The 144,179-nt window shown below is 48.3% G+C and overlaps 3 protein-coding genes across 7 annotated transcripts in view; 2 read left to right on the forward strand and 1 right to left on the reverse strand.

The window, feature by feature from the left end:
• Slc35f3 (solute carrier family 35 member F3) overlaps positions 1-19,482 on the forward strand; it is a 221,141-nt gene extending 201,659 nt beyond the window's left edge. For both annotated transcript variants that reach the window (XM_087900607.1, XM_087900608.1), the window contains 5 exons: positions 5,949-6,168; positions 10,867-10,992; positions 12,418-12,610; positions 14,290-14,379; positions 17,978-19,482. In XM_087900607.1, coding sequence (XP_087756733.1) covers positions 5,949-6,168; positions 10,867-10,992; positions 12,418-12,610; positions 14,290-14,379; positions 17,978-18,213 — 865 coding nt within the window. In that variant the 3' untranslated portion in view covers positions 18,214-19,482. The remainder of the gene's footprint in view (positions 1-5,948; positions 6,169-10,866; positions 10,993-12,417; positions 12,611-14,289; positions 14,380-17,977) is intronic.
• A 19,456-nt stretch (positions 19,483-38,938) lies between these two features.
• Positions 38,939-41,957, forward strand: Coa6 (cytochrome c oxidase assembly factor 6). Its single transcript, XM_048450170.3, has 2 exons — positions 38,939-39,315; positions 41,602-41,957. The coding sequence occupies exons 1-2, from the start codon at positions 39,172-39,174 to the stop codon at positions 41,695-41,697; spliced, it is 240 nt and encodes a 79-aa protein (XP_048306127.1). The 5' UTR covers positions 38,939-39,171; the 3' UTR covers positions 41,698-41,957.
• Positions 41,958-44,625: 2,668 nt separating this feature from the next.
• Tarbp1 (tRNA guanosine 2 -O-methyltransferase TARBP1) lies at positions 44,626-93,499 on the reverse strand. Of its 4 annotated transcripts, none has more exons than XM_085681917.2 (30): positions 92,663-93,499; positions 88,030-88,127; positions 86,784-86,853; positions 83,821-83,969; positions 81,956-82,008; positions 80,039-80,136; positions 77,410-77,545; positions 76,383-76,479; positions 75,022-75,111; positions 74,536-74,671; positions 72,287-72,383; positions 71,668-71,840; positions 69,446-69,543; positions 68,200-68,361; positions 65,440-65,654; positions 64,574-64,835; positions 64,297-64,485; positions 61,742-61,932; positions 61,515-61,586; positions 58,937-59,057; positions 58,083-58,193; positions 56,149-56,298; positions 55,621-55,707; positions 52,495-52,691; positions 49,425-49,506; positions 47,395-47,566; positions 46,150-46,341; positions 45,864-45,988; positions 45,384-45,520; positions 44,626-45,129 (listed from the first exon to the last, which is right to left on the reverse strand). In XM_085681917.2, exons 1-30 carry the CDS (start codon positions 93,471-93,473, stop codon positions 44,961-44,963), a joined length of 4,740 nt encoding a protein of 1,579 aa, XP_085538043.2. In that variant the 5' UTR covers positions 93,474-93,499; the 3' UTR covers positions 44,626-44,960. The 4 variants fall into 4 exon arrangements, with proteins under 4 accessions (XP_085538043.2, XP_085538044.2, XP_085538042.2 ...); XM_085681918.2 differs by having other exon boundaries at positions 52,495-52,688; positions 72,287-72,386; XM_085681916.2 differs by having other exon boundaries at positions 72,287-72,386.
• Positions 93,500-144,179: the final 50,680 nt, after the last annotated feature.

A 144,179-nucleotide genomic window follows, 5' to 3' on the forward strand; every position in this document is an offset into this window, starting at 1 on the left:
AGTCATCAAAGGGAGCAGAAACAAGAATTTGCAACAGACTTTTCAGTGGAGAGACTGGAAACTAGAAGACGGTGCAAAGTCGCATTCCAAGGCAGGAAGTGTACGCAATCCTGGATTTCTACGTCCAGTGACATTGGCCTCAGAAGAGAGGACAGAATGGAGAGACGGCTCAACCATCAAGGGCACTTGCCTACTTCCGGGACCAGAGTTGAGTTCCCAGCACACGTCTGGTGGCTCAGAACCACCTGGGACTCCAGCTCAGGGGATCCAATACTCCTTTTTGGGTGCTGCCCTCCATGGGCTCCTCACTCACAAACACATAACTAAAAACAGCAGGATAAATGTCTAAAGTAGGAGAAGGCAAATAAGGGAGCTTTCGTGAAGGCCAGTCCACACTAGGAGGGACACTGAAAGAGACTCTTCCGGAAAAAAGGATGGCCCCAGATGGAGGACCAGCAGCTCAGGAAGGAGCGAATATGGCTAAATGTGGATGGGTACTGGCATCTTAAAACAGCAGGGGTGACATGTCTTGAGTTTAAGATGTGTAGAATAAAAGTTCATGCCATGAATAAACCATAAATTTAATAAGGAGACATTAGATGGAGTAGGAGCACTGTGAAGTGCTTTAATTGTCCAGCGGTGATAAAAAAAATCATTCAAAATCGCCTACATTCATAGAGTAGACCACTGTTCAGCCTTAAAGAGGAAGGGAATCCCAGCCTAGCCTATCACTTGGCTGAACCTTGAAGATATGTGTGAGATAAAAGAAGTTCCAAGCAGACAAATACATTCCATGTCCATCAGGCCCTACGATCTCAGAGGCAGGTTACCACAGAGGCTTTCTAGGCAAGGGGGGCTCATTCTTGCTCCATGAGCTCAGAGTTCAACAAATGAAACTGCACAGCAGTAAAAACCCACTTAGCAAACACTACTGAACCAGACCTTGCAGAAATGAGTATAAGGGTAAAGTTCGCACTGTGTGTGTTTTACCAAAATTCAAAAAAATAATTTTAAGAGGGAAGAGAGGTCGAGAGTCTCTGTGGATGCCAACTTGGCTACGCAGGAGAACTGCATAGGAAAATTAGATATCCCACATTGATATAGTGCTACACACTTAGTAGGAGAACTGCATAGGAAAATTAGATATCCCACATTGATATAGTGCTACACACTTAGTAGGAGAACTGCACAGGAAAATTAGATATCCCACATTGATATAGTGCTACACACTTAGTAGGAGAACTGCACAGGAAAATTAGATATCCCACATTGATATAGTGCTACACACTTAGTAGGAGAACTGCACAGGAAAATTAGATATCCCACATTGATATAGTGCTACACACTTAGTAGGAGAACTGCATAGGAAAATTAGATATCCCACATTGATATAGTGCTACACACTTAGTAGGAGAACTGCATAGGAAAATTAGATATCCCACATTGATATAGTGCTACACACTTAGTAGGAGAACTGCATAGGAAAATTAGATATCCCACATTGATATAGTGCTACACACTTAGTAGCTGTGACTCATGTTTCGCTTCTCACATGAAATTACCAATGATGTGATGCTTCTGGATCCCTAGAGGTCAGCAGAGTTGACTGATGGGTCCCGGGAGTGATGAGTCTCAGGTGGCACCATTAGCGTATGGTGGGGACAGAGGCGCAATGCTGCTGCTGCTGGTCAAGACCTGCTGAGAAGCTTGTCCCGGGAAACGTGTCCCTCAAGGGCCTGGTGAGATGCCTAGACTTTGGCAGAAAGTGGTAGAACCCTCGATCTGTTTATTTTGAAGTAATTTAGCTCCCCTGGATCGCAGCATGCTTGGTTGCAGATGGCAGACTAGATTAGGTTCCAGTGGTGGCCCAAGTGAGAGAGACAGGGGCCTGGGCCCAGACTGGCCATCGGGATAAAATATATAGGAGCAGTCATCTTCAGGGCTCAGTGATAAATTTGATGTGAGGAGAGCAAAAGAGAAGCTGACCAAAGTGGTTGGTCTGGACTGGAACATGAGGCATGGTACCATCCAGAGTCAGGATCGCCATGGAAGGTATTGGGTTCTCCAAAAAGCTGGATTTAAGGTGACCGACTGACCGGCTGGCTGGCTGACTGACTGGCTGGCTGACTGACTGACTGACTGACTGACTGACTGACTGACTGACTGACGAGACCAGCTGGGTGGGTTCTGGCCCCACAGAATAGGTCAGGTTGTTCGCTGTCTCTTCAGAGAATGACTGAGGCTCCAGAGAGGAGCCTAAAGTGATGTGTCCACGTGGAGGGACAGAGAAGGCTGTGCAGCTGGCGTACCAGCTCCAAAGGGCAGAAGGCACACATGAGGCTGGAATTGGAAACATAGCGGGCTATACTGGGCAGCGAGCTGGGCTGGAAGCCAAGAGGGCCTCCTGGGAGGAACCAGGTATCCAACTATGGTATCAGAGGCGTCCGAGGGTCACACAAGCACCAAACAGTACCTGTTGGAATCTGCTCTATGAAGATTAGGAATGGTGCCTCCCAGGCTCTGGTGGATCTCAGAAGGATATATATTGAGCAGCCAGCGAATGGCAAAAGTAAAAAGAAGAGGGGCTAAGCGGGATGCTTGCTTTTCTGTGGGTGTCTCAGCGTGGAGAGGCACCGAAATGATAATGCAGAGATCCAGGAGAGAGGATTATGGGAAATCACTGAAGAGGAGCACAGGCTGTGGGGCTGAGATTGTGTGGATATCTCTTTATATCTGAGCAGGTCCTCAGTCTCTCTGGGTCAGAACATCCAATCTGCCTGTCCTTCCCTCCCTCCTTCCCTCTGTCCCTCCCCACTCTCTGATTTCAACCACACTCCTCAGAGTGCCCCATGTCAGCTTCCACCACAGAGGCCTGACCTCTCTTGTATGTTTTTAATTGATTCTATTTTCAGTGAGTGCATGTACATTGTTTTGCAAACCAAATGAGTAGCGAAGGAAATGTGTACACACGGCCCCTCCTGCTCTGTGCCTGCCTGCTCCGAGTCCTCCCCTCCTGGCCTCCGAGGCTTTGTAGACAAAGGCTGGTACTTGGTCAAATTGGCTCGATGGAGTTCTTCGAGCCTTTCTCGAATATACTGGCTTCTGTTCTACCACGGCCCTGCGTCCCTCAATTCTATCCCCTCCAAAATAATGATACCCCAACGTGGGGTTAAAAGTGTTTTTGCTATCGAGACATATTAAGGTTGTCTACTGACTACTTCCGCTCACAAACAACCCCTCATTTCTCCTGCAGAAATGTTTGCCCTTTAAAAAAAAAATCTAATTTGTCTTGATTTTTCATTTACTGGTTGCTATTTTTCCAACAGCATCTCAGAAACCTACGATTATTTTCCCTGACTTTGATTGATTAGCAAGACTGCCCTGGAGACTCCCCTCCCAGCTGAGCCTGCCATAGACACATGCTAGACACTCCTCTGGCTGCTCCTGGCTGCTGCCTGTTGCTGCTACCCCTCCCTGATGACTTCTCCTGCTGCCCCTGCCTGCTGCTGCCGCCTCTACCTGCTGCTGCTGCCACTGCCCCTGCCTGCTGACTGCCACCCCTACCTGGTTCCTGCTTCCTGCTGCTGCTGCTGCTGCTGCCCGCTGCCTGCTGCTGCCCGCTGCCTGTCGCTGCCCCTGCCACTGCCGCTGCTGCTTCCTTAGTTTACCCTTCCCGTTGAAGCCATGCATTCTCTCTGGAGACCTGGGAGACAAAGTTATCGAGCACTGTGAGATGAAAAATGTCTTTATTCTGTCTTCACCTTGAGTCTGTGGCTGGCTACCTAACAATGACTAGAAAAATATTTTCTTAATGTTTCAGGCATCCTGGTCCTATTATGGCTCCTGGGGCCTATTTATTCCATCTGTTTATTTCTCTTGAGATGGGTTCCCACTTTGTAACCCATGTAACCTCACAGTCATGGTCCTCCTGTCTCTGCCCCTCAAGTGCTATCATTTAGGTGCGTCCCACCATTCCTAGCTTTCTCTTGGGAGATTTAAAATCATATTTTTATGCCTGAATTTCAGAAATGTGTGTTGTGTAGTTCTCCGTTATTGTTCAATGTAAACCAAGAGGGGGCTCTGTGGCAGAGTGAATCTCTGCCCCCTCCCCAGCTCTCCCTTGCAGTTAAAGGTATACACAGGGGAGCCAGCAAGCATAGATTAGTGCTCAGTCCTTGGCCTTAAACCAGCTAGAGACTCATTAGCCCAGCAGGGGTCAGCCACCTCCGTCTCATGAGAGCAAAGATCCACTGAGCTGAACCGTACCTTCCTGACCGTAAATTCTGAGTCCCTGCTGAACCTTCCAGGCCCACAGAACAAGAACCCTTGCATTTCTACTTCCCGTGCTAGAAACCAACAGGCTCCACTTTTCCAGCCGCCTGGGAAGTGAGTCTCGAACCGTGCTTCCATGTCTACGCGCCCCCCCCCTTCACTTTTGCAGCTACCATCAGGCTTTGGGAAGGTCTCACAGATTTGCAGAGAGGATGTAAGCTGTCCAGCCGGCATTGGATGGCCCATGCCACAGCGTGGATCATGGTTTTTAGCAGCAACACCAGTGGATTGGGGAGTCCTGCTAGCACCCTGTTTTAGGTCGTTTCATGTGTTGAACACCATCTCTGATAGAAACGGCGCAGTCCACTGTTGCAGAAGGCTTGGGTACATGTGGAGCAGGCATGGGAGAACCTGAGATTAAGCCCATTCCCATCTTGATGAATCAGGAAATAGAGATTGAGGCAAGAACCAGGGCCGGGGTCTGGCTTTCAAAGGCCACCATTGTAACCTGCTCACCCAGTCAGCCCCAGCTCCTCAGGGATTCTCAGCTCCACCCCCTAATATCAGCACTGGCCTGGGAACACCAAGGGTGGACCTGTGGGAACCTTTGAGATTCATACCGTAACACGTGTGATCCCTTATGAAGTAGAAGAAATAGTTGGTACTCACATCAGGCTAGAACCTGGGCCGCTGTTGGCATACTCGTGAAGCTGTGCAATAACCAACATGACAGACATGAAGGAAGCCATCATCCCTCCTGCGGGGCCACGGGGGCTTAGAAAACACCACAGAAAGTGGAGCTGGAGGCTGTCAGAAGGTCTCACAGCAAAGCCCAGTCTGGGAGGTAGAGGGGCACTGTGCCGCCACCCCAACAGTGCTGCCCTCGAACAGTTTATGACCAGCTTAGGGACTGGAGCCTTCCACTTGGTACTGGCTGGTTGAGAGGCCACCCAGGACTCCTGGGCTCAGCGCAGGTGGCCAAACTGTTGAGCCTGCAGCCCTCGGTTCGCAAGTCAGATGCCCCGGCAATGACTTTCTTTTTCTGCTCGAAAGCCGCAGAGTCCTTCAGTCAGCCACTGCGGAGCTGAGTCTCCAGTCAGGTAACCCCCAGCACATCTGCTATGGAAGCCATCAAGGGACAGTCTGGTCTGTGACATCAGGTCACTGGACGAACCACAGGGCACAATGTGGGGCAGATCACAATCATAGGTCACAGCTAAAGTTAAACTCCAGCTCCAGGGGCTGTAACGTCGTCTGGCCTCCACAGGCCGCTGCACACCCGGTTAGATACACACAGAGAGACACACAGACACGTAAATAAGTAGTAAAAATAACAAGTAAAAGACCTCGTCCTTTCTTTTGTTTCCTTTTTTGTTCTTGTTTTTCCTTTGAGGCAAGGTCTCATGTAGCCCAAGTTGGCTTCAAACTCACTGAGCAGTTGAGGAAGACCTTGAATTTTAGACTCTCCTGCCTCCTCCTCCCAAATGCTGGAATTCCAGGCTGGTGCAGGTTGGAACCCAGGACCTCTTGCATGTTGGGCAGACACTCACCGAATGACCCATATCCCCAAACTGCCTGTATTCTCTTCCACTTGTTAGCTGTGTAGATAACAGGTCATGATCTGAACAACCCCTGTGTAATGCTGCCTCTCTCTCCTCTCTCTTTCCTTGTCTTAGGGAATGCTGTCGGTTTTTTGGAGACAATGGCTTGACTTTGAAAGTGTTCTTTACCAAGGCAGCACCATTCGGTGTCCTTTGGACGCTCACGAACTACCTGTACTTACACGCAATAAAGAAAATAAACGCTACCGATGTCTCCGTGCTGTTCTGCTGCAACAAAGCCTTTGTTTTCTTGCTGTCGTGGATCGTTCTCAGGGACAGATTCATGGGAGTGAGGGTAAGTTCCCTATCGTCTGTCTTCCTCCCTCTCTCGGTCATGCCAACCAGAACCTGCCCTTCGGCTCACTGGGCTGCATGTCTTAGACAACAAGCCTCAGCTGTGACCGCTGCCCTTCCGGTTCTCAGCCACGTTCAGTTCTTGTGATTTGCAGACCTCCTTGCTGAGCAGCCATGCTAGATAAGCATTCATGAAAACACCTTACATCCCAAGCATTTCCACAGCGTTCCATAAAGTGTGTGCCAAGCGGGGAGTCAGCAAATGGCATGGGGGTGTCCTACAGCTAGGAGCTACTGACATCATTCTGCCTCTCAGGTTAGGATGCATCTGAACTCCTGTGGCTCCTTGGGTGTATGTGTGTGGAATGGGTCTAGAGCCTTCCCTGGACTGTGTAGCCGGAAATATCAGCTCTAAGTTCGAGTTAAGAGGTGGTGCAAGGGGTGGGGTTGGAGGGCGCCTTCCCCTTCAAACTTTGGATCAAGGGCAAATGCAATGACATCGCTTGAATGGCCTAGCATTGTCCAGGAGAGTCGTCGTAAATTTAAAGCAAGCCAAATTTCCGTGACAGTTGCATGGAGTACGGTAAGTGCACTGTCAAATATCGGCGGGAACTTGGAGAGGAAACAGGTGCCTTTTATCAAGGACTGAATCTCGGTGGCTTTCTGCCTACTCCCTCTGGTGGCCGGGGGCTGCCTCTGCTCTTCGTCACCTTGCCACAGAGCAGGACAGAACACTGGCCACTCAAAGCACAGCTCATCAGTTCCTCCTTCCTCCTGAATGCTCAGGGCCCAGTGCTCCTTAGCCCCGCTTGAGCTAACCATGTTGGCAACCGTCAAGAGGCAGATTCCAGGCCCCTGCTTCTGTCCTTGCTTCATTGTCCTGGGAACAATGACATCACCTTAAGGGTGGGCTTACGCCCACCTGAGTTACACAAACAGCAGTGGGGACATGAGTCAACTGCTGGATGGTATTTTTAGCTTACAGCGGGGGGGAGAGCTTGTTTTGAGACGCAGGGTTAATTTTGGAATAAAAACTCACGCCCCGGGCTGCCACCCAGAAAAGCCTTCAGCAAATAAATGATCTAATACATCTCTGGGAAGACTGCAAGTTCTTCACATAGACTCAAAGCTAAAGATTTGGACGTCCTAGGGACACTAATCCATGGTCATGCCTTTCCAGGCTTTATTTAGGGGATCAAAGAACCAAGAGACTTCATAGAACTTTGGGGCATGATGCAGACATCCCAAGCAAATTTTTGTTACTGGAAAGGGGCATTTCAAGGTCAATGGAACATGTGGCAGAGAAAACAGAATAGTCTGAGGTTGAGGGATGTGGGTGTGAATACTCTTGAGCTGCTCAGTCGACTCCCAGAACACAGGCTGTGCTTGTCTGTTGTCCGTGGAGAGGAAACTTTACAACACCCTCCGCTGGGATGCAGTCTGGAAATGTTAGCCTCTGATTCAAGTGTTCTCTGCTGGCCCCTACACACTACAGGTTTGTGCAAAGGCTTTCGGTACTCAGTGGGTGCTGTAGGAGAGGTCACCAGGCCAACATGGGTGACAGGATGCTCTAACACGCAGACACCATGCAGGCACGGTCTCCTTTAGGAGTGACCACTCACTGAGGAGCCTCCCATCGCAGGCTGCAGGGCCAATACAAAACTCAGACAGCTTACGGAATCCGTGAGGCCAAACAATAGACAGCTGAAGGCGAGCCCAAGGTCATGTCTGACTGTAAATCTCTCCCCATTCAGGTAGATGTCTGGGACAGGCAGCTACTCCCACTAGGGAATTTCCAAAGATGTAAGAGGTGATGTAGTTTCCAGCCTGGGGTCTGAGTGAACAATGTCAGCTTTACAGGCCTGAAGGATATGACCAAGGTTCCCCCTTGTGTGCAGGGGCAGTGGCAGAGGTGGGTTGGGGGAACAGGGGGGCGGCAAAGGACTTGTGTGATTAGAACAATTGCTTCATTTACCTGTTACAGTTTGTTGAAGCTGGGAAGGGGCACCCATAGTTATAGGTCAGGTGGACAGGCCCAAAACTAAGGAAATGTGTCTTATAATACATTCGAGACCCTGGTCAGCCCTGGTGTCAGAGGGCAGGGTGCTGCTAAGGTGTCTGTTTGAAGGGGACTCGAACTGCCCTCATCTCTACTTACAAGCACTTTCCATGCGTGCCCTAGGCCAGGGGTCCTTGCACGGTGGCCAGATGCTCAATCTGAGAGCGGATAATGCGGCTATTGGTCCTTGAGCAGAATACCAATGTCAGAACCTGAACCTACCCAGTCTTGAAAGCAGGCAGGGAAGCGGTCACCACTGGATGACCTGGATGAAGAAGCTGTACCCAGGATGTGTGAGTCCACAGGACAGGGTCTGAGGAGAGTTCACAGTGGCACAGAAAATAGGCTGGGAGCACTTTCACATTGAAACACACCAACACACAGCAAATGCCTGTGTCTCAGGGCATGGAGTATAGAGCAGGTGGGGCTTCCACACCACACCCAGAATCCCTGAGCTCCCAGGCTGGGAAGGGCTTAGACTCTGACTTCTGACTGAAGGATTTTGAAAGTGGGGTGGGAAGCTGTCCACATACTTGTCTGACACTGGCTGGGGCTTCATGTTCCAAAGGGGCTGCTGAAACCCAGAGAGCAGAAACCCCACTGTCAGAGGCACAAACCTCACTCATGAGCACTGCCAGCATCCCCGGAAGTTGGTCTCAGGTGCCCCCTGCCTGTGTGACCCCACAGGTCTCCAGTTGTTTGTCTCTGTACTGAGGGGAGCCAGGTGATCGTCACCTGCTCTTCCTGACCCCTTGAGCCTCACCCTGACTCCTTTGCACATCCCAGTTGAGGTGAAAGCTATTCCCTGTAGATTTTCAACCAACGGTGAAGTAGGAGAGGCTAGAACCTGCCTTGCAAGTCTTCAAGAAAAATAATCCATTCCGGGAAAATATCTTCACCAACCTCACATCAGACAGAGGTCTGATCTCCAAAATATACAAAGAACTCAAGAAATTGGTCATCAAAAAAACAAATAATCCAATAAAAAAATGGAGTACAGACCTAAATAGAGAATTCTCAACAGAGGAATCTAAGATGGCTGAAAGACACTTAAGGAAATTCTCAACATGCTTAGTCATCAGAGAAATGAAATCAAAACAACTCTGAGATTCCATCTTACACCTGTAAGAATGGCCAAGATTTAAAACACTGATGACAACTTATGCTGGAGAGGATGTGGAGTAATGGGAACACTTCTGCATTGCTGGTGGGAGTGCAAACTGGTACATTCCCTTTGGATATCAGTGTGGTGATTTCTCAGAAAATTAGGAAACAATCTTCTTCAAGATCCAGCAATACCACTTTTAGGTATATATCCAAAGGATGCTCAATTGTGCCACAAGGACATGTGCTCAACTATGTTCATAGCAGCATTGTTTGTCATAGCCAGAACCTGGAAGCAGCCTAAATGCCCCTCGACCAAGAATAGATAAGGATATTGTGGTACATTTACACAATGGAGTACTACACAGCAGAAAAAAAATAATGACATCTTGAAATTTGTGGGAAAATGGATGGAGCTATAAAACATCATACTGAGTGAGGTAACCCAGACCTAGAAAGACAAATATCATATGTACTCACTCATAAGTGGTTTTTAAGCATAAAGCGAAGAAAACCAGCCTACAAGCCATAATCCCAGAGAACCTAGACAGCAATGAGGACTCTAAGAGAGACATACATGGATCTAATCTACATGGGAAGTAGAAAAAGACAAAATATCCTGAGCAAATTGGGAGCATGGAGACCATGGGAGAGGGTCGAAGGGGAGAGGAAAGAAAGGGAGGGGAGCAGAGAAAAATGTAGAGCTCAATAAAATTAATTAAAAAAAAGAAAAGATTTTCTGCTGAAAAAAAAATAACCCATTCCTCAGCTACCTCAGGTGTCAGTCATCCATGCTTTTGGAATCATCAGAAATCTGGCTCCTCTGTCTATCTGTCTGTCTATCATCTATCAACTATCTGTCTATCAATCATCTAGCTCTCATTTATCTATCTATCATCTATCTATCTATTTCCCTCTCCCTCCCTCCTTCCCCCTCCAGAGTTTCAGAGATTACTGTGTGTCTTAGTTGCTTCTCTTGTTGCTGGGACAAAATATCCAACAAAGGTGGCTTAAGGAAGGAAGGGTTTGCACTGGCTCATGGCGGGAGAGTGCAGTTCAACATGGCGGTGGCGAGGAAGGCACAGAGGCAGAATGGTGTCAGGAAGCAGAGGTGTGAACAGACGCTGGTGCTCAGTTCGCTTTCTTCTTTGTATTCAGTCCAGGACCCCAGCCCACGGGATGGGACCACTCACATTCAGGGTGGGTCATCCCACCTTCACTAACCCATCTAGAAACTCCTTCATGGACAGGTCTGGTGTTTCCATGATAAGCCTAAACCCATCAAGTTGACAATCATGATTAACCACACACCCTGGGAGTCATAGTTAGCCATTTAAATGTGTTAAACCAGCTTTGCTATCAAATAAACCCAAAGAAGCTTCTGTTTAGCTCCTTCTCAGGGTTTTGGTTAGGCTAAGCTTGGATAGGTGTCCTCTACACGACACCCATGAGCCACCTCTGTAGAACATTCCTGTTCTAGGGCACTTGCAGCTCCGTCTGCAGGCTGACGCTGTCTCCCTCCCTTCCTCCCTGCAGATCGTGGCGGCCATCCTCGCCATCGCGGGCATCGTCATGATGACCTACGCGGACGGCTTCCACAGCCACTCCGTCATCGGCATAGCCCTGGTGGTGGGCTCCGCTTCCATGTCGGCCCTCTACAAGGTAGGCGCAGGGAACCCACTCCCTCTGCGGTCCCCAGGGCAGCAGCGCTCCGGCGCTCACAGCCCGCCACTTTGGACATCCTGGGTGGCGTCTGGGCTTCTGAGAAGAGCAAGGGTTTTCAGTATGTGCGTCCAGAGGCAGACGGCGCCAGGATAGGGTCCAGGTAGGCAGAGGAGAAAGACCGGACCCCTGAGTCTGACTCTGTGTTTCTGCCTGATGGGACATGAAGACTAGATTATGTGTTTGACTTTGTCATGTAAATCCTTGGCCATGTGGTTTCGGGGCACCAGCCAATATGAGTCCGTGAGTTGTTCAACAGGGCTTGTGAAATGAATGCACAAGAGTATCCTTTGGCAAGAGCTGGACCCATGTCTGTCATGCATTGCCAAAAGCTTGTGGAGAGCCTGGGCTATGCTACCAGACCTTTGCCTCAGAAAAGTCTTGACAAAAATGTTGGAAGCCGTTGAATGGTACTTCCTGACTGCCAGTCTAGAGACAAGAGAGGACTATTTTGTGGTGGGGCCCATAGTTGTGTCTGAGTCAAGCCTCTGGCCACTCAGTCACATCGGTCCCTCTTCTCCCAGCCCTTTGAACACCAAACATTGTGTGCAAATGGGAACATTGCAGGGGGAGAAAGTCCAGTGAGGTTCACTAAGGCCTATGGCATCTCTACAAAGGGAGGTAAGATGGAGCAGGGACTGGCAAAGTCCCTCAACTTTGGTTCAGAGAAAACATCTTTGCAGGTAAAGCCTTCTCTCTTGGGGCAATGGCTGCTTCACGTGCTGCACACAGAGTTTGGAATCCCAGTGCTCTGTAAATGCTAACTGAGCATGGCAGCCTGTGTGTAGCCTCAGCACAGGGCAAGCAGAGATGGGAGACCCTCCAGGGAAGCCGGTTAGGCAGACTAACCAGATAGGCAAGCTCTGGGTTCAAGCAGAAGCCCTGTCCCAAAATATAAGGTGGGAATCAATTCAGGGAAACACTTGAGGTCAGTATCTCACCCCCACATCTACAATCACACACACACACACACACACACACACACACACACACACACACACACACACACGCTGTCCTAGGTCGGACCCATTTGGAGGCTCTGGAGAGGATGAGCAATCAGGCCAGATTATTCTAAGGGATGCGCCATGGTGAGCAGAGCACATAGCAGCCTCATCCGGGATGCAGAGCTCCGACCCCGGGAGATCAGCAGTGTGAGGCCGGACGTGATCCAGCCTGAGCTGCTGGTCCCCAACATGTGATCCGCAGCACCCCGGAAAGCTTCATCAGCCTTCACTGGCAGGCAAGAGAACTATAGTGCCCACAGGAGGTCAGCCCCAGCTTGGTCGCCTACGCGCCTGCCTGCGCCGCCGCTCTGCTCCCACAAAGGGGGGTCCAGGGCGCTCCTCACCTCCTCCTCTCTGGCAGGTTCTGTTCAAGCTGCTGCTGGGCAGCGCCAAGTTCGGAGAAGCGGCCTTATTCCTGTCCATCTTGGGTGTGTTCAACATCCTCTTCATCACCTGCATCCCCGTCATCCTCTACTTCACCAGAGTGGAGTACTGGAACTCCTTCGACGACATTCCGTGGGGAAACCTCTGCGGGTTTTCCATTCTCTTATTGAGTAAGTGGCACCTGCCCTGGGCAGAAGCCCCAGCAGATTAGCAACAGACACAGAACTCTTTGGAAACCCCAGTTAGGAAAGAAAAAAAAAAAAATCCATGGTCCCATGCTGTCCTAAAGTTCTCACTCTTTTTCAAAGTCCTTGCATTTTTTTAAAGAACAATATTTAGAGGGTTTTTTTTAAAAAAAAAAATATTTTGGGAGGCCTTAGAAGGTAGGGCCTTAAAAAGATTTATTTATTTTATTGTACATGTGTGGGTACGTGAGTTTATTTATCTTCATGAGTTTTGCTTGCATGATTGTGCACCATGTGTATATTTGATGCCTGTGGAGGTCAGAAGAAGATATCAGATCCACTGAGACTGAAGTTACAGATGGCTGTGAGTCTGGAGTTACAGAAGGCTGTGAGTGGGTGCTGTGACCAAGCCCAGGTCCTCTGCGAGAGGAAGAAGCTCTCCTTACCCCTGAGCCATCTCTCCCCTCCCTCCTTGTTTTTACTTACGTGTGCATTTGTGTGACCGAGTGAGTAGACACAGGTGTCCACGGCGGTCAGAAGAGGCTGTCAGGTGTCCTGGCGCTGCGCCTCCCAGCAGCTGTGATCCGCCTGCTGCAGGTGCTGGAAATCAAGCCTCGGTTCTCTGTGAGGGCAGCTGATACTCTTAGCTGCAGGCCATCTCTCCAGTCCCCGTCCTTAGATTTTCTGAGGCCTTGGCAGAACGGTGGTCACTCTCATGGTAATTGTCGTTGCTGCTCTGAATAGCACGGTGGCAGTCCAGGGTCAGTGAGTAAATGTAACAGTCACCCGTGGGGCATTACTAAAATGTCGCCGCTCAATAAAAATGGTTAATTACTATTCTTACCAGAATCTCGCCATCCTCACCACCCCAGATGGAGGCTGCTGGGCAGAAGGGTGACAGAGAAGGCCTTGCACAAGTTCCCTCTAGCTTCATTCTGTTGCCGCGACAAACACAATGGCCAAAAGCCACCTAGAGGAGGGAAGGGTTCATGTGGCTCACTCTTCCAGGTCGCAGTCCAATACCCAGGAAAATCAGGGCAGGAACTCATGACAGGAGCTTGAAGCAGAAAGCACGGAGGAACGCTGCTTGCTGGCTTGTTCTTTAGTCCCACCACTGGGTTACACTTAAGTAACTTCTGTAGCCCAGGACCACCCGCGTGAGGACTGGTGCTGCCCACGGTGGACCAGGACCTCTTCATCAATTATCAATCCAGACAGTGCCCCAGAGACAGGTCCACAGGTCCATCTGACCTGGGTGATTCCCATTTCAGTGACAATCGGCTATAAGTTGACAATTAATGCTAGCCAGGACACCTCACAGCCCTACTCAGCCACCCCAGGAACAGAACTGTGTGAAGTGCTGCGGAGCCAGTCAGACCGCCTGGTCCTCTCTTCTGGCACCGGTTCTTTGGTCCACCATTTTCAGACCCTTTCCCTTCTCCAAAGCTCAGGTTCCGTGACCTGATAGAATTCTCCTTCTCACCCCAATCCTGGACCTTCAAGAAAAAGCTTACGTTTGTGGAACGACAGGACTTCTTGTCACACCTGCCTTCTGTCTCCCTGAGAAACTGGCTGGGGGGAGAGAGGGTATCAGATAGACCAGCACAGAGGTCAAGAACAGGGCAGTTATGAGTAATTACAATCTTCTAAAATCTTTATTTCAGCATTCAATATTGTATTAAATTTTGGAATCGCTGTCACGTATCCCACACTGATGTCTCTGGGAATTGTCCTCAGTGTCCCTGTGAATGCAGGTAAGCACGGTTTCATGAATTTCTGTCTCTGCTCACTACAAACACCATCTTTCAGGCTTACACAGTCGAGAGCACACGTTCCCGTAGCTGTTCATAGCGAGTCTTACTGTGGCTGCTCACAAGGCAAGTTTAACCTCTACATAGAAAGAAAATGCATTTAGTCCGATGTATGGGTGGTATTTCCCATGACATATTTGTATGGTCTGCTATTTCCTTCACCTATTTTACATACTTGGGGTGGAACCAAGGGTTTCGTGTACCCTAGGCAAGCTCCCTACCACTGACCTATGTTTCCTTAGTCCTTTTAGAACATTCTGTTTTGAGGTAGGTTCTTCTCACTAAGCTGCCCAGGCTAGCCTTGAACTCACGCCATTGCCCAGGCAGTCTCTGATTCGCAGTCCTCCTGCTCAGCCTCTGGGACTACAGGCATACGCCATCAGTCCCAACTTGGCAGAGAGATTTCCATGTGCCGTTGAGCACAGAGTGTCCAAGGCTGCCTCTGTTCTGATGAAGGATGGAGCTAGAAACACATAGAGCAGAAAACAACTGAATTTTTGCAAGTAGCTTTGTTGGGGCAAAGTTGCCACAATTGGGTAGTCATGTGGAAACAGGTTGGCACTCCAGTGAGGCAGGAATGGTATTTCCTTCTGCCTCCTGGGAGAGGGGGAAAGCCTTTTGTTTGGGTATAGGCACTCTTCCTGCCCTCGAGCCTCCTAGCTGACATTAGTTGGCAGTTCTTCCCAAAGCCTGCCTTCACCTGTCCCTCACCTGCTCGCCCTTCACGCCTGCTATTGGTTTAAGCTGTGGATTTCCTCTATCTCATGCTCTGGATCCCTACAAAGTTGCCTCCAGGCCATTAGAGAACTGGCCCCCTAGTGACCCAGCCCCATAGGCTGTCCACAGTGGAGTTTGCACAAGCAAAGCCTCTCTTGATTCCAGAGACTCTCCTGAAGTCCTGACTCCCCTCCCCGCGACCCTGTCCCATGGTTCTGCATACACCTCACTTTGGCCAGATTCTCCAGGTGCCTCATAGCCACGGTGCAACAAGGCCTCAGAACAATGGGCTGAGCCCGGCACTCCCAACCCCATTCTAGATGTCTGTGCTCCCCACTCAGCAGCCTTTTGTGCTGTGCATCCCCTCACAACTGAAGGTTGTGCATGCCCTTTTTGCTTCCTGTTGAGAAATAAAGGAAAGAACCCATAAGACATTTCCTCGGAGCTGGGGGTGGGGCTGGCCAGTATGCCAGCACACCCTTGTGATCAGAGCTCCCAGCAAGCATACAGGAGGCTCCCTGGGCTCATGGATCAGCCAGGCTGGCCTGCTTAGTGGGTTCTAAGAAAGAGAGAGACCCTGTTGCCCAAATGGTAGATCGTGCCCAAGGAACACCAACTGAAGTGGCCCCACATCTCCACCACAGCACAGCACTCATATGTACACACATATGCAGAGTGAGATCATGTGTGCACACATGCATGTACACACATATGCAGAGAGAGGTCCGGTGTACACACATGAATGTACGCACATACAGAGAGATCATGTGTGCATACATGCATGTACACACGTATGCAGAGAGATCATGTGTACACACATGCATGTATGCACGTATGCAGAGAGTGATCATGTATACACACATGCATGTACACATATGTGCAGAGGGAGATCATGTGTACACACATGCATGTATGCACATATGTAGAGAGAGTTCATCAAGGTACAGAAGGCCCCTGAGCTCCTGGACAGCTGCCAAAAGCAGTCTGACTATGCTAGGCTCATGGAAGGCACTTCGTACACAGCTTCCCCTAAAACCCTTGTGTTTTAATTTGGTGTCACATGAGGATATGGTAAGAGGAATATCCCACATGAGTTTGCCACCAAGAGTTACTTTGGGCCACATCCTGCAGCCAAAGCAGAGAGTTATTCCCGTGTCAGCTGCAGGAATCTAGTTCCTGTCCGGACTAGGGAGGCGAGGACCAGCACTCTAGAAACTGGCTGAGTGGAGCAGCGGCCAGCCTGCAGGACTCGCCCCGGCATCAGCAGGGCTCGCCCCGGCATCTGCTCAGAGGACCCTGGGTATACCACCTCCAGCTGATGGATTACCAGAACACTTGTCAGTGTTAAAAACGGAAGAGTTTCTGAAGGTCTACAGGACGGCTCTGGGAAGGACTGGTTTTAGGATGGACTATTACCCTCCATTCCTTCTCTGGGGAGCAAAGGAGGGGAGAGGCGGAGAAGGAGGCGGGAAGTTAGGGAATTAACAGAGCCAGCCATGACTGAGGGGAAAAGCAGCCCCCACCAGGGTGAGTGGTGGACAGTTACCCAGTCGGTCAGCACTAAGAGCTGTAAACTCCAATGTTTGCAGCCTCAAGTAGAGGGGAGATTATCTTTATTTTTTTTTTGAAGGCCAGACTGTCTCTTCTGAGGCAGGCAAGCTTCAAATGGGCTCAGCCTGGGTTAACCAAGGAAAGAAAAGATGCGTCCCCAGACATGAAAGAAGAGACTTCAATAGCTGGGCGCTCCCAACCCCATCAGCTGGTGTTTGGTGGTTAGGAGAGTGACTGGATTTTTACAGACTGACCTAAACCTACTTCCCATTCAGTCCTGTCACCTGACTGCTCATCAGGACAAGCCAGGGGTCTTAGGGAAGCCCTCTGAGAAAGGGACTTTTCCTGAGGCTTAGAGCCGCATAGTAACCAATGGGCAAGGAATAGCAAGAACTCTTCATTACAGCGAGGTGTGCTGGCACACACCTGTGCGTCCAGCACTTGAGAGGCGAAGGCTTCAGGATCAGGAGTTCAGAGTCATCCTCAGTTACAGAGTGAGTTCAAGGATAGCCTGGGCTACATGAGACTCTATTTCAAGAAACAAGGGGCAGGGTTTGAGATGGCGGGGTGAAGATACTTGCCACTATGCCCAGTGACCTATGTTAGATTCCCAGGACCTACAGGGTGGAAGGGGAGAAATGACTCCCAAAAGTTGTTCTTTGACTACACTGCACCATCACCCCCTGGCACTCGATGATCATCTGCATAAATGCAAAATTAATTAATTAACAACTACTAATTAAAGCTTTAAAAAAATTCACAAATAGTATCCTAAAAAGAACAGGGTCAGGTTTGCTTATCAAAACATATATACACATGTATACATAACCAGTAATATTAAATTATAAATGTCATGCGTGACATCATAATGTGAAAAAGTACCAAAAACGTAAACTAAAAAAATAATATTTTCTTCTTCCTGAAACCCCAAAAATTGGCCAGAATTAAGCCTTGGCGTGCTTAATTACACTTACACTCCCAGTTACCCTGGATTTATTTTTTCCCTCGCAAGTAACTCACCATTTACACCCAGGTGCTGGATCAGATTCAGACGGCTGCACACGCACACATGCCCAAGGCCTCAGAGGAAGTGGGTCTTAAGAAGTCCACTACGCTCACCTCGAGGCAGCCCCGGCCGGCATTAACAAAATCCTGCTGAGCAGAATTCTGGGGTCCCAAAGGACTTCACACCTCCTGCCCTGGTGGATGCTCAGCTCTGTCACTATGTCCACATCCCCCGCCACTGAGCACACCACTCTCTTGTCTCCCGTAGTGGTGGATCACTACACCAGCCAGATCGTCTTCAACGGAGTCCGGGTCATCGCCATCATCATCATCGGCCTGGGTTTCCTCCTCCTGCTCCTGCCAGAGGAGTGGGATGTCTGGTTGATCAAGCTGCTCACCCGCCTCAAAGTGAGGAAGAAGGAAGAGGCTGCGGAGAGCAGCGGGGACTTGGGCACAGGCCCCCACAGCAGGGGCAGAAGAGCCCGCCCGTCCTTCGCTCGCTGAGACCACTCCTCTGGGACTCTGGGATGCCCCCATGGTAATGTTTTTGAGGTCTATTCCTAAGGGAGGAACCTCAGTTGGGTGAGGTGTACATACATGTACAGTTTTGGTAATCTGCAGTAAGTTCTACGGTATTTATTGGCATGTCCAATTTGCTTGCACTTTTCCACATCAGACCTTCCACTTAAGGGTACCGATTCAAAACGGAAGAGAAAAGAACCTCTCAGTGCTTCTTCAGTGAATGTAAAATGGGGTAAAATGAGCCTTGCATCGACTGCTTCAGAGGACAGGCAAGCTGGACACACCGGGGCAACGCTCTGCCTCTTAGCAACTGAAAATGACATTGTACACTGTGATTATTTTTCAGCTATAGTAGGTCATATTTTGCTTTATACCAGAACTGTATACTTAATTTTAAGGAATTTCAATGAACCAAAAGATAATTGTCAGTTAATCTGGATGGATGGATGGATGGATGGATGGATGGATGGATGGATGAGCATATGGATGGATTACTGGGTGGCGGACAGATAGGTGGGTGGGAAGGGAAGAGGGGTGAAACAGGAAAGGAGAAAGGGCATGAAAGATAATTGGAGGACAGACCTGTGCCAGGTCACATGATAGAAAGCGGAAATCTAACCTAGCTGGCCTGCCCTCTTGTGTCTTTACAAGATCATGAGGAGAACTTAGTGCCTTCTACAGCATCTCCGTCCTTACCTATGTGAAGCGAGGTGACATCATATGTCACTGGCGCCGTCTTATAATTTAGATGTAGAATCTTAACAAACAAACAAACTATATGTGTATATGTGTGTACAAACGTGACAACGCCGGTGGCCAATGCGCTGGAAGGTGGTTGGCGGGTGTAGCATGCACAGCAGGTGCACTGTGGGAGGAACTGCTGGTGGCTTTCATTTCCAGACCAAGACTGAAACATTACTTACTGAGTCTGCAAACCTTTTTAAGAAACTTTTAAGCACCGGGCTGTTTACTTACACAATTTAGGTCTGCCAGAAACTTCTATCTGTGATAGATCTGTACAGAGGGACTGGGATTAGAGTTTACTATTTTTGAAGTTTACATTGTTACATATAAATGGGAACCTGATTTTGAAATGGTGTCAATATCCCAATGGTGCATTCTGGAACCATGGAGTCTTTTGTTTCCTGGGGGAAAGGGGCACTCATGACCTGAACTTTTTAGCCAATTATTATTCTCAGTTTCCATTACTTGTTTGGCCAAACAGATTAATAAAATATTTGAAACAAAGAAGCATTGCGTATGCTCTTGGTGCCACCTTGTTGCCTCTCTCTAAGGGTCCTGATGCAGCCTGCAGTGTCTCCAGTTCCTGGAAAGAAGGTGAGCCCGCCTAGTATCCGGGAGACAAAATAACTGTTGCTGTGATAAGCAACAACTGCATGGCAATCATAGACCTCATAGAGACTGTAATTCTCTGGGGCTAAAGAGACGGTGTAGTGGGAGACTGTACTTGCTGCACCAGCATGAGAACGGGAGTTCATATCCCCAACACTCATGTAAATAGCTGAGCACAGCCACATGCATAAACACACACATACACACACGCATACACATATGCACACACATTACACACACACATATACATGCACACATACACAAACATATGCACACATAAAGAGACACACATGCACACATACACACTTGCACACACATACATAAACACAAACATATGCACACATAAACAGACACATGTACGCACACACACATACACCCCTACCCACCTTTAACCCCAGCACTGTAGGCAACGGAGGCAGAAAGATAATGAAGCTGTGTCTAGGCAGCTGTGGCCAGGAGCTGTGAGGCCCAGTTGTCTCATGCAGAGCTGCAGAGGACAGGGTTCCTAGAGATAGCATCAGAGTCACATCACCCACACCTAGCACGTCTCCACTTTGGAGAAATCCCAACGGTGGCACAGGTGACACGGTCCTGGCCTGTCACCTCCACCACCAAATGTCTCATTTAACTCAGCCCAGTGACTGTTTCCTTTGAGAGAAAGTTGGAAATATCTGCCTTATAGTAAATTTATCTTCTTCCATCAGCTCATTAAGATTAAAAAATGGGGCTGGCGAGATGGCTCAGTTGTCAAGAGCACCGGCTCCTCTTCAGTATACCCAAGTTTGACTCCCAGCACTCATGGGCACCTCACAACCATCTGTAGCTCCAGTTTCAGGGGATCTGATCACTTCTTCTGGCTTCCACAGGCACCAGGCACACATGTGTGAACATACATGCTTGCAGGCAAGACACTCGTGAGAAAAATGGTTTTTAATTTAAAAATAAAAAGATTAGGAGTGCCTTCCTGCTGGCCTTCTCGGCCTCCCTTCCCAGCCCATCTTCACTCCTGTGTCCTCCACTGATCCCCAGAAATGCTTTCCACTGGGAACCCTCAGTAGCCGCGGCAGGCTGGCACTCCCATCAGTGGCTCACTCAGCCCTCACCAGGGATGGCAAATGGGAACCAACTCAGAGACCCAAACCTGGACAGTATGCAAGAGTGAGAGACTTTGGAGCATGGGGTCCCAAATGGGATGTCTTCACCAAACCCCTCCCCTCATGACTCAAGGATTTATGGGTAAGAGGAAAGGAAAAGATGGTAAGAGACAGAGGGGATGGATGTCTCCAAGGAAACAGTGTCTTCCGGGCACAGCGGGACTGGTAGATGTGACCTCACAGGACTGCGGCAGCCTGCACAGGGCCTGCACAGGTCAAAGTCAGATGGGGCCCTGGCACTGAAATGGGGAAGGGATGTGAGCTAACAGGAAGCTCTCTGCCACTGATACCCACAGCCAGGAGAAGATTGGTTTTCTCCAAGAGGGTCTCACTGGGTCTATTAACCAGGCCATGCTCAGGAATAAGTGGCCAACACAAAGAAAATGGCAGGTTTGTAAACTTTTTGCTTCATTTTGCTTTGTTAGGACATTTTCTGTCTTAATGGTCAGTCTTTTGCATGCATATATTGTTTTGTGTTTTCATGAGGCTTTTTGTGTGTTCCTTGGAGTTTCTTTTTGTATTTTTTTAAAGTGACAGAGAGGGAGTGAAGTTGGGTGGGTGAGGAGTTGGGGAGGATCTGGGAGCAGTTGTGGGAGGGGAAGCAAGATCAACATATATTGTAAGAGAATTAAATCAATTTAAAAAAGAGTTGGAAGCAAAGACTCCGTAAGATATCTGCACACCTGTATTCAAAGCACCGTTATTCATGACAGCCAAAGCGTGCAAGGGCATAGATGGCTGGCTGGCTGGACAGATTATGAATGGGTAGATTTACATACGTGCATAAACAAAATGTGATCTACTCATACAGTGGAGAACTAGTCATCCTTGGAGATCAACAGGACACTTTGGCACTTGCTGAAACATATGTGAACTGGGAGGACCTTGTGTAGGATAAAGCAAGCCTGACGTAAAAGACAGCTGCCATATGACTGGTGCCCGGGATGGCCAAATTCAAACAGAAAAGAGATGCGTGGCATACCTGCAATCCCGACACACAAGAGGCAGAAGCAGGAGGATTGCTGTAGATTTGAGGTCAGCCTGGTCTGTGTAGTGAGCTCCAGGTCAGCCAGAGTACCTCAGAGTCCCTGTCTCAAAAAATCTAACAGCCATAAAAAAAAAAAAATATTAACAACCCCCCACAAAACAAGAGAATGACAGGAAGCAGAAAGACGGGTGTCTGCAAAGGGCTGGGGGAGGGGCCAACTGTGCAGGGTTTCAGTTGGAAGAGAAATTCCTGGGGATGGATGGTGGCGACAGCTACATGGCTTAATGCTCATGACTTCATGTAGAAGAATGGTTATGTAGACATATATTCCAATTTTTTAAAAATGGCTACAAAATACAAGGTTGTAAAATAGAGAGGTCAAACCTTCCCCTTTAAAGATGATGGGAATTGAACCCAGGACTTCATGCATACTAGGCAAGCACTCTACCAACTGAGCCACATGTGTAGCCCCTACACATTTTGTGTTAAAGACTATTTTTAGTAGAGGGGAGAGTCTCAGGGGCATAATCTCAATCTTTAACCTCTCTTAATTCCCCAACCATGTATTGACTAGCCTAGCATTGGTAAGAAGCATATCACACTGATATGTACCAAGTTGCTCTTGGTTTCCTTCAAATTTCTCATCCCTGTAACTTTTCCATCTTAGAAAATGTAAATCTCTCCTCCCAGCCCAAAAGCTTTAACAGAAGCAAACACATTCAGAAAATTTCATTTCTTGAAAATCAAAGCAGCCAGCACAGCCAGCCATTTCTGAGCGCCCTGAGTGACACAGGCTGCCCTCAGGAGACTTCTTTGAAAACAGAGGAGGACAGAGAAGGGATGGTGCGCAGCAGAGAGTGCACACTTGCTGGGACCAGGTAGAGGCAAGGTGGAAAAAGAGACATAGCCACGAGGACATCCCTCCATGTGCCACAGCCTTTGGCACAGACGGGAGTGGATGGGCAGGAAAACATTGGGTCCAGATTGGTCTCCTCAAACTCTGGTTCAAGATACAGATACTGTGTGAACTCTTCCTAAAGCGATTCCTGTTCGTGGCACAGGACAAGAAGCATCTTTAGAGAGAGAGAATGAAACTAACAGACTGTGGAAACTTCAGGAAAGTAAGCTCGTATTTCAGGAATTTTTATTGACTAAGTTACTGTTGTGGGGGAGGGGGGGCCAGCCTCCCGCAACCTGGGGCTTTAAGAGGGATCCATAGAGTCAGTGTGAACTTAGGTTTGCTCTCTGAGAGGCTTAGGGGAGGAGACACTCTCACACTCTCTGGATGGCTTCCCTCTTTATTCCCTGCTCTCTCTGGTCCTCTGTTCTTTCTCTGTTTTTCCTGTATGTATTTTTACTGCAGCTTATATACTCCAACGAAGTTTTCCCAGCAATATAGGAGTTTCAATGTGGTTACATTCTGTTTTTCAAGTGAATGATTGCAATGGATACACAACAATCGGTAAAAACAGCATGTTTTCCATATCCCTTACATGGTTAAACATTTCATGTACTACAAGTGAAAAATAAATTATCCCAAGAGCCCACATACATTGATACCCAAGCAATTTGTTATAGATTAATTGTGTGGGTGAGCAAGGTGTTCTTGTCAGGTCTTTTCCTGGCAGGCTGTATTTTGCAGTTACAAAGAAAGGGCCAATCACTTTATTACTTACCTTGAAAGGTAATCTTATAAGGAATCTTAAAGAAACCACAAAGCTAAACTTTTATATATGAAAAGGAATCAGTCAGCTTTACTTTAAATCTTTAGGGTACATACCCACTCACCAATAGTTTTTTTATATCAGGAGATTGGGGGCAAAAATGCATATAAGGAATTAACCATCGCCTTTGGACGTCAACCAAACCTTGCTCTCCCATCAGCAGTCGGGCTGTGGTGTATTTTCGACCCCAGCCTAATGAGTCAGGCAGTTCAGATGTGAGTCTGTGTGAACTCTAGCTTGTTTTCTGGGGTTATTTTTCTTAAAACTATTAGCAAGGCATCTGGTCTGACCTGAAGTTATTTTGAAGCTTTGTTTTAGCTTGTGGTATGTGTCTGCTTCCTTTCAGCATTAAGAGAATTAGAGCCAGCCTGGCTCCTGGAATCAGGTGCTTTCCTGTTCATCATCAACCTAAGCAGCTCCTAAGATGGAACTCGTCGGCCCTTAGCTGTGAAACATATCCTTGTATTTATCTTTATTCATCAAAACTCATTATTGTTACCAGTATCACTATCATTATTATTATCAAATTAGACAGTACAGCTTAGGGAGGGGTCATCTTCTTGACAATCCACAAGTAAAACTGCCCAGTAGAACAGGATATTTCCAAGAGATAAACACTATAGTACAGGCAGTGGAGATCTCCCCACATCCACTCACACCATGCTAGACACAGAGAAAGAGAGCCGCAGCAAACATGGGAAGGCACAGAAGCAAAAGGCATTCCAGGGTCTGCAGTCCCGTGGCCTTGCCTAAAGGAGATTGGCCCATCAGAGAGTCGCCCTCTGGTGGACACACCTGGAACTTCACTCGCCACCCACTGCTGCGGGGCCAGTGGCTCTGAGCCAGGCCCTAACTGCCTGCATAGCTGTAAATAGGAGATGTGACTGTGTGTCCCAATTTCATTTTAGAAATGGTCACACGGTCTGGTCTTCAGTGTCCTTTTTGTTTCTAGGCCTGAGCAGAGGTGAGGACCCAATCTAGGACTTTTTCGAAAGGACTAAATTAGCAAAAAATGTCTAAAACCTGGGCAACATATTTGTTAGTATAGTATGATATTATAACAACACTACAGAAGACTCAGATGAGGGATGCTCGTGGACCGTCTGGACTCTGTGGGTACCCTGGAGGGTTTTCCAGTTTATAGAGCACTTTTCCCTTAGCTGACCTCATCATTCACACAGTAGCCTTGTAGGATGCCAACTTTATTCTGGCTCTAAAGACAGCTTCCAGAGAAATTAATCTACTACTCAAAGTCACCAAAATAGAGTCTGGCAGAACCAAGATGCAAAGCAGGGTACATTGACGCTCAGCATGTCCCACACACAGGGAAAACAGATGTCTGGCCAGGTCTCTTCCATTAAAGGAGAGCAGGGTTATCCTCCTTCACCTGGGGCAAGTCGGGAAGGTACCCACTGGTAAGCAGCTCTGTCTTCCCGCTCTTCCTGGAACTATGAGAATGAGAGGAGAGGAGTGAGGGCTCCCAGTGGGCAGGGAATCCTCCCCGCTTCCATCACCGAGAGCAGCGGGCCCCAAGGGTGGAGTGGAAACACAGCAGAGAAAGCTGGTCTGGTGGGCATGGCTACGGGGAGTCAAAGGCATTTGCAAAACCCAGGGTCCCAAGGTCACTGACCTCCCTCTGTGTCCTCAAAGCAGGAGATGGAATTGCCAAGAGAAATGGGCTTTCTGGGTAATTTTTTTAATTTGTATTTTGGAATGAGTTTACTAATTATTAAGTTTCCATAGATGTTCTCATACATCCTTAGCTTTGGTAACTTGCCAGCTACTTCCTCCCCCACCCCCTGCTTAAAATTTCACCCTCAGTACCCTGCTTCCTTCTTTTCACAGGTCTTGTATCTCCCCCACTTACTTTTAAGATTTACTTATTCCTTATGTGTATGAATGTTTTGCTGTGTGTATTTATGTGTAGCACCTGCATGCCCAGTACCCGTGGTGTTGCAGATGGTTATGAACCACTGTATGAGTGCTAGGAACTGAACCCAGGTCCTCTGTAAGAAGCATTCTTCATTGCCGAGCCATCTCTCCAGCCCATCCACTTAGTTAATACTATCATTATTATTACTGGTAGTGGTAGTAGTGTATTTTAACTGTGAGATAGTATGAACAGCTTCTCATATCCTTGTCCTTTGAATTAGCCCACACACACACACTTTACCCCCAATTCTTCCCATACCAGAATCATCTTGCATTGGTGGACAATGCAACTCTGAGAAGATATGGATTATTTAATGAAAATAAAACCATAGTACAAGATATGTGTTATTGGTCAGGAGGCCTGAGCTATTGCTATTGCCCTTGGTTGCCCACCAAAACTACATGCTAAGATCATACTTCTGAAGATGCCACACACTTTGGCTGTAGGACATTAGTAAAAACAACCCCAAGCCAACCAGAAAACACCCTCCCTGGGATCTAGCTTTGATGGTGCCAGAGGTGCTACTGTTATATGACAACCCTTTTCCTGGGAAGATGCAACATACATCTGCTCAGCCCAGATAGGGAGCCCACACAGACCAAAATACAGATACCACCGAAGTCCAACTTGGTGAAACAATGAGTTTTATTGGGGTTACTTACAGGAATATAGGTGAGGGGTTGCTTACAGGAGCAGAGATGACTCAAAGACAGCTGCATCACCAAAGCCCACCCCAGCATGGGTGACAGCTCACAAAATTGGGAATGTGGAGCACCCTGCACAGCCTGCAGGCCGCTCAACATGTGGGAGAGCATCCTTTCCAGGAGCCCCAGTTGGTCTTAACCTCTTCCAGCTTGGTTGTTCTCAGAGTCTTCTTTGCAGCTTGGCTCTACTCTTCTGAGAGGGACTCTCAAATTTTATTGTTTACTCTGTCAGGGAGGGGCTTAGTGAATCTGGTCAGTTTTAGGAACTTCCTGAAGCTATTTAGAGTTGTTTACCTTCCTGATAAGGAGCTTTCCTACCGCATGAAATGTTTCAGTCTTTGAGGAAACTGTTAGGCAATAGCTCTGCAGGCTGCTGAGGGAGAAAGCAAACGGTCTCACCAACACTGGACTTCTGAAGTTAATTCGGGGGAACTCTCTGGTGTAAATGAACCTACTGACCTACTCAGACCGCTCGATTCAGGTTTTCCAGATGCGAAAGGGACTTTATTGCCTAGTAGGTAGGAAGGTTATATTAACTGATTACCTGTGGGTGTCAAGTGAGTTAGGTAAGACCCTGGGAGAGGCTATAATATGGCCAGGGAAGATGATGGAATTCCATCCACAGTGTGATGCTGAGTCCTTCACCCCTCCCAGCACATACTTTGTGACCCTCCATCATGCACCTGCTGTCACTGCAGGCTGGGCTTTCCTGGAGACACAGGAGACACTACTGCTACCTCCTGTTTTCTCAACTCCTCTGTGACTCAACTTCTCACACCTACAAAATAGCATCCTCCATCCCTCTCCACAATCCATCCTGCATTATTCTTCTTTAATTAGTAACATGTGGTTTAAATTATGTTAACTTAGTTGTGGGGGAGGGGCTTATTACATTCCCCAACAGAATCTAAGCTTCAGCACCTCGGACAGCACCAGGTACATTCCCTTGTTCTTGGGTTGGGGATGAATTAAAATGGAAGTTCATCAAAGGAAGAGGACCTGGAATATTGACTTGTTGCCTCAGTCGAAGACAGGATGGTACCAAGTAGGAGTCCATAAACGTTTGTCTTTCTGCTTCATTCTGCTTTCTTCCACCGTCTTCTTCAGCTCTGGGTTCATGAGGCCTACATCAGGCGTACATCCCCTCCCTGCTCCTGTATCTCAGACAAGTCACTGGAAGATGCCAATTCAGAGAATCTATGGAATTAGGAGAAGATTTAGGTACCAGTATGTGGGACCCTCCCTGAAAAGGTGTTACCCTTTTGATCACACTGCACAATAAAATTTAAATGTAACTAGGAAATGTATGCCTTTCATTATCTACAGTAACGGTCACTCACAGACATGAGCTCAAGGATCAGGGGAAACTGAGCAGCTAGCAGTGAGTTTAGATACTCCTTAGATGAAGCTCATTCCTACCATTAAAAATCAAGGTATTTCTTTGATACAGACCCATGTGTTTCCATGGAAACCTGTTCTATTGCCTAGGCGACTAAGGACTCATGCTGGCACAGTTAGATGATTATTTTAAAATTTCAGAACATTCAGGTCTACTAGACAAAAAAAATCACACTTCTTATCCACATTGAAACTGCTTCATTATTTCCTTTTGCTGCATTCTAAACTTTGCATTTTTACTCCCCAATAAATTAAGGCAAAAAATAAATCTCTGACTTTATAAATTCTCCAAGTCTTTATCAACAGTAGTGACAGTAAAAAGTTGCAACTGCCCATGTCTATGCAAAAGCACAGCTTTTGCCTCAAACGGACTAAAAAATGCTTTATTCTGTGGCCAAATGTGAGTGATCCTGGTCCAGGCGCACAGATTCAGTTCACCCTAAATTCCATGTTCCTATGTGATAACATTTTCATGGAATTGTTATCATAACAGAACAAAGAAAGTCATAAATCAGGGCTGGAAAGATGGTTCAGTGGTTAAGAGCACTGGCTGCTCTTCCAGAGGTCCTGAGTTCAATTCCCAGCAACTGCATGGTGGCTCACAACCATGTATAGTGGGATCTGAGGCCTCTTCTGGCATAAAGTCATACAGATAGAGCACCATATACATAAAATAAATATTTAAAAAAAAAGAAGGAAGGAAGGGAGGGAGGGAGGGAGGGAGGGAGGGAGGGAGGGAGGGAGGGAGGAAGCCATAAATCATGTCACCTTTCAAAACTATTGGTGGGAACATGCAGTAAGCAGGTCACAGAACAGCGGGGAAATGGTGGCATCACAGAACAGGAGGAAATGTAGACCTCTGACACCAGCTGATGCCGTCTTTAGGTTGGTGGAAAATGGGGATCTGTTTGTAGTTTCCAAAGAATTTATCAAATAGTCATGAGGATGTTTGGTCGGACGCAGTGGTGGGCAGTAAGTGGCTTTTAAGTAGTTGAAGGGTGGCCCAAGATAGATTTTGATGAGGCTCTGGATCTGTAACATTCCAACCCCTCTGTTCTGGTAGTCTTGGGTCCTGTCTGTAGATTCAGCTTTTATGGAGACAGACACGGCTGCAGAGGGCAACTAACCAGCCCCTAACATCTGAGTTCTAACATTTCAGCTCGCAGACCTGTGAGAAACAAATTATATGTATAAGATGCCATGTTTATGCTCTTTTTATTATTGCAGTCCAAGAAGACTTAAAACACCACTGCTCCTCTGATTTTTAAAAAATTATTATAAAGCATTATTGTCATAACTTCATATGTCAACTTGATATAGACCCAAAACAGGAACTTCAACTGAAGAACTGCCCAGATCATCATGTCTGTGGGCAATTTTCCTGATTGCTAGGTGATATAGGAGGGCCCAGTTCACTCTGGGCAACGTTGTCTCTAGGCGGGTAAGCTGGGGATGCTTAAGAAAGGTAGCTGAGCAATTCAGAGAGTGCCAGCCAGCATCAGCTTTTCTCTGTTGTGGGAAGATAAGGCCTACAAGCCCTCCAACCTGGAGTCTTCCAGAGAGCCTAGCAACAGGCACTGTCAGAGATCCTGATCATGTCTAGCCAATGAGGGGAGACCACGCAATGTCAACGGATCAGAACATAGCCTGGGTGCTGGGACAAGGGTATTTAAGGCTCTCCTCACTGCTGAAGAAACGAGTCTGCTGTTCGCCTTTTACCGGACTCTGTCTGTACCATTGATGGCGTGCCTTCTCGCCCCCTCCCTCAGGGAACCATTAAGTATCTGCTTTGGTTCCTATTCCTCTTGAGCTCCTTCCTAACTCCTTGAACAATGGATTGTAACTTGTAAGCTGGGATAGACCCTTTCCTCCCCAAGCTGCTTTCATCACAGTAACTAAAGTCAAATTAGAACAGTTGCGTAAAACTTTTTAGTGCAAGTGTGAAATATACTTTGAGCCTGTTTTCAACCTGTCCCCTTCTACCTTCTCCTCTCTCACCCCAGCCCTCTCATCAGACCTCTTGCCCCCAGTTTCACATGCCATTCATCAGTACATACGATTTTATGTATCTATTAAGTCTAATGAGAGAACTATAGCATGGGCCTTTCTGAGACTAATGCAATTCGCTTACTGGTGCAGAAGAATTGTCTGTATTCTGTCAATCATGTTTTAAATAAACGCTGATTGGCCAGGCAGGAAGTATAGGCGGGTCAGCCAGACAGGAAGTAGAGGCAGGGAGATGAGAAAAGGAGAATGCTGGGAAGGAGAAAGCCCATTCTCGCAGTCCTGCCCAGATCACCAAAGAAGCAGGATGTGACCTGCCCTTGCTGAAAAAGGTACTGAGCCATGTGGCTAACATAGATAAAGATAATGGGTTAATATACGTTATAAGAGCTAATACGAAGCCTGAGCTAATGGGCCAATCAGTTTATCATTAATATAGACCTCTGTGTGATTTTCTTTGGGACTTGCTGGCTGTGGAAACTGGGCAGTACATAAACCCCAACAAGCCGCCCCTCCTGTTACAACTTACTAGGACTATTTCCAGTTTCATCTGTTCTCCTGCAAACATCGTAACCCTCTTCGCTATGGCTGAAATTCTGTTGTGTGTATGAATTATCCTTATCTACTCCTCTGATGTTGGATACCTGGGTCGATCCATACTTAGCTCTTGTGAATAGTGCACACTGGTGTGCAAGATCTACGGGGCATGTTGACTTGGAGCCTTGGTGTTAACACTGAGAAGTGGTGTATCTGGTCACATGGAAGCCATGTTTGGCCTCTGGAAGACCCATCACACCGAATCCTACAGTGGCTGCAGTAGTTTACGGTGCTCCAGCAATATACAGAGCTCCCTTCCATCCACATCCTCACCAGTCTGCTATGTCTCTGATTGCTGCCATGCTGACTGGGATGAGACAGGCTCCTTAACCTGAACTGCCTTGTCTCCCACCTGCTCTGGAAACCCTGTTCCTCTTCTAAGGCTCAACCCAAGTAAGTGCTATATATTTTTTCATAAAATAGTTATCTGTCTCTCAAGTCTATCTAACTGAACTGTCTTCACCGCCTGTGTTAGAGGTCTTGGCAACTTGACCGGTCCTTGATTGGCCTCTAAATGTAAGGTGGGAGCGGTTTCAATTATTCAGCTTCTTGAAGCATTTATAGAACAAAAAATAAATATTTAAAACTCTTCCTGTCCAAAATAAATTGGGAAAAATGAAACAGAATGAAAACCTAGGTCTTGGGTTTGTGGTTGACTATAAATAGAATAAACATAAACACAGTGCATGTCCAGAGCTGACCTGAACACGGGGTTCACCACCCAAAGAAGACAGGGCTCCAGCCATGATGCCACTGCCATTCCACATGATGACAAAATGCTAAAGGAATTGCTCTAATGTGGGCAGGAAGGAAGGAGCTTCACGTGTAGGGTTCTAATTGTCATTGACTGTTCCCGACCTGGAACCAAGGAATTGCCACACATGCTCACACCTGAAAGGACCAAAACATTCAAATTATCTGTATATTTTGTGGTGAGGAGACAGATGGACCAAAAAGGAGAGAACTTGTTTTCTTTACAGAAGGAAGGAGTACCATGCTGGATCATGGAGGGGGTGGCAAGCATGGAGCCACGGTGAGGAGGCCGTGAGGGAAGAGGGCAGAGTGGGCAGCCTGCACCAGCAGAGAGTCAGCTTCCCTTTCTGACACTGGTCCGCTTGCTCGCTGTGAGCAGCACTGGTGTCGGGCTGTGTTTCCTGTCAGCATCACTGGTGTTCTGGAAAGAGACTAGCTTGACATGACAGTGTAAGAACTTATTTTCTCTCCCACCTCAAGTCCAGAAAATGGAAAGGTCAGAAACGCTGAAGGGTTCCTGAAAGTAGAAAAGAAAGCGAAGAAATAAAGACTTCAGGGTGAAGTGTCCACTCAGTGAGGTGAGTGTGGGCAAGATTGGCACTATACCCTGCACGGCTCCAGACAGACTTGGTGCTCTAGAACGTGACGAGACTGGACTGGGAGTGTAGACTTACTTCCCCTAAAAGAGCTGTTCAGTTGTTCAGAGCTGGGGCCGTGAGAGGTCCTCAGCCAGGGCTTGTGCACCAGGTCTAAACCCTAGAGTGTTTGCTATGCCAATGGTTAGCCTGGGAGGAGCCATATCTGTGTAAGATGGCAGGTGAAGCAGAGCGGATGTGAGACACTGTTCCCAGTCACAACTCTGCAGGTATGTGATATTGTGATGTCCACAACGGGTGCCCTGGGACAAAGGCCACCGCAGCACTGAACACATCCTAACATTTTTCAAAGTGGTGTGAAGGCCTAGATCTGACACAAACGAGACTCATCAGCAATTCACACCAAGGCAGCCACACGTTTGACACATTAAACTTGTGTATAATATGTTTTAAATGAAAATAGCTAATATGGAATTAATTTTCATAAATGTATATCATAAAATTTTATCACATTTTATTTCATGAACTGATTATTTTCCTATTTTGCCTTTTTAGATTTTAGTGATGCTTGAGTCTTTTATCATTATACTATTTAAAAATATGGACAAGAAGGCAGTGGTGCACACCTTTAATCCCAGCACTGGGAGGCAGAAGCAGGAGGATCTCTGTGAGTTCAAGGTCAGCCTGGTCTACAGAGAGAGTGCCAAGACAGGCTCCAAAGCTACACAGAGAAACCCTGTCTCGAAAAACCAAAAAAGAAATACAAAACTTTATTTTTTTCAGTTTACATTTACTTCAATTTATATTTTTCTGAATGTATAAGTTTTGAGTACTTTAAACATATATTTTATTATTGCATGTATTATTATTTTAGATTTGTGTGAAACTTTCTGTTAGCTATATACCAATTTTTCTAAAATGAAGGAAACATATTTTAAGAGTAAGCATATATTTATAGATAAATTACCTTATTATTAAATATTGGGAACCAGTGGCAAGACTCTCAGATATGGCAATATTAATTTAACTCAGAGAACTTTGAGATTTAGCAGCTTTTAGCCATTAAACACCAATACTTTTACACACGCTTTTAAATGATACCCTATGAACAACAATTGTCAAACTAGAAGACAGGGTGTCACACCTGTCTCAGGGTCACTCATTCCAGACACTTCCAGTCAGCGAAATCATCACAAAACAGGTCATGATCACCACGGCAAATGGAGATGCTGTCTGAATGGGTAAGTGCCTGCCTGTGATTCCCACACTAGGAAAGGGAAGGCAAGGGGACCAGAAGGTCAAGTCTGCAACATAGCCAGTGTAGGCTGCACACAAGTCCCTGCCAAAGCAAAACGGAAGAGTTTTGAATGCACTGAACTCTGTATAAGAGCTAAAACTAAAACAGAATCACACACGCACACACACATACACACACACACACACACACACGTGCAAAAATAAAGGACTAAGAAAAAAGAAAGAATGTGGATGAGTGAATCCCAACAGCTGCTAAGTCAGTGAAATGCACATCCAGGAGTATGGCTGAGGAAGGAAGCTACACTACTGAAACGCAGCACTCTGGACACCCAGTGAGCCGGCTGTGAGCTGTTATAACGTCACCTGTCTATTTTTATGGCCACAACAAAATACTCAAGACTGTGTAATTTGTAAAGAAAGGGTTTATTTAGCTGGCAAGGTTGGAGGCTGAAGTCCAAATAGATGCCAGCTGTCTGCACGCACCATGGAGGACAGTGTGGAAAGAGAAGAGGGAAAGGGACACACCACATGGTGACAGACAAAGCCAGAGAAGGGAGGGGTCAATCCTGCTCTCTTAAAACAGTTCACTCAAGAGTATGGACCAGGGATGCATGAGAGCTACCTGAATCTCTCATGAGGACAATATATTAACTGCTCTGCTGGCATGCTTCTGTGTCCAAGGACAACGTACTAAATGACCAGATGGCATTCTGTTGTATCCATGGTTCCAGGGACTGACCCAACTGGGGCAGTGAGGGAAAGAAGAAACGACAGACAGGCACACACACAGACACACAGACACTCGGTGCTGGCCTGGGCTCTCAGTGTGTTTATCACAGTGGTTTACAGACAGGCAGGGTTATCACATGCATATCAGTCAGTAGGCAGGCAACGTTGGATCAAGGAGGAAAAGTCTTTGCAGAGTAGCAGTCTTAAAGCTGTAAATATCTGGGTTGGGGAAGAGCTGGGGTGGACATTTTCTGTATATACTGTTGACACCTGCACACAGATCAGGAGGGAACGCTCTGCCATGACTCTGTGGGTCCATCACTCAGGGTTTCCTCCCCTCTCTCCAGCTTCCACCAGAACCCACATCTTAAAGGTCATACCACTTCCCAACATTACCATACTAGAGACCGGCCACTCAACACATGAACCTTAGAGAATCACACTCAGACCATACCCAAACCCTTCACAATTGTTAGGCATAAATCTGGGAAGCAGGAAAACAGTCAGGTTGTTGCTGTAAGCAGCTACTCTCAGTAGTCAATCGATAATGTAAGAGCCACCACCAACATTTGTGGGGTATGAGTAAATATCACAATGTAAGCAATACAATGTAAGCAATGACTGACTGAATGGATGAAAATATACACACAATAGAATATACATGTGTGCATAGTTAATAGCTGGTTAGACATACAGACACAAATGCAGGAACAGAGGGACAACACATGCTGGGAACGCACAAATAATAAGGATGGCTGGGGACAGAGGGTCAGTGGATGATTTGATAGCAGGGGACAAGTGACAGATGTAAGGCAGGGGACGGATGGACAGACCCAGCTCTGACATTCCAAGAGCAAATCAGTGGAGATGTCCACTGGCAACCCGAAAAGGGACGTTTATTTTAAGGCTCAAACCTTGTCTTGCCTTGCCTTTCTAACAGAAGTAGTAACTGAAGCTGTGAGTGTAGATCAACACAGCAAGAAAAATAAAAGCAGGTGGGGGAAGAGAAAGAGGAGGAGGAAGGGAGAGGAGGGGTGGGGAGGGGGAGAATCTTGCAGTGCATCCCCAGCTAACCAGAGGGAAGCATCATATGGACGGACACGCACTCGGAGGGTGTGCATCAACACCGAAGTCAAAGGAATCTGCCCCACTTGAGTTCCTGAGTAGGTGTCTCTGATAATCGCCTTGAAAAACAGAGTATAAATAAAAGTCTGTGGGTGGTGACAGAACACCCTTGTTTTCAGTCTGTCCTGCCCTGCCTACCCGAGGTTTGGGGATCCACTCACCATTTCTGGTGGTTAGAACAGCCAGCAGAGCCTGCCTTCCACCCCTTTGTGGGGAGATGATCCCCTTTGTGGCCATACACACACTTGAGACCATCTTGTAGCACTCACATTTTGATAATGCGAATGTGGACTTTGCTACTATCCACTTGCATCTCTAGATCCCTCTCTGGTGGTTATTTTGCACTGTTGATTAACCAAGAGTCTCCTGGGGGAAAGGTAGGAGCCCAGCTGCAGTAAACTCACCTCTTTGGCAATATGTCTCCTCTCTGCCACAGCCCTAGTAGAGACGAGGAGGAACTGTGTGGCTGCATACGCAGTATCTAGCACTAATCAAGGCTGACTTTTGGCCAGTGTGTTAGCTAGGATTTTTATTATTGTGAAGAGACACCATGACCATGGCATCTCTTATAAAGAAAACTTTTAATTCGGGTGGCTCACTTAGTTTCAGAGGTCCAGTCTATTATCATCGTGATAGGAAGCATTGTGGCCTGCAGGCAGACTTGATCCTGGAGTAGCTGAGAGTCTAACATCTTGCAGGCAACAGGAAGTCGACTGAGACACTGTGTGATGTCCTGAGCATAGGAAACCTCAAAGCCTGCCCCCACATTGACACACTTCCTCCAATAAGGCCATATCTTCTCCAACAAAACCACACCTCCTAATAGTACCACTCCCTATGAGATTATGTGGCCCAATTACATTCAAACTACCACAGCCAGGAAGAACAGTGTCTGGGTTGGATGGTGGTCTTCAGCCAGTTCAAATACTATCAAGTGCAACGAACTCCAAAACAAACCAAACTGCAATGAGTATTTTCTTCATGTTTACTAGATGATACACCCTTCCTCGAAAGATCATTTTACTGGTTCATAACATCCAGATGACCTTCGTTAAAACTTGTTATTGTGGGGTCTGTGTGTGTGCGCGCACTTGGTGTGGGATTCCCCACTGTATGCTGTAAGTATGTTTTATTGCCATTGATTAATAATAATAAAAAAAAGTAGCGTTCAGCCAATGGCTTAACAGAGTAAAGCCAGGCAGGAACTCTGAACAAAACTAGAGAGAGAAAGTAGGTGTTGGATCCCAGGCCTTTCCCGGTTCCTCGTGGTGCTATGCAGGACTGTTTACCCAACCAGTCTAGCTTCCTGCCATCTCCTCTGCTCGCTCCACCGGTTAGGGGAATTAGCATAGAGAGCCTTATCCTCTATTGGCATGGTAATTCCACCTGCAAAGAAGGGTTCTCACAGTGGCACCTGCCACGTCTGTCACTGCAGCTAGCTCGGTACCCCCCTGCCTCTCGGCGCCAGGTGCCCAACACCTTGATCTCACTCCCGGATGGGAGGGGGTTCTCGTCCTTTGGCCCCTAAGTATTTAAACCTGGAATTTCGCTGAATAAAGTTGACATTTACCTTTTGGGCAAATGATCCAGGTCTCTCTGTGTGTGTCTGTTTTTAACTCCTGGGACATTGTTCCAAGCTCGCGGCTCTATACGGGAGGCGCGCACCCATATTGGGGAGTAGGGACTCACAGAATTGGGTGGGACAAGTAGGCAGAGTCAATGAGACGCCATGTAGCCACATGAGGAGAAAGACGCTGATGCTGGTACCTTTAAACCACGAGCCTTGTGGTAAAATATAAAATAATAAAAATGGGCTAATTTAAGATATAATAGCTAGATAGCAATACACCTAAGTGATTGGCCAAGCAGTGTTTTAAATAATACAGCTTCTGTGTGATTATTTCGGGTCTGGGCAGCCAGAAAATGAAGGAGCAGCCTCTGCCAACACAAAATGGTGTTTGTTTACATGCAGGCATGTGCACAAGGGGGCCAGAAGAAAGTCTCTCCTCAGACTATATACATATATGTATATGTGTGTATATATGTGTGTGTGTGTATATATATATGTGTGTGTGTGTATTGGTTTTTGTTTGTTGAAATAGCGTCTGTTACTAGCCTGTGACTTATAACTCAAGTTATGAAGGTTGGCCAGCAAGCCTTGGGTATCTGTGCCTCTACCTCTTCAGTGTTGGGATTAAAGGCATATTCCCACCACTCTCCCTCACTTTTTTATTTGAATTCTGGGTAATGAACTCAGGTCCATTACTGTCAGTCTTTGGTCGGGCAAGTATCTAATGGCACTGCGTTGTAACTGTTGGTTCCTGGCTATGGTTGTTAAGGAGCAGGTCGGTATCTGCAGACATTGGCCATTTGTAGTTTCTCATCGGTGATGCTTCTGTTTAAGTCTCCTGTCACTTTAAACATGCTTTCCATTTCCGACAGTTTGTAGGTGTATTGAACGGATCCTAGATAGTATGAATATGGAAACTTCTGCGCTGTGACTCCATTTTATGATGTGGTTTGGTTTTGGGTAGATAAATTTGTGATTGAAAAAATCCTTTTCAAGGCTGGAGCAATGTGTCTCAGCGCTTCCAGAGGACCAGGGTTCGATATCTAGCAAGTACACAGCAGCTCACAACTGTCTGTAATTCCAGTCCCAGGGGATCTGACACCCTCTTGTCTTCCAAAGATGCTACATACATGTGGTACATTAGACATACAAGCAGGAAAAAAACACCCATACATCCAAAACAATAAATTTAAAATGTTTTTCTTTTCAACCCCAAATTATATTTTCTCATACACCACAGGATTTGGAATAGGCTTTTTTTGAATATTGGAAAGGTACTGAGTAACATACAATATATAATGTATAACATACAATATATAATGTATAACACAATATATAATGTATAACACCCTCAACAAAGATTCAGCGCCCACCATCATATACATTAATCCTTCTAGAGCAAAAATTCCTAGTTACATAATATAGTCTCATGCCATTTTAGTGTGCACTCTCTCTCCCTCTCTCCCCCTCTTTTATCAATGAGTTCCAAAGAGTTTGATGTTTCAGATATTGAGAGATTTTGCAATGAGTAAGATTTACAATCACAAGATACAGGCATAATTAAATCAGTAAAAATCAAGAGGACCCTCTTGGTGGAACCATTTGGAATTGTCTGTAGAAAGATGTTTATGTACAGTTTTGAACGGGTTACTAGCACCGTTATGCATCTCTCTGGAGATCTGTGCACTTTTCTAAATTTTACTTGCACTCAACCGTTTCTAAGATCCTTTGACTTTCTTGTCGTCTAGAGCTAGCCTTTATTCTGCAGTTCCTACTTTAACATCTCTCTCCAGATGTTTGTTCATTGTATTCTTCTTCCCCAAAACGAACTTGACTTTCTTTTCCTAGTGTTCGATGCTTCTGTGCGTTAGTGGATTGGCTCCAGACTTGAAGAAAGCAAAATTCTGGCTTGCTGTTTTCCGTGGGGTGAGTGTTGCATCGTGGTCAGTTTCAAGCTACCGATGATGTTTCTGTCATGGAGTTGGGACCGGGTACACAGAAGGCTTTCTACACAAGGCTGGTTGTGGACACCACCGTTCCCATTTCATTCATGCCTGCTCTTGACGCACTTCTGTGGCACACATTCATACTCGCTGCCATACAGACAAAATAAGTAAACCTTTAAAATATATTTCCGTTTCCAACTTAACTCATCTAAGGCTCTTTCATCGTTTTGTAGCCATCATATTTACATAGCTATCTCTTTTCATAAAGTGACATTGATAAGGTAAATTCATCCCTTAGACCACGGGGGTACACGTCCCGTATTTTGACGGGGCTTAGAATCACACTGTCACCCTAAAGACCCGTGCCCGTTGAAGGTGGTTCGGGCCTCACAGCGGCACCCAGTGTAGAGCTGTCAGCTGACTCTCCCGGACTGGTGTGAGTTCGTGTTGCACACGTATGCACGCGGCTCTTCCCAGGAGCTGGAGCAGACAGAACCAGGGCCCAGCCGGCAGACTGGCCTTCATCCATGGCTCGACTCGTCTTCCTGAACATTCTACTTAAACACGGGCTCATAAATTAAACGCTCCTCTCAAAATATCCGAAGCAGGTCCTTTCATCCCTTAGGCAGGACGAGGGGTCTGCAAGCGTGGCCAATCTGAGCTTCGTCTTCTCCAGGAGTCCGTGCTCTCAGGCTGGCGGCATTCCCCTTCTCCCGATCCTCAGCTCTGTAACCTCCGCCCACCCTCGGTCCCTCCATTCCAGCCTCGGCCGCTGCGACTACGGGGCAGAGGGCGGTGATGACCGACTCCTCGTCTCCGCCCCAAAGCCGCGCCCACCCCGGCCGGAAAGCACAGTCGGAAGTCCCGCCCTTCCGTGTGGAGAACGGCGGCCCGGAAGGGTCAAGAAGCGGCCGGCGCCGCTTTCCCGGGAGCGTTTCCTCGCGTGGTTCGTGGACTCGCCGACTGGGCGACTCGGCTACCCAGGACCCGAGCTCCGCCCCGCGCTCGCCCACGTTGGCTGCTCCTCGGGAGGCCGCGCGGTACTGCAAGGCTCGGGCCCTCCGCGCCGCAGCCCGGAGTTGTAGGCTAGCCCTGGTAGCCCTGCAGGAATGGCAGCCCCGTCCATGAAGGAAAGGCAGGTGTGTTGGGGCGCGCGCGACCTGTACTGGCGCTGTCTCGACGACAACGCGGAGGACGCAGCTCGGTGCAAGCAGCTGAGGAGCTCGTTCGAGGCCAGCTGTCCCCAACAGTGGGTAAGTCCCGGGCGCTCGACCTCACCTCGGGGTAGGTCTGGAGGGACAAGGTCACGGAGGAGGGCGCGCGGTGGAAGCCACCAGTTAGTTGTTATGGCTGGAGAAAGTGACAGTGTGCGGCCAGATTCTGGAGAAGGGACAGTGTTGTGATGACTTCTTCAGGAGTCCATAGCCTCTCTGACAGCCCCGTCATCCAAGCAGCGTCGTCATTCAGCAGCATGGCTCCTTCAAGATCAGTTCTTTTTAACTTTGTCCCGGTAAAGTGCAGACTGAGAGGTGTGTCCAAAACCACGTGCGTGTGTGGGGGTGGAGCATCGTGGGAATGTGTTCTGAGGGAGACACTTGGTTTTATTTGCTAGGATTTTCATCAGTCCTAGGAGGCCTTGAATTCAGTTTTAGGCAGAGGGGGCCATTCATTAGAGAGGAGAAACATTTGTCCAAAACGAGCTAGCCACCGTTGTGGAGACAGGAGTAAACTTTCTCTTTACTCTGCTGCACAGCAGTCCCTGGAGAAAGATGAGGGTTGTGCTGTGCAGTACGAGGTCACGAGAACCAGGGCTGTGGGTGACTGGAGTGTTCAAAGAGCAGCTTCAGGAGGAGATACACTCCCGGGAAATACTGAGTTCTGGGCAGGTTGTTGTCAACAGCATAATGCTGCTTTCATGTCAAAGGATAGTGTATTTTCTAGCCAAATATGAGTGACTGGCTCAGGAACACAGATTGAAGTTCCCCTTAATACCATGTGGCAAAAGTTTCATTAAGTTTTATGGGAACAGAACACAATTTTCAAATACATGGGTGGAAATACAGGTAAATCCGTTACAGCAAAGCAGGAAAGCCTCTGCTGGGCCTCAGAGGCTGTCACATGACACACTTAGCCTTTTGGGAGGTGGGAGCCAGTGGTTTCACCTGTCACCAGGATGTTGGATGAGTCACAGAGGTGGGCAAGGAATTCAGAGGGCTAAAGATAGACCCTCAACATTCAAACCTTTCCAAAGTCACTCAAGTTCTCAGCAGAATTAGTCCTGTAGAAGGTTCAATGTAAGGTGTGGCTCCCCCCCCCCCCCCCCGTTCATAATGGACTGCGATACCTCAAGTACCTCTAAATGTAACTGTCTCCGGGCACAACAGATACCACAATTAATTTTCCGCAGAACAGGAGGGACATTGTATGCTTTTAAGTCTGATATCCTTTATATAGCACCCATTCTAGTGTAGTCAATTCAAGACCACCAGGGATAAATCTCCACGCTGACAGTGAGGTTTTTGAATACCTTGTCATAACACACCAGAGGGACAAAGGCCATCAAACCACGGGGGATTTTGAGCAAGGTTGGGGCTTTGGATGAAGCAGTGATGTCACGGCCTCAGAGCAGAGCTGTGCACCAGCAGGACCTCAGGGCTCAGGACTGAGGTAAACCCAGAGTCCTGTTTTCCGTGAAGTGAAAGATTGAGCATCATGTTCAGGAACTATATGTGAATTCGTACACATAGGCGGGCAACCAGGGCAGCCTCTCTCTGAAGGTGCCTTGGATACTCTGGGCAGGTGTGTTACATTTCCTCCTGATGGAACTTTAAGGAGCAAGTCTGTCTATGTGCGGCGATAGTTAGAGAACGGGGTTTCTCAGTGAAGGAGAAAGCCGTGTTCAGGCAGGCTCCATTAAGACATGCACTGAAGGTTTCTAACAAAATCAGCATTTTCTGGTCTACATTGCAAACGTGAGGCATCCTGCATCTGCCCTGTCTGCAGAGCTGCTGAGATCCAGGGGCTGGGGCAGCGTCACGGCTGGCACATGTGCGTTTTCCTTGGGTTTAATTTATACTTGTAGAATATCAGACTTTTCAAATGCCGCGTGAAAAGGGTGATATGAATGGAAACAAAGCCAAGTCTGTAATAACTTGTGATTATTTAGTTGTGTGTCCGTCTGACTTGTCTGTCTTGACTAAGATACCAGGCCTGATACATGATACGATACACTGACCCTATAACCAGCCATGGTCTAAAATTTAAGATTCCTGATCCAACCAAGAACTGCCAAGCAAGCTCTTATGTGCCTAAGACTGTTTAAGTTCACGGGCCATACGTGCTAACAGCCATGAGGGAATGGAGACTCATGGCTCTTTCAGGCAGCTTAGCAGCTCACGCACTAGATCCCAGACTCAGGAGGCTAGAACACAAATCCTGGTTCAGCCTTGATACCGTTAATGCCGAGTTACATTTAAATCTGCGCTTTTGCTTGCCAACTGCACAGCTTGCTCTAATGCCAGGCCTTTTTATCTCAATAGATAAAATATTTTGACAAAAGAAGAGACTATTTGAAATTCAAGGAAAAATTTGAAGCCGGAGAATTCCAGCCTTCACAGTCCACTGAAAATTCCTAGGCTTTTCCTGAACTTTCACGCAGGTGGAGATTATTCTTCGGGACTTTCAGAAATGCTTTGCTGGTTCCAGGACAAAAGCAGTTTGGCCACAATTACACATCAGCCAGCACCTGTCCCTTGTGAATGTCAATTACTAAAAGGGTCAAGTAGCAGAAGATCTTAATCATTCAAACTATGAAGGACTGACTGGTACTATGTGTGCTGCTTTAATTTTGTGAGGATCTATTTCAAGAAAAAAATTAAAGTTTATTATAAAAACACACTGTTTACCTTCCTTTCCCCCCCGTAGAATAAAAGCCAAATAGCAGGCAAATAGAGTTGCAACTGATATAAATAAAAACTAAGATAGGTTGTTATGTGTGTTGCTGGCTTTTAGGTTAGCATTTTAATACAGAAACGACACAGTGAAGTTAGAAGCCTTAAGTAACCAATGGGTTATAGTAAAAAGTTGTTCAAATGTCCTCAGTGATCAGACAGTGCCTGGGTTGCTACTAGCTGAGTAAGACAAAAAAAGAAATAAATATATAGATTGGGAAGGGAAAACTGGGTCTATTCCAAGGTGATTAAGAAAATGCCAAAGGATGAACTCCCAGAAGTGAACAGTAACTCACAAACCTGCAGACAATACTTCAAATCATGTATCTCTTACAGAGCTTGTATTCAGAATACAAAAACAAAAACTTCGGGCTGGAGAGATGGCTCAGTGGTTAAGAGCATTGCCTGCTCTTCCAAAGGTCCTGAGTTCAATTCCCAGCAACCACATGGTGGCTCACGACCATCTGTAATGGGGTCTGGTGCCCTCTTCTGGCCTGCAGGCATACACACAGACAGAATATTGTATCCATAATAAATAAAAAAAAACTTCATTATTCTTAATAAGAAAAATGAACCTGTTTAAAAAGTGAGCAATTATGTGAATAGATATTGTAAGGATTACAGCTCGGATGGAAAGGAATCCTGGCAGACAGGATTACCACAGACTCAACGGAAGCGGAGCAGTGTACAGCAGTGTACAGTGTACAACAAGGGAAGGTTTTCCCAATGGAATAACTCTGAGGTCCGCCGGAGTGGAGCAGCTCTGCCAGGGAAGGTTTTGCTCCACTCCACGGAAAGAAGATCTCACTTAAACCTCATTCAAGAGATTTATTGGGAAGGAGGAATCCTGAGGGTGGCTGCTTCTGCCATGGTAGGAAAAGGCAGCTGCCAACTGAACAGGTACAGACCTTATATAGGGCTTCTTAGGGGTGGAGTTTTTCCAGGGTGAAGATTTTTCAGGGTGGGTTGGATTTCAATCCTTGAGCTTGGACGAGCTCAGAGACTGGCTGGATTTCGAGTGCAGGGATTTCATGCCCAGGGATTGATTGGTTTTTCTGCCCAGCTCGTCAGGGGCAGAGTTTGTTTCTTTGGCTCTGGTTTCAGGGCCAAGGTGTGTTTCTTTTTTCTTTTAAAAAATATTTATTTATTTATTTATTTTTATTATTATTATTATGTATACAACATTCTGCTTCCATGGTTTCAGGGTCAAGGTGTGTTTCTTTTTTCTTTAAAAAAAGATGAATTTATTTATTTATTTATTATTTATTTATCATACATACAACATTCTGCTTCCATGTATGCATGCCAGAAGAGGGCGCCAGGTCTCATTACAGGTGGTCATGAGCTACCATGCGGTTGCTGGGAATTGAACTCAGGACCTCTGGAAGAGCAACCAGTGTTCTTAACCACTGAGCCATCTCTCCAGCCCCTGAGGTGTGTTTCTTTCACTGGCCCTTTTTAACCTTTAGGCTCAGGTCTCAAGGCCAGTGGTCTCAGGGTCAGGGTGTGTTTCTTTCATTGGCCCTCTTACCCCACAGATATTTCTTAAAATACAGTGGAAGACAAATATCTGAAAAGAGCCTCCATATCGTTAAATATTAGAATAATGAAAATAAATACTATACTGATAGGTTACTAGATACCTGCTAGAATGGCTTAAATTAAAAGGCTGACAATACCAAATGACAACAAGGATGCAGAACGAGTCCCTTGGTGATACTGTAAACTAGGAAGGCCCTCTGCAGACGTCTTCAGGTAAAACACGCTGACCTTATGACCCAGAAGCCCCACTCCTAGGTGCTTCACCAAATGAACTGAAAGCAAAACCTGCAGTGTTAACGCAGTCCCTAAAACCAAATGCCCATGTCAGAAGTAGATGAAATACTACATCCCTGTAATGGATGGATACCAGCAACATGAGCAAACACCCGGATGAGCCATGGCTGCATTCTGCTACCTGAAAGAGCCAGACTGTGATCGTGTCGGTTACCTCAGGTCACGGGAGTGGCGTCTGCTCTGATTGATGTTCTAGGCTTGAAACCCTGTTGCAAATCAAAGCCTCAAAACTACAGAAGAAAATGAATAGGCAAAGGACCCAGAACTCTGAGTATTACTCAAAGGGTTCCAGGGATAGCAAGTTCCTCGTTGGACAGTTAATAATGATCATCCTTAAGTAATGCAGCCACTGGGGCTGGAGAGATGGCTCAGAGGTTAAGAGCACTGGCTGCTCCTCTAGTTCTGAGTTCAGTTCCCAGCAACCACATGGTGGCTCACAACCATCTGGAATGAGATCTGATGTCCACTTCTGGCCTGCAGGCAGAATACTATATATACATAATACACAAATTTAAAAAAAATAATGCAGCCATCTAAACATAAAGCACTCACAGCTTCATTCCTGGTTTCTGTAAGGATTTGCAGGGGTGGCCCAACAGTCCTGGGCCATGATTATCATCCTCAGAGACAGATTTCTCACCACCACCGGAAGCACAGTAAGACAAATGCCATTTAAACCTAATGTGAACGATGGCTGAATTCACAGCTTTGGAAACAAAGCCTAGGGCCTGAGGACAAAGAACTTCACTGGAGAGCGGATTCACATTTTGCCACATATTAAAATGGAAGGGCATAGGTGCCCATAAGTAACAACTTTAATTCTTCCACACCGTTAGCATAGCCACCCTGACAATACTGGTTTCTAGGAAGAACATTTTAAAAAATTCATTTTTTAAAAAGTTCCATAGTTGCTTAAAATATTTAAAAAGGTCATTTGATTTAGGGGACAATATATAGTGACAGACTTTAAGGCACATAAACAGGTTTTGGCATTGAGGTGCAAGGTTAGAGAGATGCAGATAATCCCGTGACATCTCAGAATATTTCATTCGTCCAGAAGGTTATAAGGCACCATCATTAGCACCATGAGAGATCGTGGGCGAGGCTCAGTCTCAGGATGCGGGCCCCACACACCCGAGCAGCTGCTGCCTGGTGTACTCCCAGATCAGTAGAGCCCCGCTCACGTGCACGTTCAGCGAGCGGATGATGCCCTGCTGAGGAATCTCCACACACACATCCAGCTGCTGGATCAGGTCGGCTGGGATCCCTTCCCGCTCATTTCTGCAGAAGAAAAATGGAGCAGGACACGTTAGCTCCCCCTGTAACACAGGGAGTACCTTTTACTAATTTTTTTAGAAGTCCTGAATGTTACTGTAGGAGACAGATAAACAGATGACGCCGGCCTGGGTTCCAGGAAGAGGCCAATCCCGTGTTTACTAGTAAACATCTCAGGGGTCTCCATCAGTGCTCCAAGTTGACAGGAAGTTGTGTAACAGGAGCCCAGAGAACCGACCAGGACCAGGGAGCCGACTCACCCCAACAGGAGCAGCGACTTCTCAGGGAAGCGGAACTGGGCCAGGTCTGAGCTCTGTGCTGTCTGCTCCACACCAACGACAGTGTAGCCTTCCGCCTTTTTCTGCTGCAGATAATCCGTCAGCTGCGCCGGTCTCACCTTGGTGACAGTTTTAGAGGAGCGGAATATGAGATCATTCCGTTGTGAAATGAGAGGGCGGACAAAGCACTGAACTCAAACCCAGCTTGTCAAAGGGACTTTAAAGGGAAAACAGGACACCAAATGACATCCGAAAGAACTCCCTCCACACAGCAGACTGCTGAGCAGTGGCTGAATAGAGGGTAACATGTTCGACCAAGGTGACTGCTACCCTACACTACTGCAGGCCACAGCTAAAACCCCATGGGACTCAGCACTGAAGGATCAGACCGAGAAACCAGCATACACAGCGTGCCAAAATACACTCACAAGTACAGAATCTACTAAGCAGCGTTACACCTACCTCTAGCAGAGGGAGCCACTGCTCCGCAGAGACACTGAGGTGCTGGAACTGCCTGTCGCTGACACACTGGAGACTGCCAACCACGAGTGCGGCGGCTCCAAACACCTCACAGGTGCGGCACAGCCCTGCACAGAACGGCCTGTTACTCAGGTCTCCAGCAGGTCACAGAGTTCATGGCCTTCCAGCCTTTCCTCTGAAGCTTGCCAAGAGGGCCGTGTGTGGAGCAGACAGCCACAGAGGGGTGCTGAAAGGATTTAGGGTGACCCTCCCAGAGGATGACCTTTACCTCCTAAGTTGGTTGGCTTGTCGATGAGCGAGGCCACAACAATGAGTCTGCTGATGGACTTGCCGAGCTTGGCAGCCCGATCCGGAAACAGAAGCCCCAGGTCTGACTCCAGAGCCTTGTGTCCCCACGGGATGATCTTCTTCTGCACATCTGCCCACTCTGATTGGCTGTCTGCTTCACCCAAGGTAGACCCTGAGAAGAGATTATAGTTCCAGTATCAGACAGTGGCAGTTAGCCTGGGACAGTTCTCTATGTATTGGCATCTTTGAATGTTTTTTTAACTATTCTTTTTGATGTTGTTGTTGTTAATGTGTATATACGGCCTGAGTGTGTGTATGTGATGTGTGTGTATGGCCTGAGCGTGTGTATGTGTGCCACTTGCACAGAGGTGCCCACGAAGACCAGAAGAGGATGTCGAATACCCCAGAACTGGAGTTTCAGGTAGCTGTGAACTACTCATGTGGGTGCTGAGAATGGAATCAGCCGTCTGTGCTTAGCACCAAGTTCTCACAAAGGTCTCTCAACCCGTGGTGCTCTCTCTGCTAGCTGGGTTCCCTGGGTTTCTGCTGCCTGCCACAGTCTGCTGTGAGAGGGCAGGGACCCTGTCTATGTCCAGCACATTGGCTGCCAGCAATGGATCCTCACTGGATGAGTAGATTCGAGATAATCTGTCCAAAGACCAAACACTGAACCATCTCTACCTTTCAGAATGCTACCCAGGGCAGTGAATTGAAACCACAGGGCGAGGCTTGATTCTGCAGTTAAAAACAATTACATTCATCAGGAGGTGCCAGGGCACGCGGGTCAGGGTGTCATATGGACATCAAAAGGCAGACAACCCATGGGAATCAGTTGTCTCCTACCATGTGGATCACACTCGGGTATTCAGGCTTGGCAGGAAGTACCTGTATCCAACAAGCCATCAGAGAGGTGGGAAAAAAACCAGAGGGCCACAGGAGACCAGCAGAGGAAACTTACAGAAGGCACCGGTGTGGTGGTGGTGGTGGGGAGACTTTAGGGATGCTGGCTTTGGGGAAGCAGTCACAGTGGTAGGTGCAGTTAGGGAAAGTTGGGGGAGAGACCAGTAGAAGGAGGCTACCACCACAGTGCTGCTACGGTAAGATTACTGGACACACTGAGCCACAGGCTCCTCAGGGAAGCCAGGTCAATGAAACACTATCAGGACCCATTCTCAAGCTGCAGTCAGGAGCCCTCACCAATGAACCAGCACAAAATAACCCTTACCTCGGTCCTGCTGGGACCAGTCTCCTGGACTCAGCTCACTCAGTGTGGTCCCAGATCGGTACCAAGGGGACCCTTCATTGGAAGGGATGTCTGTGAAGCTGGCAAATTTATCCAGGGCGATCCACTCCTCTTCAGTGATACCCGAGAGTCGTGGGAGGGTGTAAAATATGGTCTGAAACAAGAATCGTCAAATCTAAACATTTTTCCTTAAAAAACAAAAGAAAAACCAACATGGCTTTTATTGTCGCTGGCTCTTCTCTCAAGCCGCCCTCTACTGCAGGTTCTCGGAGGTGGGTATGTCACTCTGCCCTAGGACGCTCAGGGGCTCATTTAGGGACCCCCAAACGCAGGCAGGGCCTCTCCTCCAGCCCTTCTAACTACACATGACCAATGTGCTCTTATCAAGAGCGCACCATGCTTCAAAGGGCACTGTCACTAACAAGAAATGTAGGCCTGAAGGCAGTTTCCTGGCCACCAGACACTTCCCGTGCCAGTTCCACGACTGAATCCAGAACCCAAATCCTGGCTCCACTGTAGCTCGCTGTGTGACCTGGGACGAGCCATGAAGGCGTCCTCAACTTCAGCTCCCGCGTGTGTAAGAAGGTGGGATGACTGGTACCTCTGAGGCCACAAGGCCACCTCTCTGCCCTTCCCTCTTGAAGAACACTCAGTGGTGGAAAGGCATGAGAGAGAAAACCCAAGGCACAGGCAATTTAGAAGTGAAATGGCCCTCACGGCACATGTCTTTGTGGGCAGTTTTAAGGCAAATATGGTTTGCTTCAGGCTAGCCATTTTGTGCACATCTGAACTGATGTCATGACAGAGTACCATCTATTAGGTGGCCCCTGAGCCCAGCTCAAACATAAAGGCTCGGTGACAGAGTTGGGTGGGGTGTCAGCTCTCTGCACCACAGCCCACACACGGAGCCCTCACTCACTGCTGCACACAGACCACTCTGCCTGCTGCTGCTGCTGCAGGTGAAAGAGGCAGGAGGGATGAGGGAAAGGAGGAAGGACTCAGTGCTTACTGGCTGCCTGGGAAAAGTGGGCAGGGTTCTAGAGATGCCAGGAAAGCATGGACAGAGGGCTCTGGGAGCCAAGGGACACAGACAGTGTGCTATGATATATGAAAAACCCTAGTATGTTTTATCCCGACAAGAATGACATGCATGTCATATGTAGCACATCTCACAATATGTGGTATGTCTTCAAAGACAGCTTTAAGCAAACCATAGAAGAACTGTTTGCACAGTAGCTGGGCTACTGATCTAGATTCCCCAGAGGAGAAGTCTCCCAGGCCGGATGTCTGCACAGCAAAGCTGAGTAGATAGCACAGGTTTGTTGCTGGAGTTGAAAAGGGTTTAAGATCGTCTTATATGTTATGCAAATTTTAAGAGTTTACACAATGGAGTCATTTATATATATTAACTGTAATAAGTCTATTTACAGTTCTTAAAAATTACACGTGCACTCTGCTACTATCAGCAAAGTGAAGAACCACTTGACAGACACATACTCTCATCACCCAGAATCTATAAAGATTAACTGCCAGTAACAAGAGATCTTTTTGTTCTTGCATCGGTCATGGGCTTCAGGACAAGAAAATCTCACCTGCACAAAGCTTCTCTCACTCACTTCCTTTTAGAACTCTGATCTCTGTTTAGAGTTAAATATTCCCTTCCAAGGTTTACAAGCCAGACGCTGCCAGAGAAATAGAAAGTGAGAATGACTAGCCAGTTGTCACCCCTGAGGTCTGAACCGCGAGCACATCAAAGAACGGGGACAGAAGATGAGACTATCCCAGTCCTCCAATAGCTGGGGCAGGAAAGGGCCAAGTCAGGGCTGCAGACAGCAGACAGCCTAATCACAGAACGCTACAGGTCACGGGACAGGAGATGAGCTTGTCCCAATCCTCCAACCACTGAGGCCGAAAAGGGCAAAGTCAGGGATGCGGACAGCAGACAGCCTAATCACAGAACGCTACAGGTCACGGGGACAGCAGACAGCCAACCCAGGGCGCTCTCAGCTTACCTCCAGACAGTAGTCCTTCAGGGGATGGAACGTGGAGAAGAAGAAATGGTCCTGGATGCGCTGCCAGTTCTTCCTGGCATTCCTGCGGGGAGGGACAGGAAGTGAGGCAGGACCCGGAAGTGAACAGTTCTGGTGAGGTAGGTCAGTAGAGTGTCTTTAAGAATCCCATCCCAAGTTCATACTTGGGCTCTTCAACATCAATGTGTATGTTCTAGCTCTGTCTGTCTGTCTGTCTATGATGTTGTGGTTTGAATGAGAAATGTCCCCCACAGGCTCATGTATTTGAACACTTGGTCCCCAGTTGGTGGCGCTGTTTGGAGAGGTTTAGGAGGTGCGGCTTTGCTGGAGGAAATATGTCACTGGGGGCTGACTTTGAGAGTTCACAACCTCGCCCTCCTGCCAGTCTGTTTGCTGCCAGGCCATGTCTGCCGCTTGTTGTCATGCCTCCTCAGCTTCTCCCTCTGTGCCCGTGAGCCAAGACAAACCCTTCCTTCTATAAGTTGCTTTCAGTCATGGTGTTTCTCAGAGTAACAGAAAAGTCGCTAACATAGGTGACTGGGGATTAAAACCCTGGAGCCTCGTGACACTAGGTGAAAACACCACCCGAGCTCTGTCCCGGCACTCAGTGTGCTTTTGTTGGTTGGTTGGTTTGTTTTCAAGACATGGTTTCTCTATGTAGCCCTGGCTGTACCGGAACTCACTATGTAGACCAGGCTGGCCTCAAACTCACAGAATCCTACCTGCCTCTGCCTCAATGAATGCTGCTGGGATTAAAGGCATGTGCAGCCACCACCCAGTGAGCTTTTTAAATGGCAACTTTAGAAAGGTTCTCATTTTCAGCATTCATAGGAGAGGAGGAAGAGGGGGTTGGGTGATAGAAGGAAGGTGGGGGGAGCAAGAAGATAGGATGGAGGGGAAACTGTGATCAGCAGGTAAAATATATGAAAAAAAAATAAACTTTTTAAGTCAGAAAAAAAAAAAGAAAGTCCTCATTTTTGCTTTGGTGTCTGAGACAGTCTCAGGTTCGTGAACCTGAACTTGAACTCATTATGTATCTGAGGACAATCCTGAACTCCTGATTCTACATCTGTACTGATGTTCTGGGATTACAGATACGTGCAGCCACACCTAGTGTTTCTCTTCTTCTTGTAAGCTAGGCATTGTGGTCCTCACCCGCCACGCCAACACTCAACAGACATGCAGGAGAACAAAGCCACCCTGCGCCACACAGACAAAGGTTTGCCCTGCTGTTTTGCAGAACCAGGGCTTGAGCCCAGGCTTCATGCGCTCCAGAATGTACTCGTTTCTCAGCTAGCCCACAGGACTTTGTACTTTGAAACAGAACTCAAAGATAAATGGACTAGGTAATGCTTTCAGAATCATGCAAAACCAACTAAAGGAATAAAACCCAGGTCTCTTAGTGTCAAACAGACACTGGCCAGTGGAACATGAAGAATGTAGAGAGAAGCCCAGGCTGGCTTCATACTCAGTCACAGAGTATAGACCAAAGTCACCCGTCACCTGCCAGCACTAGGACCCCTGTCTCTGGCTGGCAGTGGACCTTTTTCCCTAGAGGGCAAATCTTACATAAACCATGGTTTTCACCCTGAAGGCATACAACATAGCTAAATAGTATCTATCCATTCTCAAAAACCAAGAGCACCAACTATGAGCAAGGGTGAATTCTTAACTCAGCCACCAGGTTGGAAAGGCGAAAGTCACGTGACAGGACAAGCAGCTTAGAACTGTGCAGAACCTTCAGGCCACAAGACTTCCTATACTTTACTCTCTAAGGGATTCTCTGTAGAAGTTCCTGGCACTTCACCATCCGCACTGCCTGTGGTTTTGGAAAATGAGTGACATGAAGTACTTTAAACATCCCAAGTGTCTAAACACAGAGAATAATGGACCCCCAAATCCTACCGCATCAAGGGAACAAGGGTTTGCCACTTGCATGTCAAATGTATTGCAGTATAGGCTCCATCCGTGTCCAAGCCACCGGTGCAATCTCCCAACTCTACCAATCACTACACTGAGCCTGCTTCTCCTGCACTCTGGCCTCACACCTGTCCATTTATCCCCTCACCAGCCTCAGAGGTGAGCAAGCAGCTTCCCTCCCGCTACGCCAGCCACCTTGGACCTGCTTCTCACACAAAGGCAAAGCCCATAAGTATCGGTCACGTTCATCCTGACTCTTTCAGTTCTGAGTGTCTGGACACTTGTCCTCCAGGGTCCCGCCTGCCTCCAGTCTCCACTTCCCACAGCTGCTTCACGGGCCCAGAAGCCTCTTCCCTTCACTCACCACTTCCTGCTCTTCCTTTGGGAGTCACAGATCACATTCCCTGAGCTGCAGGCAGAGGTCTGCATTTGCCAGGGTGCCCTCGATATTCCCATCACCTACTGAAAAGTCCGTGCACTGCTGACTGCCTGGCAGTCCTCTATCCTGTCCTCGGTTCAACTGAGCCACAGAAGACAGGACCTTCGTCCACATGCTGAGGTGTGTGTCTGCCTCAAAGGACTCAGGGAAGGACAAGCCTTCAAGGACAGAGGGAGTGGAAAGCTCAGGATGCCCGATGCTCACTGGCTATGTCCCTGTTTGGAACCAGGAGTTAAAGAGATAGGTGACATCATAAAAGGATGTTTTCTTGCTTAATAATAACAATAACATATATGGGATCTGAGCCAACCGCTTCTAGGGACCAGGGATTTTAGGATCAATAGGCAGAGAAAACAGCTCAGTGCCAAACAGTCAGCCATGATCTCACTAAGAAAGCAGTGTTTGGCTGGAAGTAGTAGATGACAGAGGGGTGAAAGGCAGCTCTGGGGTCACAGCTTCCTGCTGTGCTGGGAACAGAACTGAGAGTTTACAAGGCTCAAATAAAGGATGAAGAGAAAGAATAAAACCCCAATCTGGACTCATCAATCTGTAGTTTAGCACTGTCTGCCGCACGGGGCTGACCAAGTCCTCTGTGCCCAGCACAGTGAGACACTGACTCAAAAGAGGGTCACGAGGCCGCCCCCCACTCCTCCAGGCTCTGGAGGGAAGAACAGAGCCAGGAGGCATCCTCACCCTGCTCCATGCATGCTTTCCGCCTGGCTGAGACTGCACTCAATGACTGTGGTCCAGGCGTCACACTCTTCGAACTGCAGGGCTTTACACAGGTGCCAGGCCTTCTTGAGGGCCACCAGAGCATAGAGTCGGACGCTGAAGTTGTGGCTCAGACACCACTGCAGGGCAACGGTGAGGGCCTGCTTCAGAACCAGCTTCTGGAAAGACAGGGAGACACTGCCTGTGGGGTGAACACAACAACATGAGCCAGACTGTAAGGCAGGGTGGACACGGAGGACCGGCAGGACAGCTGTGACCAGCTCTGGCAAGCCTTTCACTGTCCTTGCCACAGAGCTGCATCTTCCTCCTGGACAAACGAGCTCAGCAGCACTCACAGCTGTCTCGTGGAAAACGGTCTCTGGAGTCCTCATTTTGTAAGGGCTGTCATATGTGCCTCTCCTACAGCCTAAGTTGACAGGGATCTCACGCCAGGCTGACACAGCCACTGTGTTCTAGACACGTGACTGCACCTGATTACATGCCCTAGGCTGACGTAGCCTATAGGAGCCCCACTTTTGGAGAACCCGAGGTATCCATTTTCCTCCTTTGAGTGTTAATTCCTTGAACTCCCTAAAAACGAACTTGAACAACACAGAAGCAAAATTGAGACGTGGGGAGAAGAAAGCCAGGTGTGGGATACCTGAGGGGGACAGCATGGTGACCCGAGTTCAGGGTAAACCGGGCTATGCGAGCCCTGGGTTAAGAAACGAAACAAGTCAGGAGAAGACTGCGGGTCTCTTCCTCAGTCCTCAAGCCTTCTGATGCTCTACCACAGCCTCCTACACAAGGTCACCTGCAGGACAGGCTGCACTGGCTGTGAGCCCCACAATCAGCTTCCACCGGCTGGACAGCAGCCATGTCCACAGAATGGACTGCCAGATAAATCATAGTGGTTACTTACACAATGCAACTATCCCCAAGCAGACGTAAGCCAGTCTTTCTCTCATTCTCTCATCCAGTATACCGTGAACACTCATCCAGGGCCACTGCTTCTCAGGACAGTATTGCTGAGAGGAATCACACACACATCTCACTCGCTTGCATGTACACACACACTTCACTCATGTGTACATACACACACACAGGCACCAGAAGACTCAGAAAGCCTAACGACCTGAATTCACTCCTTGGAACCCAGGTGGGAAGAGACAACTGACTGACACAGTAATCCTCTGACCTCACACTTACTAGGGCATGTACACGCACATGCACACACACACACACACACACACACACACACACACACACACACATACGTGCATGTGCACACAAAGGTAGAATAAAATGGAAAGAAATTGAGGCTAGAGAGATGGCTCAGAGATCAAGAGCACTTGTTTCTCTTAAAGAGGACCCAGGTTCAATTTCCAGCATCTACATGGCTGCTCACAACTGTCTGTAACTCCAGTTCTAGGGAATCCAATGCCCTCTTCTGACTTTTGTGGGCACCAAGCACGGACATGGTACACACACATTTGTGTAGGCAAACACTCATAAAATAAGTGGAATAAATCTAATTTTAAAAAATTTAATGGCATACACTGTATCTATTTTCCTTTTGATGAAACAGTAATCAAACACTAGAGAATCAACTTGGACGTAGAAAGAAAAATTTATTATTTTTACACACTTGAAGAAAATTGACTTTAAAAAAGAAAATAAATCATATCAGAAAACTTAAAGTAGTGTTATTCTTAACACTTAACACTTAAAAGAAGTGAATGCATTTCTCTTCTTTTTATGAAAAATAACTGAATGAGCATGCATCTTTGTTTTCCATCCAAGTCTGTATTGTTGGATGTGAATCAAACGCAAATACACATCTGATTGGCAAGTTTAAAAAAAAAAAAAGTGCTTAGAAAAACCACAGACTACACATGTGTGCCCCCCACACACAGATGGCACAGATGGCACATATAGCCATCTCTCTGTGATAAACAACTATACAAACCGGTACCTGCATCTACAAGTAACGCCAGAGCCCATACAGGGAGGCCACGGGGGAAGAGAAACTCTAAAGTGAGGAAAGAGAGGAGGATTGGGTATGTGGCTCCATGTGACCACTCCCAGGTCATGTGACTGACCACTCCCACGTCTGTCTGCATATGGGCTCCATGTCTATCTGTATACTCTGTAAACAGGCTCCCTGAGACCACCCCTTGGTCATGTGACCACTCCTAGGGCTGTCTGCACCAGTCTGCACCAGCATTTATGAAGGAATCTCCACTCAGGAGGGGCTTAGGAGCTGCTTTCCCAGCTGAGGAGGTGACAAGGGTCATCTTTCCTTAAGGGTGTGGTCCCTGGTTCACGCCTACACTCTGGGGATGGCACCACACCCAGGAAAGCATGGGCAGCACAAACTGGATTTGATGAGTTGTATTAAAGAAACAGCCAGGCGGTGGTGGCGCACGCCTTTAATCCCAGCACTCGGGAGGCAGAGACAGGCGGATCTCTGTGAGTTTGAGGCCAGCCTGGTCTACAAGAGCTAGTTCCAGAATAGGCTCCAAAGCTACAGAGAAACCCTGTCTCGAAAAACCAAAAATAAATAAATAAATATAGAGGACATTAAGTTGGGAAGGGTGGACGATGGGGGTAGACTGGGGAGCAGTGGAGGATTCCCATAATCAAAACAGATTGTATGAAATTCTCAAAGACCTGATAAAAATATACGAACAACAACAAAACCTGAGTGGCCAGGAATGCAAAAAGGCAAACCCTATTTAAATACTTATAATAAAAATAAAAGCCATTCACATCCACAGGAATCGACCATGAACTTGGTGTGCACGGGGCATGTGTGTTTCCACAGCAGCAGCAGGGGAAGGGAAGGAGAACTGGAGACCCTCACAAGGAGGCCTGACAGTTGGGGGTGGGTAGGGAAGAGGGTGGATCAGGGAGAGGCTGGGGAAGGGGTGGATATCATCAAACTGCAGTGGATGAAATTCTTAAAGAACTAATAAGAAATAGGGAAGAAACACATTTTAAAGATAACTAATCATGAAGTGGAAAAAAAAGTCCTCCAAACTGGCGTAAATGTATTTCTTTTTAGAACACTGAGTTCATAAATTCTTGCAAGTAATTCAGACTCACCTTTTCTGGAATGTTCTGAATGATGATGTCCAAATGTGATAAAACAGATAAAAATGTACAAATGCTTGTTTTAAGTTTTTCTTCACCCTGACAGAAGATGAGGTAGATAAATTATCATTAGGGACTTAACTGTGAGTCAAGGCTGCTGGACTCCAGGCACACAGAAGTGGGAGGCAGACTCTGCCCTTTTTCCTGACGTAGCTTGGGCTTGCCTCGTATAGGGTACAGGGCTGAAAACCAAAGAGGAAGGACATCTCCTGCAGCCCAGTGCAATGCAGGCAGAAATGTGGGTACAGTTAAACAGCACTGGATGGCCCCAAATGCACCAAGCCTAAGGGACAGGAAATCCTGCCTGTGGCAGGAATGGGTTCTGGGGTCAGTACAGAGGGAACTGGAAAGAGCAAGATAAATAAAGAGGAGGTGAGGGTCTCACTGGCTCTCGGGACAGTACCCCGCTATTCCATCCAAGGCTACAGACACACCTCCACACGCCAACCATTTCCTAGTCAGAAGAAAATCTTTACTTACATAAGAAAAACAGTCCCAGAACTTTGGAAGAAACTGAGGGAATTTATGAAGAATCAATATAATAATCCACTCAATAAAATATTTTATAGATGCTTGATTGTTGGTGAAGCCAGCATGAAAAATTTTATCAATAATCCCATTCAAGAAGTTCTGAGGGAGAAAACATAAATTAAATTATTAACATGCTGTTCCTATTCAGTTTAAAAAAACTCTCCAGCTGAGGCTGGAAAGATGACTCAGTGGCTAAGACCACTGGCTGCTCTTGCTAAAGACCTGCTGGGTTCACGTCCCAGAACTCAGGGCAGTTCACAACCACCTCACTCCAGTTCTAGGGGATCCAACACCCTCTTCTGGCCTCAGTGGGCACTACACACACACACAGTACACATGCATGTAGACAAACACACACAGACTGCCTTCGTGCTGAGCATTTCTGAGCTCTGCACTCTTTATGTAGGCATCCATTGTATGACAAAGGTTTTGATCTGCTAGGCTTTTACAGGAAAAGGGAAAGATACAGAAATCTAACAATTTCCCCAGTTACATACTTACTGCATTTCGGTGGGTGGTGCATGTGTGTGTGTAAATATTTGTGTGTGCATGGAGTACGGAGTGCAAGTGTGTGCAGATGTGGGCACACACACGTGGAAGCAGGCCAGAGGGCTTCAATGTTAGGTGTTTTTCTCAATCACTCTCCACCTTGGTTTTTGAGGCAGGGTCTCTCACTGACCCCAGGCTTCTCCACTTTGGATAGACCGGCTGACCAGCAAGCCATAGGGCTCCTCCCATCTCCACCTCCTAAGCAATAGGGGGTGCCACCAAACCTCAATTTTTATGTGACCTCAAGCCCCACTGAGCCACCTGTCCCATGTCCATTCCATCATCCGTGGTTTTGGTTGTACCCCAACCCCCGACACATACTCAGTTATATAGTTATGTGTTTAAGTGGCAGCGTTCGTGTGCAGCCTTACTTCACACGTGAACCCGCAGCACAGAAACAACATCTGGGAGGAGGGCAAAGCTGCTTTTCCTACGGCGCGTCCATCCACCTACCCCTGGTCTCTCAGCTCCACGGCCACCCCCTCCCCAGCCCCCGCTGTTCTCTGGCCCAGACTTTGAGCTCCAAATTCATCCCTCCCTCCGTCCTCTCCACAAACACACTTCTGCCTGAGTGATGGGTGATACATGTGTGAGCATCAAGTGGAAGGCGATTTATGTAAGTATAGTTAAAAACTAGTGCCTGCTGTGTTTTTTAAGAGGAAAATCATTCTTTTTTTAAAAAATATTTATTTATTTGCTTATTGTGTATACAGTATTCTTTCTTCAGTCCAGAAGAGGGCACCAGGCCTCATTACAGATGGTTGTGAGCCACCATGTGGTTGCTGGGAATTGAACTCAGGACTTTTGGAAGAGCAGGCAATGCTCTTAACCTCTGAGCCATCTCTCCAGCCCCGAGGAAAATCATTCTTAAATATGACTTTTGATAGGAAAATGGCGAAGATGTTCATTTTTTAAAAACTACTTTTGGTTATTGTTTTTGTATATTTATGAGTGTGTGTATATATGTACACACAAAGAGAGGTCAGGAAAACTTTTGGGAGTCAGTTTTTTCCTTCCACTAGGTAGGTACTAAGGATTGGATGCAGATTGTCAATTGTCATGCTTGGCAGCAGGAAGCTTCTCTCTGTCTGATTGTCTGTCTGTCTGTCTCTGTCTCACTCTCTCATACAGATTTTTTTGTTGTTGTTTTGTTTTTCTCTATTTAACCATTCTGGCTGTCCTGGGATTTGCTTTGTAGACCAGGGTGGCCTTGAATTCACAGAGATCCGCCTGCCTCTGCCTCTGAGTACTGGGGTTAAAGGTGTGCGCCACTACATTCAGCCGGATTTTTTTAAAAATAAAAACAGTATTACAGAGCATGGGAACTATCCCACCTGATCAAATCTGGGGAACAGGACAAGCAGCGTCTGCCACACCCGGTTCTTCACCCGGTGCTGGAGGGAGTTCTCATGGTAGCGAGTTCTGGACCTGGATGCTGACTCATCCTGGAGAGACAGGGCAGAAGTCAGGAGTAAGCCACTGTGACCAAGAACAGTATCCGTGACAACTCTGCCCCTTTGTCCTATTAGAATTTGAATTTGCTATGCCAAAACAGTCAATGACACCTCTGGACACGAGATGGCAGCACCCAGCCCATCTGCACCAGAGCATTTCTTCCTGGCTTTCAGCCAAGCCAGCCAGGCAGTCCGCCTTCCTCCCTTACATTGCTTTTATCAGGTCTTTTTCCCAAGACAACAAGAAAGGTAACTAACACAGCAGTGTTTGAGGGAACCTCAGATCCTCTGGGTGTGCCCTTCCTGGTGTTTGCTGGTTTGCTTCATCCCACACACACACTGTGTGGATGCAGCATAGTAAACACGCACAACACAGACTGGCAACCAAAGTCACACAGGCGAAGACTACAGAGCCAAGGGAAGGAAACCACAGAACCTGAGGTAGACAGGTACTAACTAAGCCCTACTCAGAGTCAGGCTTTATGTGGTACAAGGTGTTTAGAACGACTTACTCCCTATCTGTCTCCACATCCCTGTCCATCTGTCTCCACATCCCTGTCCGTCTGTCTCCACGTCCCTGTCCGTCTGTCTGCACATCCCCGTCTGTCTCCACATCCCTGTCCGTCTGTCTCCACATCCCTGTCCGGTCTGTCTCCACACACTCAGGGCAAGTGCCAGGTCGCGGCCTGTGGAGAACAGAGTCGGTGCAAAGCAGGAAGAAGGTCCCTCCTTACCTTATTCAGGAGTCTGATGGCAAGATCTTCTATAAACATCTTGTGGGACATGTCGGAGCCATCTAGTAGACACACAAACTTGACAGCACAAATTCGCACATAATAATCTTCTCTCTTAGTGCTTAAAATATAAAATGATAAACTGTTAATACATTTTAGAAATAGAAAAATGTATCCACTGTTTGTACCAAATGCCATTATAAGTACCAAGTCCTCTCCTGAATGTTCATACTTAATGAACAGCCTTTGGACCGGGAGGTAACAGATCACACCAAACAAATATCTTACAGGAGAACAGCACAGAATGGGCACAAATCCACCAAGGCATCAAGGATATACCCCCCCCACACACACACACACATATACACACACCAAACAAAAAATAAACATGATGATGTCATAGCAGACACAGACCCTAGCAAGAGAAAGAGGATCAAGAACATGACTCTCAACTCTATAGCCTGTCTCTGCCTCCTGCTTCCTATACAGGAAGCGCTCTGAACTCCTGCCCATCTACAGCAAAGTGAAACCCTCAGTATTTCCAGCCCTAGTTAACTCTTACAATGTTAATAAGTATCACTCTACTGTAACAAAAAGCACTTGGAAACACCCACTGGAAAGTATTACTCTGACTGCTCTGTTAAGCCAGCACAGTAAACACATAAGAAAAATAAACAGAACACAATGAACTGGGCTGGAGAGATGACTTGGTGTTTAAGAGGATGTACTAACCATCCATAGGACCTGAGATCAGTTCCCAGCACCCATGTCAGGAAGTTCACAGCTGCCTAGAACTCCAGCTCCAGGGGGTGCAACGCCCTCTTCTGGCCTCTTTAGGAACCTGCACTCACATGCACATACCCATCCACAAATACACACAGATCCGCATAAATAAAAGTCTTTGAAAACAATTAATTGCAGCAATGCTCACACTTCAGGAAGCACGGTAGACAACTGAAGATACAGATAGCTCTGAAGTGAACACCTGTTATAAATATGGTGATTACTTGTCGGCCTTACCTCTAAAATCACAATAAATGATATAACAATCTTTCCATCTTTCAAACACATGTGCAGGTTTTTGAAAGACGATGAGAAAATAAGACTTTAAAGTATTTGATAAGCTCCAAAACTTTCAACTTAGGACTGATGAGAGATGGCTCACCAGGTTAAGGCATTTGACATTCAGATCCGGCCACCTGATTTCACACTCAAAACTCACAAAAAAGATGGAGGGAGAGAGCCAACTCCACAGAGTTGTGCCCTGACCTCCTCGTGTGTGCCATCGCACAAGCCCTGCCCCTTCTACCACAGAAGAAGAAATACATTTAAGTTCAATCAGATGAGAGCCATCTACCTAGAGTATACCCTCACGGCCTACCCATACTCATTAGCTACATATATCAATTACCTAGGAATTTTTGTATGTTAATTATTCTTCAATGAAAGGGTTTCAGAAACCCATTCACTCTGTTTTTGTGTATAACATATTTACTTGTTAAAATGGTAAGTATGAATTTGATGATAAATTTTACAACCAAATAAAGGGTTACGGAATAAAGGTGCATGACTGCGTCCATCCCTCCACCCAGAGCCCTTCCCCCAAAGAAGAGGAGGAGGGGGTCTATGTTATCTGATGGCATGCCTTTTTGGGTTTCTCAGTGAAACAGTCCTGGCTGTCCTGGAACTTGCTCTGTAGACCAGGCTGGTCTCAAACTCACAGAGATCCGCCTGCCTCTGCCTCCCAAGTGCTGGGATTAAAAGCGTGTGCCACCACTGCCCGGCCTGATGGCATGTCTTTACTTGGACTAGACTGTGCACTCAATTTTTGAAAGTTTATTAACTCAATAAATGGTGAAGATATAAATAAAATACACAAGCAAAGAATAATATTATTTTTAACACATTTTGAAGGCTTGTGTTATGGTTTGATTGGGAAACTGCCCCTCAGGTTCATGTGTTGATGGCCTGTTCCTAAGGGGTGCCCCATTATGGAGTCTGTGGGACCCTGGGGAGGTGGGGCCTAGTTGGAGGAGGCGGGTCACCGGGTCCTTAAGGTTTACAGCCCTGTCTCACTTGCCATTTCTCTCTGCTACTAGGCTCTTAAAGCCATCACCATAAGCCAATCCTAAACATGATGGACTATATTATCCCCAAACCTCTCTTAAATTGTTATCAGACATTTAACCACAGAAATGATAATGATTAATAATAATAACAAATTAATACAGCTTATTCATTAAAATAGATATAACGATAAAACTTTTATTAATCTATGAATAATGAGATGGTTCAGCACTTAAAAGCACTAGCTACTCTTTCAGAGGACACATGGTCAATGCCCAGGACCCACATGGTGGGTTGTAACCTTCTGTAACTCCACTTCCAAGGTATCCTTCTCAGCTCTGAGGGCCCTAGGCATGCATATGGTACACAGACATTCATGCAGGCAAAACTTACCCATACATATAAAATAAAAACAAATATCCCTTTCTGTTATGAATAAAGACTGCCATAGAAGTTAAGTCAAGTGGAATGTCTCACTTACATGGAGACATAGGAAATGGGCAGTACTTACTTCTCTATGATGATGTTTGCCGCACAGTCTTGTCCAAGGTTTTCTATGAAAGTTTGGACATCTTGAATAAGTCTTAAAAATGTGGAAAGAAAAAAACAAATAAGTAACAGATTCAGGAGAGGAAAATATTAAAGCCCCAAAGTTAATACTAGAACCTTCTGGCTGAAAGCTCAGCACACACGCTAACTCCACCCACGTGTGAGAAGCTGACACAGTAGCATTTTTACCTCTGATCACGCCTAAACACTGTTCCAAACACACAAGCCTCCAGGACAAGTTCACTGTAATCCTTAGCACTGGAGAGAGAGCCCTGGGACACCCCGGAAGAAGCTGCTACCCAAGACTGGCAGCAGTGACCAATCAGAATGTTGAAGACCCCTGTTTTCATGGAGGACATTTCGATTATCTCGCACATAATCTGAAATGAAGCACAGCACTCGGGTTAACCTTTGGCCAGGCCAGCTAAAAAGAAAACCAGCAGCATAACAGTGATTACAATTAGCAGTGCAATCCTTCTGATGGTGGTTCCTAAAGAAATAAACCTCTGGCCTGGGACGGTTAATCTTAAAGTCAGCTTGGCAGATGTAGATGAGGAGACACGTGTCAGTGAGTGCCTACAGGGATGTTTCGTCCAGAGACATTTCAGTGAAGACAAAGATCCACGCTGAATGTGGTGGCGGTGCTCTGCAGGCTGGGGTCAAAGGCTGGATCAAAAGGAGGAAGCGAGCAGAGCGCTGGCATTTATCCCTCTGTTTCCTGACTGTGGATGCCACGTGACCAGCTGCCTCGTGTCTCTGCTGCCATGCCTTCCCCACCGCATTGGTCTGTGCCAGGCATTTGGTCATAGCCATGAGAGAAGTAACACCCAGCCGGGCCCCAAACTGTGCACTCACTAGAGAATACATACAGAGTTTGATGTCAACATACAAAGGGGTTCCAACATCGAAAGCAAAACTCTCAGGACCGCTGGGGAGTATTTTCTTTTTATATGCAATGTATTTACTTAATGACATGGTAAATGGAAGTTGTGTGATAAATTTAGTGTTTCAAGAGTGTGTGTTAAGTCCAGTCTTCCTGGCCAGGCCATCCACCCAGAGCTCTCCAGGACAGACATGCGCCAAGGACACAGAAGACGAAAGCAGCCCCTCCCTGCAAAAACAGGATCTCAGTGCTCCAGTGGGCAAGAGCACAGTCTCCGCCTTCCCACAGTGACAGAAGGGCAGGAGAGGCAGCAGGCGTCAAGAGCAGGAACCGGAATCAACCTGAGTCTCCAGCAAGATGGAATCCCATTGGGTTATCCTCCCTGTTGAAGGAGTACAGTCACCCCTCACAGGCCTGGGAAACTGCTCTGGAATGCCCTGGACAGCAAAACTGACAAAGGCTTCAAGCCCTGCTGGTGTAAAGCGGTGTGTAGTCTGAATGGAGCCTCCATGTGGGAACATTATGGCTACTTTAGATCAGACATGCAGCCTGGACCCACGGCTGCAGCTGGTCTAGGAGAGTCACACATACCCAACATGTCTGCAGACTGATGTCATGCTGTAGTACCCGAAGGCTGACGCCTGCTCCTAGTGATCGCTGATGACTGCTAACATCTAATACAGTGTAAAGATGGGTCATAAACAACAAAAAGGCAGTACTGATGCAATTTTTTAAAATATTCTTTTTTTAAATGTTCTTTAAATTTTTTCACATTCATTTCTTTTGGGCGGGGTACACAAACACCGCAGGATAGATGTAGAAGGCAGAGGATAGCGTTCAGAAGCTGCTCCCAACTTTTACCAGGTGGGTGGAACCCAACTCAGGTTTCCAGACTCGGAGGCAAGCGTCTTTACCCACTGAGCCTTCTCTCCGGCCCTCAAATGTTCCTGCTTATTGTCTGATCTGTGAATGGGGAAGCCTCAGTGCAGGGGTTGTCCATACCTCTAAAAACAAAGGACTTTCAATCCCTGTATTTCTCACAGGAGAGCAAGGGCAAACACCACGCCCCGCCAGTCCCTGCCAGTGTCAAAGCACACCAGCTCGGCTCTGCACCAGCTCGGCTCCGCGCCATGCTCCTGCCATTCCAGGAGGAACAAGGCTTCTGGGAGTTCCGCCTCCTGAGTTCCCCATCCTTAACTTGCCAAATGAATCAAGTTTGATTTTGGTGGTGGTGGTGGCTCATTTGTCTTGAGACCATGCCTCACTATGTAGCTCTGGCTGGCCTGAAACTCAATATGTAGACCAGATTGGTCACAAACGTAGAGATCCACCGGCCTCTGCCTCCTGGGTGTTGAGATTAAAGTATTCGCTGCCACACTCAACTGTGACTCAGGGGCTTACACCCTGTTTGAACAGGGTGGGAAGAGCTGTGTCTGAGTGTGAAGTGTGCCCCACAGGCTCATGGGTTACGGCCCCTTTGTCCACCTGGTGGTGATGTTCTGAAAGGTTCTATGGAGGAGGACAGCTAGACTGGCCCTGCTTCAGCTGTTCTCTGCTTCCCGGTGCACTAATCTGTCAGGAGTGGCTGCTTCCCTCTCCTTCCACTACAGAGGGAATAGCCACATTCCTTCCCTGTCACAAAGGATTATAGCCCCTGAAACTGAGCCAGAGCCACCCTCTCCTCAAGTCCTGTCTATGACTCTCCGGTCACAGCAGAGCAGGTGGGAGCCAAGCCCCATCCTGAGCCTCCCGCTGCTGTCATGTTTCATCTCATGCAGGAAGGCGTTCTGAAAACAGAACGGTCCTAGTGCATAGTTTCACCGTCTACAGACTGTCCAAAACGCAAAGAGAAAAGAGTTACCTTCTTGATCCTGAAGTACGCCTGGCCCTTGAGTTTTGCAGCAACGGTAAGAATTTCATTATTGAAAACAAAGTGGACGAAAGCTTTTAAGTTAGGCCAGAACGTCAGCTGGGTGCTGCTCAAGGAAGATACCGTTTTCCAAGCCATGTCAAAAGATTCTATGCAGAGCGACTCCTCAGAAGTCAGGAGCTGGCGGAAGGGGTGAAAACACTCAGTGGTCAGCCCCAGAAAGGCTGCTGCTTCTCCATCACCCGGACCTCCTTTCTCTCCGTCTCACCTTGGGAACCAGCATCTCCATGCAGCGGAACACAGGTAAGATGCGGCCGGCGGGGAGGACGGTGAGGACATCCAGAGCCGACCGCAGGGTCTGCACGGGCATCTGGACAGCAGGGAGACGGCACTCCAGCGTGTCACTTTCCATGGCTGGGATAAGGAGGCGGTGTTTCCTCAGCAGCCAGCAGAGGCAGACCCACTGATCGTGCAGATACTGGGCCACTATTTTCCCCCATCCTTGAGAAGATGGCGATTCTTCAAAAGCACTGAGATTTTTAAAAGAGAAAACACCGAGTCACAGACTTTCCCAGATTCGTCTTCACTTCCTAGGAACGTGGCACTGTGCCTTACAGAGGCAAAGCAGATGGGTGGTTTGAAAGTGGTCTAGCTCCTGCAAATCCTGCGACAGCTGGGAGGGAGGAAACTGGGAGGTGGGGGCTCTGCCAACTTTTCCATCGGGAGGTAAAACACCATGATCCGGGTAGACGCTGGTGCCACATTTACAGGCTTTTCAGTCCCCAAAATCACGTGTTTCCTTATGTGCCACCCAGGTTCCAACACTGTCACAGCAAGACAAAGGGTATGTGTACAAACAGCCTGCCCACTAAACACTAGAGCGACCCCACAGACTTAACTTTTCTGAAAGGCATTTCCACAGCCTTGAAAGACTTGCTGTAAACTAAGTCAGCAAAGTCAGTCAGCAGGTGTCTGGCACGGGAGATGAAGAACCTAATGAATGGTGCACTCTCAACCAAAATGGAGCCTCATCTCCCCAACTCCGCTACACCACAAGCGCCACCAGGGATCACTAATGACCACGACTGTACAAAACCAGACTGTTAAACCTTAACAAAAACGTTCCTCATTCACCTGCCGTTCTCCAAGGGATGCACACAGCTGTTTTGCTCCTCTGAGCGGGGCTTCTTCAGCATCTGATTGAGTGGGAGAGCTGACAGGAACCTGTCCATGGGCTCGGCATCGGCAGAATCCAGCTGCAGCACTGGGTGCCGGTCCACAGCCGCACACAGAGCTGCCAGGGTAGCCATGCTGACCGCTCTCTGCACCTGACAACCCAGGGTTGGCTCCTGCAGGGGACAGAATCTCAGTCTGAGGCAACCGGGCAAGACCGCAACAAACACCTCATACCCAGCCTCCCTTCTTGCTGTTGCCGAATGTCAGTGGAACAAAAGAAGTTCAAGTGTATGCCTCTGCTAGTTTAGAAAGGCAGTTAGCACTCAGCATGGAAAAGGCAAATTCACCCTCTACAACCCATCAGCTGCCAGTGAGTAACATGGCCCCGGCCTCGTCAGGGTTCGAACCCAGGAGACAGCCACTGAAGCTGGGCTTTTAACCACCCTGCCTTTCTGTTTAAGAAATGCCTATGGGTGCTAAAATCCAGTGCAGACGTAGCTGCGTAAATCACAACACAAACTATGAATAATAATAAAAATAATAAGATAATAAAGGAAATAAACACCACCGTGTAGGCTTGAGGGGCATCGGGAAGGAAGGAAGGAGAGACCCTGATCCAGCGGAGGCTACTGTTCCCTCTCCTGGAAGGGTCAAGCCAGATAGAAGCCTCAGGTAGCAGGTACTACGGCCAAAGTATAAAGCTGCCCAGGCTCAAATGAACACGAGGTCCGGAATCCTAGTTAGTAGGGGTGGGTCACTAGGGGGTTGGCCTTGAAGATGGTACTGGTAAGAGCTCTTTACTTCCTGGTCTGCTGTGAAGTTGTTAAGACAAGGAGCCTTTATATCTTAACACCCTAACACTTCTCTCTTAAATGCTAAGTAGGAAAGAACCCTTCCCTCAGTCACCTGCCAGGTGAGTAAAGAGCACAGACTTGTGACAGGAAACTCTAAGTGGTCGCCTGAGGCAGCTGCAGCCCAGGGCACGTGGGTGGACGACTGGCCTGGAGACCAAGGGAGGAAGCCGAGCACAGCGGCTGAGATCTAAGATTGATGAAACATCCTGTCCCGGGCCAGTGTGCGCAGACGACCTGGGTCACCTCCCGCGTCTGAAGTGACTTAAGACTGAAAAACTGCTGGGTATGAAGATGGAGGAACCCAGCAGCTCAGGAGGCTGAGGGAGGAGGAGCGCGAGTTCAAGGTCTGTCTGGGCCACACACGCCCAGCACAAAGGCATCCTGAACTATAGGCTGTGACCCCACGAGTGTAATGCAGCATAAGGTGGGATCATGAAAGAGCTGGCAATCATCAGAGGGGTTTGAATGCACAGTGACTCAAAATTAATTGAGAATCAAACATGTGATGAGTCTAAGGTGTTGATGGCTGTGCCTGTCCGTACCGACTGTGGACCTCACGGTGTTGATGGTACTGACTGTAGACCTCACAGTGTTGATGGCTGTGCCTGTCCATACCGACTGTGGACCTCACGGTGTTGATGGTACTGACTGTGGACCTCACGGTGTTGATGGTACTGACTGTGGACCTCACGGTGTTGATGGTACCGACTGTGGACCTCACGGTGGTTCTAGTTCTGCACACACAGCACTCTCTCCTTTACTTCATGATACAGAGCCAGTGAGTGCTGCAGGCACACTGGGCCCACACTGAGACTCTGTATCTTAGAAGCGATATTGTGTGTACAGTTTCCAGCTCTTACAGAAGCATCGGCTCAGGTACAGAAAACAAAGACTTGCATGTGTCCCTACAGTGGCTCCTCAGCATGTGAGCATAAACCAGTGTATCTCTGCATTACACAGTTAGATAAACAAGCACAGTCACCTCACTAGTAGACCCTTTGCTTTCTTCTTTAATAAAGACTAAACTATATGCATACCAAAAAAACTGTTTTAAAATCGATTTCTTTACAATTTATTAACTGCAGATGCTTAATTTGTGGTCCCATTTTTTTAGACCTCTAACCCAAGGTTCATGAAAAAGTTTCTTCAGTGAAAAGGAATCACAGGTGAAGAAGCCTGGCAGTGGCGGTGCAACCCTGTAATCCCAGCACTCAGAAAGCAGAGGCGGGTGGATCTCTGAGTTCGAGGCCAGCCTGGTTTACAGAGCTAGTTCCAGGACAGCCAGGGCTACACAGAAAAATCCTGTCTTGAAAATTAAAAAGGGGAGCTGGAGAGATGGCTCAGCGGTTAAGAACACTGACTGTTCTTCCAGAGGTCCTGAGTTCAATTTCAAGCACCCACATGGTGGCTCACAACCAACCGTATTGAGATCTGGTGCCCTCTTCTGGCCTGTAGGCACAGATGTAGGCAGAACACTGTATACATAATAAATAAAGTTTAAAAAAAAAGAAAAAGAAAATTAAAAAGGAAGGAAGGAAAGAAAGAAGGAAAGAAGGAAAAGAAAAGGGGTCACTAGTGAAAAAAGATTAAGACCTAGCTTAGGGTATTCAAACCAGCAGAAGGAAGGAGGGATGGAGGAACAGAGGAGGGAAGGAAGAAAGGAAGGGAAGGAGGGAGTGGAGAGAGAGGGGTAACAGATCTCCATTACAGCTTCGATGTGTCCCAACTCTACAGTATTTCCTGGAGGCAGGATCTTAACAATCAAATTTCATAAAATCCTTTTATAATTGCAAAACATCATGGAGCAATCAAATAGGTATTACTGGCTGGACATAACCACACACCTTCAGCCCAGGAGGATTACCTGTTCATCCTCAGCCCCCTGCAGATGGTGAATGCATGCATTTTTCAAAGGAGAGATGATTCGGCTGATGGGGTTGCCTGCTTTCCAGCCCAGCTTCACCTGGAGACTCGTAAGTTCAGCCAACACCGTCAGGTATAGCTGGCAGCGGTCCAGATCTGCCACCTACAACAAAAGTCAGGACACACAAGAACAGCGGGACCTGTTACCCCTCTCTTTCCACTCCCTCCTGCCCTCCTCTGTTCCTCCATCCCTCCTTCCTTCTGCTGGTTTGAATACCCTAAGCTAGGTCTTAATCTTTTTTCACTAGTGACCCCTTTTCTTTTCCTTCTTTCCTTCTTTCTTTCCTTCCTTCTTTCCTTCCTTTTTAATTTTCTTTTTCTTTTTTTTAAACTTTCACACAAGCACAATTCAGAGAGGAAGCAATCCCTGCATGTAAATGCACGAACAAAGGCACTAAAGAGAAAGCCAATGCACTACGCGGTTCCCAGAACATCTCCACGCAGGCTAAGGATGTCCTCCTTTGCAGTCTGGACTCGTCCAGAACCTGATGGCACCTTTCACAGCACAGCATGGGAACCCTTGGCAACTAGGAAGCCCTGGGAGGCAGAAACTCGTCCATGAATTCTTTCTTTTTTAAAACACATATTAATATACGCAGCAATGGTATCTGTATTTTCATTTCTGTATAATGAATTTTGTGTGGTCACCACAATTTTTCTCCAGTCTTCTCACCACTCCCAGTGGCCTCCTCCTTCCAACCACCTCTTCTGCTGCCTCTGGAGCAGGCGGGGGAGGTTGCTCACCGACGCACGCATGAGGGATTGCTTACAAAGTGGGCAACTTCCCAGTGGCTACACCCCTGAAGAAAATATCTCTCCTTCCCCTAGCAACTGTCTACTTAATAAACAGCCTCAGGAAGAGGCAGCCTCGCAAGCCCTCCCCACTCCGTGTCAGATGATGACGGGCCCAGGGCACCTGCTTACACAGGCCTCGTGCAGATACCCAGTTTCTCTGGCTCTTCCATGCCAGGGATGGCCCTTCAGGGCCTTAGTTACCACTGACATCAGTCCTCAGGGGAGGGAGGAATGTCCTAATTCCAAAGAGCTAGCAGGGAAGGGACAGGAACTTCCCAGAGTGGCCTCTGGAAAACCCTCACACTACAGAAATGTCCACTGAGTGTGGACGAGGGAAAGCCAGAGCAGTGACAGCCTGCAAGAGAAAGCTCCCGAAGCCCAAAGCTCCTTACACTCTGCAGCTCGTTCATGGTAAGTCTCCTGAGCACAAACTGAGCCACGCTCTCGGCAGCAGACAGGACGGAGGTCTGGAGGACGGTGGACACCTCATCTGTGGGGAGACCGTGTCTTATTAACCCGACAGAAGTACAAACCATACCAGCGCCGGTACAACTGTTGGACAGAAAGGCAGTCACTAGAGCCCAGGATGCCACACCACAGTCCCAGCACAAGGACACTGGGTGGACTTTAGAAATGTGTTATATGAAAAAGACACAGTGACTTCTTACCGTAATCACCATCTCTGCAGGACCCCAGGGCAAGAAAACGTTAGCCTGTGTTCACATCAACTAATCTTCAACCACTGTAAAGAGGGCACCATGGGCCAAGGGAGTCTTCCCTGAATGGAAGCCAGGTGCTGGTGCAGAATGGACCAGAGCACATGCACAAAAGCACTAAGGTGCTTAATAAGTCCCTAAACCATAAAACTATTAGAAGAAAACACAGGGGAAGTTCAGCTTCACACCCCATAGCCATTCTCTATATGGCCACAAAGCACAGACAGCAAAGTCAAAAGCAACAAGAGTCCATGGAAGTGAAGAGCTTGGGCTGGAGAGATGGCTCAGCGGTTAAGAGCATTGTCTGCTCTTCCAAAGGTTCTGAGTTCAATTCCCAGCAACCACATTGTGGCTCACAACCATCTGTAATGAGGTCTGGTGCCTTCTTCTGGCCTGCAGGCATATACACAGACAGAATATTGTATACATAATAATAAATAAATAAATATTAGAAATGAAAAAGCTTGCGGAGAACAGAGAGGACAGCAGAGAAAAGACAAACCACGGGTGAAGCACGGGCCACAGCTACACGGTTAAGTCTCGGAGTCAGAGCAGGGTAGAGCCTGACAGCTGCTTACTACACACAGCCTTAGAACATAAGGGGGCAGACTAGGGCGAACGGCTAGAATTACAGACGACAGCAGTGGCAGGGTAACAGGAAACCCGGGGAGGTGGCAGGTACGGCCAAACCCCAAAGTGCGGAGCTGAATGTGTTAAGTATGCACAGATTTCATACAGGTCGGTCATTTAGGTTGAAAATCTAAAAGAGCCTCACGGGTCGGGGGTATAGCTTGGCTAGCAGAGTGCTTGCCTAGCATGCAGGATGCTCTGAGTTCCATCCCAGGATCCTATCAAGAGGATCATGATTGCCAAGCTCTCAGGAGGTTAAGGCGGAAGGATGGGAAGTTCAAGGTCATTCTTGCCTATGTGGCGCCTGAACGACAGGAGACACTTCCATGAACAGTAGTAGATCAGTACAGTGTTAAAGAACACACACACACACACACACACACACACACACACACACACACACACACTCGGACTGCTGAAATGGCTCAGTGGGTAAAGGTATGTGCCACCAAGCCTGATAATATAAGACCATCCCGGCCAAACTGTGGTGGCGCACACCTTTAATCCCAGCACTCGGGAGGCAGAGGCAGGCAGATCTCTGTGAGTTCTGGTCTACAAGCCCTAGTTCCAGGACAGGCACTCCAAAGAAACCTTGTCTTGAAAATCCAAAAAAAGAGACCATCCCCAGGACCCACGTGGTGGGAGAGAACTGACTTCTGATTTCTGTGAGTGCCATGGCATGCGCAGAACTGCATATACCCACACACACATACAAAATAAACAGCTTTTAAAAACCAGCAGGGGTGGGAGGATGGCCCAATGGTAAACCTCATGCCATGCAAACACGAGGGCCTGAGTTGGATCTATTTAAAAGCGGGTGTAGGGGTTCTTGTCTGTAAGCCCAGCATGAGGGAAGGTGGAGATGGGACGGAGGCAAGAGGACCCCAGGGGCTGACCAGCCTGTCCAGCCGAAACAGCTCTGGGTTCAGTGAAGAGGCTCTGGCTAAGGGAGTAAGATTGGCAGCAATAGAGAGAACACCCTATGTCAACCTCTGGCCTCCACATGAACACACTCACACAGACAGGTGTGCACACATGCACACGCCTCACACACATGAAAAATAGATAAAACCACATTCTAATGATTGTAAACAACCCTCCCAAGTTATCAGATGGACACCCCACGGCATTCCCGGCAACACTGGGAGCTAGCTGCTCAGTATATGCATGGGAAGAACTGATTCTTGCATAAGACATTAGGAGCTTCCTCTCAGTCTCAACACCAGCAACACCCCCAGCAAGGCGCCCCAGAGCCCAGTCGTCCTCACCATCCTGGCCACTGGAACCTCTTGGCACACAAGAACGCAGCAACTTCACCAGCAGCTGGAGGCATCTGTCAGTCCTCAGCAAGGGCATGTAGGCGTTGATGCCGAGCTTCCCCAGAGCATCCAGCAGGGGGTCTAAGAAGATCCTCAACACATTCTGAGTCCTCTGCTTTTCCCTAGCCGGTGAAAGAACGCCCACGTCAATCACCTCAAAAGCACGGCCATTCCCCAGCTAACACTCTCACAGACAGTTAGCTCAGGGGTCACACACGTTACTTCACGCTCGGAGGCCACTGCATCCCAACCACCAGTCTTGTTTATGCCACGCACTTTACAATGTGCACTGAGATCGTAGCATCTACCTTTCTAATAGCAGTATAAAACAGTAAGCGTCTATATCCTCTAATTTAATATCAGATTGTAATTTTGACATTTAATTACCAACCTGCAAGCACTAAGCGGCCCTACTTCTATTAGCCCGCTGTTAAATCAAACATCTCTTGCGTATGACCAGTGTTCTAAATCGGGCCTTTGTCAGTGACTCTACCAGCCACTGAGAAGCCCAAGCACCCATGATAAACCTTATTAGCCTCCCCACCGTTAGCACTGAAGGAACAGAGACCTGAATTGGGTCTTCATTTCTTCCACGTCCACAGCCAGCAGAACCATCAGAGAGGTCAGCCTGGCTTCAAACCAGTCTGGCATGAAGCCGCTTTCTCCTGCTGGGATAACAAAAGTTACAGCTCAAGAAGCATTCCTGGGGGCCTGAGAAGTAGTTCAGTGGGTGAAAGTGCTTGTAGCCACGCCTGATGACCTAGTTCAAACCCAGGACCTACATGGAGAGAGAAAAGCCCTAAAGTTGTCTTCTGACCTCCAAATGAGTGTTGTGGTGTACATACACACACACGGACACACACATGCACACACACACATTATTGAAATTTAAAAAAAAATTAGAAGGCATTCACTAACATCCTTCAAAAATGATGACCCGAACCATTATCATGCTTATTATTCCTGGTCCTTATTACGTCATTAGAAAAAGATTATTATGCACCATGGTTAAAGACAATAAAAACAACTCCTTGTCCCTGCTGTGTGAAGAGATCCGCTTGACCATGACAGACGTGGCTCCCAGAACACAGAAAGCATTCAGCCACGAACACCAGAGCTGTAATTAGAGCGAGGGCCGCACTGGGGAGAGGTGTCTGCAGCTGGGGCGTACGCTCCGGAAGAGCTGAGAAGAATAAGCTGAGTGAAGGGGACGAGAATTGTCCGTACACAAGAATGTGTGGACGATCCCGCCAGGAGAGCAGTCAACAGAAGGGTGCATGTTTGCGAGAAAGAACGGCAGAAAACGAGGTGACTGACCTATTGGAGAGACTCAGACACTTGGCAGGACATTCAGGGAGCTTTGCTTTTGTCCTAGAGACAATGGAGGCCTCTGAGGGTGCGTGCACCTGGGGGAGGAGGGACTTCCAAAATGGGAACCGTAAGGAACCAAAAGGAGGAACAAGGGAAGCAGTCAGAGCAAGCCCTGCTAGGCGGAAACTTCCAGATGACCCCTGGCCCTGGATGGAAGGGGTGAGGCACCAGGGCTGGGCAGCCTCAGACCCACTGGAGCTGCGTGTGTGATTGCACTAGCAGCAATAAAGGTTTGACTTTAGCGGCAGGTCTCACCCAAGATGCTCCCAGGTACAGAGAAATGCACTTGAAAACAGAGAGGAAACACTGAGGAGAAAAAGCTGAGCTGATGGACAGACCTGAGCTCTCAAAGGCTAATCACCCTTAGTTAAGACCCATCCTGGATCAGATGAGAGGAATTGGATGAAATGAGAGGATCTGAGACAAAGGCAGGGAATTTCAGATGTGCTCAATTCAAAGGCACAGTTTCCCCAAATCATGGCTAAGGACCTTAATGAAGAGGAAGCATCAGAAATGTAAAATAAATCCTAATTAATGAGACTCTTTGAATTCTTCCCTCCTGCAGGCTGACAGGTTTTCTCCAAAGATATTTGCAAAAGTGGTTTCTGCCAGGAGTGGGGCTCAGTGGCAGAGCACCTGCCAAGCATGCCCAAGGCCACCCCAGAACCACATCAAAAGCAAAAGAAAACACGAAAGGAGAAGAAGAAAAATGGTCTTCACCAGTGTGTGATGAAAATAACACACACACACACACACACACACACACACACACGGCAAAACAACCCTTCCAATAGTATGCTCTCTGAAACGGGCTTGAGGGGGGAGGGTGCTGGAGCGATGGCCTGGGGTCAGAGCCTTAGCTCGGAAGAGATGAGGATGAGTTTGCAGTTCAGATCCCAGTGCCCGCATAAAGCTGGCAGGAGTGACGGTCCACCTGAACCTCAGCGCTCAGGAACAGGGACAGCAGATCCCGGGCACAAGCGGGCCAGCTAGACTAGCCCGTCAATCAGCAAGCACCAGGTGGAGAGCAACTGAGGGATCACCTGAAGTCAAGCCCCAGCCTCCACACACGCACATGTACACACGCACACACACACACAAACACACTGCTCACATGTCAATCAGATCAATGAACTGGTTTCCATCAGTTTACAGTAAACACAATGCTTCTAACGCCTGAAAAATAAACCCAGGTGCATCCTAGAGACCCACACACACTGCCCTCCCTGTGGGACAAGTTCATGGACTAACTAATTGGGCCCACTTCCTGCTCTGGGAGTTGAGCAGTTCCTCCCTCAAGTCTCAGAACCCAGGAAGCCAGGAGGGAGCGATTCTGCTCTTGTGGCTGAAGCTCAGACTCGCACTGCACAGCTGCTTAGGCACACACATCAACCTGAAAGCTGCTGATGACACATTCTGCCACCCCCTAAAGGAGTTCAGACTTACTTTCCCAACCAGGAGACTTCACGAACTCCTGAACTAGGTTTTTCACGTAAGCATTTAACGATGTCTTATGTCCCTCAGAGCCACCAATTGAGGACTGTCTGAAGTATTTTTCGTTGACACGCAGCCAGTCACAGAGCTGGACAGGAAAACCATAGCAGGGTTAGTTTATTCTTAAAATGCAACAGAACAAAGCGTTTCTAATTTCCCTGAGCCAATCTTGTCTTCCACATAAACTGAGTCTAAATCATCAGATACAAGAACTTGGTCCAATCCTATGAAGCCATCATTCACTGGTGTGGAGCAGTACTGACGAATATAAATTCCCATGCGTGGTTCCTGTCTTCGGAACTGTATTAGCTGGAGAGGACCACTCAGAACCCAGTGTAAGGGAATCTCAAACTTCTGGTGAAGCAATTATTGCATTTTCATAGTGGTTAGTGATGGGGGGGGCTTCTACAGAGCTTCAACAGCGGACTGGCGGCTCACCTCTGTCCACAATTTGGTCCCTCGTGCCAAGGACTCCTCTTGTCTCAGAGACATGAGAAAGGCGGAGACATCAGAAAGAGACACTTTCTCCTAGGCAGAGAAAGCTCAGTTTAAACGTTTGGGGTAACAGGAAAGCTGGGTGGAAACAGCAAGTCAACTGAAGTAGCAAGTCATCACTTAAGATACAGGAAGTTACATTGTTTCCACAAAAGAACAGGAGCTGGGAAGAGGCTCAGTGCACACAGCCGTGCTCAGTGAGGACCAGACTTCAGTTCCAGAACTGGACAGCATTGGTGTCTATCTGTAATCCTAGTGCTTGTGAGGCAGAGATGGGGGAATCCCAGGCAATGCCGGGCAGGCAGACTAGTGGGAATCAGCGAGGTCTGGGTTTGGCAAGAGACCCTGCCTCAGTAAGTGGAGCGAAACAGAAGACATCTGCCTCCATACGTGTGTGTGTGTGTGTGTGTGTGTGTGTGTGTGTAAGAGAGAGAGAGAGAGAGAGAGAGAGAGAGAGAGAGAGAGAGAGCGTGTGTGTGTCTTGACTAGCCTGAACTGAATAATCTAGTCCAGGTTGGTCTCAAACTCAAGGCAATTCTGCCTCGAGAGTGGGTAACATTTTAAAAATACATGTTTTCTTTAAAATTAGGCAGCATCTTAGAGAAAAGATAAATATAATCTTTAAAAAAAACATACTCTCAAGAAAAAACAAATTCCCGTGAATAAAAAATGATTCTTTAAAAATAACAAAAAGAATCTCCAACTGAAGCAAAAACAGCGGTTCATCAGCCCAAAGGTCACAGATTCTGAATAAAGATTCTATATCAGGCCAGGTTGACAGACACACACACAGCTCCTGGGTTAAGTGAGGTCCTATTGGAACATGGCATATGCATTTCTTTAGATGACAACACAGAACCCAAAGTTAAACAGGGACCCCATAACATACACAGACGCCTCATGTCCCCTGCTCTGTCCAGCACAGCGGTGTGCTGACTCTGTATCTTGGTATTTTCCTTGGGACCCTGTGTCCACAAGCTCCTCTCCTTGTGAGTCACCCAGGATAGCCTGGTCCCTTTACTGGGCTGTGAGAATACACTAGAAAGGCTCCCAGGGAAGTTGACTGGAGGCTCAGGTTTTGTCCTGGGACCTGGTTCTACAGCAGCCCAGGCCTAACAAAGGTTGACATTCCTGAGCCCCAGATAGCAAGAACACTGTTCAGCACAACCCAACCACACTACAAGAGCCAACACTTCCTGCACACTATGCCATTTCTGTCACCTAGGACGATGTCAATCATCCCCAAGTCCACTGGTACTCCCTGAGAAAGACTTGCAAACGGGCGTACAGACAGGCACACTCACCACGTCCACCAGACGCATGGCTGTCTGCAGAAGATAGCACTGTGCTGCCCCTCTCAGGAGGACCTGGTGTGTAATCATGGTGCACTGGAGAACGTCCCTGGTTCAAAGCAAGAACACAGGTAGGCACTAGAAGTCTGAGCACTCACAATCACTTACACTGCCTACAACCTCCGACGTACAAAATGATCATCACCAGGAGTGACTGTCACCAGGAGTAGCCACCGCCAGGAGTGACTGTCACCAGGAGTGGCCAGCACCAGGAGTAACTGTCACCAGAAGTGATTATCACTAGAAGTGATCAGTACAAGGAGTGACCATCGCCAGGAATGGCCATCACCAGAAGGGCTGCATGGCCGGTTTCCACTGTGATCGTACACAGAGTACAATTTCTATTTCTTTTTTATTTGAGATAGTCTCAGTACGCAATCCACACTGACCTCGACTTCTCTCTAGCCAAGACCGGCCTCAGGCTTGTGCGCCTCCTCAATCATTTTCTTAAGTACTGGAGTTACACGTGTGAGCCACCACACCCAGACAGAGTTCAATTTTAATATGAACCCAATCTCTTTGAATAAGAAAAAGCTAGGCATGGTACCTCGTGCCTGTAATTCCAGCACTTGGGAAAGTGAGACGGGAGGATTGTTGGGAATCAGAAGCCAGCCTGGGTTACACAATGAGAATCTGTCTCAAAGAAAAAAATAAAACAAAAATATACTTAAATGCAAGCGTTCTCAAAGTAAGAATTTCATATATTCTTAAATACTTTCTAATTGATATCATGACTTGATATTTGTCCTTAATTTTTCCTACTTATCCATACAATTTTTAAAAAATTAGCAATCAATATAATTATTTAAAAGTGGCCAACACCTAAGTGCATACATTATGGAATATATTCAAAATAGCACTTCATTAAACAAAATATGTTCAATTAGTTATTTACATGAAAAAAATATCAGTTTTTCTTACACAGAGCTATATGAACTGAGTCATAGCAAATAAATGAACATACAGTTGTGTAAATTACCTGAGGGCTAAAAGCCCTTCTCCACCCAGGGCCTTACATCTGGGCATGCTTGCCAAAGCCCTGGAGAGGAACAGCACCGGCACCGCACACCAGTGTCTCTCTGCCATCCTCTGGATGAACTTCAACAGGAAACGACCTGGAAGAAAAGGTTTGGAAACAACAGTACTGCTGCAGGGGTCACATGGGAAAGTCCTCTGCTTCCTTAGTCAGTAATAGAAATCAAAACCTCGATGAGACAGCACCTCAGACCCACTTAGAGAGCAGAAAGCGAAAGGGACACAAGAAATGGAAGAATCTGAAAAAACTGGAATCCTCACGCGGCTGGGAGGAGTAGAAAGGGTGCCATCAGCGTGGACCACATGTAGAGAGTGTGACCCCCCCCCCCAAATTCACTTCTAGCCGTGTAACTAGGAGAAGTCCACACAGGTTCATACCGAACCATCCATGGGGCTGCCACAGCGGCACTGTCCCCATAGTGAAGAGAGGACACACAAACGCCTACTGAGCCATGGATGGACAAGTAACTGTGAACAGCCCACCATGGAGTGAGGATGGAGTCCGATTCAGCCACACAAATGGAACTCCTGCGACACAGGCCCACTCCTGAAGAAGCCAGCCCTTAGATGCCACGTGTTCAATTCTGTGTGAAACCCATGGAATGCAGACATCAGGGAGACAGGACATGCACCAGAGACTGAGGAGCCAGCGTGAGGCCCAGGTGCTCAGGCGCATGGGGTTCTGTCTGGAGACAACAGACAGTGGGGATGGATGTACAATTTTAAATAGAGTAAACACCACTAATCTGAACAGTGTGAAGAATGTAAACGGAGCTTTAAGGGGTGTGAGTTAAATCTCAATAAAGCTATTTTGAAAATTACTACAATTTCATTCCTATCTAGTACGACTGTGCTGTCGAGAATCTGATAATTAGAAAACTGTGGCTTTATTTTGTTGTTTTTTAACAGAAGATTAGAGATAGTTTCTTTTGCTTGTTTTTTGAGACAGGGTCTCCCTAAGTAGTCTTATGTTGAATTCATGGTGATTCTCCTGCCTCAATTTGCCCTAAACAGAAGTAAAGCTGTAGCTGCTGAGGACTTTTCTGAGCTGCTCAAGACAGGGCCAGATCACTGATGGGGCAGCCCCTGGCTCCTGCGCACACCTTCCTGGAAAGCCGTTCCATGCCCTCCTTGGGTCTCACTCAGTTTTCTGAGCCACAAAGGGTTGGTGCTTTCTCCATCTGCTTTGCTAACGGCTTCTGTTTGCTTCACTGTTTTCTTCAGGACCGGGGGCTGGAGAGATGGCTCAGTGGTTAAGAGCACTGGCTGCTCTTCCAAGGTCCTGAGTTCAATTCCCAGCAACCACATGGTGGCTCACAGCCATCTATAGTGAGATCTGGTGCCCTCTTCTGGCGTGCAGGCATACATGGAAGGAATGTTGTATACATAATAAATAAATAAATCTAAAAAACGAAAGAAGAAGAAGAAGGAGGAGGAGAAGGAGGAGGAGGAGAAGGAGGAGGAGGAAGAGGAAGAGGAGGAAGAGGAGGAAGAAGAGGAAGAAGAAGAAGAAGAAGAAGAAGAAGAAGAAGAAGAAGAAGAAGAAGAAGAAGAAGAAGAAATTCCAGAACCAGTCAGACATGATAGCGCATGCCTTTAATCCCAGCACTGGGGAGGAGGCAGAGGCAATGGATCTCTGAGAGTTCGAGGCCAGTCTGGTCTACGGAATGAGTTCCAGGACAGGTAGAGCTACATAGTGACCCCTGTCTTGGGAGAAAAAAAAAAAAATTCCGGAGACTTCTCAAAGCTGGAGGAGTTATTGGGAACTGTGGGTAAGCATTCTGCTCTCTCCTGGCTGCACTAATCAGATCCAGTACACACTGTCTCATACAGACCCCTCACTCAGTACAACAATCAGACTTCCTTCACACTCACCCCACACACTTCTGGGCCATGCCACCAACACCAGGCGGGCAGCCTCCACGGGCCACTCTGCTGGGCGTGCCAGCCATGCTGCAGATATGCAGCCCCAGGAGCTCAAAGCTGGCAGCTCCACTGTCCTCTCCAGGAACTAACTGCTTTTAACAGAGCCAGAGAGACAACCAACTTAAGTCCCGATACTGTATACCATATTCACCTCTTTTGAATAGATGATATCACTGGTCATCTTGTCAATAAATAAATATTAAAAAAATCCATACTTAGGCTCAGTAAAGGTCACAAAGGCCACTGTAACAAGATGATTCAAAGAGGAATAAGCCCTTCTGCTACCTGGCAACAAGAGTCTCAGCGCTTTGTGCCCACTTCCAAACTTGGCTCAAAAAAAAAAAAAATTAACCCCAGCCTAGGAAAGAGGTCTGATTCCAGGGTACAGGACTACAGACGTGTGTGCTCCTTAGCTATGTAGCTGCCTTTCTGCTGCTAAGGTCAACCCAGAGTGGGCTGGGCACTGTTCAGCACTTTTCCTTGGCTTAGCCTTGTTTGCGAAGGCCTGCAGAGGAGACAGTATACAGACCACAAGGCCAATGGCCCGCTGCAGACACCTGCACGGCACCAATCAAGACAGTCACGTGCTGGCACATGTACCAGAACATGCTAAGTTAAAATGTAAATTAAAACCTCCAAGGACATACTCTTTGCTTCTTCTGGAAGAAGAGAAACGTAAGTGACCAGAAACGTCTGCAGCTTTAATCCCAGGGGAGAGCCACTTCCCAACAGTTGCCCTGGGGATCTGCGAACGAAGAAGGGGAGAGAAACATGAACTTAAAATCCAATTACAAATAAGCATACGGACATTAGTCTAAATGCAACATGGTTCCCAGCAATAAGTAACTGGACAAGGCCTCTTGCCCTGAACTTGCATTTTATTTCTCAGTAATGTTTGGAGACTCTCTGAACACAGAAACATCTGGGTGTTCTAGGAGAACAAGCAGGACTCTGGACTGTTAGACCGAAGGGGCATGGCAGCCTGGGATGACGCTCCCCTCCCTCCTGACACACATCATCTAGCATCATAATAAAATGACTGAGGACGATCAACTTAAACTATACTCTTTTGTTTCCAACATATAACTCGGTAGCTTTCCATCTCTAGGTTAAAGAGCACTCCCAGCGAAGACAAGTACCGGAGAGGCCTCACATCCGCTACAGTGTTTCACTGTGAATGGGGAGAGAGGCCTCGCATCAGCTACAGTGTTTCACTGTGACTGGGGTGGGGGGGGGGAAAGAGGGGGGGCCTCGCATCCGCTACAGTGTTTCACTGTGAATGGGGACTTCATGCGTTTCTGTGCTAACTGAACACAACAGGGCGCCAGAAGTTGTGTCATGATAAATGTGTGTGCCAACTCTCCCAAAAGCATGGGGGCCGCTGCTGACTGCACAGTGCCCAGCTGCCTCACAGATGTGGGATGCCATCTAGCAATGACTCCCTGAAGCCTCAAATATCCCTGTCAATCATGCCATTTTATGTTGTCGATATTTATGCATCAGACACTAGAAACTAATAGATTCCTGTCAGTTGGCCTGGGTGCTAGCTAGCATTTTTAAAGAATTGGGTGGGAATGGGGTGGTTTTCCTTTTTAGAGGCCTCCTAAGTGCAACTTGCTTATAGTTATGAACTCAAGTGATCAGTATCAGAAAGACAAAACAATTCTAAAAGCAGAGATCTGAATGGGCAGTTTCTGGGTATCAATAATTCTCCAGGTGAGGCTAAGGCAGGAAAACTGACAAGCTTCCGACTGCTAACCTTTTCCAAGCGCGAAAGCTGTGGACAAGCAGACCTCTTATAAGCCATGGCAGCCACTGTCAGATACAGAAAGGAAGGTTAGGATGGGCTGTGCAGAACAGGACTGACAGACACCAGGCACACTGGTATGAGCTCACGGTTCTTAGTACAGAGGGAGAAAGAGGACGAGAGAGGAGGGAGGGAGGGAGGGAAAGAGAGAGAGAGAGAGATGGCTGGGTGGAAGTAGGGAGGGACAGACACACAAATGAAACATGCAGGAGGGTACATCGGTTCAGCAGAGTAACACACACACACACACACACACACACACACACACACACACACACGAGGTGATGACTCAGCAAATCCCATCGGACATTAATATCTGCTGACTCTAGTGAACAATAAAGAACAACTCTCTGTATTAGCCCTGAACTTTTCTGAAAAACTGTGACACCAAGTCGAAATTAAAAAGCTAAAATAAAAAGGTGAGCTAGGCGTGTTTCATGACATCAGTGCACAGATGCACTGCACAGCTGCTGGGGGCTAGGTGTGTTCCATGACATCAGTGCACAGATGCACTACACAGCTGCTGGGGGCTAGGCGTGTTCCATGACATCAGTGCACAGATGCACTGCACAGCTGCTGGGGGCTAGGCATGTTCCATGACATCAGTGCACAGATGCACTGTACCGCACTCCTGCTAGGGAAGAGAATGACCCTTTGGGCCAGACCCTCTGTCCGTGGTGTGCCACTGCCCAGCACGCACAAGACCCTGTGCCTGGTCCCCACCCCACAGCAATGCCAGAGCAGCATGGGCACTTACCTGCTGTATAGACAGCTCTCTGAGAGGGCGTCCATCAGCGGGCCAGTGATAAACTGAAAGGGAAAAGAAGGGAATTAACAGGAATTTCCAACTGCCTTTGCTCTCCACGGGGACACAGGAGGGCAGAGAGGCAGAGCGGGTTAATGCAGGGAGGGTCCTGCGGGCACACACAGAATGCTGCCACCGGTAACGCATTCTGGGTCAAGGACAAAGGAGCATGAAAGAAACTAGGAGGGAAATGAAGGCAGTATTTAGGGAAATAAAGATTCCTCAAGGGAAGGCTGACAGCCTGGGCTGAGAGGGAAGGGATCGTGGATTAACATTCCCCAAATAGTCCTAGAGGCCGGTCAACCCCCACCCCACCAGGTTACCTGAAATGCAGGGCAGAATTGCATCTCAGGGGCTGCAGTGTGGAGTTTAGACAGAAAAAGCAGGTTGGTGTGTGTGATCCTAATGGAACGTAATGTAAGCTCCTGGGTCTACGGAAGGGAACACGGAGCCCCAGGGCCCAACTACAGAGACCCCAACTCTCCTGGTCTCCTCCCTGTGTGGGGCAGCTGATGGACAGAGGCAGACACGACCAGCTCAGACAAAAGACGGCAGAGCGCACACAGACAGCTATGGCTCACGGCTCCAGGACAGCAGCACCAGGAGCTCCCTGCCAGACTGCAAACTCCACAAACGACGCAGACAAGCCTCCCACAATGGCTAATCAGTCTGCCGGATGGATCTAGGCTCACCTACAAGGCAAGTGTCTGGACACACCTGGGAGGCGCTGCTTTGGTTGAATCACCTGAAGCAGAAGACCTACCCTGAGAGCTGACAGCACCTCTGGCGGACACTCAGATACAGGGAGGACCAAGGGCAAAGCTGTTTGCCTCCTTGCCTTCGCCTCTTGCCCATGAGTTCATCTACCCTGTAGCTGCCCCTGTGGCTGTTCCTGCCACTCTTCGCTCCATCGGAACCCAGCCTCTCTAGGCTTCCAACATGGACCGAAGTCCTGACTCCGCGGCTCTCTAGGAACCATCCAGGCCTTGGGTGCCAGACCGGACAACTGAGGCACCTGGTCTCATGTCTGAGCAGCCACGGGATTTCTGCCTCCCCAGCTAGCAGACGGCCATTGCTGTATTCCAAGCTAATAAATTTGCCTTTAATACACAGCCACTTTATCACTCTGTCCCCTGAAGAACCCTGACTAAGATGCTCCCATTCATTCAGCTTTCCCCAAACGGGAGAGCTACGCTGAGGAGACAGGTAGACTGAGACCGGAACATGGCCCAGAGTGTTCGCCTCCCATGCTTGAAGCCCTCGGCTCAATCCCTAGAACCACATAAACGAGTGTGCTGGTGTGCATTTAAGCCCAGCACTCTGGAGGTGGAGGAAAAAGGAACCAGAGTTCAGAGTCAACCTTGGCTACACAGGGAGCCTTAAAGGCCAGTCTAGGCTACATGAGACACTGTCTCAAAAAGCAGAGCCTGGTGTATGCAGATCTATAAAAGACCTCCCTAACTGCTGCTGCGGCCAGAGGCTCGCTGTGTGGTCTGCCCACTCATCCTAACTCAGGAGGGCAAAGCTTTCCCTTCTTCTGCGCCCTTGTTCGCCGACGGAAGCCTGGATGCTCTCTCCCTCTCCGTCTCTCAGGTTTTCTGAAGCCCCCTCATCACATCCCACTGCCCCCAACCTCCACACAGAGGACTTCCCCTCTCCCTCTTCTCCGACTCCTATTCCAGGCAATGGCTGAGACTGGCAGCTTGCCCACTGGGTGGTTTTTCTCTTATACCCAAAAGATCATGTGACAGAGATGACCTTCACCTTCTCCATTGTTCAGAAGATGGCGAAGGAAGAAGGGGCTGGGATGTCATTACCTCCGAGAGTTCCGGTGAATACGGAGGCGATCTCACGGCATACAGCTCCAAGAAGTGGATCACACCTTCTCTGGTCAGGATTTTATTCTCGCTTTCAAACATTCTTGTATAAATGCACATGAGCCAGGAGGGATGAACGAGCCAGCAGCCTGCGGGAACAAGTACCCAACTAACACACACCTCAGCTTTAGATCCCTGCGTGGAGACTGAGGCTCACACCACAAATCTGTGTGCAACAGAGTCACACTGACAGCGTGAGAGCTCCGGCTTGGGGAGTTTGTTCATCACACACCCACAGAGCTTGTGGAACCCAGTCACCTCAGCGGTCAGCAGTCTGGATGCACTCAGCTACGGCAGGCACCACAGCACTCAAGACAGCACTGGTGTGTGTGTGTGTGTGTGTGTGTGTTTATTTTATATACAATATTCTGTCTGTGTATATGTCTGCAGGCCAGAAGAGGGCACCAGACCTCATTACAGATGGTTGTGAGCCACCATGTGGTTGCTGGGAATTGAACTCAGGACCTCTGGAAGAGCAGGCAATGCTGTTAACCACTAAGCCATCTCTCCAGCCCTTCCCACCATTCTTAAACTGTGAGCAAGACACAGGCCCACTCTGCAACTCACTTTCCTCGGTGCCCCTACCATCCTCACAGAGCTAGCTCCCCATCCCAGGCTGGTCAGCTCCCAGCTCGGAGTTTGTATGTCACCCCTAGGTCAGGCCTGATTCCCCCTTCACATGAACTTCTTTTCGGTCCCTTCTCTGTTCTCTTCATAGAACTTGGAGCCAAAACTACTGTTTCATGGGAAAAAGACAAAACTCAAGTGGAAAATACTCCCCCGGCCTCCAGTGCTTGTGCACACTGACGTGGAGTAAGGGACCTCTCAAGTGAATGTAAAATTGAATCTAGAGTAAAACACAGAATAAGGGCTGGAGGGGTGGCTCAGTGGTTAAGAGCACTGGCCGCTCTTCCAGAGCACTGGGGTTCGAGTCTCAGCACCCACGTGGGGCGGCTCACACCCACCTGTAACCCAGCTCCAGCAAAGCTAACACCTTCTAGCCTGTGAGGGCACCTGCGTGCATGTGGTGTATCACACAGGCACATCTACACATTCACATAAATAAAAATAAGACTTAAAAATAGAACATATGTGTACCTTCTATTGATTGTTTCTGATTCTTAAAATAGTCTTTATTTAATTATACTAGAAACTTTTTTTTTAATCTCATGGTATTCTACAGCTAAATTGGTCTATTGTTTGTAATCTACCCCAACATGTTTTTTCAACTCTCCATCAACGGGAACTTTCAAAACCAGTCGATGCTATTTGGTTTGGCTTGCTAACCACCATGGGCAAAGCATGTAATGATGTAATGGGAGCATCATTTTAACAGCAAGAGCTTAAGAGAATGGCAGGATCCCATTAAATGCTAGCCCAGGTGGGACAGGAGAGGTCTACAGCCTGTGAAAGCTCTCTGTGTCAGAGAACGGCCTGAGCCATCAGCAGAATAAAGACCAATTCCTCAGAGGTCAGCCCATCGGTGAGTCACTACCTACACAGCGCAGTCCTCAAGAATAAACACATGCTAGAGCACCTTCCCATTCCTACGGACAGGAAGCCTCCAGCCTGCAGTTAGCTGCATCACTGGCTGAAGCTCGCCTCACAAAGCCACTTGAGGAAGCTCCAGGTTTGCTGTGTTTCAGGAGTGATCGAGGGCTCAAAACACATGGAAAGTCACACCCTTGAATGGCCTCTTCCTAAGAATTCCAAGACTCCTGAAACAGAATCTACCCCCACCCAGTCTGACAAAGAAATAGATGTGTATTTATATATTAAAAAGATATATTGAGGCAATAAGCCTGGAAAGCAGTCAGAAGTGTTTATCTATATTAGAAGGCTATTATTAGGGGCTGGAGAGATGGCTCAGTGGTTAAGAGCCAAAGGTCCTGAGTTCAACTCCCAGCAACCACATGGAGGCTCACAACCATCTGTTATGAGGTCTGGTGCCCTCTTCTGGCCTGCAGACATACACACAGATAGGATATTGTATACATAATAAATAAATAAAACTTAAAAAAAGAAGGGTATTATTATAAAAATAGCCCTACCACAAAAGCATTGGCAGTCTCTTATTTGTGTGGGTGTGGAGGGGTACATGTGCATGTGTCCCAGCATGGGCACACGTGTGTAGAGGCCAGAGCTTGACATCCGGTGTCTTCCTCAACCCCTCTCTACCTTATATATCAAGGCAAGGTCTCCTGCTGAGCCCAGAGCTTGCTGATCTGGCTAGTCTATCTAGCCAGCCCACCCAGGGCTCTCCTGTGTCTGCCTCAGGAATGCTGGGACTGCAGGCGGGTCACCAGACCCACAAGGCATTTATATGGGTGCTAAGGGTCTGAACTCTGGGTCTCATGCTTGCACACCAAGGCCTTCGCCTACTGGGTCCTCTCCCCAGCCTGCTCTGCTAAGGACACACACTGAGATTTACAGAGGAAATCAAAGGAAGCTGAGCCGCTGGAGAGGGAGCAGCGGAGGACCTCAGGGGCCCAGGAGACGAGGCTGCCCACTGTGTGCTTCCGCCATGACCGAGACAGGCCCCGGTTCATCACACATATTCTTTCCTTTAAAGAAAGGAAATAGTTTGAAATTTTTATAATAAACTGCTTTAAAAGTCTAATCATACCTCTAAGTTACTGGAATCTCTGCAGCCATTGAAAGCTATGTTCTAAAGAGATGGGTAGAGGGTACAGTGTGGACACCGGGCCAATGTGCTCGGAGAGCGCATACCCACAATGCCAGAGGCCAGCATCGCTTGCTGGAGGCACTGCAGGTTGATCCCATTTCCTCCTCACTGTTTAATGGTTTTCCCAAAGCCTCTGATAGATAACGGTTAGTTACAAGATCGGGGGACTAATGTTATTAAAGCAAACGAATGAACAGAACCAAAAAGCAATCGTTACCATTTTCCTCTGATACTGCGTATTCAAACAGACTGTTTAGCTTGGGTAAGACTGGCTTTATGACATGTATCTAAAAACAAGAGCAAAGAATCTCATGAAAAAAATCGCACGAAATGGCTTTGAAACCTTGGGGGAAGGTTCCTGTTTACATAACTGCGGCCTTTCTCTCGCTGCTATGTCTGAAACAGGTGTCAGAAGCCTGGTTCCCCCAGGTCTGAACAGCATCAATGATTCATGTCTGTGAGACTTGGCAGCGAAGCTGGGGAAAACTGTTCAGACCCCGGTTACAGACCGTCCTAACTCACAAAGGATTGTCTGACCCCAGAAGCAGGCAAGGCTGGGAGATTAAACGGTAAATGCACGGAAGCACTTATCCAAAGTCCCACCATTGTCGGGGTCACACACTGGGAAGCACTGCGGATTCAGAGCTCAGGGTTCCGGGGTCTCTTAGACCATGCTGTGACAGTTCAGCTAGAGTCTGACTCGCAAATTTCAAAATAACTTTAAATCTAAGTTTCTAAAATAAATAGTCTATGGGTTAACCAACCAAAGCGACCCAGCTTCGGTCTTATCTGAATTTAGAAAGGCTTCCTAGAGCCCATCCTGCATCTCAGTACACTTAGCATGGGGCAGGGTGGGACATGAGGACTGACCCCTCCTATTGACATGTATCCACAGACACTGACCATGGTCTGCAGCTTACAGACAGGGGCTCACGCATAGGAACCCTTAGCACAGGAACCTTAGAGCTGAGGAGTCTTACACACTGGGACCCTTTGAGATGAGAACCTCTAGGAACTGTACAGACAGAAACCCTGACATGTTGGGACTCTTACAGAGAGTGTGACCTTTAAAGAGCAGGGCTCTCTACACCAGGACAACTGCACAGGTGTCCTCTAGAAACGTGTCCAAAGGCCATACTCTTCAGGACTTACTTCAGACGAACTGAACCCAAAAGTACGGGGGAGGGTCCAGTAGTTTACACGTGGTAACATGCTGAAGCACCCCGACAAATACAGCAGTTAGAGAATGCCAAGGGGGGACCAAGTGAGACTAAATTTTTGCACAATCACGTGAATCCACTGAGAGCATTCTTTAATTTCCTGAAACAATTCACATGCTATCTTAAACTGTATCCATTTCAGGAAACAAAGGATTCGGTCATGCTTATACAGGCTGGCCTTCCCATGAGGCCTGAAAAGGGGTCCATAGGCTGTAGGATTCACTAAGATGGGAGAGCACACACCTGATTTCCTTCCAGGACTTCCATGATCAAGATATAGTTTTCCCAGAACTTTAGAAGCTCGTCTTTTTTCTTCTCAGACCACCAGAAAAGGCTTGGACCTAGGAGAGTTTTAACAGGAAAAGAAAGTCAGTTCTTTCTTTAGCAATGTGGTTAAGGCCTTCATCACAGCAATTCTTAACTCAATTCCAGTGTCACCAAACAAGGCAGCTGCTAACCTGGGAGGGGACCCACTTAAAGGGCTTGGGAAACAGAAATTTGTCGTTGCACACTCTTTTACCCTGTGTGAAGATGCGTCACTGTGATTGGTTTAATAAAAAACGAAACGGTCAATAGCCAGGCAAGAGGCATAGGCGGGACTTCTGGACAGAGAACTCTGGGAAGAAGAAGGCAGAGTTGCCAGACAGACAGAGAGGAAGCAGGATGGGTAATACAGAGTAAAGGGAACTGAGCCACATGAAAGAATACAGATTCAAAGATATGGGCTAATTTAAGTTATAAGAACTAGTTAGGAACAAACCTAAGGTAAGGCCGAGCTTTCATAATTAATAATAAGTCTCCATGTCATTTTTTCATGAGCTGGTGGCCCAAAGAAAAACCTTTCTACAGAAGTTCTGTTTAATTTTATTTTGTTGTTGTTGTTTGCTTGATTGACTAATCTTGAGTTTGAATTTTTGCTTTTATTTGGGTTGAGGGATTTTTTGAGGGTGTCTATCTCAGCAGCAGAAAAGTAACTAACACAGAGGACAAGTCCAGAGGTCCCAAGTCCGGAAGAGAAGCGGAAAGAGCCAGCCAGGGAGGAAATCACCACTGACAAAGCTCAGGAAAACTTCCAAGTGTGTCGCACACGAGTGAAAGAGGAGACTCCAGGATGCCAGGGACCTGAACCCCAGGAACCTCCACGGGGAAGCCATGGGCCATCCTTAATCATTAATTCATCCTTAATCTTAATGGGATCCAGAATCATCCCAACTTCCCAAAAGCAACAGTAGAACCTCCAGCTTCCCAAACACAGCTGGATGGATGGAGGCCTTTAAACTTGGATGAAGAGGACCCTCGTTTGTGCGGCAGGTAGCACGCTGTCTCATAAAATTTGGATAGAAATGTTTCCCCCGGCTGGAGATGGGTTGATCAAACCATCAGTCGAGCTATAGAGACAAAATGAAGGTGTGTAGACCGTCTCCGCTCTGCTCTGGAAGCAGGAAGCCACACATGAGCATTTCTGGCAGAAAAGGAAATGACATACAACCCACAAACCCCTGAACGTTCAGGGGCCATCAGAGAGCACAAGGCCAAAGGACAGGGCTGTGGACCACAAGCACCATACAGTAAAAGTACAGCTGAAAAAAATCACAAGACTAACTCACAGGAGTACTCCAGAGAGAAAATCCAATTTGCAAAGCTTTGGGACTGTTTGTCTTTGGACCAGCCGCTGTCACTTCTGTAAAACCCTGTGAGGTCACTGTGTTCCCCTTTCCACAGTGGGATTCATCCCAGGAAAGTCCAGCAGTGCATTAATTACTGGGCATACCTCCCTCATGCACTGTATACCTCATGCACATGACTTTCCATGGCTGTATAATCTTGATATACAGAATATATACCAGGTGCCTTGAACTCTGGAAAAGATTCGAGAGAAAGGAAATGATTCTCACTCAGGCATCGGCCAGAACAAAGCTGTCGCTTGGCCTGGAGACTGGAAATGCCAGGCTCCGGATTTTACACTATAGATGTTATCTCTAGGGTTCAGATTCCCTTTAATTCAGCTAGCAAAAACGCCAATGCTCACTCTGGTTGCCATGTTTACCACAATGCTGTGTCTCCAGCGCTAAAGAACTGCTCAACATTTATCGATTAAAACGTGTAGCTTAACAAACCACACACATGTAATTAACACACAAACTCCCTCTCTTAGACATCAAAGCTTTCTTCTAATTCACCCCTTCTTAGATATGTCCAGGCGCTTCACAGCCACACCCCCTCTGAGACTAATCAGCCGACTGGCGCCTGCTTGGTCAGTCTTATCTGTCTTGTTGGCCCTAAAAAATGCATGCCTGGTACCTTTGTTGTGTCAGAAAGAATTGTTGATTGTGTCTGCGTGGGTATGTAACCTGGAAACCTTGTGGGATCCAGAGATCATCATGGGCAGAACACAGGAAGAACAGACGGGACACGATGAGATTTATGTGAGCTGATCTGTTCCTTCACCCTCGGATCTTTCTAACCAGTGCTCACTGGCCACAGCCTTCCTCCTGGACCCTGAGACGTTTAGGGGGCTGGCACCCCACATAAACCTCCATAGTACAGAAAGAAAGTGTCCCCCAGAAGAAAGGGCACACAAGCTGCTCCCCATATTTGGTGAAGCACGGAGGAAGGGGTGTTCTCCACCCTCGAACAGGAGTTCTTACAACATGGCATTGTGAGGGAGCAATTAAAGGCTCTGAGTTGGCAGAGAGAAGAGATTAGAACCCCCGGGAACCCCGAAGGGTCTGCACGTCTGTCTTAGTCTGTGGACAGAAGGACATGCCCATGTCCATGTCCCACAGGGCGCTCACTGCTCAACAACTCCCCACCCCTGGCTGTCACTGGAAGCCATCTCTGCAAAGGGGCCGAAGCCCCTGTCCCTAACCTGATAGCAAGCAGAGGCTAGCTACCTCTGGAAAGGAAGAGGGGCAGAAAAGCTCTTCTGAAACTGCACTGAGAGGCCACTAGAAGTTCACTGCTAGGGAAAGGCAAAAACCAACCAATTCCTGCTGGATCCACCCCTGAGATAAAGCTGGTGGGGGGGGTGGCAATAGGGGGGTATCAGAAGGAGGTGAGTCAGAAGAGGGAGGGTAGTCTGAAGCGGGGGGAGACCAGATGGGGGGTTGTCTGAAGAGGTAGGGAAAGACCAGATGGGGGTGGTCTGAAGAGGGGGGCGGTCTGAGGAGGGTCATGACTGTCAGAGAGGGTAGGAATGGTCTCTGTGCTGGAGACCTCTCTCCAACCACAGCGAGTGCAGCAGACACTGAGAGCACTGGCTGCTCCAAGCCTTTCTCCGGGCACAAGACAGAAGTTACAGAGAGGACCCAGAGAAAGCAGGAAAAGCTTCAGCCCCAAAGCACAGACTCACAAGTCTAAGATGCCACTGGAGAGGCAGCCATCAGAAGCAAAGCTATAGGCCCCAACTGTCATGGCTCAGCAGCCAAAGCATCAGGAAAACTTCAGACTCTCCAGTCTTCACACCGTGCACGAGGAGACCAGAACCTCCCTCCCCAGAACTAAGTAAGAGAGCAAGGAAGCTTGGCAACAGCGACTCAAAGCCCGCTCAACCACAAACCAGGTCACTCGACTCAAAGCCATGTGCTACGAACCTGACGGAAGTTAAAGGCCCATCGCTAAGCAGAAATATTTACTGTCTCTACTCATCATAAACAAGAAACAACTCCATGGCCCAAAGATAAAACAGAAAGCAAAGCCAAACTCAGACATCCAGCCAGCTACTGGACACGCGAAGAACCGTTTTACGTCAAAGGACGTAACAGGAAAGCTAACAGAACAGAGGAACAGATGATCAGCTGGGGACATGTCAAAAGATGGGAAGAATTTTGTTTTGCTTTTTAAAGTTCAAATGGGAGCTGGGAGGGTGGCTCAGTGGGTAAAGGCACTTGCTGCCAAGTCTGGCAATCTGAGTTCTGCCCCTGGGATCTACCAGGTGGAAAGAGAGGACCAACTCCCACAAATTACTCTGACTTCCCACAACGGTGTCACAGCATACACGCACAATAAATATAATAAAAAGTTCAAATGAAAATGACAGACATGCTAACCCATGTAGAAATATCATCGTGGCATGCGCTTGTAAGCCCAGCTGAGGAGGCAGAGGCAGAATGGGGGATGAAAGATTAGGATCCATGGTCAGCCAGTCTAGCTAAATGCTGAGTTCTGGATTCAAAGAGAGACCCTGACTCAAAAAATAAAGTGGAGAGTGAGCAAGGAAAACACCTTCTGTTGACTTCTGGCCTATAAACACAGTCCAACACATACACGCTCATACACACATACACGCGCGCAAGCACGCACACACGCGTGCAAACATTAACACACCCTGCTCCTACAGTTCCCAAAGGGAATGTCAAGAGACCAGTACTTAATTCTGTACCTCAAGCTTCAAGCGTTAACGTGGGTCACACCATCTTTCTTTCGAATGATACAGGGGTCGACCCTTCCTTTTTCTATCAGGATGTCAGGGCACGGAGCAGGCTTGGGGTACAGCTCATGCCACCGCCATGTGAAGTATCACAACCTACTCTGGGTCCACTTTCCCAAAGCTCAAGCGGAAATCGGTGTAGAGGTGCCACACGCAGGTGCCAAATCCCCTCAGGATGAGGTGGATGGCCCTTGAAGAGCTGGTTTGGGGAAGCTGGGGCAAAGAGACAAGCAGGTACCAGGCTGGAGAGATGGCTCAGTGGCTAAGAGAACTTAATGCTTTTCTAGAGGACCAGGGCTTGGTTCCCAGCACTCACAACAGGTAGTTCACAACCGCCTTTAACTCCAGCTCAAGGAGTTCCGATGCCCTCCCAGGCACCTACACGCACGTGGTACACACAGGAGCACATACATTGACATATTTTTAGAAAGAGAGAGAAGTGGGTACCCATTGTGTCCTGGGGACCGCAGGTACAGTCCATCGCCAGCTCAGCAGACACCTGCACAGCCCTCTGCAGCAGGTAGCGCGCGCGCTTGCGCGTGAGCGCGTCCTGTGCGCGGCCCAGTCCAGCCTGCACGGTTCTCCAGAAGCGGCCGCGGAGGCGCGCGTCGAGGTCCTCATGGCGCGCACGAGCCGACAGTAGTTTCTCGGCCAGTGCGCTCAGCACCAGCAGCTCTGGTCCAGTGTGGCTCTCAGCTCCGGGTCCCGGGAAATCCAGCGCGTCCCAAGCCGCTCGTAACGCCGGTTCTGCACTCTGCGCCAGCGCCGGCAGTAGGCGCGCGCCCACGGCCGGCGGCGCGTCCCCGGCCAGCGCCAGCTCCACGGACGCGCGCGCCAGGCGACGCAGCAGCGGGGCATCATCGAGGGCGCGCAGACACGGCGCCACGGCGGCCAGAAGCTCCACAGCCGGCACGTTCGGCAGCTCGCGCAGCGCGTCCTCGGCCAGCGCCACCGCCAGTTCGGGCCCGGCCAGGCGCGCGCACGACCGCAGCGCCGCGCTCGCCGCCCGGAGCACGCGCGGCCCCGCGGGCCCTCCGCCGGGGGACGCGTGCAGCCAGGGCACCAGATGGCCCCTGGCCACTTCGTGCGCCGCCTCGGCCAGCCCACCGGCGCCTGCGCCGCTCTCCTCTAGCCGTTGCAGCACCAGGCGCAGAGTCTCCGCCCGCTCCGCACTCGCCTCTCCGCCACACAGTGCCCCCAGCAGCGCGCAGGGCTCCCGGCTCTGTGCCAGAAGCGCGTCCGCCAACACTCGCTCCATCGCGCGGAGAGCCGACCCCGTGCGCGTGCGCCGGCCGCTCTAAGCGCGAGTGCGCGTGCGCAGCGAGAGATTCCCGCCCACACACTCCCAGCCAGGCGTAGAACCGTCTGTAGTTCCTTCCGCTTTGATGGAGGGGAGGGTCCTAGAGCCCTAGGGTATAGTGCCTCCTGCCACTCTGTCCCTTACAGTTTTTAGCAAGAAGAGTCGCTGCAGAGACGTTCACTGTAGTATTATACCAGTTCCGGTCCGGGGATCCTGATTAGAAAGAGGTCTGGGGCCCAAATTAACTAGGAGGCACCAAATTCACATAGATGTCCGTCGCAGTCCCCCAGTCGACTCCGTTCTAAAACGCTCCTTTGAACTATCACAAAGACCCTAACACAATGGAGACAAAATGCACTCTGGATTTACGTGTTGAAAATAAGCCATGAGGGAGATGAGATGGCTCGTTGGGTAAAGTGCTTTCTCTGTAAGCACAAGAATCTGAGCTGGAATCCCCACGGAGGGGTAACTGCCATCCCGCGTGATGGAGACAAGAAGATCCCTGGAGTTGCTGATCAGCCAGTATGACTGAGGTCAGTTCCAGGTTCAGTGAGAGAACCTGTGGTTTAGGAAGCAAGTGATAGCAGGGCGTGGTGGCACACGCCTTTAATCCCAGCCCTGGGAAGGCTGAGGCAGGAGAATCACCAGGAATTTGAGGCCAGTCTGGTCTACATTCCTGGTCTACAAAGAGATACCTTGTCACAAAAACAAACACACACAGGTGAAAAAAGACGCCACACACCAACCCCTAGCTTCTATAAACACACACACACACACACACACACACACACACACACACACACGGTGTGAGCCTCGCACCTCACATGTTAATGCAAGCATATCCTCCACACACTGACAAGTCATGAAATCAGATTGCACATGACTGTCATTATAAGCAAGCACCAGAAGCCTGAGGCCAGAGAATCACCAGTTCAAAACCTGCCTGGGCTACAGAATGAAATCAAGGTCAGTCCTGGCAAAATAGTGAAACTCTGCCTCCAAACGTAAGAGGGCTGGGGAAGCTACTAAGTGGGAGAAAACATTCCCAGCAGATGAGGTCCTTGGGTTCAAACTGGGGGGGGGGGGCAGGGGGTTAGGGAGGTAACGTGGATAAAGTAAGAATGACTTGGGGTGTGGGCATCCAGGGTCTCACACTTAACAGAATAGGCTGCAGCTGAAAGCATGGTCTCAGCACTCTGATCTCAAAGCCCTAATTCAAGAATACAGATCAATACTGGTCTGGTGGGAGTGTCACCCCAGCCTTTGGCATCCAAATACCCAAAGTCTGCAATGTTCTGATGGAAGCTTCAAACCCAAGCCCCCTCCCTCATCTCTCTTCAAATCCTGCCACCTCTCAGAGAGCCGGCCAAATGATGATCCTTCCCCCAGAGATGCTCAAGACCACTCCTACAGGGCATTTAAACTGCCTCCCCTGAAACAGACTTGTGGCTTTCTGTTCTCTCTTTCCCATCTCCTTTCATCCAGGAGAGTTCTACCCTTTAAACCTGGGCTTTTTCTAATTTTGTTTGCCTTGATCTGATTTGGATTGCTGCATCGGCGAAGAGGCTTACGGGGTGCAGAACTTTTAGGATACTTCACAATGCCATCTGCTGGATCCCGTGAACAAACTCAAAACCAGGCTTCCCTATGTAGTTCTGTATTTGTGACAGTTTCCATTGCTGATTCAGACTCAGACAAAGAAGACCTCATCTTGACATGCACATGGCTGGTCTCACTCCTCACTGAAACCTGGGTTTAAATGAAAGAGTGATGTGGATTCCCTTTGTCTTTCTAAGCGTGAAATCTGCCTCTTAGTCAACGAGGGAGACTCAGCCCCACCATCAAATAGCTTGACATAAAATAATATGGATATGGCTTTAAAGTTAACTGATACTGCAAATGAAAGATTTCCCTTGTGTCTCAGTCGTTCCATTTGCCTTCGGCAAAATGGAATAAAAGATTCCATTTTAAACCCATTTAGAATATTAGTATCTGTTGCTTAGTTCATGGAAAGTGGTTAGAAATACCATTTCTCTCATCATAAACAGATATCAAGCATAAAATTTTTTAAAAAAATAAGTTTTGAGCAGATACTTAACAAATGAAGATGTAAAATGCTATGTGCTTGCAAAGGTGTCTGACATTTTTAATCGTAAGAGAAATGTGCATTAAATCCACGAGGAGACAGACACCCTTTCATGCTCCTAAGAAAGATCCGAAACACCAAGTGAGGGCTGGCAAGATGGCACAAGAGGCAGAGGCGCTCGCTGCCAACCCAGACAACCTGAGTTGGATCCCACGTGGTGGAAGAGAACTGACTCTTGCCTGCTCTTTCCTGACCTCTGTGCTGGGACACTGTGGCACCCAGTCCTGGGCGCGCATTCTCAAATAAACACAGTACAATAAAGTTTTGAACAGTATTGTAGAACGCCAAATGGCAAGGGCCAGGGAGGGGAAACTAGGATGCTTTGCATTACTGGCAGGCAGGGAAATGTTAGGATTGCTTTGAAATACTGTTTCCCGTAAAGATACAATATATCTACTTTATGATGTAGCGAGCACACATCCCCATGTCCCACCCCTCCTCCTCCCCACCCGGAGTGTTTAAATTACCTCTAGACTTAAAAAGTCTTTGTAGGAAGCTGCTTTTCACCACATTAAACTTTGTAACGAGCTAAACATTCCTCAGCGGACCCGGATGCACAAATAACCATTTGCAAGATAAGGCCATGGACAAGTACAGAGCTGATCACTCATCTCTGCAGAGTTGTGGATAAATGTGAGCTCTCCATCTGTGTTTGCATCCTGAAGATTCCCTTTGCTGACATTCAAACATCAGCAAAGTGCCTATTGCGTTAGAGACGAGGATTGCAGTGGCCGGTGGAGAATGTGGAAGGTCTAGGACCTGCAGGCAGGGAAGCTTCTAGGGCAATATTTTAATTGGATTCAGGTGCCGATTACACAATCTAACATTTGTTAAAAATGCCTTGAACCCTTGAGAGCTCCGCATTTCATTCTGTATAAATTTTATCTTGGTTTTTAAAAATGACATCTGCAAAAGAAAAAGTAAGTTGGTCTGTGTGTTTGATCTTTTTTACTCATAGACTTAAGCCCGGTAAAGAGCATGGCTCCCAGGCCAGCCAGGAGCTGATGAAGGGATGAAGGCAACCAATTTGATAACCTGATAAGCTGATCCCTTTCACAGCCCCCCCCTCTCTCTCTCTCTCACACACACACACACAGCTTCCCGAGGCTTTCAGTCTCTCCTTTGCAGGAGTCGTCTGAATGACCAAGTGATGTAAATGCTAAGTGACCTTTCCTGTCCTTACCTACCACTAGTGCTCCTGTCTCCTCTCTCTTCCCTCCTCTCTCTCTCTCTCTCTCTCTCTCTCTCTCTCTCTCTCTCTCATGTGTAAGCATGAGTATGTGCATTTGTGTGTGCATGTACACATACACACACATGCATCTTTGTGTATATACACATAGAGGTCAACCTCAATGTGCTGTTCTTCAGGCCCTATCCACCTTGTATTTTGAGGCAGGGTCTCTCACCATTCTGGAGCTTGCCAAGCAAGCTAGACTGGCTGATCAGGAAGCCCCGGGGGTCTGCCTGTCTCCACATCCTTAGAGCTGGGATTACACTTTCCTGAATGTGGGTATGTACGTGTACAAAGATATAAATACAACCTGCTGAGTATTTTTTACTCAGTAAAAAATACTGAGTATTAGTCCAATTTGGGGACTAATACCCCGGAGAGGCCAACTTCCCTCTCCACACAGTCATTAGTTACCTGTAGCTCTTTGTCTAGAAGTGAGATTCCTCCCTCTGCCCATTCTTCTTTCCTGAGCCACTGTCTTCCTCTGGGATTCCTTCTCTGCCTTCCCTATCCTTTTGTTTGCTGTGCTTCCCCAGCTCCACCAGTACCCTCCTTTCTTTCTGCCCATGTTTTCAGAGTGCCATCCACTGCCAAGCTCTGAATTTTTGTTTTTTGGGTTGTTTGTTTTTCATTCTGTAAATGTCTCCTGAATAACTTGGTTAAAGCCGTTGTCTTGGGGCCGAGTAGCCCAGTTGGTAGAGTGCTTGTCTAGAATGCATGAATCCCGGGGTTCCATGCCCAGCATCACATACACCAGAGTGGCGGTACATCCGATCTCTAATCCTTGAACTCGGGGTTGGGGGGATAGTGTAGATAGAGGCAGGCGGATCAGGAGTTCCAGGCTGTCCTCTGCTGCATGCTGTTTGAGGCCAGTCTGTCTCAAAAGCCATACTATAGATTTGATTGGCCTCCCTCCGAACGGTAATGATGAACAGTGTGTCTCCCAAGCATTCTCTCCCGGAGCATCCATCCAGCTGTCAATAAGACATCAACCTTAGATGACATCACTCCACTTTCACAGCCCACCCTCAGTGCTGTCCCTCCTGCTGTCCCTCCTGCATCATTGCTGCATTCCACCTGTTTGGGCATGAATTGCCCTGCAGAGGCACATATGTTGAAGGAGTAGTTTCCGGGGACTGGATTGAGAGGGTTCTGGTCTAGTGAATGGATGAAGTTGCTGATGAGGTCCCCATCCAATGGCAGTGAGGTGGAATCCCCATCTGATTGGGATGTGGTGCCAGCTTTGTCAAAAGTTGAAGAAAGTGCATCACTGATCACTCGCAGTGTGTCTCAGAAGGCTCATCTCTGCCCCCTGTCCCTTCTTCTAGTGTTCCCCCCTCCATGAAATGAGCACTATTGTTCCACCACACCTTTCCACCTTGATATTCTGCCTCACAGCAGACCCAGAAGAATTGGGTCATCAAACATAAACCCAAACCTCTGAAACTACGAACCAAAATGAGTCCTTTCTCCTCCTCCTTTAGGTTGATTCCTCAGATGTTCTGACCCAACAATGATACGGCCTATTAACACGCCATCCATGTACTTCTTTCCAGGACGTTCCTACCTTCCTTTCCAAATTGCCCATCAAAAGTCTGCAAACCAGCAGACTTCTCCTCCTCCGTCTATGCAACCTTCTAAATCTGTCTTAGTTCCTACCATCAGTCCTCTGCTGCTACCTTAGGCAGTTTCAGCCTCCCTTTCTTGCTGAGTTAACAGCAATAGCTGCCTACCTGATTCAAATCCTTTCTCCTTCTCAGTCCATACTGCTGCCAGCAGAGGGAAAAGGCTGATGGCAAAAGCGTGCTGTAGGAACTTTAAAACATGATGTGTGGGTCCTCTCAAGAGAGTGGAGCTAGGGAATTACCCAGGCGTCTCAACATTTTAACTGACAGTCCCCCAAATTCAAACATCATAGGAAGCGATGTGTTCCTTTTAGGAATATCCCTGTGCCTAAGTGAAGGCATGTATAGTTGCTGTAGCCCCAATGTCTGGCACACAATGGGCACAGTAAATTATTGTTAATGAAGGAGCTAAAAATGTATGGTTGTGACATAGTGGATGTGTTCCTTAAAGGTTGTGGGAACCTTTAAGGCTCAGCAGGACAAAGCAAATGCTGCACAGACTTGAGGAGCTGACCTCATCCTCAGAACCCACAGGCAGCTGAACCAAACTTACTTGAAGCTGTTGGGGAGGTGCAGGATGGAATGGCTGAATCACAAATAAGGGTGTTATGACCCTTTCCACCCTCCAGTCTAAGGGAGGTGGTCTAGGTCTGACCTTGTGACTTGCTAGTCCCAGCTGCTTCTGATGAAGATGATGCTGCCATTCCACAGCACACACTATGTTGGTCTGAGAGGCACGCGGAACCAGAAGCCCGCTGGAGAAATGGTTTTTAAAATCTGGGGTGTGTTTGTGTTCTGGAATGCAGGGCAGTTGCATAATGAAAAACAAGCCCGGAAAGGAAACTCTAGAAGCTGGAGTTTCGCTGGCCAGAAGGTGGCGCTGTTGCCAACGCCGAGTCCTGCTCAGCCACAGTTGGAAAGAGTGACGACAACAAGCACACCTCAAGTCTGCAGCGGGAGGTTTCTGCGCTCGCTTCTGAAACGGCAGGGCTGCTGGGAAAGCCGGGATTGGTGCCTCCAGGCCTCCCTCAGAAAGTCACAACTGCTCGCTGAGCCAGGGTGCGCTGTGCGGCAGAGGACTGCTCTCGCTCTCGTGGGCCACGTTGCATGTTGGGACCTGCCAACAGCACACACACACGCGATCTCTCTCTCTCTCTCTCTCTCTCTCTCTCTCTCTCTCTCTCTCTCTCTCTCTCTCTCTCACACACACACACACACACACACACACACACACGCACGCGCACACACACACATCACAGTACAAGGCTCATCTCCCCAGAGAACCCTGGTAAATACCGACAGTTTCCAAACTTCGGTGCTGAAAGAAAAACTCAATTTCCTAGATACTGTTAAGGAAAAAGAGGCAGACGTTTTCAGCCAAGAAGTTCAATTGGCCATCTCTGATCCTTCTCACCGTGGGCAATTTTCTTTCCAAATTCAACGTTGCTCTTCTCAGCTAATAACTGCTTCCTTTTGTCCTGTCTTGACTCTCCTCTCCTTGCCTCTTTTACCCTCCTCCTCCTCTTCTTCTCCCACCCTGCCACCTTCTGTGACAGGTTTCCGGGCAGCCCAGGCTGTCCTCAAACTCACTAGGTAGCCAAGGATGACCTTGAACTTCTGATCCTCCTGCCTCCAGCTCCTGATTGCACACCACATTTGGAGATGTGTTTCCGAAGACGCAGGTGAAACCCATTTTGCAAGCCTATTGTTCTGCTAGCTAAACAGGGCCGCTTGGAGATTTAACTTTTCTGTACGAAGCTGTCAATCAAGATGAATACATTCTGCATCCTTCCATGGCCCTGCTCCTGTGCACTGACAGGCAGGCAGTTCCACCCCCAACCCCCAACTCCACCTTCCCCTGTGCCTGCACCTGCCCAGCCTCGGGGAAAGGATAGGCACCTTTGTCAATAGTCCGGAAATAGAAGACAGGTGACCATTAGCTCAACACGAGGGGAGGAGGTGTCCTAGTAGGATGTGTAGTCTTTGCAGTTCCAAGAGGTGATTCAGCAGCTCCACCTAGCGGCTCCTTTGGAAATGGCCTCTTTCCCTCCAGCTTCATAAATGAAGACCGCAGGACTGAAAAGAGGACTCAGTGGGTATGAGAATTTGAGTTTCGATCTCAATATGAACATGACGGATGAACATATATGTCTATAACCCAAGACTCTTGAAGAGTGAGTCAGGAGGATCTTAAGTGAAAGGCCATATCTATAAAAATAAATAAATAAATGTTGAGAAAAGGAATTTTTTTTTTGAGACAGGACTTCTCTGTGTAGCCCTGGCTGTCCTGGAATTGACTCCTGTAGACCAGGCTGGCCTCAAACTCAGAGACCCGCCTACCTCTGCCTCCTGAGTGCTGGGATTAAAGGTGTGAAAAAAGGCTTTGGGAAAGCACCTTTTTAAAAAAAAAAAAGCATTAAATAATCTTAAATTTGCCCCCCCCCCCAAAATGTGGTAACTTGAAGGTAGCTGAGGATGACCTTGAATTCTAGATCCTTCTACCTTCACATCCCAAGTGCTGGGATTACAGATACCTACCACATCCAGCAGGACATTTTCTTTAGTGCCAGTGGCAGTGATGGCTAAAGATTTTTTTGCTATTGGCTGACTCCAACTTTGGGATGCTATGGTCTCTGAGTGATGCTACATCCTGCCTCCAGGAGGCTCACTCAGCCTCTATGTTATGTCCTCATCTCTGTGGGATACTTTGGGAATATCCTAGCCTGTTCAGCCCTGCCTCCTCATGAAAGACAGGGGCGGGGAGGGGGAGTTCTACACAAACCCTAAGGTTTGTGGCCCCCGGGCCTTTGGCAGTGGTCTATTGGGATGAGGACTCTTTACTCAGGAACTCCTGTGAGACAACCCACAAGGCCTACGTGACTGGGATCCTTCAGTTATTTTTAGTGTCTTTTAAAAGATGTAACAGGCAGCCTCCCGCAAAACCTCATTTTTTTTCTCTGCTTCCCTCAGGCAGAAAATTTCAATCCTTAACCTTTATGCTAACTGACACCATACTTGAGAATGTATCTCACTCACTCTCCTCCTGCATGGCTGCCAGATTGTCACACTACTGAGGGGACAACGGAAGCAAACCCCACCTCCTTGGTTCACTCCAGCGATCACACTGGAAGTCGTGGGGTCCCAGACTATGGAAGCCTGAGATGCCAAGCTAGCAGGAAAGTGAGCAACGTTGTGGTAACACCAGGATCTAAATCCCAGCACCCAGCCTGTGTGAACATGAATGTGAGTGACTGCTAAGCTGGCCTCTGGTTCATCTCAAGAGATATCCAAGAACACATCAGAAAAATCATCTGCCATGATCAAGTCGGCTTCATTGCAGAGATGCAGGGATGGTTCAATATAAGAAAATCTGTCAGTGTAATCCACCATATAAACAGACTGAAAAATAAAAACCACATGATCATCTCATTAGATGCTGAAAAAGCCTTTGACAAAATACAATATCCCTTCATGATAAAGGTCTTGGAGAGAGCAGGGATACAGGGAACATACCTAAACATAATTGTGGGTTCCACCCGAATCTGTGCTTCCCTCCTCCCGGCAGGGATTGCGCGTCTTCCGTACCTCGCCACAAGCTTGGGGCAAGGAAGGGTCTAGGGGCTAAACAGAGACACACACACACACACACACAGAGAGATCTTGGTCATTTGCCAGAAGGTAAATGCCAAATTTATTTAGTTTCCGCCAGGTTTTAAATATTCTTTTTCCCCAGAGGAGAAAACTCCCTCCCTGCCAGGTGTGAAAAACAGCATGACCAGCCTGGCGCCCCTGAGGAATTCCTCCGCAGGCAGGGGGTGCTAGCAAGAGTGTAGTGACAGACAGTTAGGATAGGTTTAGGCGCTGTGGAAACCCTTCTTTGCAGGTGGGAAATTGCCATATCAAAGATAAAACGAGGCTCAGGGCTAAATCAACCGGGCTAGCAGGACAGGCACAGGAGCTGGCAGAGAGCTTGGCTGGTAGGCGAAAACAGTCCTTGCATCTAGCGTTTTGTGCCTCAGGGAGCAGGGGAAAAGCCTGGGATCCAACAATAATAAAGGCAATATACAGCAAGTCAACAGCCAACATCAAACTAAATGGAGAGAAACTCACAGCGATTCCACTGAAATCAGGAACAAGACAAGGTTGTCCACTCTCTCCATATCTATTCAATATAGTTCTTGAGGTCCTAGCTAGAGCAATAAGACACAAAAAGGAGATCAAGGGGATACAAATTGGAAAAGAAGTCAAACTCTCACTATTTGCTGATGATATGATAGTTTATATAAGTGACCCAAAAAATTCTATCAAGGAACTTATACAACTCATAAACACTTTCAGCAATGTAGCAGGATACAAGATTAACTCAAAAAATCAGTAGCCCTCCTGTACACAGATGATAAAAGGGCTGAGAAAGAAATCAGAGAAATATCACCCTTCACAACAGCCACAAATAGCATAAAATATCTCGGAGTAATGCTAACCAAATAAGTGGAAGAGTTGTATGACAAGAACTTTAAATCTTTGAAGAAAGAAATTGAAGAAGACACCAGAAAGTGAAAAGATCTCCCGTGCTCTTGGATAGGTAGAATTAGCATAGTAAAAATGGCAATCTTACCGAAAGCAATCTACAAATTTAATTCAATGCCCATCAAAATCCCAACAAAATTCTTCACAGACCTCAAAAGAACGGTACTCAATTTCATATGGAAAAGCAAAAAACCCAGAATAGCCAAAACAATCCTGTATAATAAAAGAACTTCTGGAGGCATCACAATCCCTGACTTAAAACTCTACTACAGAGCTACAGTACTGAAAACAGCCTGGTATTGGCATAAGAACAGACAGGAGGACCAATGGAACTGAATCAAAGACCCAGATATTAATTCACACATCTTTGAACACCTGATTTTTGACAAAAAATCAAAAATATAAAATGGAAAAAAGAAAGCATATTTAACAAATAATGCTGGCATAACCAGACATCAACAAGTAGAAAAATTAAAATAGATCCATATTTATCACCATGCACAAAACTCAAATCCAAATGAATCAAAGACCTCAACATAAAGCCAACCACACTAAACCTCGTAGAAGAGAAAGTGGGAAGTAAACTTAAATACATTGGCACAGGGAACCACTTCCTAAATGTAACTCCAGCAGCACAGACACTGAGAGAAACAATTAATAAATGGGACCTCCTAAAACTGAGAAGCTTCTGTAAAGCAAAAGACACTGTCAGTAAGACAAAACAGCAGCCTACAGAAAGGGAAAAGATCTTCACTAACCCCACAACAGACAGAGGTCTGATCTCCAAAATATACAAAGAACTCAAAAAATTGGTCATCAAAAGAACACATAATCCGCTGGGTGGTAGTGGTGGCACACGCCTTTAATCCCAGCACTCAGGAGGCAGAGGTAGGCGGATCTCTGTGAGTTAAAGACCAGCCTGGTCTACAAGAGTGAGTTCCAGGACAGGTTCCAAAGCTACAGAAAATCCCTGTCTTGAAAACCAAAAAAAATAAATAAATAAAATAATAATCTAATTAAAAAAAATGGAGTACAGACCTAAACAGAGAACTCTCAACAGAGGAATCTCAAATAGCTGAAAGACACTTAAGGAAATGCTCAACATCCTTAGCCATCAGAGAAATACAAATTAAAACAACTCTGAGATTCCATCTTACACCTGCAAGAATGGCCAAGATCAAAAACACTGATGACAACTTATGCTGGAGAGGTTGTGGGGAAAAGGGAACACTCCTGCATTGCTGATACAGCCCCTTTGATATCAGTATGGTGATTTTTCAGAAAATTAGGAAACAACCTTCCTCAAGACCCAGAAATGCCACTTTTGGGTAGATATCCTAAGGACACCCAATCATACCACAAGGACATGTGCTCAACTATGTTCATAGCAGCATTGTTTGCCATGTCCCTTGTCTGAAGACTGGATAAGGAAAATATGGTACATTTACCCAATGGAGTACTATGCAGCAGAAAAAAATAATGACATCTTGAAATTTGCAGGCAAATGGATGGATCTAGAAAACATCATATTGAGTGAGGTAACCCAGACCCAGAAAGGCTAAAATATCATATGTACTCACTCATAAGTAGATTTTAGACATAAAGCAAAGAAAACCAGCCTACAAATCACAATCCCATAGAACCTAGACAACAAAGAGAACCCTAAGAGAGACATACATGGATCTAATGTGCATGGGAAATAGAAAAAGACAAGATCTCCTGACTAAATTGGGAGTAAAGGGGAGAGGAGAGGAAGGGAGGGAAGCAGAGAAAAATGTATAGCTCAATAAAATCAATAACAAGAAGAAAGGAAAATAACCAGAAAAGAAGATATATACTTCTTTTTAAAAGATTCATTTGTATGTGTGTCCGTGTGTCTGTGTGGAGGTATGTACACATACGTGTGTCTGTGTGGAGGTATGTACACATACGTGTGTCTGTGTGGAGGTATGTACACATACGTGTGTCTGTGTGAAGGTATGTACACATACGCGTGTCTGTGTGGAGGTATGTACACATACGCGTGTCTGTGTGGAGGTATGTACACATACGCGTGTCTGTGTGGAGGTATGTACACATACGCGTGTCTGTGTGGAGGTATGTACACATACGCGTGTCTGTGTGGAGGTATGTACACATACGTGTGTCTGTGTGGAGGTATGTACACATAAGTTGTAGGAGCCCACAGAGGCCTCTGATCAGGCTGCCCCATGTGGGTGCTGGGAACCGAACTCAGGTCCTCTGTAAGAGCAGGATGAACCCTTAAGTGCTGAGCTACCTCACCAACTCTAATGCTTAGACCCCTCGGAGAGGCTGGGGAGATGGTTGAGTGGTTAGAGCATGAGCTCTGCTAGAGTTCAATTCCTAGCATCCATGTCAGGCGGCTTATAATGCCTGTAACTTCAGCCTCAGGGGCTCTTCCACCTTCCTCTGGCCACTGCGGGCACCTGCACGTGAGTGTGCCATTTACCTACACCAACATGGACACACACACAATTATAAACAAAGGCAACAACCAAAAGCACATCCTGCAGGACTGTAAGGTGTCTGGCTCGAAGGTGCTCCACTCCAATATCCTGTTCAGCTGACGTCATTAGGAACTCCAGGAGAGGGGCTGGGGAGATGGCTCAACAATTAGAACAACCAGCTGTTCTTCCAAAGGACCTGGGTTCAATTCCCAGCACCCGCATGGAAGCTGTAACTCCAGTTCCAGGGGATCTGGCATCCTCACACAGACATACATGCAGGCAAAACCCCAATGGACATTTAAAAAAAAAATCTTAAAAGAAAAAAAATAAGTCTAGAAGAGGTGTGCAGATATGGCCCAGTTGGTAGAGTGTTTTCCTAAGATGCTTGAAGTCCTGTGTTCTGGTCCCAGCATCAGATAAACCAGAGGATTCCTGCAAGTCCTGCACTTGGGAGGTCGAGGCAGGAGGGTCAGAAGCTCATAGCCAGCCTTAGCTACACAGAGAGTCAGAGGCCAACCTGGGAGAGTCTGGAGACGTAAGTCACTGTCGATTCTTTTCTGAGCTTGCAAGGGGCCCCAGAGCAGCCCCCCCACACACAAACCTTCTAAGAGAAGTGGGTCACTTGTCGACAGAGACATGAATTTTTCATTTGCTTTCATTGGCTGCGCATGCTGTGGAAGTCAGGAAGCTGAGAAACCCCATGGAAGCAACTGGCTGCTTCCCTCAGTAGAGCGTAAATGTATCCCCTTCTTATTCTGAGTCTTGCCCGAGCTACAGTAACACTAAGTGATTAATCCAGCACTTGAGGAAACCCTGCGGCCTTCAGCTGGGCTCAGTAGTGGTTCACAGTCTCTCCCCTCCCTGTGGTACACGCGTAGAAACGCAGACAAACACACGTGTTCACATAGCTTGAGCCATTTGGAAGTCAGTTGTGGGCATCGCGGCTCTATGTGCTTCTGGGTATGTAGTCTCAGAACAAAAACTTTCCCCATCCCAACGGCACGATTACATCCGGGAAAGCGAACGCTGACATGTTAAAGGATCATATTCAAAGCAAAGTAAAACGATGGTTGCAAGTCCAACTTTCGTCATTGGTGAAGAACGGCAGGTAGTACAGTTGGTGCAGGGCGAAGTCAGAGAGCTTCGTCAGAGTCTTGGAGAAACCTGGCTTCTTTGTGCCCCTCCCCCCAGCTCCCTCCTTTCCTTTTCAGTGCTGGGGATGAAGACGGAACTATGCATGCTGGGCAGGTGCACTGCCGCTGGACTACACCCCAGCCCCAGCCTAGCTTCTTGTCTACGGGTGAGGGTCCCCGTGCAATGCCATCGATTGGCACAAAGCCAACAAACTGTGCAGCGCCTCTAGAGGATCAAAATTAGCTGACCACGAAGGGCGTATTGTGGCGTGGAGTCCGTGGTTTGTCCGTGAAGAACCAGTGAGTAAATATGCCGAATTTTACAGACCGTGTGACTCTTGTTACGACAGATCTCCAGCCATGCCATTGAATGTAAAAGTCACCACAGATTCTATCTGGAGGGATACATAAGGTTGTGTGCTGATAAAACTTTATTTACAAACAGGTGGCAGGAACGTATTGCCCAGTGGTTGTGGTTTGCCCTTTTCTAAGGAGCATGTAATTGTCCATCAGAGCACAAACTTTCACCAAGAGATGAAAACAGAGCCTCGAGATGTGGCCCATCTGGTGGACCGACTGCCTAGCACACATAAAGCTGAAGGTTCAAATCCCGGAACTATATAAAGCCAAACATGGTGGTGCATGCCTGTCATCCCAGCACTTGGGAGGTAGAGGCAACAGGATCAAAATTCAAGGTCAGCCTACGTTAGGTAGTGAGTCTGCAGCCAGCCCAAGCCACAGGAGTCTCTGTCCCCTAAAAACAAAAACAAAAACAAAAAAACCCACACATACCAATAGAGCAAACCCCTAAAATATTACTGGAGTGCCCTGAAATCCGTATGGTAAAGCACTTCTGTCTTCTGTTTGTTTATTTTTTGAGGCAGGGTTTCTCTGTAGCTTTGGAGCCCAGCCTGGAACTCGCTCTTGTAGCCCAGGCTGGCCTGGTAAAGTGTTTTAAACATAGTATTTTAATTAATTTCTCAAGAATCTCATAGTGCTTACAGTGTATTTTGATTATATTCACCCCATCATCCCCCCAACTCTCCCCAGATCCACCCCATCCTCACCCTCTCCCCAATCACAGCCTTGAAGTCACTGCCTTGCCCCTCCTCCTTTAACATCTCATTTTGTGCTGCCCACTTACTCGTGAGTGTGGCACTAGCCACGGGGGCATGATTAACCTGCCAAGGGCTGTACACCTAAAGAAAATGAGTTCTTCCTCTCTCAGAAGGCTTTGGGAGCCCCCCCCCCCCAGGCTAGATAGACTGCAGCCTGGCTTGGCCTTGTGGAGGCGCCAAAGTGGCTGTGGATTCCTAAGTGCAGCTCCAGCCCCGTCCAGAGCACTGTCCTCCAGGTCCTTCCTGCCACCTCCGGCTCCTACAGTCTCCACCCTCCTGCCATGACAGTTCGAGCCTTGGAGACGGGGTGATACAAGTGCCCGTTTGCTGAGCCCTCCCGTGATGTCTTTTCTCTGCCTTGGGTTGTGAGCTTCTGTATCACCCACCAGCTGTTGCTCAGACACTTCTCTGATGAGGTCTGAGGGCTGAGCTCAGCTGCGGTTTAGAAATACAAATTTAAAGGGCAGTTGGATTATTTAGCAGAATAATAAGCAGTAGGTCTCCTCTAGGGTCTGTGGCGCTCCCCACCGGTGGGTTCCTGGCCAGGTTTGCAGTGCTAGGCAGTTGTCTCCTCCTGCGCAGTGGGCTTTCAAACCAACCAAAAGCAGTTGGTCACCCCTGGTAACAATGTTGCCCCTCACAGGGATCTCATCAGACATGTGAGCCCTGACTGCCTATGCTGCTCTTTTCAGTGCAGTGAGAGCTAGCTAGCAGGGGAGAAGCTTTCTTGTCAATATCAACTCCATGTCGCTTCTTCCAGTAGCCAATATGTACAGTGTCTTCAGCAGATCTCGGCATCAAGTCTAGTGAGCAACCAAATGCTCAAGTCTTAACCCCCAGAAGGCAGTCTTCCCTCAGAAGGGAAGTGCGTTTGGAGACAGGGCCTTTTAAAAGGTGACTAAGTTAAAAGAAGCCAGAAAGATATGTCCTGCTTCAATGTGACAAATGTCCTTATGAGGAGTAGAGACCAGGGTACAGTCAGTGACAGAGGAAAGACCAAGGAGAGCGTAAGGAGATGGCAGCTGTACAGGGCTAGCGGAAGGTCCCCAGAGACACCGACCCTAAGGACACCGTGACCTCGGACGTCTAGCTTCCAGCACACTGAAGAGATTGATTCACACTGGTTAAGCCACTCAGTGTGTGGAACTTTCCTAGGGCAGCCAGAGACATCCTCCAGCTTTGAAAAGACGATCATGTGCCAGGCAAGCGGACGGAGCAGTGCTCTCTAAAGTTTTACCAAGGGCAATGTCTTCAGCACCGTGCACGGGTCTCGGGGTGGGGGATGGGCACAATGTCAAACACATTTCAGCGCTCGGACACCCATGGCCTTCCCAGGCTGACAGAGGTTCTTGAGCTGTTCCGCGATCTGGCATCAGCGTGACCACCAGGAGACTGGTGTTCTGCGGGTGTAAAGATGTCCACAGGTGAAGCTTGGGGAGTGTAGGGTGCAGAAAGAAGGTCAGAGAAGAGCATAGGTACGTTTCAGACAGGGATGAGACGGGGGACTTGTGTGTTCAAGTGTTGGGGGTCATGCCAGGAAAAGCAGGGTATGAGTCTAAGGCAAGGCCCACTGTTCAGAGTTCCACGCCCATGTTGTCGGATGCTGGTCCTGGCGCTGGGGATGCTGAACTACTGGAAAACTTACATAGCATTCATGAAGCCCTGGGTTTGATCCCCAGAACCGTGGTGTGATGATGTACTTCTATAGTCCAAACTCTTAGATGGTAGAAACAGGAGAACCAGAAATTCAAGGTCATTCTTGCAAGAATTCAAGAATTTCTTGCAAGAAATTCAAGGTAATACTAGCAAGTTCAAGATCCTACCGCTAAAAACAAACCAAGTCTGGCCTTGAAACCATTAAAATCTAAAATCAGTGCCTTTTTCAAAGTGAAGGTGAAGCGGTGAGCATCCAGAGATATAATGAAGGATGGGTGTAGGCGCATCTGGCCTCCTTGTCTTCCTTTGGGGTCTCATGGTAGTTTCAAACAGAACTTAAAAGCCCCCAGAGTCCCTTCTATCCATGCTCCATGAATGAGAAAAAAGGCCCGGATGGTGCCTGCAATGTCAAGCAGTAACCACCAGATGGCACACACACCCCACAGTGCAGGCACACATCTCAGGGCCTCAGGAAATGTGTCACTGTGCCTCCCTGGCCTAACACTCCCCCTGTTCCCCAGGCAGTCCAGTGTCTACACCACAGGAAGCTGTCTTTGGAGAAGTGTGTGAAACTCCACACCGCACGGTTGAGCTCGGCCCGCCATTCCTCCTGGGGACACATCAGCAAGATCTCACCTACCCTGAAGAGACTCTTGGCTAGAAGAGTCCTCCACCCTCTCCGGTGCATGTGTCCTAGCTAGGTTGGACACCGAACTTCCATGATGAAACCTGCTGTCCTGGAGAAGCACAGTGCAGGAGGGGAGAGACTATTTCAGAACTGCACATTCAGAAGTCTGCATTCCTAGCGTGAGCATGAATGCAGCCCTGAAAACGCTATTTCTCTGGCATTTAGACCACTCACAGTGGGATGTAAGACTCTGACGTCACCCCCAACCTCAGTCCCGGAGAATTAATGAGTTCATGCCATCGAGGCATGAAAGAAAGACTCGCACTGGGGTGGTTACTGTTTGCCCAGAGGGCTGGAATGAGCCGTGGGGCTGGAGGCCAAAGGACTCGGGCCACCCATGCAGGGAAATAGCTCCCAGAGATCCGGAGCAGGCACAGCGTGATGGGCACAGAGCAATCGCTCCATCTGAAGCTTGCACGCCGCACACCTGAGAGTCGGGGGTGTATCCCACAGGAGTCAAGCCATGACCAAAATCTGGCTGGAGGAATTCTGCTCTCGTCAAGTCCTGGCTTTCAGACAGGGAGCCCTGTCCTTGCTTTCCGTTCCAAAAGCAATGAATAATTAATCATCACATCCTTGAATGGAGAGGATATTTCAATGGGTGAGTGACACTCTCAATAGGCTTTCCTGACAGCTACATTTGAAGCAGGACCCCGGCAGTGAAAGGAAGTGAAGACAGAGGCAGCGTTGTGTTTATTATGGTCTGTGCTTCTGGCCCATCAGAAACGCGTGTGGAGGAAGAACAGCTGGATCGGGTATTTACCTTGGCACCTGCTTTGTAGTGGGCACAGCTCTCCCACTTGCTGTGTAAGACTCAGTGGTTGGGAGCCCCACTGTGTGAGTGCACGTGTGTACATGTGTGTGCACACGTGTGTGAAGGTCAGAGGACAACCTCAGGTGTCCGTCCTCAAGTGCTTGTCCTGCTGTTTTTTGTTTGTTTGTTTTGTTTTTTTTTTGACTCTCTCACTGGTCTGAACTCACAAGTAGAATGGACTGACTGGCCAGTGAGGCTCAGGGATCCGTGTGTCTGCTTGTGTCCTCCTCAGCACTGGGATGGCACGGGGTGACAAGTATATGCTGCCACTTGCAGGGTTTGTTTGTTTGTTTGTTTTTTGTCTTTAATGTTGCTCCTGGGCATCAAAACTCAAGTGTTCCTGGCTGCAAGGCAAGTACCTTACCAACCAAGTGAAGGCCCAGTTCTGAACCTGGGTTTTCACCTGAGGATCCTACATTCAGAGAGGTGATGAGGCTAGCCCAAATCACACAGCTGGTAACCATGAGTGCCAGGAGTGGGAATGTCTGGCTTCGAAGCCTGGGCTTCTTTCTCATCACCGAAGTTTTGTGGACTCGTGGAACTTCATGAAGTCGGGACAGACTTGGAGTGTGTGTGTGTGTGTGTGTGTGTGTGTGTGTGTGTGTGTGTGTGTGTTGTATGCGCATGTGCGTGAGTTGCTTTGCACACCTGTGCACGTGCAGAGTTCGAAGTCCGGTGTCCTGCCCTGCACCTCTCTGCCTTGGCCTCTTACAGCGTGGTCGCTCCATGTAGCTTGGCCATCAGCAAGCCCCAGTGATCTTCCTGCCTCTGCCACTCACACCCCTGGGGTTACAGGTGAGTGTGGCCAAGCCCAGCGTCTTACATGAGTGCTAGAGATTCGAACTCCAATCTTCATGCTTGCTTATCACAGGTTCTCACCTGCTTAGCCATTTCCCCCAAGCCCTCCAGCATCTCCTAAGCTGGAAGCAAAGTAAGTGTGGCTGAAGCTGGTGGAGCGAGAGACGAGCCTGGGACCGGAGAGACAGCACAGAGGTGACATCACTTGTTATTCTCCCAGAGGCTGGCCCCATGTCCACGTCGGGCAGTTCACAGCTGCCTGAAATTCCAGCTCTCGGGATCTGACACCCTCTTCTGGGCACCCACAATGAGCGTACATAGCCATACATACACAAAAACACAGCTTAACAAATAGTTCCTGAGGATCAAAATAATGTAGACTGTTTTCTTTCTATCTTCTCTCTAAAAATGTCCCCTGCGTGCCCCACTACTTGTCATGCCACCAGATGAAGCAGGGGGCGAGCCTGAGACTCCTCTCGGCCCAGCTCAGCCCCATGGCCAAAGAACAAGGACCTAGAAAGTGACCAGGCCCCTCGGTCCTAGTATCCCCCCTCTGCATCCCAGAAAGCTGAGGTGTTGTGCAGGATTGTCCCCACACTGCGGAGAGATGTGTTAAGGGCAGCAGGGTGGGGGACAGGGCTCCAGGTGTCACCACCAGCAGCCTGAGGCATTCCCTCAACTCTTCAGGGGCCTTGACTCAAGGAACACAGACCCTTGCTTCAGTGCAGAGAAAAAGTCCAGACAACCTGGAGGAAGCAGAGTTGGAGTTTATTGGGAATAATAGGAAGGGTGTTAGGGGGATGGATAGAACCCCGGAGCTCAGATGTGGGCTTCTCGGGGGAGAGTCACCCTTCACCAGAGTCTGCCTTAGCGGCAGACACAGATGCAGATTTGATGACTTCCCAGAGAGATCTCACAGGGTTGACAGGAATGTCTTCCCTTCCATTTTTTCTGTGAGTGAGATATTTAGGGTGGCTCTGGAGGTGACGTGGTTGGAACATGATCTGATAAGGTCTTAAATCCAGGAATTACTAGGGCTGCACAAGAGTTTAGAACATGTCCTTTTCCTGTGTACAGGATTTCTGGTGAGATTTCTAGAAGACTGGAGTCTTATATCTGGGAAAGAAGAGAAGCCTTAAGCTCTTGCTAACTGTTTTGGAATTCTTTTTTCTCCAACATAATATTCCTTTATTAAAAATTGCTTTTATTGAGCCATATGTTTTTCTCTGCTCCCCTCCCTTCCTCCCCCCTCCCCTTCTACCCTCTCCCATGACCCCCACACTCCCAATTTACTCAGGAGATCTTGTCTTTTTCTGCTTCCCATGTAGATTAGATCTATGTATGTCTTTCTTAGGGTCCTCATTGTTGTCTAGGTTCTCTGGGATTGTGAATTGTAGGCTGGTTTGGTTTTTTTTTTTTTTTTTTTTTGCTTTATGTGTAAAATTCACTTATGAGTGAGTACATGTGATAATTGTCTTTCTGGGTTACCTCACTCAGTATGATGTTTTCTAGCTCCATCCATTTGCCTACAAATTTCAAGATGTCATTATTTTCTCTGCTGTATAGTACTCCAGTGTGTAAATGTACCACATTTTCCTTATCCAGTCTTCAGATGAGGGGCATTTAGGTTGTTTCCAGTTTCTGGCTACCAATATAATATTCTTGTTGATTATTTGGGAATTTCACATCCTGTTCCCTGATCACATTTCCCAGTTCTCCCAAGTCCACTCTCCAACCCTGGTGACCTCCCCCCCGCCCGCAAAAAAGAGAAACAAACAAACAACAACACTTAAAACATGTCGATTTGTGTTGCCCATGTACTCAGTGGGGCATGGTCAAACTCCCAATGGCCAGCCCATTAAAGGAAACCAAGTCCTTCCCCCTAGCAGCCCCACCAGAATCCATCCGTCATGGAAAACTACACTTCAGCATCCTTATTACAATTTGTAAGAATTCCCTTTGATGGCTTACTGTCTATGCCTGTTACTTTGCAGGTGGGGTGAGGGGAGAGGCCATTGCAAAAGCCTTCTACGTCCCTCTTTCTCAGTTGAAAGTCTGCAGTCATCAACACCACTGCAGAGGTAGCTTCCCTGCCCTTTACGATCAGTGGGAGCACACATCGTGGACTTTCACGTGATCTCTGGCCTCAGTGTGGTCTCCTGCAGCAATACAGACCACGGACACCAGCACAGCCCTCTGCAGCAGCGTGAGCCGTGGACACCACCATAGCCCTGGGTGGCAGCACAGGCCAAGGTCATCAACACAGCCTCTGGGGAAACAGGAGCCAGGGACACCAATCTGGTCCCGCCGCAGCAGCCCGGCCCGTAAACATAAACATGGGATCATAGAGATCCGCCTGGCCTTGGGTGGTATCAGCTCCCAGACACCAGCACAACCCCAACTGCAGCAGACAAACAGGATCATTTACCCATCATGACCCTCGGCAGCAGCATGGATCACAGACATCAACGCCTTTCACAATTCTTGCTTCTCAGCTGGAGAGGCACACCCGCTGCGCTGCTGTACTTCAGGGTTGACGGGTTCCTTTCCTTTCCCAGATCCCCTTAATTTTCCTTGTCTTTCTATCTTGCCTCCAGCGAAGCGATGGTAAGAGCAACAGGCCTGGGGCTGCAGGTTTGTAGCTGAGTCAGAAACAGGACCAAGCGAGGACCCCATGTCTCTCAACTGCTCGGTGCTACTCACCCTTGCTGCTTCTGGGGAACCCCTATCATGACTATGCCAGTTTGACGGAACTTCTGGTTTTCATTCTGTAGGGAAACCTAGCTTCAGATCCCTGTGAAGTTCATCGATGCGGCAAACTAGCCACATTTCTGCCCTGCATCAGCCCAACCAGTGCTGGGGGAGGGTGAGCTTGGGTAAGTTAGGGGTTGTCCATCATCTCAGGGTGAACCGTGCTAAACCAAGAAAAGGTCAAGGAGAGAGAGAAGGGAGAGGGAAGAAACCAGGAAGGTGAGCCTGTTTGACTGTGTTTGTTTTGGAAGTGGCTGGTGAGGTTTGTGGAGGGGATACGGAGGTAAGGGCTAGGCTGTGGCAAGCCTCTTTGCTCGAAACTCCTATAAAATACTGGAGGAACTGGGCCTTTCTGAGCAAAGTCCTGCTGTTAAGTTTTCCAGAACCTGATTAAGTTTCAATATCGACTCGCATCCTCTGGTCAAGTACTCTTCAGAGTGCCTGAGGTGGATTGTGGGGCACATGCATATGTGTGTTCCCCTAAAGACTATTCTTTTACATGCAGAGCACATATGCACATACAATATCCCCAACACACACACACATGATAGAAAAGGAAGGAAAAAATTATCCTCCTGGTGTTTTGAGTGCATAGAGAATGTCTTGTTTGTTGAACTATCCGTGTGTACGGCTCAGACTGATGAAATGTCATGGATGGAGTTTGAAGAGTTATTGACTGAAGAAAACAGGCCCAGTAGTTAACCAAAGGTCTCCCAAAATTCAGGATCCTCCTGCCTTGTAAGCAGTACCAGCTCCTGAGTTGGGAGGTTCACGCCTGTCAGCTCAGCATTTATCAGGCCCAGGTGAGGAAAATAGCAAGTTGAAGACCAGCCTGGGCTACAAGGTCGAACTTTATCTCAAAGAACAGTGAAAAATTGGGGCTGGAGAGATGACTCAGTGGTTAAGAGCACTGACTGCTCTTGTCGAGGACTGGGTTTGGTTTCCAGTACCCACGTGACTGCTCACAACCGCCATGAATCCAGTTCCAGGAGATCCAGTGCCCCAATCTGGCCTCTGAGTGCGCGCACACACACACACACAGACACACACACACACACACAGAGAGAGAGAGAGAGAGAGAGAGAGAGAGAGAGAGAGGCAAACCATCCACACACATAAAAAAAATTTAAATAATAAAATAAAATCACAGTCTCCCCTTGCTGGACGGCAATGAATCCACAACATCCCTGGGGCTGGGAAAGGAAATAAAGGAAAGGAGTCCAGGCTTGGCGCAGATTGGATGACCAAAGTGATTCAGAAAGAGTTTTATCTCTCTAAATATTTCTTATTGAGACACAGTGAGAGAGACAGAGAGAGATGCACAGAGAGACAGAAACAAAGAGAAAGTCAGACAGACAGACAGATAGACAGACATAAACACACACACACACACACGAGGGGGAGGGTCTACTGCCCTCCTATGCACACTGCCAGCAATCACAGCCCTAGAAAGCCACACAGCCAGGCTGATGATGTGGGATGTCCGTCTGTATTTATTATCCGTGCTACAGGCTGATCTCCATTTCCTCTTTCCTACCATGGCAGAAGTCTAGGTGTGCTGGAACTAAGAGTGTCAGAAATGAGTCTGACGCAGGAGTTCACCACAGAGGTTGTCCGTGGTGTCGTTTGCTTATTGGAAGTGGCCGTGGGCCTCTCTCCCTCCCCTACTCACCCCTGCTGTGGATCTAAAGACAAAGTTGGACTGGGAAGGGTAGCTGAGTGTCTGGGTTCCACAGAACAATTACACCGCAGCTGGCTTCAGTGACATCCATAGATGCACTCATGGCCACATACATGCCTATGCCACACATACATGCACACACATGCCTATACCACACACATACAAGAAAGAGGTTTCACTTTATGTGATACATTCATGAAAGTTGCTGCTTAATCCAGAATGTCATACACACACACACACACGCGCGCGTGCGCGTGTGTGTGTGTGTGTGTGTGTGTGCATCCTGGTGCAAATATGAAGTCAGAGATCCACCTCGACTACAGTCCTTATGGTGACTTCATTCAAGACAGGGTCTCTTGCATGCTGATAGCTAGGCTACCTAGCCATGAGCTTGTGGGAATTCTCCTGTCTCTACCTCCCCCTGTCGGAGTGCTGGGCTTGCAGACAGGCGCACTGCTGTGTGTAGGTTTATGTAGGATCTGAGGAGTGGAACTCGGGTCCTCCCACTTGTACGGCAAGTGTTTTTCCCTTTGGAGCCATTTCCCGCCACACTTGAGAAAAGCCCAGGATATACTAACTCAGGAGAGGTGGGTGTAGTGTAAATGTCTTACAAAAGGTTGGGGGTCACACGGCCCACACTTCTCAGGCTCTTAGCTCACACCCCACTCCCCATTCTTGGGACTGCTTTTTATTTTATATTAGGTTGTATCTACTTCTCTTTCTACCCTGTGTCTCTAGTGTAGTCAGGACACAAGAGCCTGGAATCAGGTTTCTTTGGATGCAGATTCGAGGCTCAGCACTCCCAAGTATGCTTTTCCCGATGCTCTGGATTTTCCTACTGTTTCTCTGCCTTCCGTGCCTACCCTAAAAACCCGACTCTTTCTCCATCTCCTTGCTCCCAGGCCACTGTTAGGATTGGAGGTTCGTTTGCTCTGTGGTTTCCTCCCCAAACTTGAATAAAATTGTCCTTGACCCTCATTCTGAGTCCAACTTTAAAATCTTTGATTAATGAGACTAAGAACCAGGAAGGCTACCTTTGTTTTCTGAGAACAATGCCATGTTAGACCTGCTCAGTTACAAACTGGCATCCGTTCCCCGACCATGGCTTACAGACATCTGCTTTTGCCCAAAGGATGTTAGCTTTAAAAGATTTACAGCAGACTTCCACGCTGAAGGTGCAGGCCAGATGTCTTGGCTCTTGGCCCTTGCAAGTCTGGTAAGCAAACTTACCTTTTCACCCAAAGACACAGACCAGAAGTCAGGAGGAAGCGCTGGAGCAGGCCTTTGAGTGCAAACAGACATTTATAACGGCGCACAGCAGTCGCAGCTTCCCAGGTGAGCTGCTGCGCTGGGTTTGCTCAGTGATGGGATGAACAAACGGCTGTTTGTGTTGTTCTGGGTTGATTGTTGCCTTCTCTCTTCCTTCCATTTCTCATTTCCACCAATGGGGGGGGCTTCTGTATGATTTTGTTTGGTGCAGTTTATCAAAGATTTAACTATCTGAGTCTGGAGAGGCAATTTGGTTGGCAGAGTGCTTGTCTAGCATGCACGAAGCCCGGGCCTCAATCCCCAGCATCATATAAACCAGGCATGTTGGTACACCCCCAAAACCCCAGCCCTCAGGAAGTAGGGGCAGGAGAAACAGAAGTTCAAAGTCAACCTGGGCTACATAGTGAGTTGAGGCTAGCCTGGGTTACATGAGACCCTGTGTCAAAACAAACAAAGTAAAATGTAAATATCTGGATTGATAGCTCTTCTTTTTTTTTTCAAACTTTATTTATTTACTTATTATGTATACAATATTCTGTCTGCAGACCAGAAGAGGGCACCAGACCTCATTACAGATGGTTGTGAGCCACCATGTGGTTGCCAGGAATTGAACTCAGGACCTTTGGAAGAACAGGCAATGCTCTTAACCACTGAGCCATCTCTCCAGCCCCGATAGCTCTTCTTAAATTAGCATTGTGTCCTGTGAACATCTTACCTGTCCCAGCCCCATATACAAAAAAAAAAAAGAAGTGGGGAGAGGAGAGGAAGGGAGCTGTCTCCTTGGCCTTCTTGGCTCTCCCTCTCCTCCACAGGTTTCGTTCTCTGAAGAGACACTATGTGGTGGCTCGAATTGCTTCCCCATGGGAAAAGATCCTGAACTCTCCTAGGTCTTGTGAACTTGATTTTGTGTGAAAGGAGGGACTTTTTATATACCCAAGTGAGAGGATGGGTGGTCATGAGGAGCAGGGAGGGGCCCAACCTCGAAAGAGAAGACAGCCAGGCAGGGACACGGGAGACTCAGAGGCTGAAGTGAGCCCCAAGCTGCGCATGCCTAGGGTCACTGGAAGAGGCTGCTCTGTGCAGGTTTCTGAAGCAGGTGGCCCTGGTGACCCCTTGATCTCAGCTTCCTGCCTCCAGAACCACAAGACAATCCATTTCTGTCATTCGGAGCTGCACGGTTTGTGGCACCTTTGTCATTGGCACCCTGGGAAAGTGCACTCAGGGTTCCACTGCAGAGACGCCGCGGACCCTGGGCTTTGAAATCAGATCCGAACTTGAACCAAGGAACAAGGATTCATGGCTTGATTTGTGGCAACTTTCTCACCACGCCTCATTCCTTCTCTGAAACCTAAGTGGCCCGTGAAAGGCTAATAATGAGGCTTGTCTTACAGGATGATCGCAAGGATGAAACAGAATAGGGTATGTGCATCAGTTAGGAATGCCTGCCTGTCCTAGGGGAGCAGAGGCTCTGCAGGACTCCATGGAAACGGGGGGTGGCTCATGGCAAGCGCGCGGGGGGGGGGGGGGGGGGGGCGTTGCCTTGTCTCTAGACCTGAGCACTCTGCCCTACCAACTCCTGCCTGGCTCCCGCCTATCACGTCAGCTACCCCTTCCTTCCACATCCAAACTGTCACAGCTTCAGCACCCAGACAGGAATTGATTTGACAATTTCACGTGGAGCAGGCTTTCTGTCCCGGACTCTTTCGCTGGTCCCCTCCATGCCCCTCTTCCCACACGCCACTACCCTATCCAGGCTTCAAGTTTGTATTCAAATCCCTCCCCAAGCCATGTTCACACATATCGCCTTTCTGCTCCGGTGATGTTTCTAGACGTTTGCATATTTTCTTACTGTTTTGGCTAGTGCACCTAAAACAGACAATGAAGGGAAGAAGGATCTATTTAGGCTCATGGTTTCCGAGGTGTTGGTCCATTGTGGGGGGAGGATGTGGTGAAGTGAGAAGCTCACGTCATGGCTGCCAGGAAGCAGAGAAATATAATACGGGAAGGAAGCTGATCATCATATCGCCCCAAAGACAGGCTCCTAGCAATATACTTCCTCTGGCTGCTAGGTTTCCGAGGAGGGTCTCAAGCCAATCACATTGACGATCAGGATTCACCGCCCTGGTCCTTAGCTATCTTCTGACTGGTCCTTGGCCTGGATTATAAACACCTGAGAGCTGGGAGCTGGGAAAATGCCTTACGGTGCTGTTCAGCTGTATAGATCATAGATACACTGGTTTCATGTCTCAAATCGAAAAGAACATTCTAGAAATAGCTTACGAAGGGTGTGGATAGAGAAGGCATTCTGGGTTCTAAGAGTATTCACAGCGGGGGGGGGGAAGCTCCATGCGTTTTTTTCCTGGGCTTCAGGCTCAGATGGAGGCCAGTTTCCCCAGGTTTTTAAAAACCGTCTTTTTGATAACAACACAAATTAGATGCTAGGGGTACAAAGCAAGCTTTTGCTGCCGGTGTTTAAAAGATGAAACAGAAGCTTTCTAGGAAGAAATGTTTTCTTTCTCCCCCAGTGAGAGGTATTCACATTTGTGACCCTAGGGCTCCTGGGGTCAGGATTTAGGTAGAGCTGACCCCAGGAGAATGTGGGGTCAGTAGTGACAGCCCAGGCTCTCCCACTAGGGGGTCTGGCGGAAGAATGAGGGTCTTGTTCATGGGGCCGGCATGCAGACCTAGCAAAGGTTGGAATAAGAATGAGTCCTAGACAAAGAAAGAGAGAAAGGGGACCCCGAGGAGATACGTTACACACACACCTCGTAAGTGAGGAGAGGCCCTCAACTCTTTGGTCAGAGTGTCCACTGGCAGACATCCTTCAGAACCAAAGCACACGGGTATAGAAAGAGCAGACATCACCTCATCCAGCCCTCTTATTGTGAAGCCAGGAAAATGGAAGCTCAAAGAACTTAGGAGACGAGCTGGGGGAGGTGTGATGCGCACTCAGAGCCAGCCAGAGCTGGACGGTCAGCATTCACAGTGGGGCTGGGACTACACGATAAAGTTACAGTGACATTCAGCATGACAGGGGAGCAGGCGGCTGCCATTCTGCTGAAGTAAAACCCGGGCGAGGATTGCTGGAAAGTGTTGGTTTATTAGTTACTTTCCTTATCGCCGCAGCAGGATGCTCGACAGAAAGAACATAAAAGAGGAAAGATTTCTTTTGGCTCGTGGTCTGAGCTATCAGGGTGGAGAAGGTGTCACAGCAGACAGATACACGGTGAGGGGAGCCAGAGACTGCCGGCTCATCTCTCAGAGGAGCATGGGATAGAGGGATGGGGGTCAGGGGGGATAAGGGGAGGGGAGGGGAGGGGAAAGGAGGGGAGGGGAGCGGAGGGGAGGGGAGGGGAGAAACTGGGTGGGGCTGCAACCCTTAAGGTTGGCCTCCAAGCCACCCACTTCCTCCACAGAGGCTCCCTTTCCCAAAGTAGTTCCCACAACCTCCTCAAGCAGCGTAACAAGCTGGAATCAAGTGTTCGAACCCACCAGCCTGTGGGGGACATTTTTTATTCAAACCATAATGGAGACAAATATTAAAATCCCAGGGTTAGAGAGTTGGGTTGATGCTTGTCACACACACATGAGGACCTGAGCCCAGATCCCCAACATTCACATAAAAACTGAATATGGCCTGGCGGTGGTGGCGCATGCCTTTAATTCCAGCACTCAGGAGGCAGAAGCAGGAGGATCTCTGTGAGTCTGAGGCCAGCCTGGCCAATGTAGTGAGTTCCAGGACAGCTAGAGCTCCACAGTGAGACCCTGCCTCCAACAAACCAACAAAGAGGTGGGGCGAAATCGAGAAAGGCCTCTGACGTCGGTGTCTTCCACGTGCACACACGCACACATGTGCCCAAAATACACTAAGCAAAGGAGGACGGGCCAGTCCAGTCTGTGCTGACCCAATGAACACTGAGTCTATTTTCCCCCGGGTTGTTTTTCAACATAGGATAGTCTATGAAATATCTTCACATCATTTTCTGAAAACAAAACAAAACACCACCAGGAAGGTGGTGTGGTCAGGACCTAACTGTCCACACTCACAGTCATGCTGCCTGGCTTATTTGCACACAGGATGGAGACCACCTCATGTCAGATGTAAACTGAGCTCTACACTGCCAAGCAAGCGTTTCGGGGGGCGGGGAGGCTTCCCAGAAGCAGGGACTCTGCAGGGAGGTCACAGCAGATTCCAGACTTTCTGTGGTGTTAGGTACTGGGGAGCGCTGACAGCTGTGTCTTGACAACGATCTGCTTTCGGCTTCGCTGCAGCACTGTTACCCTTGTTACCCTTGTCTGTGCATCCCCAGGGATTACAAGCGTCTGCCACCACACCCAGACGTCCCCATGAGTCTTGGGGACCTCGTGTTTGCATGTCAGGTCTTTAACTAACTGAACCTTCTCCCGAGTTCTTCCACTGTGGGCATTTTGACTGTGATTCCCACTGAGAGACCATGCCTCAAAAGCCAAGATAGGCAGCTCCTGAGGAGCATACTTGAGGTTGGTCTGTGGCCCGCACATATGCTACATATGTATACACACAGATACATGGGCACACAGACACATGGGCACACAGACACACACACACAGCATACACACATAAACAAATTAAAAATAAATAAAAATCTTTCCACGACTGGAATTAACTGAACAATGAGAAAACTCCAAGTTTCCACTGTAGACCTCCTGCTAATTACCACAGGAGGCTTCTTCCTGTCAGTCTTTCGTTAATTATCTCGAGGAAGTGCTTCTGTGGAGCAACATTCGGTGGGATGACTCATCTGACATAACTTCCTTCATTTTCTGTCCAACTGGAAGAACTCCAGGAGGTTGGACCAGCCATGAAGTAGTTCCGAACGTCCCACGCAGCCCAGCCGAGGGGCTGAGGCTGGTGGGGCGGTGCGCCTTCCTGCTTCAAGATAAGAGTGGTGTTTAGTGAACTGTGAGAACAGACCCTGATGACTGAGGCTTTTTCATAACTGATGGTGGAAAGGATGAGGCGGGGCAGGAGAGATGGCTCAGTGGTTAAGAGCACTGGCTGCTCCTCTAGAGGACCTGAGTTCAATTCCCAGCACCCACATGGTGGCTCACAGCCTCCTTAACTCCTGTTCCAAGGCATTTGATGCCTTCTCCCGGCTTCCTCAGGCACTGCACATGCGTGATGCACAGACATTTGTGCAGACAAAGCGTCCATACACTGGGCATGGTGCTACATACCTTTAACCCCAGCACCTGGGGACAGAGGAGTTTGAGACCAGCTTAGTCTACAGGGTGAGTTCCAGGACAGCCTGAACTACATAGTGAGATGTGGTCTTCAAATGGAAACAAAACAAGGACAAAAACAAAAGGAAAAAAAAAAAGAAATGAAGGTGAGCTGAGCACTGGCCTTCACCTCTCTCTGCTCCTGACTGTGGGTGTCATGTGACCAGCTGCCACATGTCCTGCCAACAGGACTTCCCCACCAGGATGGACTGTAGTCTTAAACTGCAAAACAAAGTAAATCTTCCTTCCTTAAGTTAATTTGGTCACAGCAGAGAAAAGTGACTAACATAATAGCTAATTTGAAAATTTTAACATCTCAGGGGCCTAGTGAGGCAATGCCATGGGTGAAGGTGCTTGATGCCAACCCCAAGAAGCTGCATTCAATGCCCAGAACTCACACCGTGGAAGATGAGAACTGACCCTACAATATTATCCTTTGACCCTTAACATGCACAACACACACACTCACACCCACCCACACGCACACGTGGACACACTCATACCCCCCCCCACACACGTGGTCAGCGCACACACACCCACACACGCGCAGGCATGCGCACACACACTTACACTCACACCCACACACATGCACACACACAGCCTGTGTGGTGGTCAGAAGACAACTTGCAGGGACCATTTCTTTCCTTCCACTTGGGGTTCAAAGTCAGGTCATCAGGTTTGGTGCCAGGCACTCGAGGAGCCATCTTGCTTTGCAATCTGAATATATTATATTTTCTGAATATTTAACAGGGGTTTTCAGGCTGAAAGGATGGTTCAGCTGTTAAAGGCTAGGCTCACAACCAGAAATAGAAAAGGATTTTTCTGTCTTTTTTTGCTTAAAGTTGCATGGTCACATACCCATCAATCCATCTTTCTATAATTTCTGTCAAGCATATGAGCAGCTAACTGTGAGGCAGAGACAGAGGGCAGCAAAAATATCCTTTCAAATGTGCAGGCTGCATTCTGGGAAGGCACTGAAGGAACAAGGGGGTAGCCACACCCACCCGTACAACACCCCTACTCATGGTGTGTGCAGGCTTCCAGGAGACTTTAAGAAAGACTTCATCAGGCATCCAAAAGCATGGATTCTAGTGCAATTATTGTGTATAATTAGCTGTTTCATCTTCAGTGTCAATGTTTGCGATTTAACCTCTGGTTGCACCAAAGAGCAGAACCAGTAGGCAGGCGACTCCGTGGTCAGCCTGGTGCAAGTATGTGTTGGTCATTGAATGGAACTGCTAAACTTAAAGCCCCAAGGGGCAAAGACTGGAAGGAAAAGGATGGAGACAAGACACTGGTGATCACCTTAGGTGTCCTTGAACTGTCACAGGTCACAGGCAGGTCTCCTCTTCTCTGGAAATCCTCTTACTCTCACCCATGGCAGATGGAGTTGCTTGCCCACCTCAAGCACAGTATAAGACATGGTGTGGAATGGAGCCTCCAGCTGTCTCTCTGTGCGTCCTTACTGAGGGATCCTGTTGTGTTAAAACTAGTGCTTCCACGCAGAGCACCGTGCCCAGCAAACACTCCATGGATGGATGGGTGAGTGGGTGGATGGTTGGTTGGATGGATGGATAGTTAGATGGATAGATGGATGGTTGGATGGATGGATGGTTGGATGATGGATGGATGATGGATGGATGGATGGTTGGATGGATGGATGGGTGGATGGATGGATGGGTGGATGGATGGATGGTTAGATGGATGGATGGGTGGATGGAAGGATGGTTGAATGGATGGATAGTTAGATGGATAGATGGACGGTTGAATGGATGGATGGTTGGATGGATGGATGGGTGAGTGGGTGGATGGTTGGTTGGATGGATGGATAGTTAGATGGATAGATGGATGGTTGGATGGATGGATGGTTGGATGATGGATGGATGATGGATGGATGGATGGTTGGATGGATGGATGGGTGGATGGATGGATGGGTGGATGGATGGATGGTTAGATGGATGGATGGGTGGATGGAAGGATGGTTGAATGGATGGATAGTTAGATGGATAGATGGACGGTTGAATGGATGGATGGTTGGATGGATGGATGGATGGATGGATGGATGGGTGGATGGATGATGGATGGATGGATGGATGGATGGTTGGATGGATGGATGGATGGTTGGATGGATGGATGGATAGATGGATGCACGTAGCTATGCATGCACAGGTCCATGTCTGTGTGAGTATGGTGCTTGGTTGTGCAGCGTGTGATAAGAGAAAATGACTCAGAGGGCTGGAGGCAAGCCCCCGGCTGGCTCTTTATTCTGGTGCAAGTCTTCTCGTCCAAGCAGGAATTTGTCAGTGTGAAGATGTGGCAAGAATCTTAGTGCTCTGGCTCCTCCCTGGAGATTTTTACCAAGCTCTCATACGCCCTAGACTGTGAACCTGCTGATCACTGCTATTTGTGCTTCTTTTCTCTTTGCTCACCACAGCCATGTGCGAGGGCTAGCCTTATCACAAGCTAAACAGGGCAGGTGTTCATGGTGAGGGCTGTGACCATTGAAAGTGGCCTTTTGGGCTCCTTGGCCAGCTAGTTTCTCTTAGCCCAGCAGGCAGAGGAGGCTAAATAAAGGCCATGTGTTCAATAAATCAAGGGTCTATGCTGTCCCTCACACACTGTAAGTTCTTACATTCTTATTGAGCACACCACTCCCCCATCGGCTCACCAAATACAGGTGCTCAGAAAGATGCCTCCAAACATTGGCCACGAGTGGCAGTCATGGCTCTGATGACAGAATGCTTTTGCTCTTGTGACAGCCACTTTGCTTCACACACCCCCACACTAGTTTCATCCCCTAAAGGAAATAATATTCTCTCTAATTTATGGATGAGGACACTGAGTCTCGGAGAGGGCCGGTTCTCCTAGTTGACACAGCAAGGGGCCATGCTCCCCAATCTCACCTCAAGCACGTGGCCTATAGTACGACAGCCATCCCACATCCCACTCATCGAAGCCATGCTGGTTTGCAGGGGAAGAAGTAAAGGCTGAAGAAGACTAACCCCTGGGTAAGCAAGGCCTTTGTGACAGGGAAAGACACGTTTGTGTCCTCTTGCTCACGGGTCCCTGCTGAGCCGCCTGCCTGACTCTCTAGTCCGCCAGGAGATGTGTGCAAGCTTGTTATACTGAGTACAGAGGAGAGTGCTCTCCTGGGAACCACCGAGGGCAGCCTGTCCTTGTCACCGACCCTGCACCGGCCACCGGCCAGAGAAGGACAAAGGCCACTGCGGAGACATGTGTCCTGGCTGAGGTCTGACACCAACTTAGCCTTCTCGCCCATGAAGTCATTGGTCTTCCCTGGATGCGGAGGAGCTTTTCAGACTTACAATGGAATGTGAGCTTTGGGCTCCACTCCATCTTAAATACACCGTTCTACCAGGCGTAATAGAGCACACCTGTGCCTCATGCTTGGGCGTTGGAGTCAGGAGGGTCAGAGGCTTGAGGGCTACCCTGGGCTACAAAAAGACCCTTCCTGAGATAGACAACCCCAAGAAACCCACAATGCCCTGAACTTCTTCCTACTTCTCAGTTACTCTGTTTTCGGTCTCTCGGCATCATAGACAGGAAGACACCATCTTCGGTGTACTAGCCACGGAGCTCCCAGGAACAACATGGCAGGCATCATGGGGGAGACAGGGATTGAACTGAAGCTAAGCTTACTTCTCCTGGGGGAGGAAGGAGTGCATTCTGCACGTTCTGGAGCCACTGCCCAGAGGCAGGTCCGCAGCCACGAGTCCTGCCCTCCAAAGACCCAAAATGTCACTCACCATCCTCCTCCACTGCCCAGCGTACTAAAGGGACAGTCACACGTTTTACAATCCCTCATCACGGTCCCTCGTGGAACTGGCATTTCCAAGAACGTCAGGGAGCTAGGATGCTTCCTCAGTTGGTAGAGGGCTTGGCCATCATGCATGCCCTGGATTCCATTTCCAGTCCCATGTAGACAGAGTGTGGGGCGCAGGCCCACAAGCCCAGCATTAGGCAGAAGGATTAGGAGCTCAAGGTCATTTTAAGGTCATTTTTGCCTGCGTGATAAGTTTGAGGTCTGCCCAGGATAAATAAGAGCTTGGAAATAAAGGAGGTATGTGGGGGTGGGGAGGACAGGAACTGGAGATGTGACTCAGCACTTGTTGTAAGGAGAGAGAGGTCCGCTTGTTTGTCCCAGCCGTCCCACTAGCTTACACCCGAAATAACCACACAGAAACTGTATTAATTAAAACACTGATTGGCCATTAACTCTAACTTCTTATTGGCTATCTCTTACATATTAGTTTAACCCGTCTCCATTAGTCTGCTCGTGGCTTACCGGAGATTCTAACCGGTGTCCATCTCAGGCAGAGAATCCATGGCTTCTCTGTGTCTCTGCTTTCTTCTTCCCGGCCTTCAGTTCTGTCTTCTCCACCCACCTAAGTTCCACCCTATCAACGAGGTCAAGGCAGTTGCTTTATTCATTAACCAATGAAAGCAACATATAGACAGAAGGACCTTCTACACCAAGCACCGAAGAGCACTGACTGCTCTTGCGGAGGACCAGGATTTAGTTCCCAGCACCCACATGGTGGCTCACTATCATCTGTAACTCCACCGACAGTGAATCAGTGCCCTCTTCTGACTTCTGAGGGCACCAGGCATGCATGTTGTGCACAGACATATATGCAGGCAAAATACCCACACGCATACAATTTTTTTCTAATTAAAAAAAAAAACAGAAATAAAAAAAATTAGGAAACTTTCAGCACACCCTCCCCTCATTACCCTAATGGAAAGAACTGCTCTCTACATTGTCTCTCTAAGGACCGTGATTCTTGGGCAGCAACTGTGCAATGACCTGGGGGTCCATGCAGGGCAAAGAACTCAGTTCGGGTTAGTACAGGGCTCTTTTAGTGCCCGGTGAAGACGTGGCTCCCTCTACTGCTTGTTCAAGGAAAACAAGTCAGAATAACAGCAGAGATCAATAAAGACATCACACAGAAAACAAGAGAAGAGATTTCACAGGGCGGGGGCTGATGTGTTTTCTTATTTATGGCTCGCAGTAGGCAGGGGACAGATGTGCTGAGGGCGGTCGCAGAGCAGCTCCCAAACGGGGTGCAGTCTGAGGGTCCTTGGAGCAGCTGCTTTTCCCACGATTGACACTGTGACAGGTAACTGGAAGGTTCCGGGGAGTTGGGAAAGAAACAAGGGTTTTTCCTAAGGGAGGTGAAAGCGGAGAGGCAGCTCGGGACTGAAGCCGCTGACCCCCTCCCTCAAAAATAGATTCGGCATCTCAGGAACCTAAGCCTTCTCAGAGCCCCCCCACAAACACCTACTTCACGGGAGAAATGTGTTTTAAAGATCACAGCCGTGCCGTTCGCTAGCTGTTTGGTCACCAAAGTGTTTCTAGAAATGGAAAAGAGCGATTCAGCATTAAAGATTTAGGAATGTCTGTTGACATATTAAGGAAACAGCCTCATGGGAGAGCTGACAAGACTCCCAGAAACATCACCAAGGGAACAGTGACGCAAATGCGCTCGGTTTTCACAGGCTGGCGCGCCGCCAGGCTCCCTGCCTGATGGCTGATGTAACCCCGGTCCCTATCTGGGTTAGCTTGCTTAGATAGGGCAGGCAGTGCGCACAACTGCAGTCAGCAGCAGGTTCCTTTTGTAGACCAGAGCAAAAGGATTTTATATATATAACACACACACACACACACACACACACATGCACACACACACGCACGCATCCTTCTCTAGATCCTGATGTATATATATTGTATTTTGAAAGGGAGCAAGGCTGGAGAGATGGGTCAATAGTTAAGAGCACTGTCTGCTCTTCCAGAGGATCAGGATCCAATTCCCAGCATCTACATGGTGGCTCACAGCCATTCATAACTCCAGTTCCAGGGGACTGACACCCTCTTCTTACCTGTGTGGGAGCAGGCATGTGTGTGATATACAGATATATATGCAAGCAAAATGCCTGTACATACACACCTTTTTAAAAGAATTAGGAAGGAATCGAATGTTAGTATAAATCGTATCTTCACAGACACAGGCGTGTTCTCACAGAGTCAAGCCAGTCATCTGTAGAAGGTATTGCTTTTTCACAAATACCAGCGCTTAATATTTGTTTAGCCCATCTCGGGACTAAGAAAGAGGTTGTTCCCAGCTGAGCTAAATAATGCTGGGGGAAAGCAGAAGATATTAGCTGGGAAATGTGAAAATAATGATCATTTTCATTATTGACTAAATGGACTGAGGCCTATGGAACCTGTGCTAACAGGATCACTGTTTTAGGAAGTCTTTTTTTTTCTCAGAGATCACCGATTTCCAGTTATTTCAGAATCACTAATGAGACTTGTAATTGTGTGTATTTCTATCAGACTCGGATTGGATGCAGATGCCCTGGCTTCTGCGGGGTATGAAGGACCACTTTGCACGTCCTTTCTCAGGCTTGGCAGTTTTAGCTTTTCAAGAACGAACAAGAAGACTAGCTTTTCAAACTTAGCATTCACGAGGCAGTTTCTCTCTTCCTAGGTTGTGCCAGGATTGAGGGACCCGTGTTGTCTTTGGAGGCCAGTAGCTGAAACACGGTTGGCTCCCTGGCCTTTAGAGGCAGATAATTAGATCCGCAAGGGAGGGAGGGTGGACAGCAGGGGAGAAGACAGAGCCAGGCTGAAAATACAATGATAGGGCCCGAGATGACAGGATAACCACGCTTGAAGACACTGGAATGGGAAAATAAAAATTGCTGCCGAATCCCCGGCGGCAGCAGGCAGCAGAAATGCTGTAGGTCCCCAAGCAGTGGTGGCGGACCATGTGGTAGCAGGCATCAGACCCTACCTGGGGCTGACTGCAGGGCCCCAAGCGGTGGCTGGTCCAGGACAGGGAGACACGTGGCAGGCAGGCAAAAGACAGAGACATGGATAGGCATGACATGCAGAGTGAGGTTGGATATTTATTCAGGGGGGCTATGGAGGGGGAAGGGAGAAGAGGAGAGGAGAGGAGAGGGAGAGAGAGAGAGAGAGAGAGAGAGAGAGAGAGAGAGAGAGAGAGAGAGGAGAGGGGAGAGTAAACACTCTGGTGAAACCTTTCGATTTCTTGGGGCACGCGAGTTAACAGCTTAGCTGAAGAACCTGTCCTAGCACACTTTTCCCTGATCCTTGCCACACTCAACTCTGTGTAACTTAATTTAGCATTGATGACACATGGCTGATTTCAAATTCCAGAGCTTTCTACATCCTTTCCTCTTGGAAACCACATTTCAACCTTTCTCCACGTGTGGATCACTACTGTCACCTCATCTTACACCAGCCCCACCCACATGCAGCACACCAGAACCATTCTGTGCAGGACGGTGACGTGACACGTCCCTGAAATCCACATCCATCTTGAGATTATTTTGTCAACAAAGCTTTTGTTTCCCGTCTCTAGATATTTTCCTAAAATACTTAGAAAGCAACTTAGAAAGCAGTTTTGGTTTTTTTTTTTCAGTTTTAACAAAGCCCTGGACACGAGGGTCATCTGTTATGTATGGGTTTGCTAAGAAGTAGGGAATATCATGGCCATTATTAAACTACATATCCTTCTTCAACTGTCATGTGTTTGCCATGTTTTTATGAATATGTGACATACCTAGAGATATACTGCTCATGCATCTTGGCTGATTTCCATTCAAGGTGGGCTAGGAGTATTGTACCAGTTTGCCGTCATGGTTTTCAAAAGCAAGATTGCCAGGCAGCTGCCCTGCTTTCTGTTTTGCCCGTTGCTGTGTTGTGTGTGTGTGTGTGTGTGTGTGTGTGTGTGCACTTCCGTCTCATGTGTAATTTGTACGTGAAGACTCGAAGACTTTCAGATCTAAAATATCAGATGCTCCCGAAGAAGTTAAGGTGTCCTCTCAGACTCCTCGAGACCTAGGATGAATTTTTTGTTGTTGTTGCTGTTGTTGTTTTTTGAGACAGGGTTTCTCTGCGAAGCTTTGGTTGTCCTAGAACTTGCTCTGTAGGCCAGGCTGGCCTCGAACCCACAGAGATCCACTGGCCTCCGGAGTGCTGGAATTAAAGGAGTGTGCCACCACCACCTGGCTAGGATGAATGTTTATTTCTTTATTTTTTGAAAATATGTATTCATTTCATTCATTCATTCATTCATTCATTCATTATTCATGTGTTTATTTATTTTTATTTATGTGTATGTGTGCATCCGTGCATGTGTGTTCACTGTCTGTGGAAGTCAGAATAGAGCATGGGATCCCCTGGAGCTCGAACCACAGTGGTTGTGAGCTGCCTGACCTAGGAACTGAACTCTGGTCCTCTGCAAGAGCAGCGTGGGTTCTTAACTGCGGAGCCATCTCTCCAACCCATAGAATGAATCTTTATCACACTGGTTCCTGTCCCCTCACTCTGACAAGAAACCGCTTGAGGGAGGGAGGGTCTGTCCCTGCTGCCATCTGAGAGGATAGAGTCCACAGGCAGGCAGGCGTGGAGGTGGGCCACGCCTTGGCCGCAGGACTTCAGGTAGCTTTTTCGCGTCTCAGAGGATGCCCAGGAAGCAGAGACTTCAGATTACAGTTAAGGCCACCTGCTATCCTTGGTAATTCCTCTCCTGCAGTCTTTTTAGGTCCCTTGTCTGAGAGGTTCTGCAACTTTCTTCAACAGTACCACCAGCTCTGGAGGTTGAGAGGCCCGGGGAATGAGTATCCAAACACATGAACCTGGGATGGTAGGATGGGGAGGGACTTGGGCATTTATCTTGATTCCGAGGGATGAGAGAAAGAATCGAGACTGGGCTCAAAAGTCTGCGTGGATTCTAAACCTCTCAGCAACATCTGGAAGACACAGCACTGTCGGGAGCTGAAGGCTTTAAGGAGTCAGCTCCTAAGATAAGGCAGCTCCCTCGTTCAAAAGACTTGCTTGCTTTTCTTGGAAACCACACAGCCCTAGGCTGACATTACACTGATTTAGAACCCGTCTAACATCTCACTTCTGTGTGAGCATTTTGTGTGTGTGTGTGTGTGTGTGTGTGTGTGTGTGTGTGTGTGTGTGTGTGTGGTGGGGACTGGACATGGTGTGGGAGAAAGTTGACGACGGTAGACTCTAAATACCATTTTTTAAAAAGGCTACTTGTCCTTTCTAAGTCAAGTGAGAGAAAGGCTGAATAAGGAAATCCAGACAGTATCACTCAGTTCTTCCCGCTTTAAGGAATCTTCGGTTTCTTTTAAGAGAAAAATTATCCTGAGCAATCCGCAGCCTACCTCACCTCACGCTTTCAGAAATAGACAACTCCTCGATGAGCTTCTAAGCCGTAGAATAGAGATCGGGTGATGTCCTCCTGCCTCTGCCTCATGAGTGCTGGGGTGTTGGGGTAACACCACCACACCCCACTCAGGCTAATTTCTGAGAGTTTGCTGCTGCTCAGCTTACATATATAAATTATATATATATATTATATATGTAATATTTTAATTTTATATTCATTGATGTTTTTCCTGCATGCATGTCTGTGTGAGGTTGTCCCACAGACAGTTGTGAGGTGCCATGTAGGTGCTGGGAATTGAACCTGGGTCCTCTGGAAGAGCAGCCAGTGCTCTTAACCATGCAGCCTTCTCTCAGCCCCTGCTTAGTCTAGTTTAAAAAGCAAGGGCCAGGGATTGGCAAGACAGCTTGGGGGGGAAGAGATACTTACTGCTAAGCCGACGACCTGAGTTCAGGTCTCCCAGGGCGCAGAGCACCATCAATTCCCCTGACTCCTGGCTTCCCTCAGCTTCACGACAGAGGTGCAGGAACTCGAGGGAAGGACACAGGGAGGCTGTGTCTAGCACACATCAAGAACAGGGCAGACCTTTGGCATAAACAGAAACCAGGTCAGGAGTTTTCTGGAGACCTGGCTTTTTTCTTCTTCACAGACGCACAAGCCTGTTAATTGTTTCTAGTGAACTAGCTCTGGGAGACAGTTTAGGATGGGATGGAGATTCCATTAGTGCTGAGACACCTCTCCCATTTTTAGGGAAATGTAATCAAATGATGCTTCTCCAGCAACTGGCCCCTGAAGGAAAGGCAAAGGAGGATGGGATGGGGACCAGGCAGGGGGAGGGAGGATGAGAAAAGGTGGGAGAGGAAACAGGTTAAAGGCTGTGCTGAGGAGTTATCCTAGAGAAAGCATCAGCTACGGAAATAAAACTGAGCCTCATCATCCCTCCAGTGAGGCTCCACTTTCTCTGATGTGGTGGTAAATGCTTGTAATTCTAGCCCCTGGGGAGCCGAGGTAGGGCAGGAGAATCAGTGAATTCCAGATCAGCCTGGACTGTATGAGACCCTGTCTCAGCAAAGCAGCCAGCCAGCCAGTCAGTCAGTCAGTCAGTCAATCAGTCAATCAGTCAATCAGTCAATAATCAATACAGCTCCAGGACATGCTACAGCATGTCCATGACTTTCTCCCACACTCATGTTCCATGCCGAAATTTCCACAGTGAGGTCTCCTTGGAAGATTCCAGCCCATGTCAGAACACCACCTTGCGTCGCAAAGCTGTCTCATAAGTACATGTAATTGTCCTTTGTGGCCATGCTGGGAGGGAAGCGTTTCTTTCCTCATTTAGGAAGTCAGGGTGCAGGTCACAACATGGTGTCAAGTCCGATGTTGCTTTCTGAGTTCTGGGCTTCTTTACACCCTGGGAGGAGGACAATGCGCAAACCCAGCTCTCCCCACCCCACCCCGGTGCAGAGGGAAGCTGAGGTAAAGTCTGATGGGATGGCACAGTTGATCTCATCAGCTCTTAGAACATCTCAGAGTTCCAGTTTTACAAATAGTATGATCACGTGTGTGTGTGTGTGTGTGTGTGTTACATGTGTGTGGGGGATATATGTGTGTGAGACGCATCCCTTGACCAGCAAGCAGAAGCGACCACAAAATCGAGAATCCTTCCCAAATCATGCCTTTATTGGAGCCCTCGGTTGAAGGGAGAATGGGGGACGAGAGAGGGAAGGAGCAGGAGAAGGCGGGAGGGAAAAGGTGAGAGACAGAGAAAAGCCCAGAGGCAGCTGCTTTTAAAGGGTGGAGGGACTCGGAAACTGTCCTGATTGGTGAATACCGTTCTGCTGGTGTCCGGGGGTTCGGGATAGGCTAGGGAACCAAGGCTCAGTTGTGCATGTGCAGGCAAGGGCGCTCAACCCCACGTGGCTATGCCAAATATGGACTTGTATACCTCCAAGCTGTAGGACCACCTGCGCCATCTCGTAATGGTGATTTCTCCAGGTGGCTCCTTACATATGTGCAGGTGTGCACATATCTGTGCATGCACATGTGGAGGCCCGACATCAATGCTAGATATCTTCCTGTATCACCCTCCGCCCTATTTTTGAGTCAGCGTCTCTCAATGAACCTAGACTTCACTGAACCAGCCACGTTGGATGGCCAACAAGATCACAGGCGCTTGCTTCTTCTCCCTGCCCTTCCAGCTCTGGGGCGACAGATGTGCACAGCCATGACCAGCTTTACTTTGGGGCTGAGTATCTGAACCCAGTTCTCACACCTCGGCAAGTTCCCTACCAAGTCAGCCGTCTCCTTGTCTCCAGGGAGCATGATCTTTCAAGTCAACAAAACTCTCCAGAAAGCAAAGAGAGGGAGTAACTATGAAGCAGTAGGGAGAGTTGTTATTGGAAGGTTGTCCAGACGCCTGCTGGGAGCGGAAGGGACCTCGCTGTACTGTCTCATCATGGACTAATACGATTATCTCATGTTGGCTATGAATAATGCCATTCCTAGGCTTCTGAAGAAGAGGTGTGGGGCTGCCAGCCTTTGAGAATGGCCCTGGGCAGAGTCTGAGTAATCTAAGCCCATATGAATCACAGGAGAAGGCCTGCTGGTCTCAGTTTGGGATCAGGAAACACATGATGCAAACACTGCCTCTCTAAGCTCTGGATGGAGGCACGCAGAGGCAGGACCTGGTGAGAGAGAGGCCTGGCAACTTCTCTCTTGCCTGTTCTTTCTTTGACCAGCTTGGCACACCTTCCCAGGCCCATCTCCCCCTTTAAAATCTGCCTGTGTGGCACATTCACACTCTCTAGGGCTATGAGCCAGTCCTCAAGTATATGTGGTGTATCCTGAGGGGGCTGGCATCTCGGGCCTATGGAGGCAGGTTTGCTTACAGGATGACTGGCTGGAGTCAGGTGAAGTCATGGGTTCTTTTAGTTCTAGTATTTAGAAGACAGAAGCAGTTGGATCTCCATGAGTTCAAGGTCAGCTTGGTCTATATAGTGAGTTTCAGGATCTCCAGGGTTGCATAGTGAGACTTGTCTCAAAAGTAAACCCCACATAAAACGACAAACTAAAACTCGGGACGGCTGAGCCTGTCAGAGCCGATAGCTGCCACTGCCAAGTGTAAGCAGCCTTCATGTGGTTCCCCCAGTCCCGAGTCTGCCTCCCCCCACCATATTCCTGTATCACATGGTACTGCTTCTCCTAGCTCACTATTGGGCGGCCTCCATGATTCGAGACATCCTTCTTTTCTAGAATTTCCAGGAAACACAGCAGCCTACCACACATCACACTTAATGTAATTTCAACCCGAGTTGGAAGCCATTTCTCCCAATTCAAGGAAAGTTATGAACTTGGCAGCCCCCGTGGAAAAAGAAACACACACACACACTCACACACGCACCGTGTGGTAGTGGATTGTGGATTTGCAGGGAGTGTTTCTCATTTGGGCTGTGTGTATTTCACAAAGCCCGAGAAGAATTAAGCCCCAAAAGCAACTGCTCGGAGAGAGAGAAACTCTCTTGTAATTCATGTTATGCATAATGGATTTGGCAGGCCTGAGCACGGAAATTTCCAGAAGTGTTTGCGTGGCAGTGGTTCTTAGCCAATGCACATTTTTTCGCTGTCCTGGCCAGCTGCCCAGCCTGCAGAAAGAGGCTCGTATCTCCACAAGCTTGGCCGGCTTCACTGTCGCGTTTCCAAACTGCATGGCGGCGTCCGATGAGCTTATTCTTAGGTGCCAAAAAAACTTCTGCTACTTATATTGTTACTGAACACGAGACGTGCTTAATAAAGAGCCAGCGGAGCCAAACCTTAGGCTAATCAAATAGCCTGTCATTAGCATTTTCTAAAAACAACCGAAAAATTCAGTGGGACACCAGTTCGCTGTTTCTCTTTGTTTGCTTTCCCACCTATTCCTGGAACCCCAGGGGAGAGAGAAAGAGGAGGGGCAGGGAGGCGGCTCTGAACGGGCTGCTTACCCCCCCAACTTCTGAAATATATGTGAGAAAGTTACACCCTACACATACCCCACGCACACATACATGCTACACACGCATATACACAAACACACATACACACACAAACCCATATAACGCAAACACGCACCATATACATATCACGTGCATACATTACATATGCATACACCACACATACATACCATACATACACTACACATACACACCATAGATACACCCATTACACACCACACACATATCCCATACACACACACACACACCATATACACACATACCATTTGCATATACACACTGCAATGTATATAAACACATACATACCACACACACACATCTACATTTCTGATATTCACTCTCCAGGGACCCTGTCTGCATCGGGAAGAAGGACTGAGTCTGAAATATTCTGGAATTTGACCTTGAAAGAGAAAAAGGAGGCTGGAGGGCAGCGTGGGGACTTGGCAACGTAGAGACTGTTCTAGGATTGGGAGCTGCTGCCGGGAGACTGGACACTTGGAGCTTCACCAGAGACCACAGCTGGTATTCAGAGTCTACAGCAGGGTAGTCTCTCCCCGTGCCTCATTCCTTCCTCCCCTCCCTTCTCTCTCCACACTGGGGTCGGAGCCCAGGGCCCCATCGGCTCAGTCTGTCCAGCCCTCTTTTAAAGCTAATACGAACTTATTTTACCTTTTATTTTGAGACAAGATTATACTAAATTGTCAGGTTCATGGCCTTGAACTTGTGAGCCCCCTACCTCAGGCTCCCGGATTGCTGGAATGGCAGGCCTACACCACCAGACCTGGCTTCCTTGTGGAGATTCTGAGGTCTCTCTTCACACAAAAATCTCCAAGTTTATACGTCTCCTTCTGTGGCTAGTTTTCAGAGGGGGTGGTCCCTTTGCTGATTTCAAGAGCATTCCTGTTAGACCCCACCCACCCACCCATCCAGTGCCCGAGGGACTGACACCCCGAAACCTCTGAGGGCCTGTCTTTCTAGTCTCCCTAGTCTCACAGCTCTGAGAGATGAAAAAAAAAAACATTCCCTTTCCCCCCAGGTTGGTGGGTGACCCTCACAGATAGTGCCTGGTGTGTTAGGACCGATTCCAGTGAGAAGTGGAATAGGCAAAACCAAGTAGAGATGGCACCTTACAGTAAGAAGCTAGGAGCTAATAACATGCTTGGAAAATGGATCTTCTGCCTTAAGGTAGACTCATAAACAGAGGAGCAAGAGAGCCTGCTTGGAGAGGGTTCTTTGCAAGATGCTCTTATGCCTCGGGCGCCATATGTCACGCCAAATTAGGAGTGCTGAGATGCACGGTGTCTACCCGGTGTGGAAGCCATCAGGGCTAGGTCAGGTGCTGGTCTACTCAGCTAGGCAAGGCTTGGGCAGTGCCCTGTTGGATGGAGTGGCCATGGTGCTTTTCCATGGAACTGAAGTCCATCAGCCTTTTACATTTAACAAAACAAAACAGTGTGTGTGTGTGTGTGTGTGTGTGTGTGTGGTGCATGTGTAGAGGTCAGAGGTCGATGTTGGATGTCTTCTATCACTCCCCACTTTAATGTTTTTGAGAGTCACTCATTAAATCTGGAGCTGATTGGCCAACAGGCTTTAGAACCCCACCCCCACCCCATTCTCCACTCCCTCCGACCCCAGCACTGGGGCAATAGATGTATGATGTCACACCTGGCTTTTGTGTGGATTCTGGCGATCCGATTTCGGGGTTCGTGTTTGCACTGGAAGCTTTCTACCCACTGAGCTAGCCGGCCAGCCCCTCTCCTGTGGCTCTGCTTTGCAGGTCCCTCCTTGTCACATTCCCTTGTGTTTTACACTTTCCGATGCCATTCTGATTATGGAATTGTGGTGGTAGTATTGTTGGTTTTGGGTTTTGGTTTTGACATATCCTAGAGTTATTTCCTATAGGGGGGCTTCAGAGGGGGCTGAAGACCACAGTCCCAGGTCTGGGCAAATGCGTGAGAGGCATTCACAGATAGCTTTGGAGTCCTTCATTTTCTCTGCTTCTGTCTGGGCGGTGGAGAGGAAAGGGCTGGGCCGGGAGAAGGTCAAGCAAGGCAGGGCTGTTTTGTTCTCCAGAACAGAGCAGAGAGGACCAGCAACACCACCCAGGCAATGCTCTGTGGAGGCAAGTCAAAAACAAGAGCCAGGAAGCCCATCTCCTTGGAGCTGTTTATGTTGCGTAACTCAAATAGACCCAGCAGTGCGGAGCTCCTCAGTCAAGCCAGACAGAGGGCGGCTCCCTCCCTCCCTCCGCCGCGGGTCGGAGATGGCTGCTTCAAAACAACAACAACCTAATTCTCAGGACACACCATTGCCACTCAGCAGGACATCCCGACTGAGGTTCTCGGAGCTGTCTCAGCGAGGGAGGGCTCGGCAGGGCCATTATCTTCCTGAGCTGACCAGAAGCCAAGGGATGAGCTCCTGCCGAGAGCCAGCGAAGGTGCCCCAGCACTCAAAGACTGCTTTCTCTGGAGTCCAGCCCCCTGCAGCCTTGTGCAAAGAGGCCCTCCAGAAGCCTCGGGCAGTTGACAAGGAGTCTCTCTGTGTGTGAAAAAAATTAGTAAGAACGCCAGGCAACAAGAGAATCAGAGGTTCAAGGCCTGGGCTAGAGAGATGGCTGACTGTGGAGTACTTGCCATCCAAGCATGAGGACCTCAGTTCAGTACCTAGAGCCCGTATTGGGCCGGAGCGGGTGGGGCAGGGAGCAGCTGTGGCAGTACAAACATGTAATCCTAGCGCTGAGCCAGGAGGATCCGTGGGGCTTGTTGACTAGACAGCCCCGCCTACTTGATAGTTTTAGGCTAATGAGGGACCCTGTCTCAAAAAACAAGGTGGCCGGTTCCAGAGAGTATCTGATGTCATCCTCTGACCTCCGTTTGCATGTGTGCTTACGTGCACATGGACCTGTACATACATACATGTGTACTCTCACACACAAGAACATGCATAACACATACAAGTTCTACAGGCCAACCTGGAAAATTTAGCAAGATCTTGTCTCCAAATAAAGAGTCAAAAGGGAGGCTAGGAATGTTTCTCAAGAGTAAAGATTTATCCAGCATGCAGGAAGCTTTACGTTTAATCCCTAGCACTCCAGAAAAGAATACAAAAGCCGTTACCGACGGGTAAGTGAGGGCAGGCCCCCAGGCCCGAAGCTGCACAGAGCCAGCCCTGGAACTGAGAACAAATGAGAACCCAGGAGACCTCTTACATCAACACGCTGCCGTCCCTGAGGATGGTGGCCCCACCATAAGCAGGGAACAAGAATAGAATGCCAGATGAGAACACAACTCTCAGAGCAGGCAGATGGAACCGGCTGCCAACACTTGTCCTGTTAGTGGGCTGTGCAGACGTGGAGTGAGCATTTTCTCTCGCGGGCCTAAAAAACAACAGCAACAGCAAAACCAACTTTCTTCAAGGCTGGCTGGGAAGTGGATGAGAACCACGAAGCCTCCTGTGTCTGTGCTGAGGGGGTATAAACTCACTCTGTGATTTGATGAGGCTTGATCAATGCCTCCACCCTCCCTACGCCTGTCTGGACTCTCTATTGTCTCATCAAGTTCATGACTCAAGTTTAATGGCAGCCAGAGAAATAAACACGGCTCCTTTAAAATGTGGTTCAAAGGTTGGGAGTGCAGCTTAGCAGGAGAACCCTTACCTAACCTGTGCAAGGCCCTGGATTCCATCCCCAGCATTGCTATACTCCAGAAACCTTGATCCCTGGGAGAGCTGGCTGGGTGCCCACAGAGGACGAGGGAGGGAGCAGTACATCTGGGCTCTGACCCTCCTCTATGGATGTGTCCCCGATGACATTTCTCTTCCAGTTTCCTTTTTCTCAAAAGTAGTATAATTTCTCCCCACTCCGTATGAATAGCTAGGAACTACACCAGCAAAAATCGCTTTGAAAACTTGGCATTGAATTCTGCATTCAAGTTCAAGTGTTGAGCGATCCCCTCTCTCGCCTAGCCTGCCTAGTGCAGTCCTCACGGCTTGCCTTTAAATATCACACTGACAGACAGCCCTGCAGGGCATGAAGCTACTCTGCCCGGAAGATGCAGAGGGCACCTCCAGAGAAGCTGGCTTGGAGAAACCTCTGAAGTCCCTACAAGTCCAAACGTATGTTTTCGGTAGAAAACAACAGGTGATGAGCTGCCAAGCTTTGGAGTTGCCAGAATCTACCCATGGGCACCCTGAGCTCGGCACCCTTTCCCTGGAGGAACTGCGGGTGAGCAGATCAACAGAGTGGGGTCAAGTTCAAGTCTGCCTCAATGAAACTCTGGGGATGCCTTCCTTGAAAAACAACCAGGGCAACGTGACAGCTGTTTAAGGAAACCAAAGAGAAGGGTCCCCTAGGAAGCTCCCCCTGGAACTGCTCTGCCTGCTGAGTGCAGCTGGTGAAGAGAAAGACAGGCAGCAGGTCTGGGGAGAGAGAGCCAGGGCCAGGTGAATGTGCTAATTAGCCAGTGAGCAGAGACACAGGCAGGCCTATGTGGACTCTGGAAAGAGCAGCGTCATTGTAACAACAGTGATTATTATTATAACAGTGTAACAACACTGTAGGCTGGGGGCCCAGGGGTGGTAGATTGCCTGGGGCTGGGACCTCCGGTCAGAACCTCCACCATAAAACACCCACCAAGTTGCAGCTCTGGAGGTCTTTCTTTCCTGTTGCTTCATTTGGGGTGTTTATATGCGGAACAAAAATGAAGTATAATGGTAGCCAGATAGATAGGCATGGATCCTGGGGAGAGGGTCATGGGTAGGAGTGGTGACCCCCAACCCCTGAGTTCAATCACCGGAGCCTCGTGGTGGGAGGAGAGAGACAAGGCTCGACACTTGCCCTCTGACCTCCGCTTGTCCCTCACGGCATTTACATGCCCCATAAAATAAATGAATGAATGAATAAATAAATAAATATTTAAAAATTAAAATAAAATCTGGTTCACAGACTGAGGCGATGGCTCAATGTGTTAGACAGCACTTGCTGGGCAGGCAAGAGGATCAGAGTTCAAATGCCAGCTGCGTGTAATTGGTGAGTCTGATTCTCAGTAGAGGACAGATCAGTCCTGGGAACTTGCAAACCAGATGAGAAAGGTAAAGGAAGGGATCTGATGTCATCTTCTATGCTAGTGCATAGAACACACGCACAATTAAAAATAAAATAAAATCTAGTTCGTGGAGCTGCCCCCACATAGCTCAGGGATGGAGCACCTGTCTAATTTGTGCCAGGCCTTGGGTTTCATCCCCAGCACTGCAGGGAAAAATACCCAGTTTATTATACAAGTTGTCACCCTCGTGACAAGTGGGTGAAGGGACAGGAACAGCAAAGATGAGAACCATAATGTGCTCTTGGGAATTCAAACTCAGGCTGCAATTAGCCAACGCCACTGTCTCTGGGGCAGCTTGAGAAATGTCTTCATGAGTGATGCTGGACTTAAACCCAAGATTTCACTATGGCTCCTGTCTGGGCCGCCTCCTAGCTGGCTCACCTGGGCTCCTTCACTCCTCTTTCACTTCTTTCCCTGCCCCCCACAAGCTGGAGTTCAGGATACCCACTTCGGGGGGCGGGGGCTGCAAGGACTGCAGTTGGAGTATCACACTGCAGTTGGAGTCCCACACTGCAGTTGGAGCATCACACTGCACTTGAAACACCACATTGCAGTTTGAGCACCATGCATTGCAGTTGGCGCACCACACTACGGCTGGAATACCACACTGCAGGTGGAGCACCATGAACTGCAGTTGGAGTACTGTGCACTGCAGTTGGAGCACTGTGCACTGCATTTGGAGCACCACACTGCATTTGGAGCACCACACTGCATTTGGAGCACCACACTGCATTTGGAGCACCACACTGCATTTGGAGCACCACACTGCATTTGGAGCACCACACTGCAGCTGCCACATCAAGGGCTGAAGTTGCATGAAGATGTGGCCTCTATTTTTCTGAGATCATTTGTGCAGAACTAAGAAGCTATTCTGCCTTTTTCCTCCTGAGAGGCTGCTCCAGACATGACTGGGAGCCTGTCCCTTTAATTCACAGCACCTATCACAGGGTCTATGGTGGTCAGAACTGCCCCCATCTTCACCTGGGCTTAAGAGGTTCTGGCTTCCAGAGGGTTCTCTTCCTCTTTCCTACCCCTGGAGTTCTGTCCGAAGTAGGAAGCAGGTAGTGAAGACTTAGACAGAGAGTACGGAAGGACAGACAGGGACACAGAGAGAAGACAGTTCATTTCTTGTATTCTTTCTGGATGAATCCCCAGACTGCATCAGCCTCAAGCGAGTCCCAGGCCTGCAGCAAACCTGTCTGTCCACGAGGCTGTCTCAACACGCCGTTTGCAAAGTCAAGTTTGCAGTGTGAATTCTGATCTCCCTTCCCTTTCTTAGGGATTCACAGATGGACTCTCAGCGGCCCTTCCACTTCAAGCCTCTGTGGTGCTGAAGAGTGAGGTCACTGCCTTGGAGCACACCACCCTGTCAGAACAGGCCCTCCAGGCAGTCAGCCTGCGACAGGGCCAGCAGGGTGGGCCTGCTGGCTCCCGAGCCTGCCCTGACTTACATTTCTCCTTGGCACTATTTTTGGCAGATTTTTTCCCCCATCCTTGCTCTTTATCATAAGCCCATTGGGCAAATGACAGCAGGGCTGCGAGCTTGAATGGGCTTGTTTGACAGGCCAACTTTCACCCCATGAGCGGTGGCTGACTGTTACAAAGGGAACCGTGAGGACAAGGGAGCAACGTGAGCTAATACCTTGCTGTGATTTGTTTCTGAGTTGAACAAGTCTTGTTTCCATCTCCCTGGCTGTGAGGTGTGAGGGAAAGGTGGGACCTGTCTGTGCATTTGTACACGTCAAGGCCCTCTTTGCTCTGAAGCCCCGCCCTCTGGGCACTGACGGACAATTTGAGGGGACATCCCAAAGTACAAATGATTGCTTTCTAAGAAACTGCTGATAAACTTCTCGGGCTGGGCTCAGTGGGTGAAGTGCTTACTGTGTTCAAATCCCCAGAACCCATGTGAGAAGTCTGGTGTGATATCATGTGTCTGTGACCTCAGTGCTCCCACGGCAAGATGGGATGTGGAGACAGAGAATCCCTTGAAGCTCTTGGGCCAGCTAGGCTAGAATATGCAGCAGCAAATGAGATCATATGTATCAGACCAGGTGGAGGGCGAGGACTGACCCCAAGTTGTCCTCTGGCCCCTGTATTTGGCCTGCACTCAAACACGTGAACGTGAAAGCACACACACGCGCGCGCGCGCGCGCGCGCGCACACACACACACACACACACACACACTCCTAGCTTCAGCAAAGACAGCATTATTCCCCAAGGTGCATTAAGTAGAGCAGGAATGGGTTTCTACAAACCCCCAAAGTAGGAAGATCTAAGGCAGGGTGTGGTGATGTTTGCCAGTAATTTTAGCTATTCAGGAGCCTGGGGCAGCAGGATTACAAGTTCCAGGTCAACCTCGGCTCTAGAGCTACACCACCTTGTGTGTGTGTGTGGGGGGGAGGACAGAGACAGAGAAGAAAAAAATGTGGAAGTTCTGAAGCCCTGGATAAAACAAGATGAGAGTAGGTTTGCAGAAGGGAGAGGGGAGAGGAAGTTCAGACTCCCTGCTGGAGGCAGTGGGCGTGGTTGTGCTGCAATCCCCTAGGGGAAAAGGCTAAACTCAGAAAGGCTAGGGCAGGCAGTCATGCACTATGCAGCAGCAAGGAGCTGTGATTCATAAATCTGCCCGGGAGAGCCCTAATCCCAGCCCTTCATCACTTCCCTCCACGCCCGCTACCATGCTGTAGGGCGTGACCACCAACTCTTCTCTCTGGGAGTGAGATGCTGTTGATGTCTCAAAGACTTTATCCTGTTCCTTCCTGGAACTAGAAATCCTTTGAGGGGCTGGAGGGTGGCCCAGCAGTCAGAGTGCCTGCTGAGTGAGTTTGGTCCCCCAAGACTTTATAAAAAGGCAGACATGATGGCATGCCCTTGTAATCTTACTGTGGGTAGGCGAAGACAGGCAATCCTGGAGGCTCACTGGCTAGTCATCTTAGCCTAATTAGGGATTCATTCTGGGCTCAGTAAGAGACCCTGTCTCACAAAGATAAGGAAGACACCCATGGATCCCTGACCTTCACACACAATCACACGCACGTGCATGTGTACCCCTTAGGGTTTTGTCTGGAATAGCTCAAAGACCTTTGCTCATCGTCAGCTGTTTTCAGAGGCCCTGACAAGATCATCCGGGGCTATTTTCTTCAGGTTTTACTCGGTGGGTCACGTCTGTACTCACTCT

Source organism: Myodes glareolus, chromosome 22, assembly GCF_982192425.1.
Source record: "Myodes glareolus chromosome 22, mMyoGla1.1, whole genome shotgun sequence".
Lineage (NCBI taxonomy): Eukaryota > Metazoa > Chordata > Mammalia > Rodentia > Cricetidae > Myodes > Myodes glareolus.

Bases quoted from the DNA above. Each gene is read 5' to 3' on its own strand.
- Coa6 (XM_048450170.3), top strand. From the start codon at position 39,172: ATGGCAGCCCCGTCCATGAAGGAAAGGCAGGTGTGTTGGGGCGCGCGC. The intron at 39,316-41,601 runs GTAAGTCCCGGG...TTATCTCAATAG, and splicing joins CCAGCTGTCCCCAACAGTGG to ATAAAATATTTTGACAAAAG.
- Tarbp1 (XM_085681916.2), bottom strand. From the start codon at position 93,473: ATGGAGCGAGTGTTGGCGGACGCGCTTCTGGCACAGAGCCGGGAGCCC. The intron at 75,112-76,382 runs GTGAGTGTGCCT...TTCTCTGCCTAG, and splicing joins CCATGCGTCTGGTGGACGTG to GAGAAAGTGTCTCTTTCTGA. The intron at 59,058-61,514 runs GTAAGTACTGCC...TTATATTTTAAG, and splicing joins GCAAACATCATCATAGAGAA to CACTAAGAGAGAAGATTATT.